This window comes from Plecotus auritus (genome assembly GCF_963455305.1).
Source record: "Plecotus auritus genome assembly, chromosome: 9".
NCBI lineage: Eukaryota > Metazoa > Chordata > Mammalia > Chiroptera > Vespertilionidae > Plecotus > Plecotus auritus.
In genome coordinates, this window is record NC_137783.1 from 27,634,307 (window position 1) to 27,753,078 (window position 118,772).

Below are 118,772 nucleotides of genomic sequence, written 5' to 3' on the forward strand. Positions count from 1 at the left end.
ACAATGCCTGATGAGCAACCGTACAGAGCACAGGTGATCCAGTAAATATTGGATTGTAATGGGTTACTTCAAATTACCAAAGACAAGATGCAAAATGTACCAGACAGTTAAAGAGATGATTTATTTTAGGTTACTGTGATGGGGAAAAGGTTCATTTTATCAAAAGGAAGGGGGTCTGAGTACACAAGACTGTCATCCTCAGGTTTTATGGGAGTCACGAGGAAAGATGGAGACGGTCCTGTCTTGGCATTTAGAGGGCAGGTGATCCTTTACACTTAACCATTTCCCAGAACACAAGAGTGGGGAAATTTCTCAATGTCAAAAAAAAGTATTTAAAGCATTTAGCACAGAGACTAAGAGCTCCGAGTAGGCACTTCTAAGTGACAACACTTGTTGTCTAGAATAAACAGAAGAGTGAAAGCAAAGCTTTAAAGGACCCCATCACTAGAGGTTTCCTCATCCACAGCTGTTCCTAGTAATGCCTGAGGTCCTTGGCTGTTTCTCACTCTACGCGCCCACCAGGCTCCTGGCAACCTAAAGGGGCCTCATTGGTCTTCTCCCATCACTCCCACTGCGTACTTTTCAAGCCACTTCCCTCACAGACCTGCTCGTATCCCTCTCCAGTGCACTGCCAAACATGGCTCAGACAGTTGGTGCTCCATAAACACATAAATTAAATGAATGCCCACGTGTTAGAAAATCTAATGCCATACTGATTATAATAACTGTTCCCGTTTCCACTCCTGAGAATGCACATATTTGACTGCAGAATCATGAGGGCTCATGTCATTAGGCAAGAATTTACCGGGACTCGAGAGTCTTTTTCTTGTGTCATATTTTAGAACCATCCTTTTGAGATATTTTGAACTTTTTTGTCCTAAATGCGTTACATTGTCCAAGTGCACACTTCAGCACACCAACCATTTTCCTTCCCTTTCGCACAACCTCCTAAGACTTCCAGGCAGTTGGTCCTCACAGCTTGGCTTTTCCTTGTTCAGAACGGTTCAGCATTGGCTGCAGATTTTGGAGATTTCACTGTGCAAACCCTTCTCTGGATCATTTATAAAGGTATTAAATAAGACTGACCCAGACCAACCCTTCAGAAGCCCTCCTATGTACCCTTTTTCTTTCCAAACAAATGTGCATTTCTACCTATTCATTTTGTCTCCTGTTTCTAAGCCAGTACTGAATCTGAGACAAAATACCCTTAGCATTCCATGACAAAAACAGTTCCCATTAAATTGTACTTTGGGGTCTCACAAAGCACAAAATGCCACTGGAGAGACAGAGGCCATTTTTAATGTGCTGATATGACATTATCCCCCTCACTGTGCCACTTAGAACCATTTAACCCAGAGGTTAAATGCTGTCCCCATAGAAATTCAGGCACGACAGATGGCCAACAGATTGACACATATTCACACGTAGTGCAGCCAAACATGTGTACTATCCACTGCGGTGCCATAGAACATCTGAAGCCCAAATTTCATCAAGAGCACGTATCTAGTCCATGAGGTTTCAGAATTGTAACGACTTCGGCATGAAGATGTACACCTTTAGGAATGTGGCATCCTTAGGAGTGAGGCTTTGTGCAATGTTTTATGGAAACCTTGGAGGGCGCTATGTGAACGTAAAACTCTAAATACACATGATCCAAACTTAGTCTCTTTGGCTCGGTTTGTGCCTGTGCTCAATTTGGCTTTTGCTAACTCTTCAGGATTCACCACGGAGTACTCGAGAGATACTCCTGTTCATAGCCTTTAGGGTGGGGATCACATTGTGCTGGCCTCTATATCACAGGAACCTAGCACATAGTAGGTACCTACCACATATCTAGTGAAAGAATGAACAGAACAAACAGCCCAGCACTCAGCATCCCCAGCATAAACACTTCACTTGAAATGGGAGCAGGTTTATTAAGGAAGTACTCAAGTACTCAGTGTGCTTCTCTTCTGCAGGGTGGAGAGAGCACAGACCTAGGCAAACATCCAAATCAGCACCTAAGTTTCCAACCCCATTTTCCTGCCCATGTCATTTCCCTTTTGCCCTGATGGTGCTGCCAAGACAGGAGGGAGGGGTCTCCTGCCAAATGCCACCCATCTGCTGTCATAACAGATCACCACAGACTGGGTGACTTAAACAACAGCAAATTATTTCTCACAGTTGTGGAGGCCGGAAATTCAAGATCAAGGTGTTAGCAAGTTCGTTTCTCCTGAGGCCTCTCTTCTTGGCTTGCAGATGGCCACCCTCTCAGTGTGTCCTCACGGGGCCTGTCCTCTGTGTGTGCACATCCCTGGTGGCTCTTTCTCTACTGAAGACTCCGAGCAAAATCCCAATAAAGACACAAAGAAGGTGAAGCAGAGCCAAGGATACATCTTAGCACACCTCTCCCCTCAGATGTTTCCTGGGCATCTCAGAGACAACATGTCCAAAGCCGAACTTCTGACTTTACCTCCTGCTCCTCACATTCACTCCTCTCCCCAAGAAAAAGAAATACTGTTCCTCCACAGACTTCTCCATTTTTGAAGTTTTCCTCAACCCCTCTTTTTTTCCTTTTTAATCTTTATTGTTAAAGTGTTACATATGTCCCCTCCCCGCCCCCACCCCCCGTCCCCGCATTGACCCCCTTCTAACACGACCCTGCCACCCACCCCAGGCCTTCACCACCCTATTGTCTGTGTCCATGGGTTATGCATATATGCCTACAACTAAGTTGGTTGATCTCTTCCCTCCCACCCACCCTCCTTTGCCTTCCCTCTGAGATTCCACAGTCTGTTCCACGCTTCTATGGCTCTGGATCTATTTTGTTCAACAGTTTATTTTGTTTATTAGATTCCACATATGAATGAGTCCTCTCTTTTTCATATACTTCACATCCAATCCTTAGGAAATTCTGGTGGCTCAGTCTGTAGGATGTATCCAGAATCTGATCACTTCCTAGCATCTCACTGTTGCCAAGCCTCCATGATCTCCATGACGTCTCGCACACAGCCTACTAACTGCTCTCTGTGCTTCTTCCTCAGCCCATCACTCATACCTCCTTGAACTTTTCTGAACAGAGTAGCAAGAGTGACCTTTTCTCCACCAACTTTACTGAGATATATGACATTGTATAAGTTTAAGATGTACAATGTGCTGATTTGATACAGATGATTTATCCTAGAGAATGTTCCATGTGCACTTGAGAAGAATGTATATTCTGCAGCTATAGGGCGGGCTGTTCTGTGTATGTCTGGTAGGTTTATTTGCTCTAAAAAGCAATTCCAATTGAAAGGCCCAAGTTAAAAGGCAGCCATTTTTTTCCTTTCTGTCCTTAGTTATCTTGACCCTTATCTATGTAGCTTACGGTCTCTCAATCCTTAACCCTTAGCTCCACCTTGAGGATTTCAAAAAATCTCAGAGAGAGTGCCCTCGGCGGTCCAGGATCTGTCTCTTGCTTTTGTTATGCCCAGATTTCGTGATTCCCAAAGACCACGAGGGAGCCGAGTCCGATGCAAAAGCAAAGAGCCTTTTAATCGAGCTAGCTCGAGCTCAGTCCCACACACACACACACACACAGGCGCAGCGGCGAGGTGGAGAGAGAGAGAGTCAGCCCCCAAACGCGCTGATTTATAGGGGGCCTGGGAGAGGTAGGAGGGGTGAGGTAGTGTGGTCTCTGCTGATTGGTCGGGATCAGGTTGCACATGGGGCAGGGTGCGGCTTACCTTCCCCTTGCATTTCTATTGGCTAATCCAAAAGTGTGGGTTGGGCTCTTGAAGAGGTTCTAGGGCAGGAACCTGACTCCACGAGGTGGAGGACATAGAACAAAAGGAACATGGAGTCTCCCCGCCCTTTCACTTTAACAATGTTTAGACGGATCATTGTTAGGGACGCCCCTTCTTCCAGCCTCCGACCACCTTCCAGCGTCTTATCCAGTCACCACCTTCAGAACCACCTCCGGGACCAGCCAACACCGGGTTTTTTTCTACCTTAACTCCTATTGCCGAGCAACCATGAGCTCCCAAACCCGTCAGCATTATTCCACCAAGGGGGAGGCTGCTGTCAACCGCCTGGCCTGCATCTGCAGGCTCCCACCTACCTCTCTCGGGGCTTCCTTTTCTCCAGGGCGCGGGCCACTTCTTCCCCGAATTGGCGGAGAAGAAGCGCGAGGGCGCTGAGCGGCTCTTAAAGGTGCAAAACCAGCGCATTCTCTCCGGGACGGGCTGAGCCTCCCCAAGAGGAGTGGGTAAAACTCAGGACGCCATGGAGGCCGCCCTGGCCTTGGAGAGGAACCTGACCAGCCCCTTTGGGAGCTGCAGGCCCTGGTTCTACCCGCGCAGCCCTTCAGCTCGTGACTTATTTCCGGAGAACCACTTCCGGGGCGAGGAGGTGAAACTCAGCAAGAAGATGGGCGACACCTGGCTCACCTCCGCAGCTGGCCGGCCGGGGCTGGAGGGCGAGTGTCTCTTGGAAAGGCTCACCCTCCAGCACGACCAGGAGCCTTTGGAGCCCAGAGGCCTTTGAGGGGTCCCTCTGCATCCCCCTGGTGTCTGGCTTTTACCTGGGCCTCTCCCCCAAACTGCTAGCCATTCTTTAACCACCCTGAAGCCCTCTCCCGTGCATTGGACCAAATGAAACAATAAAGCTTTTTGTAGCAAAAAAAAAAAAAAATCTCAAAGAAACTCAGCCTGGATTTAATTCTAGACACAAAGAAAGAGAAAGGGAAGGAAAGAACATCCTTCCAGCCATTGGAACTAGTAACCGGAAGGGCCCTGTGCAATCTTACAGTGTTCCTGGGTGCCTGGGCATTGTCCTACAGTCGGCGGTGTGCCTATGGCAAACTTCCGTGGTGCAGGACCAGCTCACACATGAACCTGAAGTTTGAGGAAATTACATAAGGAGGGATGACTATCCACACTCTCTCCCCTCCAAGGATTCTGAAATTGGCCCGCATTCTTCCCTAAATCCCATCACCTCCCGTTTCTGTGCTTTGTTATACAGACAGAAGAGTGCAGATGAATGGGCAGGAAAGCCTAGATTACCACAAGAAAGGGAAAGAAGGATTATGAGAGAAAAGAAAAGAGGGGAGAAAGAGAGATGGGTTTGGAAGAATATTTAGAATTGGGACTTGAGAGAAAATGAGAGTTTCTTAGAGCTTTCTGTCCATGAGGAATATGAGGGGTAATGATTGGAACAAATGTCTTAAGTTTTGCTGTTCTGTACATTAGCAACGTTCTTTGCCACCTCATTAGACTGAGTCAAGTTTTTTAAATTACTCCTTCGTTATTGATATGTTTTCTCCTTAAAATCATCCCTATGCACAACCAGCGCACTGCACAAGAAAGAAACACAAGATTGCCCTGTTTTACTCAGGTTATAGTTAGAGATTTTATTTCCATCCTGCGTACCACTCTCCTGCGGGTCTGTAATTTACATTGCATTCTTGGCATTGATTGCCTGCTGTCCAAGTTACACTCCCGGTGTGGCCCATTGTCCTACGGAAACACCAGTCCACAGGTTGTAGTTAGTGTTAGAAAGACCGGGACAGAAAGCCACACTCAGAGGTGGCTCCTACAGCAGTCTCAGCTGTCTGCACATCAGCTCCAGGCAGTGATAATGAGCTTGGGTTTTCTCTAGTGTGATGCTCTTCAAAAGATGTGGCTAAATGTATTTTAAAGGTTCTTGCTGCTCTTACACAAGTAGGGTAGACACATCTGGCAAGTGCAGTAGTCTGTATCCTTTGAAATATCCCAGGCTCAATTCTGGACAGAACATCTGCTGATTCCAGACCTAATTGAACTAATGGGGTTCTTACAATTGGCATTCCACTTTACAGTTAGCCGAATCTATCTTCCAGAATAGTGCCACACTTTCTTCTCATGGACGGATGGTGACAAAGATTCTCTCCTTGACCAAGCTCTAATCAGGCGCCTCTGAGTTCTTTCTCAACGAGGCCTCATCCTTGGGCACATCCTCAAGAGCCCAAAAATTTTACCAAGAATTCTAAATCAGATTAGCCAGAATCCCCCATCCTCCACATTCGCTGTCTTATCAGGCTCTTCATCCTCCACGATCATCCAGAAGATATCTGATCATCCTACCCTGCCTTCAGCAAGAATCCTATAAGGTCCGTTTAGACACAATCCCCCCCACCCTTACCCTTGATGTTTCCTCTTAATAGTTGTCCATCTACCAATCCCCACCATGATGCCCCTCCCCACACACTCTTTCTTGCCTGTAAATTCCAACTTTTCCTTGTATTAGGAGTTGAGCCCGATTTCTCCCCCTTACAGCAAAACCCCATCACGTTGCTTTTTATACTGACCTTGGGAGTCCTGAAGAAAGACTGCCTTACTACGTTAACAAGTGTCATAAACAATTTTTTTTCTGTAACAACAGTCGGAAGACCTTGAAAATCAGATCTGATCATTTGGAGGCCTCCTTGCTACTAAATGAAGTATTCGTGGCAGGATTTGGCTTAAAACTTGCTTTTACCATAATCTAGTAGAAAGTTGTGGTAGGAGCATATAACCCTCAGCAGCTTCTAATTTTTCAGAACAACATACTTTCATTTGCCCCAAAGAACCTCATTTGTTACATGAGCAAATTAGTTTACAGCACCTACCTCAGCGATGATGCAGACTGAAGGTCAGAATCTCGGAGATCTCCCCAGCTACGATCTTCCACAATTTTACAATTTATCTGGAATGTGCAGAGCGTCTGCTCCCCAGGCCGGGAGGCAGTTATATAACCACGCAATCTTCGTTCTGGTGTTGATCTTTCCCATCAATTGCAGATACTAGTAAAGAAGCTGAGGAGGTTTTTCCAAAGCCAGCAACCCCTCTTTTCAAAGAGGTTATTAAGTAGTGATGGCATAATTGATGTTAGCAATCACTGGGACTCAACAATAAGGGCCCCCAAGAGAGGCAAGTGGGTTTGTTCTCTGGCCTCCTTGTCCACGGAGGCTTCCCCCTGAGTCATGCCACCTGAGGGGAGGGATTGTTTGTGGAATGAAGCTGCTCCACTCCCTTCCTCCTCACTTGTCAGGATTGAAAGCCTCTTACCAGTGTCTCCAGCTGCTCTTTCAAAGGAGGGTCCTTTCTCCTGCTGCTGGAGTTCTGCCACTTCAAGAGAAACCCAGCTGGAGACCAGGAAATGGGATTTTAAACTCTCTTTGGGTACCTGGCACTGACAGGTGGAGGTGCCTACATGAACTACTGGTTATGTTTCCATGGAGACATGAAGCAGTTTGGACATACAAAGTTAGCGTTAACCAGTACTATTCCATGGACAAGCTATCTCTCTCTTTTAAAGGGTCGTCCCCAATTCAACTCAGACCTGTATTTTATGGAACACCTCCTATGGGCCAAACCCTGTGCTGCTGCAAGTGTAAAGGCGAATGAAATAGATAGTCCCCGCCCTAGCCGGTTTGGCTCGGTGGATAGAGGGTCGGCCTTCAGACTGAAGGGTCCCGGGTTCGATTCCGGTCAAGGGCATGTACCTTGGTTGCGGGCACATCCCTAGTAGGGGGTGTGCAGGAGGCAGCTGGTTGATGTTTCTCTTTCATCAATGTTTCTAACTCTCTATCTCTCTCCCTTCCCCTCTGTAAAAAAATCAATAAAATATATTTTAAAAAAAAAAAAGAAATAGGTAGTCCTTTGCCCTTATGAAACTCAAGTCCAGCAGACTGAAGTGTCTTCTGAAAAGAAAGATCCAAGGCACATTAAGAACATAAACCAGCCCTGACCGGTTTGGCTCAGTGGCAGGGGTCCTCAAACTAAGGCCCACAGGTCACATGCGGCCTGCCGAGGACATTTATCCGACCCGCCGGGTGCAGCTGCCTGTCCTGCTTAGCAGCCGACTTGTCCCGGGCCCGCAGTGCGCATAGGGATTTGTTCATAGTTTTTTTTTTAAACTATAGTCCGGCCCTCCAACTGTCTGAGGGACAGTGAACTGGCCCCCTGTTTAAAAAGTTTGAGGACCCCTGCAGAGTGTCGGCCTGCAGACGGAAGGGTCCCGGGTTCAATTCTGGTCAAAGGCATGTACCTTGGTTGCGGGCACATCCCCAGTGGGGGGTGTGCAGGAGGCAGCTGATTGATGTTTCTCTCTCATCGATGTTTCTGGCTCTCTGTCCCTCTCCCTTCCTCTCTGTGAGGGATCAATAGAATATATTTAAAAAAAAAAAAAAAGGAACATAAACCAAGCCGATTTAGTCATTTCTCAAGAGGTAAAAGTTAAAAGATGAGTAGGAGTGATAGAGAGTGTGTGAGAACTTGAGAAATAAATGCATATTTTACTTTTTTTTTTTTTTTTTTTTTCACTGCTAAGGGTGAGTGGTCAAAAATTTAGAACATCACTTCCCCAGAGCAAATAACCCCCCAAACATCACATCTCATGAGAATCCTCCAGGTACTTATTAAAATAACAGATTCCCAGGTTTTACTCCTAATAATTATGTTTGGTAAATTTGGGGCAAAGTCCAGGAAACTGTTTGATAAACACTCGGTGTGATTTTGGTGACTCCTGTTCTGCAGATAAGTTGCCTGGAAAGCTCATTTCTTTCCTCTGCCCTCACGCCAGCTTTTTAATACATCAGCTGTCCCCTATGCCTCTTTCCCTGAAACCTGAGGCAGAATGCAAAGGGCATTTCTAGGAGGAGCTCTGAGTATCCGGTTATTGCCCCCAGGTCAATCAGCCCCTGAGTTGGGGCATGTTTTTTCAAGCCACTTCTATGTAGAATTACCAGATAAAACACCTGACATGTATTAAATTGGAATATTGCCTGGAGCCATAAAGACAGAGTTCGGTCTCACTTCCTGGTCAGCCCTACTTCCTGATTGAGCAAGAACAAAGAAAGCCCGCGTGCACCAAGGGCCAAAAGAACCTCCCACATCAGAATAACCAATCAGCTAAGGACAGATACCCAGTCCCCAACCAATCACCCCATGTCAACTCCTTATCCTACCCCTCCCCTCCTGAGTGCTTATATACCGCGCTCAAATAAAAAAAACGAGGCTTGATCAGAACCCTGTCTTGCCTCGTTCTTCGCGTTCCTTGTTTGTTTCATTCTCTTAGGAGGTTCCTGCGTGCCCTCGTTGTTGCCCCGCGGGCCGGGGCAGAATATCAGATTAAAAACAACAAAATTAATATAAGTATGTTTCAAATACAGCTTGTCCAGCAGTCCACGTACCAAGACCCAGAAATGCTCCATCTTAGAAGTCACTGCAGCATGTAGAGGCTAAAAAATGACTACTTTTCCTCCCGCCTTCGAAGTTCTTCTGGCTGGGTTAATAATTAATTAACAGACAAATTTACAGTAGAAAATAAAATTTGTAGTGCATGCGCATGGGGAATTCACACAACCATGAAAATTCCAAACACAGTGAGGCAACATTTGTCATTTTGGACAGAAGAGAAAAGGGAGGCAACAGGATATTGCGTTTCAGAAGTGAGAATGAGAAATGTACAGGTCGTTGAGGAAGCTGGGACGCACATGACAGGCAAGTTCTTTCTAGGCAACTCAGAAACAATGGGACACAGCGGTATCCAGCTAACAGACCACTGCCTGAAGCCCTCCTATTTGCCATACTTAATTCAAGTTAGGCTAAGTGGAGCATCCTAAAATTTCCTTCCTGAGGGATTTTCTGTCTGAATCTCTTGGGTAGGAAATGGGGGAGGGTCAAAGGTATTTTCTTTATTTTTTTTCTTTATTGATTAAGGTATTACATATGTGTTCTTAGCCCCCCATTGCCCCCCCGACCTCCCCCCCACACTCATGCCCTCATCCCCCGGTGTCTGTGTCCATTGGTTAGGCTTATATGCATGCATACAAGTCCTTTGGTTGATCTCTCCCAAAGTTATTTTCTTTAAATGAATATCTCTAAAAATCAATGGGAAAAATATCCTCAGGTGAGGATTAAAAAAGAAATAAGTACATTTTAAAAACCATAAATCATTAATTGCTTCTTTATCTTAGGCTTCAAGTTACATTTCTCCCCAAGTAAACTAATATCTCTCACTTCGGTTCCATTTTATAATGAGCTCCATTACAATTTGCGTTTGCCAAGCATACTGCTGGACACAGGGATGGGTAAAGTAAGCCCCTCCCCCCCCCTTTGATGTGCCCACATTCTGGAAAAAGAGGCAAATGTGAAATATGCAAATAGAGTATGCTGAGTGCTGTAATGAGGGCAAATAAGCATGAACCACTATGAACACAGGAGGGTCAGGTGAGACAGAAGCAAATTAACCATTAGACAAAGATGAGAGGTCAAGAAAGCATGATCAAAAAGGTTCAGAGGCATGAAATGCCATAGTGTGCTCCAGGGACTGTGAATAGTATGGTACCATTGTAATTAGCTGGTTATTAATAATAGGAAAGGAGCCAAGGGAAGGCCAGACATTATAAGCACAGCCATCTGGGCAAGCTACACAGGGAAGTTGCAACTTTGGACTCCCCAGGGAACCACCGCCCATTCCCCACATGCTTCTGTCTCACATTTCCCTCCGGCATACGCAGTGAAGGTGGGGTGACCAGGAAAGGTGTCTGTCAGGCACACCTGGGCACAGAGATTATTGGCCAGAATGGGTGTGGCCACTGCAAGAAATTTGGGAATACATAATCCCCTGAACAAAGGAGTTTGCTCTCTTGTTCGGCTTGACTCTTGGCTCCCAGGGCGCTTTTGCCCGTGTTCCCTCCATAGCCGCGTGCCCCTGCGGACACCGCATGCAGTGAACTGATGGGCTGCAGCAGCAGCAGAAACTAAGCCAGCCTGATGCTGAGCTGGGTCACTCCACGTGGAAAGGACACTGGCTCTGATCTTAGCCCTGCTAATGGCAAAATGGGACTTCTTCCTTGGGAGTACTGAGGGAAATGAAATCTTGGAAACTCAGGGATGTGATTCTACGGAAATAAAGCTTTCTACTATAGCTCATCCTCCCATAGGGGCCTCTGGAAATGCTTATTCCAGTGGTACCCCAAGAACCCCACTTCCACCACAGTGTTGCTCAAGTAAAAACTCAGGGGAATAAAAAAATGACAATGAAGTTAAAAAGCTAACCTTATAACATAAAATGAAAAAGTACCAGAAAAGCTTTAGACAGGAAAGTGACACAGTCAGATACAGGTTTTGGATGAAGCTGTCTGGAGGCAGTACGGGAAGGGGTGCAGGGTAGAGTGAAGGGCAAGGGGGAAAGTGTAAAAATCCTGGCCTCAAAGAGTAACACATGGTCCCCATAGAAGAAGAAGATGGTCTCAGCTGGGCTAATGAGGAAGGGAAAGAGGAGATGAGCCTGAGAAATATGTAGGAAGTCAAATAGGCAAGATGTGGTGGTTGGTGGTATATTTTTTCTCGTGGAAACGAGAAAAAAATTAATACTTTTCCTCCTATCTTCTAAGTTTTTCTAGGTGAGCTAATAATCAAATTAACAGAGACAGATTAATAGGAGAACATCAAATTTTAATACATGCACATGGGGAATTCACAAAGGCATGACCATTCCAATGACAGGGCCATGACGCAAGATTGGTTACATAAGACATTGTGGACAAAGGAGAAAAGGTGGGGAATGGTGTCTCAGACTTCAGAAGTGAGAATGAGCGATTTACAGGGAGTTGAGGAACAGGGGTCACACATGGCAGGCAGATACTTTTTGTCTTTTTGTCGTTTTTTCGTTTTGGTTTGTTGGTGGGGTTTTGGGCAGGCAAATTCTGGCTGGATGACTCAGAAACAATGGGACAGTGAGGGTATCCAACTTGCAGATCCCAGCCCAAAACCATCTTGCATATCATACTGATAAGTCAGGCTACAAGGAGCATCCTAGGAGTCCTTCCTGGAGTAGGCCTTTCCACCTGAACCTCAGGAAGAAAGGGGGAGGGTCAGAGGTTCTTTCTGAGCCTTGTTTCTTTTCTTTTTTATTTTTTTAAAACCTCTCCCAAGGATATTTTTCCATTGATTTTTAGAGAGAGTGGAAGAGAGGGGGAAAGACAGAGAGAAATATCGATCTGAGAGAAACACATCGATTGGTTGCCTCCTGCATGCACGCCAACCAGGGCCTGGGCCGGGGAGGATCCTGCAACCTAGGTATGTGCCCTTGATCAGAATCGAACCCGGAACCCTTTGGTCTGCAGCCGACAATCTATCCACTGAGCAAAACCGGCTGGGTCTGAGTCTTGTTTCTTAATAAACAACTTAAAATCAATATCCCAAAAGGAAGCTGCAGAGTGGCCAAACGTTGGTTCCCCTCAATGGTACGAAAGGGGAAGGAAAAGGGGACATTGGTTTTTCTAGGTTGGATGACCCAGGGGGTAATACTCTGCCTACTTAGGCATGAAAGTGTCCCTGTTGACTCTCAGCCTGTGTCCATCCTGCATCATCGCGGACTGAAGTATGTCATCACTGGGGAGCTTGCCTGTTTAGGGCACCCGCCCCTTGTCTGGGTTTGCACATCCCTCTCACCTGCACCAGCACAGTGGGCAACGCAGAGTCAGCATCAATAAACAGTTGTCAGCCCTAACCGGTTTGGCTCAGTGGATAGAACATCGGCCTGTAGAATGAAGGGTCCCAGGTTTGATTCCAGTCAAGCGCATGTACCTTGGTTGCGGGCACATCCCCAGTAGGAGGTGTGCAGGAGGCAGCTGATCGATGTTTCTCTCTCATCGATGTTTCTAACTATCCCTCTCCCTTCCTCTCTGTAAAAAAATAAATAAACAAACAGCTGTCAGAGAGAAGGACAAATACCAAAGACTGCGAACGGAACTCCTAGGAAGAAAGTGAGAACAGGAAAGTGGTTGCCAGGTGTTGGGGGTGAGAGAAATAGGGAGATAGGGAGACGTTAGGAAAAGTGCACAAACCTTAGGTTACACGATAAACAAGGTCTGAGGATCTAGACCAGGGGTGGGCAAACTTTTTGACTCAAGGGCCACAATGGGTTCTTAAACTGGACCGGAGGGCCGGAACAAAAGCATGGATGGAGTGTTTGTGTGAACTAATATAAATTCAAAGTAAAGGAGCGGAGGGGAGAGCAAGAGAACCGGATAGAACAGCTGGATCCGGCCCACGGGCCGTAGTTTGCCCACGGCTGATCTAGACTGTATTTGATAACACTGAACATTGCTAAGAAAATAGAACTTACATGTCCTCACCAAAAAAAAGAAAAAGGTAAATATGCGAGGTGATGACGTTTTAATTAACTTGACGGGAGGAATCCTTTCATAATGTACATGTATATCAGATCATCAACACTGTACACTTCAAATATCTTAGCATTTTATTTGTCAATTATGCCTTAATAAAGCGGAATAAATAAGTGCATAGTTGCCCAGATGTGCAGAATGACAAAAGCAATATACAGGAAGCAAAGACACCTTAGTGAATCTTGGACGCAGTGAGTTTGAAATGACTGTGAAAACATTCAGGTGTGGATAAGCAGGGGCAGCTGGCAATGAGTCTGAAGCTCGGGAGATATGAGGTTTGGAGATAAAGGCTGGAGAACTACCAGCAGGTGCTAACAGCAGCAATGAGAGGAGACCATCAGGAGCAGCCCCAGGGGAGTTCAACACGAAGGGGACGTCCTTCCTCCCGCCTCTGCCTCTGGAAGTCCACCCTCACCGTCCGGCTGCTCACAGAGCTGGTGCACAGCGCACGCCCGAGGCCCCTGTCTGTGCTGTGCTCACGGGAGGGCCCACTAGGCCTTCGTGACCTTTCCAAGGAGACACCATGCGCCGATCATATCTTTCCCTGCATTTGCCAGCTCAGCTCTGAGTTCCTTGAGCAGCCCCTGAGTTCTGTGAAATCCTCTCCCATGAAGTCCTCCCTCGCTGGGCTGGACGATAGACCAGCAATGATCCTGAATACCAGGGCCTTTGAATCCCAAATTGCCTCTGTGCTTAATCAGAATGTAGGAATCTTGCTCTTTCCCATCTTTGTCCAATTGGATACCCTTGCGTGCCATCGACCCTCGAGATGAAACTAGGCCTGTGTTGCTATAAATACTGTTGTCCATTGCTATTGGGTTTGTTGTTTCTATTCTGCTATCTGGGTGTCTGGCCCTGATGGGGTCTGTGTGCTCTGACCTGGTGTATGCACTGGAGAATCACAGGCTGTGTCAGGAGGCTGACGGGAGGGCCTGGCTTTTCTAGCTCCGTTCTGTTGAAAATAGTCACCAGATAACCAGGTGATATGTCAGGAGATGCTTTTTGGTTTGGAAAATGTGGTTAGGGCAGGAATGTTTGGTAGATTGCCTGGCATTTACAATCAGGCAAAGTTGAGCTTCTAAACTCCTAGTTTTGTCTAAAGCCCACAGGACTTCTTTAACTAGAAAGGTAAAAAATAATAATAATAATAATAACTAGAAATAAAAAAAAAAAAGAAAAGAAAAAATAATAACTAGAAAAGATGAGGTCCTAAGGTCAATACAAGAAATATATTTATGCCTATGTGTCAACATAACACGTTTTTAGTGATGGCTCAATTAGAAATAATTGTACCTGCCAATCACAGGAAGCCCCGTCCCCACCCTCATAGCAAGTTAAGATATAGGCAATCCTCGACTGGCACAGTAGCTGCCCTGGAGGACCCATCGAGACCCAGGCTCCTCCCGCTTATCCTCTCTGCCATCCTTAGTTATACTGGCTTTGTCCTCACACCAGTCATCTCCTGGACAATGATGGTTGCTTCACTTCCAAGTTTTTGTCCCCAAGAAGATGGGAAAAGAGGGCTGAGGGAAAGGAAATAATTTTTTGTCATTTTATTCTGGAAGGAAAGCCATCCCCACTGGCTTTTACCTACATCTCAATGGCCATCTCCAGCTACAAGGGGATAGAGATCAAGGTTGTAACTTTTACAGCTTCTGTGAGAGAGCTTGGCAAGAGATGAGAGCAATGAACGTCGGAAGCTGCCAATCAAGTAGTTCAGACTTAAAAATAAATCTAAGTTACGTTATTACATCTGCATATTTCCTAAAATATCTGTGAGCATAGCTTAAGCTAATTTATTCATGCTGATGTTGATTTCTATTTGCACAATACTTGAGGCAATCTTATGTCAAAAGCTTCCACTCTACATGGGCAGTAATACCATCCTCTTTTATATGCCCTATTTTATCAAAGTGAGGTAGGAAAAGGATTGAAAATATTTCTAGATGCTAGTTCAGTTAATTGGGTGAATAAGACATCTTTTTATCCACATATTTTTGAAGTTAGTTCCTGGAATTCTCCCCAGTTTTGGCAAGAATATCTTTGGTAGCCTGGCCACAGTGGCTCAGTTGGTTAAGCACTGTCCTGTGCGCCGAAAGGTTGCTGGTTCGATTTCCAGTCAGGGCACATGCCTGGGTTTCAGGTTTGATCCCTGTCTGGGAGCATAGCAAGGGCAACCGATCCATGTTTCTCTTACATCAATGTTTCTCTTTCTCTCTCTTTCTCTCACTCTCTCTTCCTTTCTCTAAGTATGTCCTCGGATGAGGATTTAAAAATATAATAATATCTTCGATTGGCAAGCAACAGTAGCAAAGATAATTTTCCCTATCTTCCCCCATGCTTGCCCTGCTTGGTATAGACTGGCGTGGCTGCAGCTGTGAAGTCACAGAGTGGGTTTTAGGTGGAGCCTTTTCAGGGAGAAGTGCTTTGTCTCCATCTGGTGGACAACCTTATTTTTGCACCATCAGCAGTGGTTCCCACACCTGGCTGCACTTGAGAATCACCTGTGGTGTTTGCAAACAACCCCAATACCCAGGCCCCTCTCCACACTAATTCAGCCAAGTCTGGGATAGAGCCAGGAATCAGTGTTTTTTTTTTAAAGATCTTTAGGTAATTTTAATGTGCAATTAGGGTTAAGAACCACTGAATTAGAAGAAGCTCTAAATTGGTGAGACATACTGGACAATCATTCCTCCAAAATTGCCAAAAGTAAAAGAGCTAAATGGGTAAGTTCTAAAATCTGACAGAGGCTCTTTTACAACTTCCAGAGGGGAAAATATAAAGGATCTGCTAAGAATAAAACAAATCTAAATCTAAATGACTCCCGTGTAACTCTCCCTATGATGAGGTAGAATGTGCGGAGAAAACACACAATCTGACAGGTCCCTGGGCAAAACTGTTAAGTAGTTTCAATCTGAGTTGGGTACATTTGTATTTATGGACAACTTACACATTTTCTCACTTAATTCTCTCAAGAACCTATGATGGTGGGTATTCCTTCTTTCCATGAGTGTCAATCTAAGAAAGAGCCCTAGGGTACCTTACATGCCCACACAGACCCTACTCTAAACTTTGCTGAATAACACCATATTGTATAATTGAAATTTGCCAAATTTTCTCTCTCACACACACACATACAAAAGGATATGTGAAATGATTTGTTAGTTAATGATGGGGTGTGGGGAATCCTTTCATGAAGATCAAATGATCACGTTGTACACTTTATTATTTTTAAATATATCTTTATTGATTTCAGAGAGGAAGGGATAGGGAGAGAGAGATAGAAACATCAATGATGAGAGAGAATCATTGATCGGCTGCCTCCTGCACACCCCCCACTGGGGACCGAACCTGCAACCCAGGCATGTGCCCTGACCAGGAATGGAACTTATGACCCTTCAGTCCACAGGCCAACACTCTATCCTCTGAGCCAAACCAGCCAGGGCACTTTGTACACTTTAAATATCATATAATTTTGTCAAGCCTCAATAAAGCTATAAAAAGAATACGAGAATCAGGGTAAAGATTATATGAGTATTCTATGTAATATCCTTATTCTTGCAAATTTTCTGTAATCTTGAAGTTATTTACAAATAAAAAGGTGGTTTTTAAAAATATTTTTTAAAACTTTGCCAAGATCTGCTTCTTTCTCAGCTTGCTATCTTTTTTTTTTTCCAACTGATTAGGCTTAATATACATTTGTCAAACACAGTTGATAATGTTGAGAGGAAAATGCATCCAAAGCACATATACAGTAATAGAAGCTTTGATTATACATGTAGCATGGGAGATACATTCATTACTTTTTACATATCCTAGAGGACATTCAAATGAAGATAAATAGGTTCAAGCTGGTAACTGCCTTTTCAAAAAGCTTCTCAAACTAATTCCTACTGATCACAGCTTAGTTTTCATCATGGTACATACATTATTGGTATAAAATCTTCATATTAAAAAGACCAGTCCAGCCCAGCCGGCATCAACCTATGAACCCCGAGGCCATGGTTCGATTCCCAGTCAGGGCACAAGCCTCAGTTGTGGGTTGGATCCTCAATAGGGGGTGTGCAGGAGGCAGATGTTTCTCTCTCTCTCTCCCTCTCCCTTCCTCTCTGAAATCAATAAAAATACATTAATAAAAAACAGTCCTGCTAGTGTATCTATGTTGGATTGTCTATTACAAGGGCTGACAAGCATTTTCCTGTATAATGCCAGATGGTTAATATTTTAGGCTTTGCAACAACTCTGTTGTTATAGCACAAATGCAACTTCGGATAATTCGTAACTAAAGGGCATGACTGTGGTCTAATAAATAGACCCCGGTCTACTGGATCAATGATATATATCATGTCTTAAAATTCCCACATAATGTGTTGAGAACACATTTTGTCTCATTTGTTTTCTATTAAAAATTTCAAAAATTAGTCCTGGCCAATTAGCTCAGTGATTAGAGTGTCAGCTCATGCACTGAGGGATCTTCAATTCCTTGTAAGGTCACATACCTGGGTTGTGGATTCGCTCCCCAACCCTGGTTGGTTGGGTAGCATGTGGGAAGCAACCAATCAATGTCTCTCCTTCACATCAATGTTTCTCTCTCTCCCCACCCCCTAATCCTTCCCCTCCCTCTCTCTAAAAAGCAATGAAAAAAACATCCTCCAGTGAGGAGCAACAACAAAAATTTTTTTCCCCAAAATTAGTTTTAACTTTGACCAATAACCCATGTATATATTTTATCTCAATGGCTTTTGATGTTGTAAATGGTTTTTTGGTGTATCATTGCCAAATAAGCTTTAAAATGGACATCTAAGGATAAGGAGAGTGCCAAAATAAATGATACATGGAGTGATGCCACAGGGGGGCTAAGTGTTAGTATATAAATTGTGTTCCGAACCACACGCTCACTATGTCATGGGCCTAACTACACTACGGTTTTTTAGGACTAGCAGCCATCGCTCATCATATTGCTAAGTTGGTGTCCACGGCACAAAAATTATGTATCTAAGTTTAAATTGTAGCTAGAACCTACCCATACCAAGTCCATATCATGAGGCCCATTTGCTATTGTACATCTATATATATATAAGGCTAATATGCAAAGTGTCTGCTCAGGAGTTCGACTGGGAGTTTGATCGCTTGCTATGATGTGCGCTGACCACCAGGGGGCGACATGGAACATGGCGGGTGACCAGCGGTGGTGGTGGGGCGCTGAGGAAGTGAGGAAAGGAGGAGGCAGGGAGTTAGGGACACGGAGAACCTGATAGGCCCTGATCACTGGCCAGGTCTAGGGACCCTACCCGTGCACAAATTTCATGCACCAGGCCTCTAGTGGATTTATAATTTTGATACACATGGAAGGTATTAACTGGAGAAAATAAAAAGTAAGTTTTAGAAGGAAAAAACTAAACTGACCAAACTTTTACTAATTACGGCCAAAAAGAAATAATTTTTGACTCTGGCCAATGTGGCTCAGTTGGTTGGGGCATCATCTTGTGCACTGAACAGTCTCAGGTTCAAATCCCAGTCAGGGCAGGTACCCAGCTTTCAGGTTCAATCCCCAGTCAGGGTTTGTAAAGGAGGCACATTGATATTTTTCTCTAGAATAAATTAAAGCAAACAAAATGTGTCCTTGGGTGAGAATTTCTAAAATTCTCTAAAAAAAATTAATTTTTTGAGAATCAAGATGGCGGCATAGACTGGGTTTTTTTGTTGTTGTTTACCATGGGACTCATTTGGCTTTTTCTTTCCATATGTACTGATTTTTTTACTTCATGTCGCACATTACAAAACATGTTATAGAGAATCTGTATTGTAACTTCCTCTGTAGAGTGTTTTTATTCCAGTGTGCAATTTGAATACTACCTTCAATTTATGTATGCTTTGTTAGTATAAATCTGTGGAAAGCTCAAGGTGTTTCTAACGCCCTTCTATTTGGCAAACGGTCTCTCTTGCAGGTCTTGTTGAGGTGTGATTTCAGTCTATATGCAGGGATGTGGACATTTGTTTAGTCTGAGAGCTGAAACAAAAAGCAGTTGTTCACCTTGTTCAACCTTAGCTGAGAACATGCATGTTGGGCAACTCAAATGTTTTGCCACACTGCATGTCTAAGAATGACTACAATAGTGCCTAGAAAACTGACTTGGGGATTACAAATAAATTTAATAAGAAAAGTTATAAATATGGAATCTCTGAATGAGAATTGACTATGTATATATTTTCAGTATAATAAAACCAAGTAGTATAATAAAAATATTTCATTGCTTAAAGAGATTATGTAATTAACTATTTTGATGGATCTTTTTCCTAAACATAGTATTATCCCTTAAACAAGACACCAAAGATAATTTTTCTTCTTGACTTAGGTTCATCATTTAATAAATAATGTTAAAATCCAATGAAGCTTTTAAGGTTTTAGATATATAAATGTTTGCTCTTAGATTAGAAAGCTGTATTTGGCAACAATTCTTGAGGCCTCTGCTTTTTGCCTCATATTGTTTTCTTTCTAAAGCCAAAGCTCAATTTACTTTAGCTGTATAATCTAGAGAAAATAAATTGTATAAGTCTGTTTTCTCATCTATGAAATGAAGGCAATGCATTCCTATGGTCCCTGCAGGTCTAAAATTCTCTTTTCTAGCTATCAATGTTTCTTGGCCTCTAGATGCTATCGCCTTTTTTAGCTTCCTGCTTTTGATCTCCTATGCCGTGGAAAAATAGGAAAGCCTATTCTATTAGGTTATAAAAGACTAGAGGCCTGAGGCCTGGATTCGTGCACTAGTGGGGTCCCTCGGCCTGCCCTGCGGGGATCTGGCTGAAACCAGCTCTCCGACATCCCCTGAGGGATCCTGGGTTGCAAGAGGGTGGTTCTTGGGTGATGCACCCCAGAATCAGGCTCCTTCCTCTCTGGTTTCGGGTACATCACCCGAGAACCGCAGCTGCCAAGTCACCGCAGCTCGGCAGCTCCTGCATTGAGCGTCTGTCCCCTGGTGGTCAATGCATGTCATGTCTACCAGTTGGACAGACGGTTGTTTAGGCTTTTATATATATAGATAGGGTATTCTAATTAAAGATTCGGGATTTTTTTCTAAATTATGTATATACTGTAGTTCCCCTTGTCTGCAGAGAATATGATCTAAGACCCCAGTTGATGCCTGAAACCAGGGAGAGTACCAAACCCAATATATACTGTTTTTCCCTCTACATACATACTTAATGATAAAGTATAATTGATAAAGCACAGTAATAGATTAGTAACAAACTAGAACAATTATAACAATGTACTGTAATGGAAGTTATGTGACTGTGGTCACTATTTCAGGAGATGCTTTGCTGAAGTCCTCGTATAGGCTCAGTGCTTTCAGGTGCAAAGGTTGCTGTCAATCAGAACACGTTTTCTGTTCATGTCTTCCACCCACAAATTTTATCCCTTTTCCCTATTAACTATGCACTTATCACACACTGTGGCCAAAACTTCTGCAGTTTGAGGTATGACAGCAAAATTAGCAATTTCTTTTTCCTTCTTCATAACTTCACTAATAGATTCATTCTTCCTGTAGGTCTTAGCTACCTCAGCATACAGTTTTCTTCTTCCTTTATTAAGTTGAAAGTTTCACCTTTTTACTTAAAGAAAGCACTTTACAGCTTGTCTTTGGCATATCTCAATTGCCGGCATCATTACTCTTGCACTTTGGGGCCATTATTAAGTAAAAGAAGGGTTACTGAACACAAGCACTGTGATACCAAGAGTCAATCTGATAACCAAGATGGCTATTAAGTGACTAATGGGAAGGAGGGTATACAGCGTGAATACACGGGACAAAGGGATGAGTCACATCTAGGTGGGATGAAATGGACAGTGATTTCATGACAATATCAGAATGGTACACAATTTTAAAACTTAGGAATTGCTTATTTCTGAAACTTTCCATTTAATATTTTGGACCACAAATGAACCAGGTAACTGAAACCAAGAAAAGCAAAACTATGGATAAGGAGGGTGGGCAAATATAGATATTTTGGTAACTGGAGATTTGTACACATTTACTCCCTGGATCTTAGGTATAATCCAAACGGATATGTAAAATCAGTTGTATTTCCTAACAGAGTAAAAAAGACAGTTAAATATAAATAAACCAAATACCTGACCTGTGGCATCTATGGCTAAAAAAAATACTATCTTTCCTAGGATCCACACTGATCCCATGCCTGTGATAACAATACATACAGTTGAAATGAAGCTATTATAAAAAAAGCATTAGACAATGGGGGAGGGTGGACATTTGTAATACTTTCAACAATAAAGATAAATTTAAAAATTTAAATAAATAAAAATAAACCAGGGCAGGGGTGGGTGGGCTAGACGGAGTCAATGGGGGAAAAAAGGGGACACCTATAATTCCTTCAACAATAAAGATACATTTTTTAAAAGTTTAAAAAATCCCTAGCCCGTTTGGCTCAGTAGATAGAACCTTGGTGTGTGGACTGAAGGGTCCCAAGTTCGATTCTGGTCAAGGGCACATGTCCGGGTTGCGGGCTCAATCCCCAGTGCGGGACGGGCAGGAGGCAGCCGGTCAATGATTCTCTCTCATCATTGGTATTTCTATCTCTCTCTCCCTCTCTCTTCCTCTCTGAAATCAATAAAAATACATTAAAAAATAAAAAACAGAAAAAAGACTTATTTTCTTTATTGAATTAAAATTACACTATATATAAAATAGTGATGTATATACAGAGGGATTTATGCCATAATATATACAACTATCTTTAAAGTCAGGATGCAAGTTACAATGATTATGAATATAAAATTTATATTAAAACATTCTCCATAGTGGTTTATTTGGCTGTTTTAGTTCGAAGTCGTCGTTTGAGAATCTGATGATCACTTTCCTTCACTTTATGATCCATCAAAATCTGAAATAAAAATAAAAGCTTATTTTAACTAGTAAAATATGTTCATGTGCTTAGTAACTGACATAATAGGTACATTATATTTTTTGTCTTCTTGGACTTACAGGTATACTATCTTGTACAAAAAAAGCATGCCTGAAGTAATAGATTTTGTAAAAGATTATTTCAACACTACATAATTCTAGAATTAATCTACATTCTGTATTAAATTCAGGCATACACAGCTTGAAATAATTACTAAAATGTTTGGAGACATATAACTCAAATACATTTTTTAAAATATATTTTTACTGAGGAGAAACCAAGATGGTGGCATAGGTAAACACCTGAACTGCTGCCTCGCACAACAATTACAACTAAAAGACAAAATGGACATCATCCAGAACCACAGGAAGCCTGGCTGAGTGGAGATTCTACAACTAGAAGGAAAGAGAAAAACACACTGAGACTCAGAGGAGCTGCGGAAGTAAAGGCAGAGATACGAAGGCACGCGCACGGAGAGGGCTGGCAACTGAGAACGTGGCTGGCTTATTCAAGCGGAAGGGAGACACAAGCTCCCGACTGCTCTGAACTCCAGTTCCGGGCGAGATTCTAGAGACCCAGACTTATACGGGGAGAAACTGGACTGTCTGGCAGCGGGCGAAACTTGAGGGCAGCTTTCTCTCAGAGGTGCTTGCAGCGATTACTGCAGGACACTGAAACCCGGGCACCTCTTAGGGTAGGGCTGACAGGAAGCCATTGCTGTTTGCTCTGCCCTGAGATCCCGCCCCATGAAGCCATTGCTGTTTGCTCCACCCTGAGACTCTGCCCCATCCAAGCTGAGTGCAGAGGCTTTTGCATATGAATGGCCTGGTCCTTTGAATTCTAAACTTACCTAACAAACTGCAGCTGAGTCAGTGAGACCCAGAACATCCAAAAGAAGGCCCAAGGCTCTGCAGCAGCTTGCATTGCTTCACAGCTGGGCCTCATCTGGGCACCTCCAAAACCCAAATAAAGAAGAGGAATCTGCAGATCTCTCTGAAGCTCCTGCTGGGTGGCCTCAGGCAGAGGCTAAATTAGCACCTCCTTGGAGATCCAAGAGCCAGTGTACCCAGGGGTCAGAGTAGGACCATCCAGATTACAACTCCTCAGATCCATAAGGGACACACTGAGGGGGCAGACTCAGTGAGCACCAAAGCCCCACTGAAGCAAGTCTTGTCTCATAAGGGTGTCTCCAGCACAGAAGTTCTCCCATCGTAGACACAGCTAATCCTCACAGCCAACTGGCCTGGAGATCAATTCCTCCCAGTGATACCAACAACAATCAAGATTTAACTACAACAAGACTGTGCACACAGCCCACAAAGGGGTGCACCAAGAGTGTCCACCTCAGGTAACTTGGGAGGCTGAGCCACTGGGCCCTATAGGACACCTAGCACACAAAGCCACTCTATCAACTCAGGGAAGCAGCCAAAATGTGGAGACAAAGAAACAGGTCACAAATAAAAGAAATAAAGGAAAGCAAACTTCTGGATATAGAGTTCAAAACCACGGTTATAAGATTTTTCAAGAATTTTCTAGAAAAGGCCGATAAATTTAGTGAGACCCTCGAGGATATGAAAAAGGACCAACTAGAAATTAAGCATACACTGACGGAAATTAAAAATAATATACAGAGATCCAATAGCAGATTAGAGAATCACAAGAATCAAGTCAAAGATTTGAAATACGAAGAAGTAAAAAACACCCAACCGGAAAAGCAAAAAGAAAAAAAGAATCCAAAAATATGAAGACAGTGTAAGAAGCCTCTGGGACAACTTCAAGCGTACCAACATCCGAATTATGGGGGTGCCAGAAGAAGAGAGAGAGCAAGATACTGAAAACCTATTTGAAGAAATAATGACAGAAAACTTCCCCTACCTGGTGAAAGAAATAGACTTACAAGTCCAGGAAGCGCAGAGAACCCCAAACAAGAGGAATCCAAAGAGGACCACACCAAGACACATCATAATTAAAATGCCAAGAGCAAAAGACAAAGAGAGAATATTAAAAGCAGCAAGAGAAAAACAGTTACCTACAAGGGAGTACCCATACGATTGTCAGCTGATTTCTCAATAGAAACTATGCAGGCCAGACAGGAGTGGCAAGAAATATTCAAAGTGATGAATAGCAAGAACCTACAACCAAGATTACTCTACCCAGCAAAGCTATCATTCAGAATTGAAGGTCAGATAAAGAGCTTCACAGATAAGAAAAAGCTAAAGGAGTTCATCACCGCCAAACCAGTATTATATGAAATGCTAAAAGGTATTCTTTAAGAAGAGGAAGAAGAAGAAGAAAAAGGTAAAGATAAAAATTATAAGCAACAAATACATATCTATCAACAAGTGAATCTAAAAATGAAGTGAATAAAAAATCTGATGAACAGAATAAACTGGTGAATATAATAGAATCAGGGGCATAGAAAGGGAGTAGACTGACAATTCTCGGGTGGAAAGGGGTGTGGGGGTGCGGGAAGAGACTGGACAAAAATCGTACACCTATGGATGAGGACAGTGGGGGGGGAGGGGTAAAGGCAGAGGGTGGGGTGGGAACCGGGTGGAGGGGAGCTATGGGGGAAAAAAGAGAAACAATTGTAATAATCTGATCAATAAAGATTTATTTTAAAAAATGAAAAAATATATATTTTTTTTTAATTGATTTCAGAGAGAGGAAAGGAGAGGGAGAGAGTGATAGAAACATCAAAAGTGATAGAAAATCATTGATCGGCTACCTCCTCCACACCCCCTACTGGGGGAGCAAGCCCGAAATCCAGGCATGTGTCCCGACCATGAATTGAATCGTGACCTCCTGGTTCATGGGTTCAAGATCAATCACTGAGCCACACCAGCCAGATTCAAATAACTTTTTTTTTAAATATATTTTATTGATTTTTACAGAGAGGAAGGGAGAGGGATAGAGAGTTAGAAACATCGATGAGAGAGAAACATCGATCAGCTACCTCCTGCACATCCCCCACTGGGGATGTGCCCGCAACCAAGGTACATGCCCTTGACCGGAATCGTACCTGGGACCCTTCAGTCCGCAGGCTAATGCTCTATCCACTGAGCGAAACTGGTTAGGGCTTTTTTTTTTTTTAAATATAGAGCCTACAACCTGAGCATATGCCCTGGCCAGGAATCAAACTGTGATCTCCTGGTTCATAGGTCGATGCTCCACGCTGGCTGGGCTCAAATAACTTTTAAGAAATGATCTTTCTCAGCAACAACTATTTAACTTAGAAAGTTGAAAGAGTATTATATTGCAAGTAAAAGAATAATAATTTCAGCCAAGGGAGGAAATTTGTACTAAGCAGACAGATGGTGAAAAGTGATGAAGAGAATAGCACTTCTGACAGCATGTCCTAACTGACCCCAATTCTATGCCACTTGCTTTTAAGTGTCTATCACATATCTGATAGTTGCTGTTGCAAAAAGACTCTCTCCCCTGATTTTTCTTGGCCATTTCCTGCTGAAGGCTTTTCTTTAATTACTTTTCTATTTTCATTTTCATCCACTAGGCAAATGTAAGCATGATAAAAAATCAGAACTTTTCCTGTAACAGCACAGCCTGTTCTGAATGAAGAGAATGAGTCATAGAGTCATGGTGACAAACTGCAGTCTTTTCTCAATAGAACCTGGGAGGCTCAGAGGAAAGGTGGGAGGAAATGACGGAATGTCAACTCCAGATTCTTACCAGGCACACTGAGGCCCAGATTTGTAGAACTGTGATAAAAATAACAAGAATAGATGCTAGAAGAAAATAAATTACTAAACAGTGATAATTCTACTGATGGAATTAAAATTCCTCCGATTAGTTCATAAATGTATGCATTAATGCCGCATTTATATTTAATTACTACAAATTTAACACATTTGATATCAAAAGCATAACTTTTAAAGCATGTTGTAGATATATGATCTAAAGAATAAAAATTCAAACTATTATAAAATTCAAATTGTTATGAATACTTCAGAATTTAAAACAGCACAAACAGTTTTACTTTTAAGAAAACTGAAGTAGTAGCTTACCACTTGGCCAGATATATCAATAGGAGATGAAATTTCATTTGTGTATAATTTCCGTTTGGCCCGTTTTGGTCGAGATACATTTTCTTTACTTACTTCTACATTTGAGAGCTTTGAAGAGCTCATTGTTTCAATTAATTTCTTTGCTATGAAAAAAATATAGATTAGTTAAATTCTGAAATAAAAAATGTTCTACCTGCAAGGTTTAAAATTCTTAATAAAGAAAAAAAATACCAAATAAAAAAGAAAACCACTGTAATTTATAAATAGTGAAAGGACATGAATAGACAATTCACAAAGAAAAAAATGAAATGCCTAATAAACACATGAAATAATGATTAAGAGCAAAAATAAGTAAGTAAAATATCATCTGACTATAGTAAATTATAATAACACCAGTAAAATGTAGGAGTCGTTAATGATTTGAAAGAGGTTTATGCTATACAAAACAAAGAAACAGGATAGGATGCATATGTAGTGGACCATGCAGCATTGAAAATAAGGAGGCAGATCTATTTCAGCAGTCACATGTAAAGATGTCCACAGGAATATTAAGTAAAGGTAGTTTGTAATTGTGAACCTTTACTTATAGTTAACACACGCACTCACAGACACATACACACACACACACACAGAGTAAGAGAAAGTAAATTGTTAACAATTAATTGCTTCTGGGAAGAGGAAGAGGAAGAGGAATTTTTAAATGTCTCACTTTGCACATTTGTTTTATTTTTAAAAAGACACATGTTGGTTTTAATAGTATATTTCCATTTGGGAAAACTCCTGGATAAAATCAATCCAAATACACAGGATAAACTATACATTTTTTAAAATAGTAAAACATTTAAGGAAATATGCTAAAATAAGGGTGCACTTATAAAGGGCTGAGCTGAGCTTGAGAAAGCTGGGCTGCCAGAGGTCAGAGTACACAATTGAGACAAGCCAAATGAAAGGAACACTCAAGCCTTTAACCATTCACAGCAACAGAATAAGCAAGAAGCTAAACCTGAGAAATCACAGCTTCTGCCCACTCCTTTTCCATATTTTCCCATAGAACAGTGTGTGGTCTAGGTCAGAAGGATCAGCAAAAAACTGAGGGCCATCTCATTGCCAAGGATGCCCTGATCAAAAGACTCATGCACTTGCAGTTTTATAGGCCTTGTGGCTGGAAGCCAGGTGGAGGGGCTTGGTGTGAAAAAATAGAGTTCAAGGGGAGAAATCTCCCCAACCCTGTCATAAGATATTCAGCAGAGGCACCTGAGAAAGTTCTCTGCTGAAGGCCCCAAATAAAGAGGCTCCAAATGAAGGCACTTAGGCTAGGAATCCAGTTATGTACACGCATGGCTGGACTGGACCTGAGTCCTTGACTGTAACTCCCTTCAGAGACTGCAATGCACTGTGTGTGTACTAAGTTTGGTGTGGGAAGAGCAGCTCTCCCCCATGAGGCCTAACAAGTAAAGCCTCTGTAATTGCCCATGGTCAACCTTAAAAACAAAACCATACACAGGATTTTGGCCTGGAGCCACCAGACTGCTACTACTATGCCCCAGCCACTCTACTAAGAGTTGGGAATGTGAGCCTGACAGATATTTTGCACTTGTGGCACTTTTATTCTAGTAAAAAAGAAAACAAAAAAATTATAACTTAATTCAATTTGCACTTTGAAAAGATCACTGTCTTCCAGGTATTGAATGGATAGGAGATAGGCAAGAAGTAAAAGTTGGAAGACCAGTGATAGCAAATAAGGAATTAACTGTGGTTATCAGAGCAGCAGAATTTTAAGAATTAATCTCAATTTTCTTCTTTTTTCTCTATATTTCCAACTGATCAACAACAGATATGTATTGTAGTTATAGCTGAATGTTTAGTGGTTTGGCCTTCAGTACTAAATGGAGGTGTTTCTTAGGTGCAGAAGCATGACGAAAAACTCACTGAGTTACTGAGGGCACTATGAACTAAGAAACATTTGGGAACCTCTGTGTAAGTTTTTACAGAAAGTACTTTTACACAATCTATCCAAATCAATTTAACTGTCCCCTGCTTTTATAGTCCCTATCCCTCCCTATTCTCCTCATCTCTACTGTCCAATTTATCCTATTGCTACCACTCAGGTAATCTCATGAAAACCCACTCCTCTACCTGCCCTCTCCCCCCAATAATCTCCCCACATTCTACATGCCAGACAAATATTACTACCTGGAATAGCCTGCACATTCCCTATACTTTCCTGGTACTCTACCTATGTCGAAACTGTTCCCTCTGGTAGGTGTGTGTGTACACATATATACATGTATGTTTTTGTTTAGGTATACATGTATATAAAGTGTACATCTGAGCATATATTAATACACAGCTATTAATGTGGCTAAGAAAAAAGCATTCAGCAACTAAACTCAATGGACATTTATAGAAGTACTAGAATCCCAATGGCATGAGATTCATGCACAGATAGGGTCCCTAGGCCTGGCCAGTTATCAGGGCCTATCTGTGGGGCAACCAGCGGAGCAATTGCGTGCGTGCCCCGCGCCCCCCCATCCCCCGCCCCGCTGGCACATGCCTTGGCCAGCCTGGCACTGCCCACTTGCCAGCCCCACCCCCCGCCACCACAGGTAGCCTCCCTCTGCGGGGCGACCGGGGGGACCCCACTGGCGCCCCCCTTGGCTGGTCTGGGGCCTGCAGGCTGGGGGCAGTTCCTGCACTCAGCGTCTGCCACCTGGTGGTCAGTGCGCATCATAGCAACTGGTTGTTCCGCCAGTCATTCCACCATTCGGTCAATTTGCATATTAGGCTTTTATTATATAGGATATGTTTTTTATATATATATGAATAGGTAATGTTTATCTGTACATAGAAAAGAACACCAGAAGAATATATACCATTATACTAACAGTGTTTATCTCTAGCAGGTGTAATCCTGCCAACATTTCATTACTAGGCTAAATTCTTCTGTAAAATCTTCCCATAGTCCCTAATTAGAATGGCTCATTTCCCTCCAATACTACCACAGCACTCTACTTGCATCTCCATAACTACAGAGCTGCCTGCTCTGGATCAATTACTTAAATAAGGTCTTTCTTCACTACATAGTGAGCTCCTAGGCCTTTTCATGTTTCCTCCCACAGTACCTAACACAGGACAGTGAATACTTAAAATATAATAATCACTGTGATAAGTTTATATACCAATCAGATATTAGAAAATACCCTAATACCTAACATTGAAGGGCATTTAATTAATTTTCTGCAAACCTTTTGATTGAAGAATTGTTGGAGAATGTTGTAAGAAGTCTCCAAATTTCTGCAGTGTTCCTTCTTTTTTCTTAGCAGTCAAGTTTACATTAACAGCAGATGCCTGACTCCGTAAAGAATACGTTTTATGAGATGATGACCGTGAGGAAACCTAATAAACAAACATTTTTTGTTATTGTTGATGAAGACTGTGAGAAGGAAATATTACAGCCACTGTAGAATTAAAGAGGCCAGACACAGGTTATGAATTCCCAGACAGGGAATTATCAATTAAGAATATAAGGAGAGCCGCCCTAACCAGTTTGGCTCGGTGGACAGAGCGTCAGCCTGCGGACTGAAAGGTCCCAGGTTCAATTCCGGTCAAGGGCATGACCTTGGTTGCGGGCACATCCCCAGTAGGGAGTGTGCAGGAGGCAGCTGATTGATGTTTCTCTCTCATCAATGTTTCTAACTCTCTATCCCTCTCCCTTCCTCTCTGTAAAAAACCAATAAAATATATTAAAAAAAAAAAAAAAAAAGAATATAAGGAGAGCCCTGGCCTGGTGGCTAAGTTAGTTGGAGCATTGTCCTATGCTCCAAAAGGTTACGGGTTTGATTCCTCATCAGGCATGTATGGGAGACAGCTGATCAACATCTCTCTCTTTCCCCCACCCCCTTCCTCTCTCCTCTCTCTCTAAAATCATGGGCATATCCTCAGGTGAGGATTAAAATATATATACATCCTTTATATATGTATATATATATGTATATATATATATACATACACACACACATATATATATACACACATATATATATACACACACACACATATACACACACACACACACACACACACACACACACACACACACACACACACATATATGTGAAGGATGAAAGGGCCGGAGAATGGCAAACTGAGTGTGATAGGCAGAGTGCTAAGTGAGAAGTGAACAAGAACTGCCTGCTACTGGCCAAATGCTAAAGCTTACATTCTAAGCTGAATTAGACAAATAGAAATAAAAGATATAATAGTTATAATTAGACAAAACTGAAAAATTACCAATCAAATGTGACATCTTTATTTTTACCTTCTACTTTATTAGGTACTGAAATGGTCAATTTTGGACAAATTAAAAGACAAACCTTTTGTTCCTTTTTGACAGGAGAATTTTTATGCTCAGAAATAGGGGACTTCAAATTAGTTCTGGGTGTAGTATTCTTATTTTCACATTTCACCAACTCCTAAAAAATAATATATTTAAGCACTGGTTAATTTCTTGACAATATTTTCTTTCTCTGGAGTCGAGAGAGAAAGAGAGGGAGGTGAAGAAGAGGGGAGGAGAGGAGAAAGGAGGGAAGGAGGAAGAAAATAGGAGAGGGGAGAGGAAAGGGGAGAAGGGGAGAGAAGAAGGGAGGGGAGGGGAGGGAAGGGGAGGGGAGGGGAGGGGAGGGGAGGGGAGAACAGTTCTTAACCAGGAATGATTTTTGACCCCAGGGAATACTGGCAATGTCTGGAGATATATTTGGCTGTCATTGCTGGGGAAAATGGAATTTTATTGGCATCCAGTGGGTAGAGGCCAGAATGCTGCTTAATACCCCTATGATGCTTGGGACAACTTTCTTAAAGAAAGAGATATCTTGTTCCAAATGTCAATAGTACTGAAGTTGAGAAACCCTGACTAAAAGCATAAATTTTTTCCCAACTTTAGTGAAATATTAACATATAACATAAGAAGTTTAAGGTGTACAATGTGATGATTTAATACATTTACAAAATGATTAAAGGTATGAATTTTCCACACACCATATATAATGAAACTAGAGGTCCGGTGCACGAAATTCATGCACGGGGGTGTGTCCCTCAGCCCAGCCTGCACCCTCTCCAATCTGGGACATCCCTCTCACAATCCAGGACTGCTGGCTCCCAACTGCTTGCCTGCCTGCCTTCCTGATTGACCCTAATCCAGGGGTGGGCAAACTTTTTGACTTGAGGGCCACAATGGGTTCTTAAACTGGACCGGAGGGCCAGAACAAAAGCATGGATGGAGTGTTTGTGTGAACTAATATAAATTCAAAGTAAAGAAGCAGAGGGGAGAGCAAGAGAACCCTCTGCTCTTTCGGCTCCGCGGGCCGGATAGAACAGCCGAATGGGCCGGATCCGGCCCGCGGGCCGTAGTTTGCCCACGGCTGCCCTAACCACTCCTCTGCCAGCCTGATTGATGCCTAACTGCTCCCCTGCCAACCCGATTGCCCCTAACTGTCCTCCCCTGCCGGCCTGGTCACCCCTAACTGCTCTCCCCTGCTGGTCTGGTCCCCCTCTCACCAACTGCCCTCTCCTGCAGGCCTGGTCCCCCCCCAACTTCCCTCCCCTGCAGGCCTGGTCACCCCTAACTGCCCTGTCCTGCAGGCCTGGTCCCCCCCAACTGCTCTCCCCTGCAGGCCTGGGTCCCCCCCAACTGCCCTTCCCTACAGGCTTGATTGCCCCCAACTGCCCTCCCTTGCAGGCCTGGTCCCTCCCAACTGTCCTCCCCTGCTGGCCTGATCGCCCACAACTGCCCTCCCTTGCAGGCCCTGGTTCCTCCCAATTGCCCTCCCCTGCTGGCCATCTTGTGGCAGCCATCTTGTGTGTTGGAGTGATGGTCAATTTGCATATTACTCTTTTATTAGATAGGATTATGAGCTAAATGAAAAAGGTTAGAAGGGAGAACATCTTTCATTTAAACCCACACAGTACAACAATATACCTTCCCTTTCCTCAACTCCCAAATTCTGCAAAGCATCTATGTCTAAGACCTCTAATTGAAATTTGACAGCACTGAAAACAAAATAAAAATCTTCAGTATAAACACAGGTAAAATGTGAAAATTAAGAAACTTACTCTGTCTTCCCTTCTAAATAGACATGACATCTTAGGAAAAGCTTTTGTAGTATTGTTAACTGAACTGAACTGGCATAAATCCTAGTTATGCCAAAGATCATAAGCATAAAAGTGGGGGAGGGGGGCCAGACCAGAGGCAGATAAAAGATCATGACTGAACCTCAGAATTCAAGTCACCAAGTGAAAGCCATTAAGGGTCAAAAGAAGCAGACTTTCTTAAAGGGGAAGGCAGGTGGCATCATGGGAAGCAAACAAACAGGACAGATTATAACTCCATCACAGTTGTAGTGTTCGATAAAGAGCACTTTGGAGTCTTCACTGGGATAGAATATAACACTGTATATATGATTTTCATGAGGGCCTCAGTTTATTATAGCAGTTAAGAGCTAGTAAAATCAATTAAAACTTTTAACTTTTATATGATTTGCCTACAACAATCTATATATCTATTCTGAAATACACATGGAGCGTAAAGGAGAGTATAAACCAATAGTAAAATAAATAATTGTATTTTAATACTGCATACACAACAAATTTTCCTTTTCCCTTGAAAAAATAAATCAAGGAAATAAACATAGATGATAAAATACTTAGTATTTTAATGGTATCTAAAATGTATTAGATATAAATTAAATATAGAATAAAAGTTAACAAAGGCTCTAGAAAACAACCTCTAAAGGTGTTTTAGGTGTAGAAGGAAATAGTCTAAATAATATTCATTTAGTAAATTTATTACCTGACGGAGAGCCTCAGGAGTATGGTTAGTACTACTTCTGCTCTTCCACCAGCTTGAAAATATAGTACTCTTTAAAAGAGTTAAAAAAAAATAAAAATGTTGAAGATAGTTATTTTGCTGAAGAGCTTAGAATTAGTTTTAAACTTAGAACAAGTTACTTTAAAAAAAAAATACTTCCATTTATTACCTATCTATGACATGTGGAATGAAAACTAAGCATTTTAAACATACTACATCTACTCTTTTATTTCCAAAAGGAGGAAACCGGGAGTCAGAAAGTTTGTGTGACATGATAGAGGATTGGATAACCCTACAATCAAAAGGCTGCAATAAGAAGAAATAAACAGATTTTTTTTTAGCCTTCCACTAAATAGAGGTCCAAATTTTAATATACTGGCTGTTAGAAAAAGAATTTATCCTCTAAAAGAGAACATAGAGTTATGACAATAGAGACCTAAGATACGGATAAATTATATATTTTAATATCCATAAGCTTTTTGTTTGAGGACTATTAAACTACAATGATATTCTAGAATATGCCATAATTTATGATTTTGGTCTCTAACAGCAGTGCTTATGAATCGGAGGGAAGTGTAGCAGAGTTTAACTATATATTGTAACTGAGCTCAACAACAATAATGCTTGCTTGTTAACTTTACTCATCAGTTAAGTATTTACCTCCTCCATTTCGTTGCTCTTCCTCTTCCGAGCCTTGGAAATCTTAACCGTTACTGGTAAGGCGCAACCAGGGTGTTTCACAGCCATTTTGTTTGGCTGTAAAGGTGTAAACTGAATCTCTAACTCAGGTTTTGGAAATCGAGTAGTTTGATTATTTTCTGTTGACACTTCACAAGAGTCAAGAACTACAAATTCATCCTGTAACAGGATTAAAAATGAAAACGAACCTTATTTGAAGAATATAAATTTATAAATCACAAAGAATCAACTCTCAAATACCTATTAAAGACAATGGAGTTAGAAAAGATAAAAATTGTGCTGGGGTCAAATTCAATAGAGCAAGGACAGAGATGAAATTCATGGTATGTTAAAATCGAGAGAAACTTAGAAATTAGTATTTCCCAGTATGATCCTAAGAATTATCTAGAGAATTTGTTTAAAAGGTTCATAGAACCACTCCACAAACCTACTAAATCAGAACGCTCCAAGGAGAGCCTAGAATTTTTATTAAGCACCCAGTTTATAGTAGATTAAAGTTTGCTGCGAATTCTTTGCTCCACTGCTACTCTTCCCACTGAGAGATGGAGTTTCATTCTCTTTCCTTGAATCTGGGCTAGCCCTAGTGTCTCCCATGACCAACAGGATATTCTTCTGAGGCTCAATCATAAGAAGCCTTCTAACTTCCACTCTGTATTGTCAGAACACTAACCTACAGGACACGCCCCTCTCCTCAAAATGCCCCACCTCAGAATCTAGCTGTAAGAAGCCCAAGCCATAGGGAGAGGCTCTATATAGGTCCAACTGACCTCCCAAATTAGCTATGTGAATGAATCATTTTGGAATTTTAGCCCAGTTGGGCATGTTAATTTAAAAAGGCAGGAAAAATATGCAAAATAGCCTAACAATACCATGCTCCAAAGCTGTCAAGTACATAATAACTGCTGGAGTTCTTAGCAGGAAGTTTGAAACAGGAGGTTTAGGAGAACATACATAAATTTATAGAGAAAGAAATCTTGTTTGTGGATCAACTTCAATCTTTTATACGAACATTATGATCTGTAGTAGTCTCTAAGGTCAATACCAATAAGCTGAAAAGGAATGGCTCAGGGTATTTCCCTAGATTAAAATGCCCTTCTCTTCCTGTTCTCTGCTGGGTAAAATTCTAGTCACCCTTACAACCCTGGATGATGTTACGATGTTACCTTCGCTAATCCATATCCTCAACCACTGAGGCAAAATTCATTATAACCTCCTCAGTCAGTGTTTCTTCTTAGAACTCTGTTCATAACACTTAGCCCAAAAGGTAAGGTCAAACAAGGTGGTCATTTACGTATTTGTCTTACCAGATTTTTTCCTCCTTGAGGGTGGCAATCATAGCTTATTTATGTTTGTATTCTCAGTATTTAGCAAGGTTCCCAACACTAAATGCTCCCAATAAATGTGTTTAAAAAAATTTTTTAAGTAATTTTATCTTCAAAACTTTAAGTGCACAGAAGTTTTATCTATTTCATAAATAATCTGAGAATCTGTATTATCCAAAGTGATTCATAGAATCCTAAACTCACTACAAATTATGAAATTTCATTGTGAGTTATTAAGATTGTTGATCAAGTTAGTAAATGAGTATGATTTCAAAATGCTAATTAAAGAGTCTCTTAGAAGGGCCAATAATCATCCACACTCTATCTTTTGTGGGATTTCCTATTTCTGGTCAACAAATTTGTTTATATTAACAGATCTGTTATTTGAGATGAATATCACTTTGAGAGGATATTATTTGGAGACCTAATCTCTCAAAAGAATTTCACCTCTCCTCAAAAACCTTTAGCTTTCTTTCCCACAGTGGAGAGCATATATAGCTAATTATACAGTAAAATAACTGCAATGGTTGATTAAATTATACTTGCATGTGTTATTTGGTTATTAATGGTCACTGGTAAGTAAAGAGGGTAAAAAAGTGGACTGTGTTACCAAATGCCCACCTCTACTTCATTGCTGGAAATTTCAAAACCTGTAGGTTGAGGTTCAGTTTCAACTCCACCAAGATCTGTTGAACTCATATGTCTGGGCTTGATATCCACGGTTTCTTTTTCCTAAAGTAATTAAAGCAACAAGCCATTGTAACCAAAAATAAATTAAAACACTTCGTCTAAAGAATATAAAATCAAAACTTGGGTGGATAAAATAGGGGAAGTAATCAAAGACTTCTTCAATGACCACGTAAGTCTCCTTTCTCCTCTCTTTCATCCTCAGGAAAGGCTGGACAATATTCCAACCTCTTCTGAGTTTGATATAAAGAGAATTTGAAAGATTACTTTCACCTTCCAAGATGTTTTACATATATTCTCTCATTTTACTTTCACTGTAACTCTTTTGTTTTATTATTAATTTCTTTATTGATTAAGATATCACATATTTGTCCTCATCCCCCCATTCCCATCCCAAACCCCTCCCCACGCATGCCCCCACCCCCCTGTTGTCCGTGACCACTGGTTAGGCTTATATGCATGCATACAAGTCTCATGGTAACTCTTGAATTAATTTGTCAGGAATCATTCCTACCTTCCAGATGAGGAAATAGAATATGACATGGCCAAAGTCCATACTAAGTTGGGATCTGAACTTTGATAACACAATTTTTAAAAACTAGAGTTTTGGAAATGAAACTATAGCATTACAGTAGAAAAGACCATATTGATAACTAAACCTTTTCTTGCTGCACACTGTTCATCCTACTTTCTGAGTCACAGGTTATGTTCTATTCCTAAACCTACTTAAGGATCTATAAAGAAGTATTAGATTACATTTTTAAACTTGAGAAATTTCGACCTGGGCCTTCTCATCACTACCATCAAAATCAAGTCAGCCCTGGCCAGTTTTTCTGTGATTAGAGCGTCGGCCTGCAGACCAAAGGGTCTCATGTTCCATTCCCAGTCAAGGGCACATATCTCAGTTACAGGTTCCTCAGCCCCAGTAGGGATGCAGGCAGAAGGCAACCAATCAATGTGTCTCTATCTCAAGCTGATGTTTCTCTCTCTTTCTCTCTCTCTCCTTCCCACTCTCTATTTATTAATGGAAAAAATAGCCTCGGGTGAGTATTAAAGAAATAGAACATATAAAGAAAATCAAAAGTCAAATACATCTCCATGTCAACTACCCATAACTATTAAACAAGATTCTGTTGAATAAAATGTGGGGATAATAGCATGTACTAACTTTCACTGAGGTAAAGACTGAACTGTGCTAATTGTTAAAAATGTTCTCAAGTTTCACAACTCTATTAAGAAGACAATATTATCTCTGAACCAATCAAAATGATAAATTCTAAAAATGCAAAATTCATGAAAAATAGCCAAATAATTTTTCAAACTCTGATTCCCCTCTGACATACTGGAAACTAACTTTTTTAACCTTTAAGGATTTAAACAATTCTGAAAATTTCTTTGTTCAATATTTTTTAAAAAGGCATAGAAAGGACAAGATTTTACTGACTGTTTTAGAAGCCTCTGATGTGATCCTTTTTTTCAATTGTTCAATTTCATTATCTTTTTGAGAGTTACTGGAGATGAGTGCTTTCAGCTGCTTTTCTAAAGCTGCAACCAGTTGATCCCGTTCTTCTCGCCACTTTTGAAGGTTGCTATCTTTCTCTGCCAGCTGTGCTGTCAGTGTTTCCTAACCAGAAATTAGAGAAAATGTTAAAGTATATCTTGATAAAAGCTGTATATGAGATAAAATATACACACCATGCTTGTAGAATGTACAGTTCAAAATGCAAAACAAGTTTCACAATACAGTAGGGATAGCCCTGTGGCAGTCAAAAGGAAGAAAATTTTAAGTTCTATATCTAGAAAGAAATGTTATTAGGTATTTTCCAAATTGCTAAATAAACTGAAAAAAAAAAAAAAAAGAACCTATGTGAACTTCAAGATAAAATGGGACAGAAGAGTCATCTTACTGTCATCCAAACCTATAGAAAAGTTTTGTAAGGGTTTATTTGAGCCAGCCTATTGAGGACATGCCCAGAAGCAAGATCTCAATGGACTGAGAAATGCTCAGGAGAACGGCAGTTTTGCAGTTCCTTTTATGCATTAGCCAAAGGAGAAAACATAAGGAAGGTTACATGAAATCTATTGTGGCCAATTAAGGAGGCAGGAGAAAGCAAAGCAGGGACATTTCTAGGATTAAATAAAAAGCAAAATGGAGAAACACTTCTTTTACAGTGGTAGGTACAGGAGTGTTAATAATGAACATATACAGAGATAGTAGGCAGGGAACAAGATAACAATGAGGGGTTCTGGGGTCTCTTGCTATGGTGTTCTTGTGTTCTGGTGCCTGCAGTTGTGCCTTCAAGGGTCTAGAAAAAGAGATGCAGAAGAACAATGGACAGAACTCACTTAGAGACTGACCTTTGCTAAGGAAGCTCTGGGCCTGTGACTTGACTACCTACCATGGCCTGTACAATTGGGAATTTGTGATCAGAGCATACTGTGTGGTCATTCTTAGTCACTGAGCTTGTCAGGCCTGCCATGTGCTCCTCCAGCCCCTACCCCAATCTGTCAGGTTTATTCTACAACCCTTTTTTATTCACAATAAAAACAGAAAAGCTGCCTTTAAAAAAAAAAAAGAAAGAAAACAACAAACCATGTACAGACAGATAAGAATCCCAGAGATAAACTTAACAAGCCAAAGAAAGCAGGTGAAATACACCAAAGAGAAAGTATAATTGCTACCAACCACTTCGTTTTGTTGCTTTAAACCACGCTCTCTGTCTTCAGCATATTTTTTCATCTCTTTGTTTCGTAGATTCTCAGATTCTTTAGCTTGAGTGATTAGTATCATTTTCTCATCTAACCATTTCTTTCTATCAGAGTTATATTTCTGTTCAGATTTCTATATATAAAAACAGTACAAATAACTATCAGATGCTTAGTCAAAAAATCTATTTTTATACCATTTTCATTAAACCCATCACTTTTTAACTTTTTAAAACCTTAAAAGTGTTTTTCTTTCAACAACAAGATCAGTTTATTTCAGATTATAAAATAAACATTGCTGGTTTGCTTTCCTAAACACTATTTCCCTTATAAACTTTAATTTGCTATGAAGTTCATTATTTAAAGACTTTAATCAGTGAGCATAAGAAGAAATAAACAATTTAAATTCCTGAAAAAGTTAGACACAAGTCTTCCTAAATGACAGGAAAAAATAAAAAAAAGACTTTGTGTGTGATGGTCTTTCCTTTTTTATTTTTTATTTTATTTTATTGTTGAGAGTATTACAGATGTCCCCATTTCCCCCCTTTGCCTCCCTCTACCCAATCCCAGGCCTTCACTTGTCTATTGTCTGTGTCCATGGGCTATGATTAATTTGTGCTTCTAAATCCCTTCACCTCTTTTAGCCATCCCTCCAACCTGCCTCCCATCTGGCAACCTTCAAAATGTTCTCTGTATATCTATGAGTATGGTTCTATTCTGCTTGGTCACTCATTAATTTCATGTAATACAGGTATAGTGGTGATGAAGTCCTTTAGTTTTTTCTTGTCTGGGGAGCTCTTTATCTGACCTTCCATTCTAAATGATAGCTTTGTGCCTTTGCTGGCAGCTCAGTGGTTAGAGTGTCAGCCTGCAAACCGGAGGGTCTTCGTTTCAATTCCTGGTCAAGAGCATGTACTTTTGGTTGCAAGTTCTTTCCCCAGCCTCGGTTGGGGCAGGTGTGAGAGACAACCAATCGACGTGTCTCTCTCACATCTATGTTTATGCTTCTGTTTCTCTCTCTCTCTTCCCACCCCCTCATTCTCTCTTGAAAAAAAAAAAAATCAATGGTAAAAAATATTCTCAGGTGAGAATTAACAAAAAAAAAATTAAATTAAATTAAAATAAATGATAGCTTTGTTAGGTAGAGTAATTTTGGTTGTAGGTCCTTGCTTTACATGTGATGGTCATTTCTAATAGTATGGGTCTAAAAATAAAATATTTCTGGGTACATAAGATGCCAATAAAAAATAACATGTGCAATAGAACAAACATTTATTAGTTTAAGGATCATTGAGAACGTCTGGACCAAGAATACAGTTGACCAGTAATTTTCAAACTGGGTTCAAAGGCATCTGATTTATACATTCAAAACCCAAGTAAACAAGAACAATAACACCACTTTAAAATAAACACCACTGTTTTTAGAACTATGGTAGTCCATTCCAGGATTATAAAGTTTATAATCTAAGATATGTGATTACATCATTTGAGAGCAACACAAACACACCAATACTCATTAATATAAACATTCTCTATATAGTTCATGTGTTTTTTTCAGAATTAATGATATATTTACTTGGGATTTTCACAATAGAAAGGGTAAATTCTAGAATATATAATTAACACTTACAAAAGAAAGTAGTAATTTTTTTGTATTTGTTCAGTACCCAATTACATACAGCCTGCACTTAAGAATATAATTTAAATTTAGCCAACTTTTCAAAATCATTATGTTTTCTTCAATCTTGAATCTAGTTATGAATGCAGCTCCTAATGTACAAAACTTTAAGCGGTGTTTGGTAAATCCCATTATGAACGTATTTCCCCTATTTGTTGTATTTCATACATAGTATGTTTGAGTTGAACATGGAAAAAAATATAAAACACCAAACAAAATATCTTCTATATAGTATGGTTTCAAATATATCCCAGTGTCCAGATATTTAACACTGTTCTTTTCCAACTCAATAATTACATATGTAAGTAATTACATATTTATAATAGTCAAAATAATTTTCGTAAAAGTCACCTTTTCCACAGCAGTATTTGATGAGTAAGAAATTCAAGAGTAAAAAAATAGGTAAGACATGGTGATTTAAGTATTAAATATGTAGAATATAAAACTGAAGACCCAACCACTGTATTTTCATTTGCAATTAGTTTGTATCTTGGGATTTTCTTCCCTGTGTCATTTCAATGCATAATGAAAAATTTATATGAATATATTAGTATCTCCTAGGAATTATTTTACCCGTACATGAAGCAACTATAAAATATTTACTGAATTCTCCTCTCATGAAAAATATAATGAACACACACATAGATAAAATCCTACTTGTAATTCATCTTGAAGTTTACTGAGCTTTTTAGCAAGCACATCTGTGTTATCCTCAAGTTCTTCATTTGACCTTTCATTATTTTTGGTTTCCAGATCTTTGCATTTTTCTTTCCATTTTTCTAATTCTGTTTGAAAACATAAAGTTATTTTTAAAAGCATGCAAAAGTTATACCATTTAGAGATACACATGGCATGGGATACAAATAAGAAAAAAGAACACAGATCAAGACAGAACTAGAACTACACTAAGAGCCTCACTTTTAAGCGTTCTTACCAAATTCTTAGAGAAGGGGAACTACTTGGGCACCCACTGAATAGTGTTCAAAGTATACGATATAAATTAAATGCATGTCAGTCTTAATTATATAGGAAACTTCAGATAATTCTCAAAAATTAAACTGTGATGGTATTCTGAGGGATGAAATCAGAGTATTTATACAAAGATAATACTAAGGGGAGGATCCAAGATGGCGGCGTAGGTAAACACCTAAACTGCTGCCTCGCACAACAATTTCAAAACTACAACTAAAAGACAAAACGTCCATCACCCAGAACCACGGGAAAGCTGGCTGAGTGGAAGTTCTACAACTAGAAGGAAAGAGAAAAGAGCAGTAAGACATGCACAAGCGCTGAAAAGCTAAGGTACGGAGGCGGCGAATCAGGCTGGCGGCGGGCGACTGGGTGCGCTGCTTTTTTCAACCCGAAGGGAGACAAGCTCCCAATTACTCCGAACTCCAGTTTCTGGGGAGACGCGGGGGACCCAAACTCCTATGGGGAGAAGCTGGACTGTCTGTTGTCAGAAAGTGAAGGTGGCTTGCTTGCAGGGCTGAGTGCAGGAATAATTGTTTACTGCGCTAGGGTGAAGGACTGAGAGTGATCTGAGAAGCAGAGCCGGCTTACTGGCAGCCATCGCTGTTTGCCACGCCCTAGCCTAGTGACGCCCTGAGACCCCGCCCTGCACAACCTACACACCCACCCAAGCTCTGTGCAGCGGCTTTAGCATATGAATGGCCTGCCCTATCGCAGCTTAACCTAGCAAACTTGCAGCCCGGGTCAGACAGCTCCAAAACCTCCAAACCCCAAGCAAAGAGAAGAAAACTGTAGTTCTCGCTGTAACTCCTGCTGGGTGGCCTCAGACAGTAGCTGACCTGCACCCCATTGGAGATCCAGAAGCCAGTGTACCTAGTGGTCAGTGTGAGACACCAGATTTCAACTCCTCACATCCATAAGTGACACATTCAAGAGGCAGACTCAGTGAGCACCAAAGCCCACTGAAACAAGTCCTGCACCATAAGCGTGTCTCCAGGGCAACAGTTCTTCCATTATAGACACAGCGGGTCCTCACAGCCAATTGGCCTGGAGGTCAATTCCTCCCAGTGTACCAACAGCAATCAAGGCTTAACTACAACAAGACTTTGCACTCAGCCCACAAAGGGGTGTACCAAGAGCGTCCACCTCAGGTGATTGGGGAGGCTGAGCTACTGGCCCCTATAGGTCACCTACCACACAAAGCCACTCCATCAACACAGGGAAGCAGCAAAATGCGGAGACAAAGAAACATGTCACGAATGAAAGAAATGGAGGAAAGCAAACTACTGGATGACACAGAGTTCAGAACCACATTTATAAGATTATTCAAGAATCTTCTAAACACCACTGAGGAACTTAGTGAGACCTTAAGGATCTTAATGAGAATGCCAAAAAAATGGATAAGGACCAGTCAGAAATTAAGCATACACTGTCTGAAATAAAGAATATACAGAAACTCAACTATAGATCAACGTACCCCAAGAATCAAACCAAAGATCTGAAATATAAGGAAACAAAAAACACCCAACCAGAAAAACAGAAAGAAAAAAGAATCCAAAAATATGAAGATAGTGTAAGGAGCCTCTGGGACAACTTTAAGCATACCAACATCCGAATTTTTGGGGTGCCAGAAGAAGAGAGAGAGCAAAATATTGAAAACGTAATAGAAGAAATAATGACCGAAAACTTTCCCTACCTGGTGAAAGAAATAGACTTACAAGTCCAGGAAGCACAGAGAACCCCAAACAAAAGGAATCCAAAGAGGACCACACCAAGACACATCATAATTAAAATGCTAAGGGCAAAAGACAAGGAGAGAATCTTGAAAGCAGCAAGAGAAAAACGGGTTACCTACAAGGGAGCACCCATACAACTGTCAGCTGATTTCTCGGCAGAAACTATGCAGGCCAGACGGGAGTGGCAAGAAATATTCAAAGTGATGAACAGCAGGAACCTACAACCAAGATTACTCTACCCAGCAAAGCTATCATTCAGAATTGAAGGTCAGATAAAGAGCTTCACAGACAAGAAAAAGCTAAAGGAATTCATCACCACCAAACCAGGATTATATGAAATGCTGAAGGGTATTCTTTAAGAAGAGGAAGAAGAAAAAGATAAAGATAAAAATTATGAACAACAAAATGACATCAAATACATACCTACCAACAAGTGAATCTAAAAATCAAGTGAATAAAAAATCTGAAGAACAAAATGGACTGGTGAATATACTAGAATCAGGGACATAGAAAGGGAGTGGACTGACAATTCTCAGGGGGTAGGGGGTGTGAGGGGTGCGGGAAGAGACTGGACAAAAATCTTACACCTATGAATGAAGACAGTGGCGGGGGGGTAAGGGCATGGGGTGGGGTGGGGAATCAGGTGGAGGGGAGCTATGGGAGGGAAAAAAGAGGAACACCTGTAATAATCTGAACAATAAAGATTTATCAAAGATAATACTAAGAGGTAGAAAGAGGTAAAACTTAGTTGAAAGTTTATTCTTAACGTCTGGGGAACATTGCAAGTTATGAGCATGTCCTTATTTCTTCTTTACTATGCACAATTTTACTTAGATAAAACTATTTTCATAACATTGGAAAATGGCAGTTGACAGGACATTCCAAAGACACACCAAATACATTTTCATTATGAATTATTATAAATACTATAATACTTTAAAAGGAAAGAAATCTAGGGAAATAAAGAAAATGCAAGAGTATGTCTTGAGATATTTAAGCAATATTGTTTTACCTGTAGCAAGCCTTTCAGCTTCCTCTAATTTAGCTTCAAGCACTTGATCTTGTTCTACCTGAGTTTGTTCTTGTTCTTCTAGTGTCATTCGCATGTGTTCAATTATTTTTTCTTTAACACTTAGATCTAAAAATGGTGAGTGAACATTTTAGAAATTACTAACATCTCCATCTAGATAGCCAATCTTTCTTGAGTTCTTCTAAAAACTAAAATACACTTTTATCAACTATAATAGAATGAGTTCCATATAAACAGAAACTGTCTTGTTTTCTGTTGTACCCTATATGCCCAGAACAGCACTGGCATATAAAGCACCAAATATATATCTAATGTGCAAATAGATGCTTGGATGATCGCAAGAATGAATGGATAGATGGCAAGAATGAGAAGCAGAGGCAAACAGAGTGAGTGGAAAGGGAAAAGTAAAACTATCTCTATATGCAGAAGACATGACCTTATATATAGAAAATCTTAAGGAATCCCCAAAAAGGAAAAAAAATAAAGAAAACTTTATTAAAGATCTTAAACTAGTTCAGCAAAATTGCAGGATACAAAATCAATATAATCAAATCAATTTTCTTTTTCTTTTTCTTAAAATATATTTTATTGATTTTTTACAGAGAGGAAGGGAGAGAGAGAGAGCTAGAAACATCAATGAGAGAGAAACATCGATCAGCTGCTTCCTGCACACTCCCTACTGTGTATGTGCCCGCAACTAAGGTACATGCCTTTGACCAGAATTGAACCTGGGACCCTTGAGTCCGCAGGCCGATGCTCTATCCACTGAGCCAAACCGGTTAGGGCTCAATTTTCTTTTTATACACTAGCAATGAGCAATCCAAAAATGGTATTAAGAAAATAATTACATTTTCAAAGGCATTATTAAGAATAATATACGTAGAAATAAATTAACAAAAATGTGCAAAACTTATACACTGAAAACTAAAAAACATCATTGAAAGGAATTCCAGAGGTCTAACCAAATGAAATGATATCCCACATTCATGACTAATACTGTTAGGTTGGCAATTTCCCCAAATAGATCCTCAGATTTGACAAAATCACCATCAAAATTCTAACTGGCTCTTTTGCAGAAAATGACAAGATGATACTAAAATTCAGGTAGAAATCCAAGGAACCCAAAATAGCCAAAACAATCTTGCAAAAGAACAAATATGAGAGCATTCACACTTTCCATTTCAAAACTTACATACAGAATAATACAGTGTGATACCAGCATAAGGATAGGCATACAGATGAATGAAACAAAATTAAGAGTACAAAAATTAACCCTTATATTGATAGTCAACTGATTTAAAGACAATGCAATGGAGAATAGAACAGTCCTTTCCACAAATGGTGCTTGGACAACTTGAGCTCCATATGCAAAAGAATTAACTTAAATACTTATCTCAAACAACACACAAAGTTATACTCAAATGGATCAAAGATCTAAAAATAAAAGAGCTAAAGCTATAAACTCTTAGATAACCTAGATGACTTTGAAATAGGCAATAGTTTCTTAGATATAACAAGCAATCAAAACAAAATAGGTAAACTGAACTTCCACCAAAATGAAAAACTTATATTCATCAAAGGACACTATCAAGTAATTGAAGAACAGCCCAAAGAACTAGAAAAAACATCTGCAAATCATTTATCTGATAAGGGCCTAGTATCCAGAATATATAAAGAATTCTTACAATTCCATAATAAAAAAGACAAGTAACCCAATTTTAAAATGGGCAAAGGACTTAACAAAAATTTGTCCAAATAAGATATACAAATGGCCAACAGATGAAAACTAGATTCTCAGTATTTAGTCATTAGGGAAATGCAAATCAATAACAATGGCATACTACCTTATACTCATCAGAATGTTAGGTTAAATAGTGTTCCCAAAATATTCATGTCCACCTACTATGAATATGACCTTATTTGGAAATAGGGAATTTGCAGATCAAATTAAGAATAAAAGTCATTCTGGATTAGGATGGGCCCCAAACCTAGTATGACCAGTGTACTTATATGAAGAGGAAATTTGGACAACACTAATAAGAAGACACCAATACAGACACACCATGTTAAAACAAAGGCAGACCGGAGTTATAATGACACAAACCAAGAAATACAAAGGATTGCCATTAACCACCAGAAACTAGGAAAGATTCTTTCCTAGAACCTTCAGAAGAAGCATTTCAATATCTTTATTTTAGATTTCTAGTTCTCGGGACTGTAGGAGAATAAGTTTTTTGTTATTTTAAGCTACCCAGTTTGTGGTACTTTGTTACAGCAGTCCTAGGGAACTAAGAAAGATAGCTATAACTTTAAAAATGAAAAATAACTAGTATTAGCAACATCATGAAGAAACTGGAGCCCTCATCTACTACTGGTAGGAACACAGAATAATACAGTCACTGTGGAAAATCTTGACAGTTCCTCAAAGAGTTAACCATATCATGATCCAGTAGTTCCACTCCTAAATAAATATTCCTAAGAGAATTGAAAATATATGTTCACCCAAACATTTGTACACAAATATTCATAAAAGCCAAGAAGTGGAAACAATCCAAATGCCTATCACTGATACATAAATAAAAAGTTATATACTCATACAATGTAATATTAGTTGGCCATAAATAAGAATGGAGTACTGGCACATACTACATATGGATAAAACTTGAGAACATGCTAAGTGAAAGAAGTCATACACTAAAAGCCACACCTTATATGACTCAACTTACAAGAAATGTCTACAACAGGCAAATCCAATAAAGACAGAAAGTAGATTAGTGATTGACAGGGACTGGCTAAGTAAGGGTAGGCAAATCCAATAAAGACAGAAAGTAAATTAGTGATAGACAGGGACTAGCTAAGTAAGGGTTTCTTTGGGGGGTGATGAAAATATTATGGAATTGACAGTGGCAGTGATTGTACAACCTTGTGAATATACTAAACCCATAAAAATGTTCACTTTTAAAGGGTAAATTTTATTATATATATGTTATATCTCAAAAAATTTTAAAACAAATATTAAGATAGCTAAGTGAATGGCATTCAGTATTTAAATAAAAGTCAGGAAAAGCCTCAAGAACTGAAAATGCAATTTTTTTTTTTATTTTGTTGATTTCAGAGAGGAAGGAAGAGGGAAAGAGAGATAGAAGCATCAATGACCAGAGAGAGTGTCACTGACCAGCTGCATCCTGCCCACCTCGTACTGGGGATTGAGCTCACAACCCGAGCATGAGCCCTGACCAGGAATCGAACCATTACCTCCTGGTTCATAGGTCGACACTCAACCACTGAACCGGGCTGAAAATGCAATTTTTTATTAACGGATGAGTAAGTGATAGGGAAGAAAGGAATCAGCATAATTTTACATACAGAAATTAAGGGATGGACAAAAGTAGATAAGAACTCTGTGCCAAAATGTGCATGAATAAAGGAAGTAGACTACAAAAAATGTGCTAATAATGAAGGCCAGCAATTTGAACACATAAGTGCACCGTGCCCCTGTGACATTCTTTTGAGTTAATAAAACTATTATAATAATCATACCCTGCATGTCTTTTCCCATACAAACATGTAAACCTAGTCTATGTAATTATCTACAAAGAAATTTTTATAACATTCCAAATTTTTTTTAAAAATCAATACAATTTGAGTTTAAAAAAAGCAAAATTCAGCACATACAATTTGAACCTAAAATTGTAAATGTTTCTTTTAAACTTTATAAAATTTTTTTTTAAATTTAAAGCTGTTTTACTTGAAGTATATTGTTTATATCATTTTGTCTAGAAATCTATTCCATTCATTGTGACCTTATTTTTCACAAAATGCTGGCCATTTCCTAGAGATCAATGTGCCTTTGACTGAATATTTCTTAATGTTTTAATTTTCAAGAATAAACTTCATACTGATAATTTACTCTTAGAATCAATCAATGCTTTCTCTTTTGACAGTGTTACAGCCTATGTTGCCCTTACTTTACTTTAGAATTTTCAAAGGAAAATCTTTAAACAAATTGGTATTGCAACTATTTTGTCAATCATTTTAGTACTAGAAGTAGAGGTTTGTTCCTGACCTTTGCACACTTTCTCATACTGCTGTATAGTTTCTTCCACTTTCTGATTACTTAACTGCTCCTGCAAAATGAAAGAATATGGATTAAATACAAATATAATAAACACACAAAAATATTTAATAGTGGGGCCTGAAAACAAGGTTTGAAATCTGTTTCCTATTGCCCTAGCCGGTTTGGCTCACTGGATAGAGCGTCGGCCTGGGGACTGAAGGGTCCCAGGTTCAATTCCGGTCAAGGGCATGTACCTTGGTTGCAGGCACATCCCCAGTAGGGGTGTGCAGGAGGCAGCTGATTGATGCTTCTCTCTCATCGATGTTTCTAACTCTCTATCCCTCTCCTTTCCTCTCTGTTAAAAAAGTGGATGAAATATATTTAAAAAAAAAAAAAAAGGAAAGAAATCTGTCTCCTGTAAAGCTGACTACTAGTCTTGCGCTTCCAAGTTTCTTACACCTTAGAGAAAAGGGCAAAGTGAGAGTAAAAAGAAAAAAATAGTAGTAAAAACTTTATACCTTCAATCTACCCCAAAGTTACTGCCCAGTCATTTTACTTAACATTTTACGTTATTGTGTTCTCTTATGCACCACAAAAAGCAAAAACGGAAATGGAGGTTTACTATGTAGTTAACAAAGGAGGAATAAGAAAAGTCATTAAAAAGTTCCATAGCAGTAAATTCAAAATGCAGAAAAATAGGATCCTCCATCCCCTCTATGTAGAAAGTAGATGGAAGGTTTGAAAAAAACCAAAGCCTTAAGAGCAAAGATTAAATTATTAGCACTAAAAATCCTCCAATTCCAGTTTTGTTTTAATATGTTTTTTTTATTGATAAAAATAAGAGGGAGAGAGATGGAAACATCAATGATGAGAGAAAATAATTGATCGGCTGCCTCCTGTACACCCCATACTGGGGATCCAGCCTGCAACCCAGGCATGTGCCCTGACCAGGAATGAGCTGTGACCACCTGATTCTCAACCACTAAGACACCGAAGCCGGACCAATTGCAGTTTTAACTTGTTAGGTAATCCAAACTCATTCCCTATCTCATCTAACTTCAGCACTATCTTCTTAGGTTATAAGTCTTAGAATGAATCATTACAGAACCTGGAGATCTCTGAATTGTATTATGAAAGTATAGATTGCTTTATTAAAATTGTATTCAGTTAAAAATTTAAATCACATGTTTATACATGAATATTCATTAGTTTGCTTCATTTAAAAGCAAGCGTGTAAAGACTACAATAACCTTTCTTTATTGCTGCCTTATCCAATTAATTGATGTCAAGTAAAATATAACCATTGCCGAAACCGGTTTGGCTCAGTGGATAGAGCGTCGGCCTGCGGACTGAAGGGTTCCGGGTTCGATTCCGGTCAAGGGCATGTACCTTGGTTGCGGGCACATCCCCAGTAGGGGGTGTGCAGGAGGCAGCTGATCGATGTTTCTCTCTCATCGATGTTTCTAGCTCTCTATCCCTCTCCCTTCCTCTCTGTAAAATATCAATAAAATATATTTTAAAAATAAATAAATAAATAAATAAAATATAACCATTTATAAAGAAATTCTGCTTAAGTGTCCTCTTTTTTTTTTTTTTTTTTTTAAATATATTTTATTGATATTTTACAGAGAGGAAGGGAGAGGGACAGAGAGCCAGAAACATCGATGAGAGAGAAACACCGATCAGCTGCCTCCTGCACACCTCCCAACGGGGATGTGCCCGCAACCAAGGCACATGCCCCTGACCGGAATCGAACCCGGGACCCTTCAGTCCGCAGGCCGACGCTGTATCCACTGAGCCAAACCGGTCTCGGCTTAAGTGTCCTCTTAAAAAAAATTTTTTTACAGGTCCTGAGCTTTTTCTTTTCACTTCTGGTTTTGAAATAACTTTAGATTTATAATAGAATTGCAAAAATAGCAAAGATTTCCTGTATAACATCCACTTAGCTTCCACTAATTTCAACATCTTCTATTACCATGGTATATTATTTTAAAATCAAGAAATTAACTAACATTGGACACAAACAAATGAGAAGTTGAGTCTCGAAAATGGAAACAATTATTTTTGTATGGACACGTTTCTCCAACAATGTTCTAGATCCCAATCACAATACAACGCCACATTTAGTCATCATGTCTCATTAGTATCCCATCTGTGATAGTTTCTCGGTAATACTTTAATGACCTTGACACTTTTTACTGGTCAGGTATTTAGTAGAACATCCTCAGTTTGGGTTTGTCTGATGTCTTCTCACAATTAGACTAAGTTAAAGGATTTGGAGGAAGAATACCACAGAAAAGATGTGCCCTTTTGGTCACATCAAATCAGGAAATACATGTTACCAATATGGCTTACCACTGGTGATTATATTCTTAAACACTTGGTTAAAGTTAAGGTATTTTCTGCCAGGTTTCCCTACTGAAAAATTACTATTTTTTCCTTCCCATACTGTAGGCATTAGAAGCAAATTACTATGACCTTATTTGATTTTAACCAATTTTTCAATTACAGAAAAGGCTAAAAGAGAATTTGGTATAAAAAACTGATTTTTTTTTAGACACTAAAATATGTAGACTCTACTTAAACCACCCTTTAAAAAAACTGATACCTTGAGTTGCTGAATGGTTCGCTGTTTCATATCCATTTCCTGAGAACACTGGTTTTTCTTTTTCTCCAGTTCATTCATTTTAATCCTCAGTAATTTTTCCTCATCACGCATTAGAGATACCTACAAAGTAATGATTATAAAACAAATTTTTAAATATTGTTTTTTGTTTAAAATTAATGGCCACTGGTTCAAAGATTCATGTCCTTAAAAACTCATTAAAAGGGCCACTGGGGGGGAAAAGGGAATTATCTGTAATACTTTCAACAATAAAGATAAATTTTTAAAAACATTAACAAATTAGATTCTGACATAGTATAAGATATGGCTTCAAATTATCAGGATATTTCCTAATACTCTAAAGGAGAATGCATATGAAGAAATAATTTTCTTCTTACATTTTAAGAATTTCAAACTCTTGTAAGTGTTCTCAAAAAAGAATCAACATAGCATCTTACATGCAACAGCAAAATCAATATCATGGAAAAAGTCAACAAAGACATTCTAGGGAGAAATTATTGGCTCACATTTCCAAGGTTTATTGTTATATAAGGAAAACTATCTTTACCATTTAAATTGGATACACAGCTTTCAAAGAGCCTACCTCTTTCTGTACTTGCTTTATCTGCTTTTTGGCATCAGTCAACTTCTCTTTCAGCTCAGCATTATCTTCTTCCTTCCTCTGAAGATCTACTTTCAGATTCTGGATAAGGGTAGAACTTGCAGAGAGCTCCTCTTTCAATCTATAAAACACAAACCACTTTTCTATAGAGACAAACCATTAATCACTTGGGATCATACTTGTGAGACAGTAACAATCTACAAAATTACATCTTTTCACAAATTTAGAACGTCCAAACCATGAATGAGTCCTTTAGAGAAAATTTCAGATTTTATAAAAAGATCTTTGCACATAACTTGGCTCCAACGATTTATATAAACGAAGTCCAAGTCTTCACTCATCTCAAATGCTATACTGTACCAGATTAAGTTATGACCACCTAAATTACTTAAAAGCTACATAACAAAATCAATAAAATGAATGCTTTGCATATTATAAATATTTAAATAATATTTAGCTTACTTTTCTATCTCTTGCCAGTTGGTTTCTTTTTCTTCTTCCTTTAATTGAAGGGAATGTTTTACAGCTTGCCAATTATTTGTTAACTCTGTGATTTCTTCTTTCAACTTGACTTCCCTTTCATTTAAATTTTTGATGTTTTTGATACAATCCTGATGATTTGCTTGAAATTCCTTTAGATTTTTTTCAAGCTCCAAGATGATAGATGCCTTTTCCAAAATTTCTTGTTCTAACTTGGTTGAATGACTACATTCAACTTTCTGAGTTCCTAACATGGCTTCAAGTTCATTTATTTTCACTTTATAGCAGGCAACCTCTTGTGTGAGTTCTGAGAGTGTTCTCTTTCCCTCATCTACTTGCTGTACTTGAACATTGAGACTAACATTTTTTTCTTGCAATTCTTCCTTCAGCTGCTGTATAAGACTTCCTTTTCCTTTTAGTATGTCATCTTGATTTTTATTTTCTGTTTTTAGTCTCTTGTTTTCATCCTCATAGCATTTTACTTCTGCTTGTAATTTTTCAATTTGTTGTTCCAGTTCCTGGATCTGATGACTTTTTTTGGAGGAGGCCTTTACAATCTCCTTACATTCTTCCCAAATGGCATCAATACTAGAGTGAAAAGAACTTTCCCTATTAGGTTTAACCTGCTTACTTATTAAATAATCATTATCCAAAGGGTGTAACTTTGTATGTGGCAAATCCTCCTCCTGAGAACCACATGAGAGATCCTGGAGATTGAGTAAATCTATATTTGAGATCTGAGAAAATGAATCAAGGGTTCGTAGTTCATCTATTTTTGCTTGCATTAATTTTATTTGTGAAACATTACGAGTGATGGTTCTTCTAGCCACTTCTATCTCCTCTGACAACTTCATGATCTTTTCCTCCTGTTCTTGATTTATACCTCTCTGCACTTGTAATTCAGAAATTGCATTGTCATAAGTTGCCTGAATTTGTTGGACATCTATACTTAAAGAAAAGCTCTTCTTAGAAAAAGAAAGCTCCTGCTGCAAACCAACTATCTGTTTACTTAATTCTGCTTTTTCTTCCTTTTCATTTCTAAGTTCATTCTCAACAATGAGTAATCTTGCTTTCAGCTCTTCGTTATCATTATTTTCTTGTACAACTCTAATATTTTCCTCATCTTCTGAAATGCTCTCTTGCATTTCTTCACTTTTCTTTTGGTCTTCAGTGACAGTTGGACTAATGTGTATAGGTCCTTTAAAAATAGGAAAATTGCTATTAATCTAGCAAACCTTAAACTAAAAAGTAAACAGATAAGCCAATATTCAAACATAGGAAAAATGAAAGCAAACTTTTAATGAAAAACACAAATAAGCTACTGAGTGAAAACACAAAAACAGGCTGCAAAACATACATGGTATAAGCCCATTTATGTAAAACCTACAGTTCTGTAAGTTAATGGAAAGAGTTAGCAAAGGAAGTAATACCAAATGACGATAGCTACCTGAGGATTACCATTTATACTTCCTTTTTATAACTCTCAGTATTATTTAAATTTCCCACCACAAATCTTTTTTTTTTTTAATATATTTTTATTGATTTCAGAGAGGAAAGGAGAGGGAGAGAGAGATAGAAACATCAGTAATAAGAATCAATGACTGGCTGCCTCCTGCACACCCCCTACTGGGAATCAAACCCACAACTGGGCATGTGCCCTTGACTGGAATCGAACCTGGGACCCTTCAGTATGCAGCCCATGCTCTATCCACTGAGCCAAACCTGATAGGGCCCATCACAAATCTGTTTTATCATTATAACATGGACAGAGGGAAGGAGATAAAGTACAGTTTTAAAGTATAATTATATGAGAGAGCTACTAAATTAGTGATTTGAAAACTGAGTACCTTAAATTTTCATGGCTAAAATTAGGAAAAAGATGGTTGAAATTCTGAGAATTCTAATGTAGCTTTACCCTTCATTAGCTATATAACCATCAATAAACTGACTGCTTCCTCAAGTGGAAATACTACGACCACTACCACATATTTGAGTTATTGTGAAGATCAAGGTAACAAATGTGCTTAGAACACTGTGCTTGGGATGCAGTTAGCTATTATTAAAGTCTGAAAAATTAATCGAGTTCAGCTAATTAAAGCTGAATAAAAGTTTTCATTTTCCAGGCTCAATATCTACATTTCTGGAATATTTTTACCTGCCCTACTTACTCTACAAAAGACTAGTAAGAGAGGCCCAAATGGTTAATATATAATGTATGTTAAAGCATTTTGTAAATGTTAAATACAAGAACTTTAATAATCATACCTAGTATAAACTATGCCCAGCATACATACACTATTAGCTAAAAGTTATTTTTTTTTTAAATATATTTTATTGATATTTTACAGAGAGGAAGGAAGAGGGATAGAGAGCTAGAAACATCGATGAGAGAGAAACATCGATCAGCTGCCTCCTGCACACCTCCCCCTGGGGATGTGCCCGCAACTAATGTACATGCCCTTGACAGGAATCGAACCCGGGACCCTTCAGTCCGCAGGCCGACGCTCTATCCACTGAGCCAAACCGGTTTTGGCTAAAAGTTACTTTTTAATGTTCATTTTGACAAGTTAACTCACCTCATTCATACAACTGTCAAGTAAAAATTATGTTCAAGTTTTTCACATAGATTGTAGGATTAAATCTTGAAACATAATTCTCAGTCCTCTAGATACACCAATTTATATATGTATATATCCAATATATATTTATTTATTCCTTCATTTATTTTAATCCTCACCCGAGGCCATTTTCTTTTTTTTTTTTTATTTCCCCCTGAGGCCATTTTCATTGATTTGTAGAAAAAAGGAGGAAGGGAGGGAAAGTGAGAAAGAGAGAGTGAGAGAGAGAAACATTGATGTGAAATAAAACCATTGATAGGTTACCTCCCATACGTGCCCCAACTGAGGATCAAACCTGCAACCTAGGCATGTGCCCTCACGGGTAATCAGACCTGTAACTTTTTGGTGTATGGGACATTGCTCCACCAACTGATCCACCCAGCCAGGGCCACAAATTTATCTTTATATATTTTCATACAACTTCCATTACTATAATCAGGGTCTGGTGATTATCACAAATCCTAGGAAATTACTTCAAAACATGTAAGAATCTGACTCTGGGGTTCCAATTTTCTTTTTTCCTTTTCTATTTCACTTCATGGTTTGATGTTTGTACATTAACTTTGTACACAACATTGCTCTGATGTAATCAACTACATATGTCCTTTTGATCTTTATTCACTGTTGATTTCACCTGTTTTTATTGGGTGTCCTCACTAAGCATGTAAGATTCATATTCCTCAGGCTTAAAGATCCCAGATATAATATGAAATACAAGCAATACTATTCCACAAAAGCAAGACAGTTTTAAGGGGAAGAGGGGGTATTGGCTTGAAATCCTACTCTTTAAAAAGCCTATTACTTTCAGTGCAATGAATTTAAAAAGTATATTTTAGCCCTGGCTGATGTTTTTACTTTACAAATACAACCCATATTTTTTCCTTCACCCACTGTCTAAATGCTTTTGGGCAGCTGTAATTGTGTGATCCCATTTATGGGATCCCAAGATCTCTTTTCTTAAATACAGGCTGATTTTAAAAGTTCATTGGACAAAATTTTATTATTGATAATTTACATGGCTGTCTCCTGCCTCAGAGAGAACAGCAGAAACATGGCATTACCCTTGTTGTATAGCCTCACTTCCTTGGATTCTCGGTTTATTCTAAGAATTCCAGCTACTCTGGAATCTTCAAGATTTGCCCTTACTAAGCCCCGGAATCGAACCCGGGACCTTTCAGTCCACAGGCAGACGCTCTATCCACTGAGCCAAACCGGTTTTGGGTACAGTTTACTTTTAAAAAGTAAACAAAAAGAAAGGAATACAGTTAACACTTTAATTCAATATTTACACTACATGCAACCTATATTCACATGGTTTACTTCTTTTTGTTGTAAAAAGTTAGTTTTGAATGAAAAATCCCAAATAGACTGTATCATATCTCTGGTTTGTCTCCTTTATCACTATCTGAAAATTATTTCTTTGCCTGCTTGTTTACCAGCTTCTCCAAAGTATGGCTACAGTGCTCTCAAAAAGTAAATTTACTTTCATAGAGAAAAGGCTTTGTATTCCCCTTCTTAAAAAAATACTTTATTAAATTGATTGGGGTGACATTGGTCAACATGAACACATAAGTTTCAGATGTGGGTTTCTATGTTACAAGATCTGTATATTGCACCGCGTGCCCACCACCCAAAGTCAAATATTCTCTGCATTCCAAGAACAGAAAACATGCTTTCCATGAAACTATCAATCTCCTTCTATCTTAGTAGTTATAAGAGTCACATATTTTGTTCTGGATATCTTTTAGTATCAGGTAGAGAGCAAAGAAGGTGGTTATACTATAGTTTTTATGTGATCCCTTATGTAATCACTATACTTTTTAATAACGTAAGTAATGGAGAAATAGCCAAAGTGGTTGTGATTTTAAGAATAAAAATTCATTATGTTACCTAAACTTACTCAGATTTACTCACATCCAAATTATTTAGCTATAGTTCTTAATCTTCATGAATGGGTTATCTTTAGGATTGGTCATCTGTGTATAACACTGGCTTCTGGCCCATTCCTAGTTATCTACATTCTCAACTAGTCTAAGACACTGACCAAGGTGAATGAAAGAGAGGAATAGTGCAATGGAAAGCACAGCAAGGTTATCCTCCCAGTAGCAAAGCACGCCTCCTTCAATGGATGACAGAAGGCATATGCATATTTGTCTCAATCTATTAGCTCACACAAGCATGATATAGCTTACAAAGCATTTACCTAATGCTGTATTATTCTTAAGGCACCTACTTTTGAAAACATTCATTTTACTGAGGTTCTGTGAGGTGTTTAGTATGTTGGTATATTACCCATTTGTTTTCATCCAAGACAACCTCAGGAGGCAAGTACTATAAATTTTATTTAACTAATGTCCAAAGTAAGACTTAACTCACCCATTTTTTCTCAAAGTGAAGCAGCTAGCCAGGTTTCTAAAGCGAATGCACTTTCTCTGAAAAGCCCTACCTCCCTGTATCATACTACAAAAGTTTTCCAAAAGAAATAATGAGGAGAAACCAAGATGGCGGCATAGGTAAACACCTAAACTGCTGCCTCGCACAACAATTTCAAAACTACAACTAAAAGACAGAACGGACACCATCCAGAACCACAGAAAAGCTGGCTGAGTGAAAATTCTACAACTAGAAGGAAAGAAAAGCTCACAGAGAATTGGAGGTACGGCAAAGGAGCTTTGTGTGCGCAGAGAGGAAGGGCGGCTGAGAGCCTGGCTGACTTTCTCTGGCGGAAGGGGGAAGGAAGCCTCCGACCGCACTGAACCCCACTTCTGACTGCACTGAACCCCAGTTCCGGGCGAACCCCTGGGGACCCACGCTCTAACGGGGGGAGTCTGGACTCTCGGGCGGAGACTCGAGCTGGGAAAGGCAGAAGTCTGAAGGCGCACGCGGGCCAGTGCGCACAAAGGCTGCGGAGGTTGCCACAGGCTTTCCCTAGTGGAAGGGAGTCAGAGGCTCCTGACGGCACTGAGCCCCAGTTCTGACTGCAGTGAACCCCAGTTCCAGGCGAGCCCCTGGGGACCCACGCTCTTGTGGGGGGAGTCTGGACTCTCGGGCGGTGACTCGGGAGCCGGGGAAGGCGGAGGACTGAAAGCGCACATGCGCGCAAGGGCAAGGCTGACAGGAAGCCAAGACTGAGACTCCACCCCATCCAAGCTGAGCACAGAGGCTATTGCAATTTGGCAAGTCTAATCCTATAAGGCTGTCTCCAGCACCGAACTTCTCCCAGCATAGACACAGCTGATCCTTACAGCCAGCTGACCCGGAGGTCAATTCTTCCCAGTGATACCAACAACAATAAAGACTTAATTACAACAAGGCTGTACACACAGTCCACAAAGGGGTGCACCAAGAGTGTCCACCTCAGGTTAACTGGGGAAGCAGACCCACTGGGCCATATTGGAAACCTAGCACAAATATCTACCTTACCAACTCAGGGAATCAGTGAAAATGCGGGGTCAAAGAATCAGATCACAAACGAAAGAAATGGAGGAAAACAAACGACTGGATATAGAATTCAAAACCACGGTTATAAGACTTTTTAAGAATATCCTAGAAAAGGCCGATAAATATAACGAGACCCTCAAAGATATGAAAAAGGACCAACTAGAAATTAAACATACACTGACTGAAATAAAAAATATTATACAGAGACGCAGAAACAGAATAGAGGAACACAAGAATCAAGTCAAAGAACTGAAATACAAAGAAGCAAAAAAACACTCAACCGAAAAAGCAAAAAGCAAAAAAAAAAATCCAAAAAGTTGAAGATAATGTAAGAAGACTCTGGGATAACTTCAAGCGTACCAACATCAGAATTATGGGGGTGCCAGAAGAAGAGAGAGAGCAAGATACTGAAAACCTATTTGAAGAAATAATGACAGAAAACTTCCCCCACCTGGTGAAAGCAAGACTTACAAGTCCAGGAAGCCCACAGAACCCCAAACAAAAGGAATCCAAAGAGGACCACACCAAGACACATCATAATTAAAATGCCAAGAGCAAAAGACAAAGAGAGAATATTAAAAGCAGCAAGAGAAAAACAGTTAATTACCTACAAGGGAGCACCCATACGACTGTCAGCTGACTTCTCAACAGAAACTATGCAGGCCAGACGGGAGTGGCAAGAAATTTTCAATGTGATGAATAGCAAGAACCTACAACCAAGATTACTCTACCCAGCAAAGCTATCATTCAGAATTGAAGGGCAGACAAAGAGCTTCACAGATAAGAAAAAGCTGAAGGAGTTCATCACCACCAAATCAGTATTATATGAAATGCTGAAAGGTATTCTTAAACAAGAGGAAGAAGAAAAAAGTAAAGAGAAAAATTATGAACAACAAATACATATCTATCAACAAGCGAACCTAAAAATCAAGTGAATTAAAAACCTGAGGAACAGAATAATCTGGTGAATATAATAGAATCAGGGGCATAGAAAGAGAGTGGACTGATAATTCTCAGGGGGAAAGGGGTATGGGGGGTTCATGAAGAGAATGGACAAAAATCATACACCTATGGATGAGGACAGTGGGGGGGAGGTAAGGGCAGAAGGTGGGGTGGGAAATGGGTGGAGGGGAGCTATGGGGGGAAAAAGGAGAAACAATTATAATAATCTGAATAAAGATTTATTTAAAAAAAAAAGAAAGAAATAATGAACAGTTTAGAAAGAATGTAAATGCTGGCATGTTCTTCCACATATAGAGGGAGATAAAGAGTAAGCATGTACCCACTTTTTTTTAAAATTAATTCTACAGTAACAGAATTCATTCTCGAGCACATTTGTCTTTAGTAATATTTAGTTCAAAGTGTTCCTGTCAGATTTCCTTTTCTCCAAACAAATAAAAAAAAAAAAAAAACAAAGGTAGAAAACAATGTGGAAAGATTTTGGTGAAAAAAAGGTACTATCATTATGAAAATGAAAGTGATATGTTTTAACTATTATAAGCAGAGAAGTAAAAGAATTACAGGCATGCAAAAGTGATAAAAGCACAATATCTAAAAATAAATTTATTATAATAAAAGACAGCTTTAAATACACCTATCCTCCAGACAGTTCAAAACATGTTAGCATAAATATTAGCGACTTTTAGATTTCTTTAGGAGTTTTTTCCCTAGACAAATAAATTTCCTCCATTTGCATCTGTTCTGCTTACTGGTTTAGGAATTAGCTTTCTTAAAGGCCTCTTGTTGGCAAATGAAGCAGTACCTTTCTTAGCTGGTGGCTCATCTTGCTGAAATTCATTTTCGTTTAATCTTTTTCTTCCTGAATAGGTTTTACTTTTGTTGTCCTTAGGCATTTCAACTGGTTCATTATAAGCCAATTTATTGTTTATTATTACAGATGTACCAGCCTGGTCCTAAAATAAAATAAATTCAGATCAGTTCACATATAGAGAGCTACAATAAATGTAAAAACTATATAAACTGTTTCATAGTGCATCATAAAAGTTTTATTTTCAAATTTGTTGAAACATTTTTCTAAGTTATTTCTTAAATCTCACCCTAAAATAACTGAGGACTCTGCAAAAGTGTAATATTAAATAATGTGTCTACTAAGGACAAGAAAACTTGTCTTAAAATTAGTTAAGCATGTAGTTTCACCTGATATGTAAACACTAATTCATCTTTAGATTGTCTAAGGTGATCAGGTGCATTATAGACTTGTTTCGGGATAACTATAGAACCCTAAAACACCTACCCCTTAGTCACATTTTTAATATGGTTTGAAAAGAAAAATACGAAAACACTAAGATAAAATTGTTTCTTTATACTTTTACTTAAAATCTTGATGTCCCATTCTAGAAATTCAACAACAGTTATGTTTTGTAACCAAAGCCTCTCAAAGATAAGCAGTATGGTCTCACACTTTTAGAACTCCCAGAAGAAGTTTTGACCTTACTCTCTAGCCTTGTATAGGCAAAGATATACAGACTTTAAATTTGAGTTCTTAGTTTATCTACATGATAAAAATCTTTGAGATTTTTATTTTTTTAAGGCAGATACTATGCCTCCCTAAAAGGCTAGCAGAAAGGAGGTACAATACAGGTTATCCAGAAAGAGGAAGGGTAAAACTCAGCAGTTAAGTGCAAGTCTATAGTAATCAAAGGTATGGTAAAGGCAAGGGATTTTTTTTTTTTTAATGTACAGTTTTTGAAAAAAACTCTATGGGGAAAAAAATTCCATCCTATATAATAGAAGGCTAATATGCAAATAGACCGAACAGAGGAACAACCAGAACAACCAAACAACCGGTCACTACGATGTGTGCTGGCCACCAGGGGGCATGCACAGAACATGGCGGGCGTTGGCCGCAGTGGGATGGTGAAGCAAGTGAGCAGGGGCGCCAGAACAAGGCTTGCTGTCATTGGGGCAAGCCTCTGGTGGTTACTGAAAATTCTTTGCTCCCATGCGCTGCAGTCCTGCCTGGTGCTTGCACCGGCTGCCAGCGCTGGAGCCAGCCCTCGCACCTGCTGCCAGTGCCTGGCACCGATCCTGATCACTCGGCGCCATTAGCGGGTGAGAGCAGCAGCTGCCGGCCCTGATCACCCCTGAGGGTTTCTCCACCTCCCCCTGCTCCTGAGGGGCTATCAGAGCAGCAGCTGCAGCTCGCACCCACTGACGGTGCAGGCCCCACTCGCACCCGCTCACTCTGAGCCATCAGTGGGTGCAAGCGGGGCCGGTGCCATCAGCACGTGGGAGCAGCAGCGGCAGCGGGGCTGCCAGCAGAGAGAGGACCGGGGGGGGGGGGCGGTTCGCACTGGGAGGTGGAGGATGGGCCGAGACCCACCCCTCTGCCTACCACAGACTCACGGCCAACAGTTCCTTTCAAGGTGCACGAATTCGTGCATTGGGCCCCTAGTTTACATTATGAAATCAGCAAATAGCCCTAGGGGTTTGACTCAGTGGATAGAGTGTCAGCCTGCGCAGTGAAGGGTCCTGGTTTGGTTCCAGTCAAGGGCACATGCCTGGGTTGCGGGTTGAATCCCTAGTAGGAGGCGTGCAGGAGGCAGCCAATCAATTCTCTCTCATTATTGATCACTTCCTCTCTGAAATAAAAAAATATATTTTTTTAAAAAATATATTTTTATTGTTTCAGAGAGGAAGGAAGAGGGAGAGACAGAAACATCCACGATGAGAAAGAATCATGGACTGGCTGCCTCCTGCAAGTTCCCCACTGGGGACCGAGCCCACAACCCGGGCATGTGCCCTCAACTGGAATCGAACATGGGAACTTTCAGTTCACAGGGTGATGCTCTATCCACTGAGCCAAACTGGCAAGAGCTAAAAATACTTTTTTTTAAAAAAATATATTTTTTTATTGATTTTTTACAGAGAGGAAGGGAGAGGGATAGAGAGTTAGAAACATCGATGAGAGAGAAACATCGATCAGCTGCCTCCTGCACACCTCCCACTGGGGATGTGCCCGCAACCAAGGTACATGCCCTTGACCGGAATCGAACCTGGGACCCTTCAGTCCGCAGGCCGACGCTCTATCCACTGAGCCAAACCGGTCAGGGCTAAAAATACATTTTAAAAAATAAATAAATAAAATTAGCAAACACTCTATTCTTAAGAGATATAAATAAAATGACTTTTAAGTCATAAAGTGATGGATTATTGAAAAAAATAAAAGCAACATTTTTTGAGATATCCTTAAACAAATATTATGAAGAACAACCTCCATTCTTTCTCACAATTAGCATCTTGGCATCACTGACAAATGACAAAACCCTGGGATAGATGATCACAGCTCTGACAGAGCTAGAGAGTTTTGACTACATGACAGGGTCAGTTGTCTCCTTCCCCCACTCTGAGACCTATCACAATGGCCTGATTTCTTTTTCCCCCTCAAATTATATAATCATCACTCCCACCTGCCACCCGCCCAAAAAAATCTATCCTCCACAGCTCAGTTATTTAAAGGAGTGTCCTCTTGCAATATCTAGAGTATGCTTGGTTGGAAGAACAATAAAAAAACCACCATTCAAAATAAACATTTTCCATCATTAAAGTCACTTTCAAGACCAGCTTTGGAACAGTGACCCTAGATCAACAGTTAATGAGCACACAGCCCGGTTACTTCACACTTGTTTATTTATGTATTTATGTGAGCAATTTAGCACTGTTATAAGTTAATTGATAACAGGATCTAGAGCCTATCTTAAAAGTTTATTTATAGGCAAGGACTACTAAATTAGGAATTCTGCTTATTTTATATTGCTTTTTTACTGTTACTTAAACATTACTAAAACACTGTGGTATGCAAACAACCTACAGAAATAAACGTTATTCCTTGATAAATTTCCAACCATTTTCTTTGAAGTTGTAGTCACCAGAATGATGTTTCTGGCTTTTCTTTTTCTTATTTTCCTTCACCAAACCAAACAATAGACTTAAAATTCAAATCAAGTGATTAGAATAAAAGCTTGCAGTGCCCTAGCTGGTTTGGCTCAGTGGATAGAGCGTCGGCCTGCGGACTGAAGGGTCCCGGGTTCAGTTCCGGTCAAGGGCATGTACCTTGGTTGCGGGCACATCCCCAGTGGGAGGTGTGCAGGAGGCAGCTGATCGATGTTTCTCTCTCATCGATGTTTCTAACTCTCTATCCCTCTCCCTTCCTCTCTGTAAAATATCAATAAAATATATTTAAAAAAAAAAAAAAAAAAAGCTTGCAGTAAATAACCAAATTAAAGTGCTGAGAGCCTGGAGGCCCAGCAATTCAGTTCTGGAAAACAAGCCCCAAGTTCCAAAATATTTACCCCACTCTTATTTCACAGATCAATTTCTTCTTCTTAATCTCTACCTCCACTAACCTCCCACCCTAAATCAAATTCTTCATGAACTATCACAGGAACTCTTTCAAGAGGCTTTTAACTGGTGTCTCTGTCTCCAGTCTAATTCCATCTCAATTACATTCTCCAAGTTTCCAAAAACATCTACTCAAAATAAAAAAAAAAATCAACTTTCTTATTCCTCTCCTTAAAATCAGTGATTCCTCACTGCCTATAGAATAAAACCCAAACTCTTTAATGCACTATTATAGGCTTTCCACCAGCTTACTCCACTCTACTGATACCTTGCCTCATTTCTCACCTGACCCTGCTTCAAACCTTCTTCTTGAACAACAAATTGCTTGTACTTTCCTGACTGACAGGCTTCTCATTTCCAAGACATTGTGCATTTTGATTCTTATAACTGAAGGTCAATATATTCTCCTTGTCTTGTGGCTACAAACTGCACCCTCCATCTATTTTAAATCAGCTAAAATTTTTAATCATTCTTTAAAGCTCAAACTAATCATTTTCATCTCCAGGAAATATTCCCTAAACACCAACCTAATTCTCAGTAGACATACTATCAATGCACATTCCATTATTCTGTTTACGTGGTTTCCCTCTTATTGGACAGTTGTTAAGGCAACTAGATTTTATTAATCTATGTAATTTCCAGAATCTAGCATAGTACGTGGCACAGTAGATACTCAATAAGTGTTTCTTTACTGAAATAAATCATTTTATAATTTTCATCCTTACTCGATGCCTTATTACAAGGGAGTTTCTCTCAGTTCAGGCACAGAAAAGTCAGATTGAAGAACACATCTAATAAATACCAAAAGAGATATTAGACAGAGGGTAAGCCACTCTTCTAGAATGCTTATGTACCCTTGTAGTATCCAAAGCCCACCCAAAGTTGAGATAACTCAGAGAACATTGGTGAGTATTGTTGGAGTCTGACTGTCAAGATACAAAGGAGGGCTAACAGTCACTTTTTCTGATACCACTCTTGCCTCTTCTGGTCAGAAAAAACATATACAAAAGGGCCTCTAAACAAAGTAGAGATGTTTGGCTATTAGGTTTCTCAGTTACGCTACTACCCTATATTTAACCATTTCCACTTAAAAAATAACTTGAATCTTACAATAAAAACCAAGAGAAAACCAAAAACTATTGCTTAAAAAAACGATTGAAAGACTAATCATCCTAAACTAAACTAACTGAATATAAAACCACCTAAATTTGTATTTATAAAACCTTTGAAGGCTTTATATACCACAGTATATAATGTAATTTTTAAAGAAAATATCCTAGCTAAATTAAGTATATGAACATTATGTAAAATGCATATAATTAAAAAAAAAAACGTGTTTTACTAAATTTCATGTATGGTTCTATATATAGATACAGATATGTTATAGAAAAGAGATGGGGATCTTTATGCTCTCTGGATGTCTAAGCATATCAAAGTTCCTTTTACCCCAGAGGCCCCTTTCAACTAGCTGAGGCTTAAACCTGCAAGGGCTACAAATTCTTCTCATCTCATTTTCTTCTACTTATGTTCAAAGAGGCCAAATGCCCCTTTGAAGTTCTCACAAATTCAGATTTTCACAATAGTAAACTGAATTCAATACCAGAATAAACAATTAAACATTCTTGGAAAATTAGCTTATTTAAGCTATTTTAAATTATTTTAGTCACAACCAAAACATACTTTTTAATGTAATTTAAAATGCAGAAGAATAAAGTAAAAATTCTTACACTGCTTTTAAATGTGTCTTCCACATGAAATTTTAGGTTCTGAAAGTTGTTAATAGTATCCTCTTTTTGATCAACTAAATCTTGTAACTCTTGAATTCTTTGATTCTGAATAATTATTTTCTTTGAAAAGAAGAAAAACAGCAATGTTTAGTAAATATATTTTAGGATAAAATACAATGCAGTTTTAGAATTCCTTCAAATTTAAAGACTAAGCAAAAATACTAAGGACCACACACTATGTACAGCACGACCTTATTTTTATTTCAAACATAGTATGTTTAGCCTTGGCCTGTATGGCTCAGTTAGTTGGAGGGTCATAGGTTCGATTCCCAGTCAGGCCACATATCCTGGTTGTGAGTTCAATCCCCACAAGCTGTGTGTATGGGAGGCAACCAACTGATATATCTCTCTCATATTGATGTTTCTCTTTCTCTCCCTTTCTCCCTCCCTCTCTAAAAATAAATAAATAAATAAATGGAAACTAAGGAAAGAATATAGCATACTGGGTAAGAGGAATCTGTAATCAGACTCTCTGGGAGTATATCCTAGTTTCTCTACCTTCTAGTGGTGGGACCCTGGGTAAGTTATTTAATGTCTCTGTAAAAACAAAAAATAATAGTATCCTATCTAGTAAAAGAGTAATATGCAAATTGACCATCACTGCAACACACAAGATGGATGCCCCCATGTGGTCAAAGATGGCTGCCCCCATGTGGACACAAGATGGCCGCCACAAGATGGCCAGCAGAGGAGGGCAGTTGAGGGACCAGGCCTGCAAGGGAGGGCAGTTGTGGGTGATGAGGCCAGAAGGGGAGGGCAGTTGGGAGGGACCAGGCTTGCAAGGGAGGACAGTTAGGGGTGACCAGGCCGGCAGAGGAGGGAAGTTGGGGGTGACTGGGCCTGCAGGGAAGGGCAATTGGGAGGGGCGGGGGAAAGACCCAGGCCTGCAGGGGTGTGTAGTTAGGGGTGACCAGGCCTGCAGGGGAGGGCAGTTAGGGGTGACCAGGCCTTCAGGGGAGAGCAGTTAGGGGTGACCAGGCCTGTAGGGGAGGGTAGTTAGGGGCAATCAGGCTGGCAGGGGAGCAGTTAGGCATCAATCAGGCTGGCAGGGGAGTGGTTAGGGGGTGATCAGGCTGGCAGGCAGAAGCAGTTAGGGGCAATCAGGAAGGCAGGCAGGCAAGCAGTTGGGAGCCAGCAGTCCTGGATTGTGAGAGGGATGTCCGACTGCCCGTTTAGGCCCGATCCTAAACGGGCAGTTGGACATCCCTCGAGGAGTCCCAGATTGGAGAGGGTGAAGGCTGGGCTGAGGGACACACACCCCCATGCATGAATTTCGTGCACCGGGCCTCTAGTTTATATCATAAAGTTCTTCTGAGATTTAAATGAATATATATAAAGCACAAGTCTAAAAGAGATACCAACCAACTTATTGGTATTCTCTCTTTTTTGTAATTTAGTAGAAAGATTAAAGGGGACCTTGATAATTTTCTATCTTGCATAGTTTAATATAACTGAATTTTTACAACTAGCATCTATTATTTTTATAGCTAGAAAAATAAAAGTTTAGGAGTTGTCTAAACAGTAGCTATAATGTCTTCTGCTACATTATCGTGGTTAATTCTTTAAAGGCTAGATATTAGATACAAAGACCTTGAGTTATCTATATCTGATCATATCCTAAAATATTTAGTTCTTTAATAGGATGAATATAAGTTAAAATAAGGAACTCATGCCACAGAAGGTCAGGAAACATAGTAACTTTAGAGCTCCAAATTAACTTCACTGCCATGTATACTTGTAATTTCATATTTAGATCTATCAATGTCAAAAATATACACAACCATTTGGAAGGGTTATCTGATCTTAAGGTGCCAGAGAACTTCAGAATTCCAATGATGCACGCTGCTCAGGCCATATCCCATAATTTTTTAAAATATATTTTTGTTAATTTCAGAGAGGAAGGGAGAGGGAGAGAGCAATAGAAACATCAATGATTAGAAAGAATCATTGATCAGCTGTCTCCTGCATGCCCCAAACAGGGGATCGAGGCCACAATCCAGGCATGTGCCCTGAATGAAAATTGAACTGAGACCTCCTGATTCATAGGTCGATGTTCAACCACTGAGCAACACCACCTGCACCATATCCCATAATTTAAAACACTCAGTAATTTCAGACAAAATAAACACAGTTTAAATCATCACCATGCACCTAGCTTAAAAAAAAAAAAAATGACATAGATCTATCCAAGACAACTTTTAAGGGAAGACACGGAATGACAATCCCTTTTGTATAAACTTTTTAACAGGTGTATATACGTGTGTATGTGTTATATATATATAAATATTTTCTGTAAGTCCTGAAGAAACTTCCCAGTGGCCATCACTGAAAAGGGGTATGAGGGTGAAGACACATATTTTTCAATTTTTTCAATCAATTAATTTATTATTTTATGTTCAAAATAAATGTACCTTGTTATAATTCATATCCCTTCAATTACTTATCAAGTTCCTTAACAAGACAAAAATAAAGCTTTAAGTATTACCTCATTAGATTTCCCAAGCTCTTGAACCAATGAATTTAAGTTAATTTCTGATTCTGTAAAAAATAAAAATATTGAACAAACACCCAAAAAAATATTATCAATGAATAATCACAAAAGAGAAGCTGCTACAGTATACACTTCAACTAGTTGTTATATTTAGAAAAGAGGATTTTGAATGCACCAGAAGCACAGCATTCAGCTACTAATTCTATCACCAGAGGGTATGTTTCTGAAAAAGCTACTTTAAACACTCAGAATAAAAATGACATATGCTAAATAGTAAAAAATTTCTGGCATAACTTCAGAGAAGAGAAGAAGCTAGTACTTTTCTGGGCTACTTTACAATGTAGAAGCACAACTTACCTGCTATTCCCATTCTTTCATATTTAAAAAAAATGTGTTTTTATTGATTTCAGAGAGAGGAAGGGAAAGGGAGATAGAAACATAGATGAGAGAGAAACACGGATCAGCTGCTTCTTGCACACCCCCTACTGGGAGATCAAGCCCAAAACCCAGGTATGTGCCCTGACCGGAAATCAAACCCACAACCTCATGGTTCATGGGACAGCGCTCAACCAACTAAGCAACACTGGCCGGGCTTACCTGCTATTTTCTACCAATCTTGTTTCAGAGAAAAGGGCAGAGTATTTCATCTAACTAATGCTCTTAAAACCCAGATATGATCATCAGATCTAGAATGAAGCATCAAATAAACTTCTTAAGACCATTCACAGGAATCACCCTATCCCAGTGGTCGGCAAACTCATTAGTCAACAGAGCCAAATATCAACAGTACAACAATTGAAATTTCTTTTGAGAGCCAAATTTTTTAAACTTAAACTTCTTCTAATGCCACTTCTTCAAAATAGACTCGCCCAGACAGTGGTATTTTGTGGAAGAGCCACACTCAAGGGGCCAAAGAGCCACATGTGGCTCGCGAGTCACAGTTTGCCGACCACTGCCCTATCCTAATCTTATAAGCCAAGAGTAGAGTCTACTACTGTGTGAGTTCATTAAGGATACAGAAGAGTTGCCCTGGCTGGTTTGGCTCAGTGGATAGAGCGTCAGCCTGCGGACTGAAGGGTCCCAGGTTTGATTCCAGTCAGGGGCACATGCCAGGGTTGCTGGCTCGGTCCCCAGTGTGGGGCATGTAGGAGACAGCCTATCAATGATTCTCTCTCATCATTGATATTTCTATCACTTTCTCCCTCTCCCTACCTCTCTGAAATCAATAAAAAAAATAAATAAAAATAAAAAATACAGCCCTAACCTGTTTGGCTCAGTGGATAGATCGTAGGCCTGCGGACTGAAAGATCCCAGGTTTGATTCTGGTAAAGTGCATGTACCTTGGTTGCAGGCACATCCCCTGTAGGGAGTGTGCAGGAGGCAGCTGATCGATGTTTCTCTCTCATCGATGTTTCTAACTCTCTATCCCTCTTCCTTCCTCTCTGTAAAAAATCAATAAAATATATTTTTTTTAAAAATACAGAAGAGTTCATAAAGAATAAAGAACAAAATTTACAACTTTATAACTTTCCATGAGATTTATTAATTTGCTGATAAAGTTAATACTTAGTTCTTTTATTTTAAAAAGTCTATTTTCTAACATTAGTCTAAAAGCAAATAACAGCCGAAACCGGTTTGGCTCAGTGGATAGAGCGTCGGCCTGCGGACTGAAGGGTCCCAGGTTCGATTCCGGTCAAGGGCATGTACCTTGGTTGCGGGCACATCCCCAGTGGGAGGTGTGCAGGAGGCAGCTGATCGATGTTTCTCTCTCATCGATGTTTCTAGCTCTCTATCCCTCTCCCTTCCTCTCTGTGAAATATCAGTAAAATAGATTTAAAAAAATAAATAAATAAAAGCAAATAACAGCAAAAATAAATTTAATAGTAAATTACTATAAAGCCATAAAAAAGTTAAAATATTAACTATGTTACCCAAATCAAATAATTTTCTGGTCACAATGGTAAATAAGTTGCCTAAATCTCTTATACTGTCCCGCTGGGGGGCTTGGTTGGTTGTAACGTCATCCCACACACCAAAAAGGCTATGGGTTTAGTTTCTGGTCCAGGCAACACCTAGGCTTCAGGTTCGATCCTGTTTGGGGCGCATATGGAAGGCAACTGATTGATGTTTCTCTCTCACATTGATGTTTTTGTCTCTCTCTCTAAATTCAATAAACATGTCATCAGGTAAGGATTTAAAAACAAAACATCTCTTATATTAATCAGGTGTCTTTTTATGCATTTATATCATCCAAATAAGAGTAAAATATACCTACTTACCATTTTCTCTCTTTTTTAACTCTTCCTGGGTTTTGATTAATTCTTCTTTAGTTTTAGCTAATTCAGCTTTAACTTGATTATACTTTATTTCTAAACAAGCAATAGCTTCCTGGGGGTCAGCAAGAGATGCAATATATAAGTGAGCAATTTCAGCCTGTTTCTTAATATCAGTGACATCATCTTGAAGAGAATCAATAATATCTTCAATTCCTACGTAATTATGTGCTTCCTAAAAATAGCAAAAACCACATGCCTATGTTAACAGTGGCTTTCACTCTTACAGTGAGATACCATCTAATTTAGACAGTTTAAAAAATATAACAAAAGAATTAACTTGAAATTTTTTTTAAATAAATTATATCAAGTATCTCTAATTATGAAAAAGTTGTGTTCTATTATTCATTTTCTGTCTTATGGAATATGAGACACAGATCCCCATTCAAACAATGTTGTAAACTGTGATAAGTCATTACAGAACAATTATGATTATCTAGTTCAGATGTACTTTTCAGTTACACAATGAGTCTTAAAAGGTTTTGTGGGATAGATAACTGAGAAAACAAAGTTCCATTTTCCCAGCTTAGACCAAGACCCAAACCATGTTAGGGAGACATAATGCTGCTTTGACAGCAAAAGCCTGGACATCATGAACGCAAGCCCCCAAATTGAGTAATTAAATAAAACAAGCCCTGACTGGGTGGCTGGGTTGGAACATCGTCCCGTACTCCAAAAAATGGTGGGCTCAATTTCAGCTCAGGAGCGTGAGGCAGCTGATCAATGTTTCTCTCTCAGATCGATGTTTTTCTCTCTCCTCCTCCTTGTCTCTAAAATCATCAATAAAAAATAAAATAACAACAAAAAAAACCCAAAGGGATGTAATCAATTTCAGCTTCAGTGGAAACGGCAGAAAAAAAATATTTTCTTCAAATAGTAGAAAATGGTTGGCTGGCTAGCAAGAGCAATCCTTTTTATAGATAAATGTGGTGTTTTTTTTTAATCAGAGCAGTAAGTAAATGAACCATTAGGCTCTGTATAACTTTAAAATTCTTTCAGTTTAAGACAAATCTGAGGGGTACCTTATAAGCAGACAAAAAGGAACCTACCTACCTTTAAGCAACACCAAATGAAATATAACAGAGATACAAATTTTTCAAGTCCAATAGCTATAAACTATGTGTCCTTATATTCCTAACAAAGAATACTTAATTTTAAAAAGCTATACAGGAAGTTTTTAATTCTAAAGTATATTAATGTTTCACATCATTGATGTGGTACACTAAATCCTGGTACCAAAATCCTCAATAAGCCGAAACCGGTTTGGCTCAGTGGATAGAGCGTCGGCCTGCGGACTGAGGGGTCCCGGGTTCGATTCCGGTCAAGGGCATGTACCTTGGTTGCGGGCACATCCCCAGTAGGAGGTGTGCAGGAGGCAGCTGATCGATGTTTCTCTCTCATCGATGTTTCTAGCTCTCTATCCCTCTCCCTTCCTCTCTGTAAAATATCAATAAAATATATTTAAAAAAAAAAAAATCCTCAACACTTTAATACTTCAGTTAACATACTTTGGTTTCAACTTTCATGGCATAATCTTGATTTACTGGTTCTTCTTGAGTGTCAGTTTTACCAACCAAATCCTTGAAGATAGCCAAACGACATTCAGCATTTTCTTCTGATATCTCTCGTTCCTGAAGGAGCGTTTCTCTGCATAACACAAATGAATTCCATTGAAAAACCAAAAAGCCCTACTTTGTGCTTTTGTTTCAAATTTCTAAGATTACAGACATTATAAATTAAAAGCAGATTTAAGTAATTATTCATGTATAATTCAGGATCATCATGGAGTTTAGTAACAACTATAAAGAAAAGGTGAGAATTCAGAAGCCACCTAATATAAAATAAAAAAATTAAAAATTAAACAAGTGAGTAAAATTCTCAATTTTTACCAGGACATGGAAGAAATAACTTACTTAAAGTCAGCTTCCCGTTGAGCCAAATATTGAGTGAACTCCTGTGTAACTTCTTCACGAATTCTAAATTCCAATGTTAATTTTTCTTTCCTTTCATTTATTAACTTTATTTTCAAGTCTTCTATTAAGTCCAACAGTTTCTAAAACATATAAATATTAAAATTATAATAAAATATATCCCTAGAAAAAATATATATACATATAGCTCTAACTGGTTTGGCTCAGTGGATAGAGTGTCGGCCTGCGGACTGAAAGGTCCCAGGTTCGATTCCGGTTGAGAGCATGTACCTTGGTTGCGGGCACGTCCCCAGTGGGGGGTGTGAAGGAGGCAGCTGATCGATGTTTCTCTCTCAGCAATGTTTTTTTTTTTTTTTTAATATATTTTATTGATTTTTACAGAGAGGAAGGGAGAGGGATAGAGAGTTAGAAACATCGATGAGAGAGAAACATCGATGAGAGAGAAACATCGATCAGCTGCCTCCTGCACACCCCCTACTGAGGATGTGCCCGCAACCAAGGTACATGCCCTTGACCGGAATCGAACCTGGGACCCTTCAGTCCGCAGGCCGATGCTCTATCCACTGAGCCAACCCGATTAGGGCTCATCAATGTTTCTCTCTATCCCTCTCCCTTCCTCTCTGTAAAAAATCAATAGAATGTGTTTTGAAAAAAAAAAAATATATATATATATATATATAAATATATAAATATATAAATATATATAAATATATATATATATATATATATATATATATATATATCCCAAGAGAAATATTGTCCAAGTGTTTAAAGTAAAACCCTTTTCATGTAGTTAATTATAACTATGCATCCTTTTAGCGGTGATCATATTCACACTGAAAATTATTTCTTTGCAGAGATTTATTACTTGAAAAATCAAGTGGGCTGCTTCAAATTTTAGAAACATGCCTGGTTGCAGGCTCAATCCCCAATATAGGGCATGCAGGAGGCAGCCAATGAATGATTCTCATCATTGATGTTTCTATCTCTTCTCTCCTTTCCTCTCTCTGAAAATAATAATAAATTACTACAAACTAAAATAAGACTATTAATGGCTTCTTTTATCACAGGGAAACATTACATTACAGAAACCCAAGACAAGTGACGTCCAATCACATAGTGACCACAAAAACTGGAACCAGTAGCATCTGCAGTCTTCATTCTCAATTCCAAAATAGGTGCAAGGATGACTTTCAAATACACTGAAGTAAATTATTAAAATGAGTATTTAATCCATTATATTGTCCATCTACTTGGACTTCTACAGCCCAAAAAAGTACTATGATGTGAGATGTGTTAACACCATTAAAGCACACCCATGAACACAAGGTTACTATATTTGGACAGAGGCTATTAAACCTTATTTACTATAAATATAAAAGAATCAAGTAATTCAGGTTTTTTAATAGAATAATTGATACTAGGTAGACATTTTGAGTACCTGTACTTAAGAATGCAAAGTAGAAGTTTGAAGGAGTACGCTAAAATCATTGCGTAAAAAGATACTGGGGGGGAGAAACCAAGATGGCAGCATAGGTAAGCACCTAAACTGCTGCCTGGCACAACAATTTCAAAACTACAACTAAAAGACAGAATGGACACCATCCAGAACCACAGGAAAGCTGGCTGAGTGAAAATTCTACAACTAGAAGGAAAGAGAAAAGCTCACAGAGAATTGGAGGTACAGCAAAGGGTCTTTGTGTGCGCAGAGAGGAAGGGCGGCTGAGAGCCTGGCTGACTTTCTCTGGCGGAAGGGGGAAGGAAGCCCCCGACCGCACTGAACCTCAGTTCTGACTGCACTGAACCCATTCCGGGCGAGCCTCAGGGGACCCACGCTCTAACGGGGGGAGTCTGGACTCTCGGGCGGAGACTCGGGAGCCGGGGAAGGCAGAGGTCTACAAGTGCACGCAAGGGCAAGGCTAACGGGAAGCCAAGACTGTCTGCTCCGCCCTGAGACTCCACCCCATCCAAGCTGAGCACAGAGGCTATTGCAATTTGGCAAGTCTAATCCTATAAGGCTGTCTCCAGCACCGAACTTCTCCCAGCATAGACACAGCTGATCTTTACAGCCAACTGGCCTGGAGGTCAATTCCTCCCAGTGATACCAACAACATTCAAGACTTCATTACAACAAGGCTGTACACACAGTCCACAAAGGGGTGCACCAAGAGTGTCCACCTCAGGTTAACTGGAGAGGCCGACCCACTGGGCCATAGGAAACCTAGCACACAAATTTACCCTACCAACTCAGGGAAGCAGTGAAAATGCGGCGTCAAAGAATCAGATCACAAACGAAAAAAAATGGAGGAAAACAAACGACTGGATATAGAATTCAAAACCACGGTTATAAGGCTTTTCAAGAATATCCTAGAAAAGGCCGATAAATATAACGAGACCCTCGAAGATATGAAAAAGGACCAACTAGAAATTAAACATACACTGACTGAAATAAAAAATATTATACAGAGACCCAAAAACAGACTAGAGGAACACAAGAATCAAGTCAAAGAATTGAAATACAAAGAAGCAAAAAACACTCAACCGAAAAAGCAAAAAGCAAAAAAAAAAAATCCAAAAAGTTGAAGATAGTGTAAGAAGACTCTGGGATAACTTCAAGCGTACCAACATCAGAATTATGGGGGTGCCAGAAGAAGAGAGAGAGCAAGATACTGAAAACCTATTTGAAGAAATAATGACAGAAAACTTCCCCCACCTGGTGAAAGAAATAGGCTTACAAGTCCAGGAAGCCCACAGAACCCCAAACAAAAGGAATCCAAAGAGGACCACACCAAGACACATCATAATTAAAATGCCAAGAGCAAAAGACAAAGAGAGAATATTAAAAGCAGCAAGAGAAAAACAGTTAATTACCTACAAGGGAGCACCCATACGACTGTCAGCTGACTTCTCAACAGAAACTATGCAGGCCAGACGGGAGTGGCAAGAAATTTTCAATGTGATGAATAGCAAGAACCTACAACCAAGATTACTCTACCCAGCAAAGCTATCATTCAGAATTGAAGGGCAGATAAAGAGCTTCACAGATAAGAAAAAGCTAAAGGAGTTCATCACTGCCAAACCAGTATTATATGAAATGCTGAAAGGTATTCTTAAAGAAGAGGAAGAAGAAAAAAGTAAAGATAAAAATTATGAACAAATACATATCTATCAACAAGTGAACCTAAAAATCAAGTGAATTAAAAACCTGAGGAACAGAATAATCTGGTGAATATAATAGAATCAGGGGCATAGAAAGGGAGTGGACTGATAATTCCCAGGGGGAAAAGGGTATGGGGGGTTCGGGAAGAGACTGGACAAAAATCATACACCTATGGATGAGGACAGTGTGGGGGGGAGGTAAGGGCAGAAGGTGGGGTGGGAACCGGGTGGAGGGGAGCTATTGGGGGAAAAAGGAGAAACAATTGTAATAATCTGAATAAAGATTTATTTTAAAAAATAAATAAATAAAAATAAAAAATAAAAAAAGATACTGGAGAACAAGATATGCACATAGTCTCAACATGTGCATGTCACAGATGACATGCTTCTACAATGAAGAGAGAGATCTGAAACACAGTACCTCAACCAAGTGAGCAAAACTTAGCATCATGCCCTAAGTGGTTTGGCTCAGTGGCTAGTGTCGGCCTGCTGAATGAAGGGTTCCAGATTCAATTCTGGTCAAGGACACATGCCTGGGATACGGGCTCGATCCCCAGTAGGGGTCGTGCAGGAGGCAGCTGATCAATGATTCTCTCTCATCATTGATGTTTCTCTCTCTTTCTCCCTCTCGCTTCCTCTCTGAATTCAATAAAAATGTGCTAAAAAAAAAAAAAATTAGCATCACCAGGAATGGGGAAATCAAACATCACATGAATCCTGGTGTAATGCAATGGGAATTTCACAACTTCACCTATATAATAGGCTTGCCCGAAGTGTCAAACCCAGATCACGAGGAAACAATTAGACAAATCCAGATTGGGGGTATTCTTAATTGGGCTCAACTTTTTAAAAGTATCTATGCTATATTATATTAGAATGATTAAAAATACAAAGTGGCGATTTTCATTGACAAGATGGCGGCATAGGTAAACACCTAAACTGCTGCCTCGCACAACAATTTCAAAACTACAACTAAAAGACAGAACGGACACCATCCAGAACCACAGGAAAGCAGGCTGAGTGAAAATTCTACAACTAGAAGGAAGGAGAAAAGCTCACAGAGAATTGGAGGTACGGCAAAGGGGCTTTGTGCGCGCAGAGAGGAAGGGCGGCTGAGAGCCTGGCTGACTTCCTCTGGCGGAAGGGGGAAGGAAGCCTCCGACGGCACTGAACCCCAGTTCTGACTGCACTGAACCCCAGTTCCGGGCGAACCCCTGGGGACCCACGCTCTTGTGGGGGGAGTCTGGACTCTCGGGCGGAGACTCGGGAGCCGGGGAAGGCGGAGGACTGAAAGTACACACGCGCGCGCACGCCGGTGCGCACAAAGGCTGCGGGGGTTGCCACAGGCTTTCCCTGGTGGAGGGGAGTCAGAGGCTCCTGACGGCACTGTGCCCCAGTTCTGACTGCAGTGAACCCCGGTTCCAGGCGAGCCCCTGGGGACCCACGCTCTTGTGGGGGGAGTCTGGACTCTCGGGCGGAGACTCGAGCTGGGGAAGGCGGAGGACTGAAAGCGCACGTGCGCGCAGGGGCGGGGCTGACAGGAAGCCAAGACTGAGGCTCCACCCCATCCAAGCTGAGCACAGAGGCTATTGCAATTTAGCAAGTCTAATCCTATAGGGCTGTCTCCAGCACCGGGCTTCTCCCAGCATAGACACAGCTGATCCTTACAGCCAACTGACCCGGAGGTCAATTCTTCCCAGTGATACCAACAACAATAAAGACTTAATTACAACAAGGCTGTACACACAGTCCACAAAGGGGTGCACCAAGAGTGTCCACCTCAGGTTAACTGGGGAAGCAGACCCACTGGGCCATATTGGAAACCTAGCACAAATATCTACCTTACCAACTCAGGGAATCAGTGAAAATGCGGGGTCAAAGAATCAGATCACAAACGAAAGAAATGGAGGAAAACAAACGACTGGATATAGAATTCAAAACCACGGTTATAAGACTTTTTAAGAATATCCTAGAAAAGGCCGATAAATATAACGAGACCCTCGAAGATATGAAAAAGGACCAACTAGAAATTAAACATACACTGACTGAAATAAAAAATATTATACAGAGACCCAGAAACAGAATAGAGGAACACAAGAATCAAGTCAAAGAATTGAAATACAAAGAAGCAAAAAACACTCAACCGAAAAAGCAAAAAGCAAAAAAAAAAATCCAAAAAGTTGAAGATAATGTAAGAAGACTCTGGGACAACTTCAAGCGTACCAACATCAGAATTATGGGGGTGCCAGAAGAAGAGAGAGAGCAAGATACTGAAAACCTATTTGAAGAAATAATGACCGAAAACTTCCCCCACCTGGTGAAAGAAATAGACTTACAAGTCCAGGAAGCCCACAGAACCCCAAACAAAAGGAATCCAAAGAGGACCACACCAAGACACATCATAATTAAAATGCCAAGGGCAAAAGACAAAGAGAGAATATTAAAAGCAGCAAGAGAAAAACAGTTAATTACCTACAAGGGAGCACCCATACGACTGTCAGCTGACTTCTCAACAGAAACTATGCAGGCCAGACGGGAGTGGCAAGAAATTTTCAATGTGATGAATAGCAAGAACCTACAACCAAGATTACTCTACCCAGCAAAGCTATCATTCAGAATTGAAGGGCAGATAAAGAGCTTCACAGATAAGAAAAAGCTGAAGGAGTTCATCACCACCAAACCAGTATTATATGAAATGCTGAAAGGTATTCTTAAAGAAGAGGAAGAAGAAAAAAGTAAAGAGAAAAATTATGAACAACAAATACATATCTATCAACAAGCGAACCTAAAAATCAAGTGAATTAAAAACCTGAGGAACAGAATAATCTGGTGAATATAATAGAATCAGGGGCATAGAAAGGGAGTGGACTGATAATTCTCATGGGGAAAGGGGTAAGGGGGGTTCATGAAGAGAATGGACAAAAATCATACACCTATGGATGAGGACAGTGGGGGGGAGGTAAGGGCAGAAGGTGGGGTGGGAAAGGGGTGGAGGGGAGCTATGGGGGGAAAAAGGAGAAATAATTGTAATAATCTGAAAAAAGATTTATTTTTTAAAAAAAATAAATAAATAAATATAAAAAAAAAAAAAAAAAATACAAAGTGGCTATAAAAGACATATTGGAAACCACGGAAGAAATCTCAACGTGGACAGTATAAAAAATTGACTATACTATTATAGCAGTATTAAACTGCTTAGGTATGAAAATGGTCTGTCACCATAAGAAAAATATCCATGTTCTTAAGAAATATATGCTGAAGTATATATAAGGTATCATTATGTCTGAATCTTGCTTTCAAATGCTACAGAGAAAAAAACGTGCATCCAAATACTCTTAGAAAAAGAATTAAAGTAAATACAGTAAAATGTTAACAAATGGCAAATCCAGGTGAAGTGTAAATGGGTATTCATTGTATAGTCTTCTTATAGGTTTGAAATTTTTCAAATCATAAAGTTGAGATACAAAAATTTAGTGTGCTACTAATAAAAATTAGGAGAGAGGGAGCCTTAAGTATTGCTGACTCTAACTTCAGAATAATAATAAGCCAAGCTTAGAAGTAGAAGTTCTTAATACATACTCTCTTCTCCTCATGGCTAATGAAAGCCTTATCTTCTTCTAATGTTTTATCTAGGTCTTCATCAGTAAGTTCAGTCTCCACATTTTTGTTTTCTTCAGCTACTTCTAGATCCTCAACCAAATCTTCATCTTCCACCAGATCTTCCAGACTACTTTCCCAAGAAACCGTAGATCTTTTTACATTTAATATTTTATTATCTGAATTATTGTCTGATGGCATATCTTCAGAAGATTTGACAGGTCCAAGTAATTTCTCTTGAGAGGAATTTAAAGTGTCTGGAACACAAACCTGTTAAAATATCCAATGTGACATTTGAAACAGAAAAGGCAAGAACCATCCACTAAGGTTCGATTCCAGTCAAGAGCATGTACCTTGGTTGCGGGCACATCCCCAGTCGGGGGCGTGCAGGAGGCAGCTGATCAATGTTTCTCTCTCATCGATGTTTCTAACTCTCTTTCCCTCTCCCATCCTCTCTGTAAAAAATCAATAAAATATACTTAAAAAAAAAAAAAAAAAAAGAAGAACCATCCACTAAAAAATCCTATCTAGCCCTAACTGGTTTGGCTCAGTGGATAGAGCATCCACCTGCAGACTGAAGAGTCCCAGGTTCGATTCTGGTCAAGGGCATGTACCTTGGTTGCAGGCACATCCCCAGTGGGGAATGTGCAGGAGGCAGCTGATCGATGTTTCTCTCTCATCAATGTTTCTAACTCTCTATCCCTCTCCATTCCTCTCTGTAAAAAAATCAATAAAATATTTTTTTAAAAAAAATAAAAATAAGTAAATTTTAAAAAATCCTATCTAATAAGAGTAATATGCAAATTAAGCATCACTCCGCTACACCCACAAGCCAATCAGGAGCGAGTATGCAAATTAACCCAACCAAGATAGCTGTGGCCACGGAGAGCAGGAGGGAGGCTTTGGTTTCCCCGGCGATGGAGGAAGCCAAGCTGCCTGCACACCCTGCCGGCCCAGGCCTCCACTTAAGGCTAAAAAGTTTAAATTATAGAAGATAAATAAATCCCAACAGAAACGGAGCGAGCAGAAGGCTTGGCTCCACTCCAGGCTACAAAGTTTCAATTGTAGAAGATAAATAAATCCCAGATACCAGGGCCTCCGCTTGGGTCGCCGGGGGGGCGTGGCCAGCCTGCAAACCAACACAGGCCCCTCGCTCAGGCCACCCCATGCCCCAAGGGAACCCTCACCCTGATCCGGGACACCCTTCAGGGCAAACCAGCTGGCTCCCACCCATGCACCAGGCCTCTATCCTATCTAATAAAAGTAATATGCAGATTGACCAACACTCCAACATACAAGATGGCTGCTCCCATGTGGTCAAAGATCCTGCCCCCATGTGGACACAAGATGGCCACCACAAGATGGCCAGCCAGGGAGAGCAGTTGGGAGGAACAAGGCCTGCAAGGGAGGGCAGTTGTGGGCAATCAGGCCAGCAGGGGAGGGCAGTTGGGAGGGACCAGGCCTGCAAGGGAGGGCAGTTGGGGGCAATCAAGCCTGCAGGGGAAGGCAGTTAGGGGCGATGAGGCTGGCAGGGGAGGGCAGTTAGGGGTGACCAGGCCGGCAGAGGAGGGCAGGTAGGAGCAATTGGGCTGGCAGGGGAGCAGTTAGGCATCAATCAGGCTGGCAGGGGAGTGGTTAGGGGGTGACCAGGCTGGCAGGGGCAATCAGGAAGGCAGGCAGGCAAGCAGTTGGGAGCCAGCAGTCCTGGATTGTGAGAGGGATGTCCGTTAGGAAGCGGTTAGGGGCAATCAGGAAGGCAGGCAGGCGAGCAGTTGGGAGCCAGCAGTCCTGGATTCTGAGAGGGATGTCCGACTTCCCGTTTATATGGGCAGTCAGACATCCCTCTCAGGGTCCCAGATTGGAGAGGGTGAAGGCTGGGCTGAGGGACACACACCACCCGCCTCCCCCCCCCCCACCCGTGCATGAATTTCGTGCACCGGGCTTCTAGTATTCTAATAAGAGGTTTTATAGATTCTATAGAAGTTTGACTATATTTACTTTTTGTGCAATGGCTGAGAACTTCAACACATTGAGTGTTTCATCATAGGCAAAGCAACACTGGCTGATGTTGACAATCATACATATTTTCCCTTTACCATGAAAAAAACTTTGAAAATAGTGGGTCAGTTTACTTTCCCGGAAAGGTACATGCTGTTGAAACCTATGGAAAAAAATTCAAATAATTTTAAGTTAAAGCAAATCCCATTAAATCAGGATGCTGATAAATTTTACATAGAAATAGATAACCTAACTATATGGACTTAATTCTAGGCTAGTGATTAGTTCTATCTGAAACATTTTCTGTTTATGCTGTTTTCTTTAAATTACTACTAATAATACTACTACTCATAATAACAACCCATTAGGGTAAAATGTTAAAAAACAAAAAATAATGAAGGCTGATTTAGAGTTACTCAGCCTAAAAGGTTAATTAATGCAGAAGCCTATCACATCTAGAAGAATACAATGCACTAGTAAGAATAAAGTGATTTTAGAGAAGCCTACTGTGCAAAGTGTCTATTGATACATATTTGCTATGAAAAAAATTGTGGTTACTTGAGGAGTCACTGGCATGAATTGATGCTTTTTTATTTCTGTAATTTTTTAACCAAAGATCTCCAAGTATTTTATTTTTTATATTAGAGAGAAAGGAGAGAAATGATGTGAGAGAGAAACATCGGTCAGCCATCTCCCACACACACCTCAACCAGCTATCCAACCCACAACCTGGGCATATGCTGGATGGCGATCTGACTCACCACCCTTTAGTGCACAGGACAATGCTCCAACCAATGGAGCCACACAGGCCAGGTCAATCTCTGAGTATTTTAATCATAATCTATATGTAGTCATATAGGTTAAAAACAACTATACAGGTTAAAAACAACTTTCTAAAACCAGTGAAGTTGAAAGTTTAAATATAACACTTAATATGCTGATAACAGTTTCAGCAACACTTACTTTGACTTTTCACTGTTCTTCAAAACATTAATACACTTTCCCAGAGTCAAGAGAGACGTGTTGATGTTCCCAGTCTCTCTCAACCTTTCACCTTCATTCTGGGTCTTCATGCTTCGTTCTGAACCAGCAAGGTCACATAAAGACAATCTGAATAAAACAAAACAAACTTTAAAAGTACTTCAAAACAAAACAATCTACACTAATAAAAGAGAAACATGCAAATTAACAATCACTCTGCTACGCCAAGCCACGCCCATCAGCCAATCAGGAGTGAGTATGCAAATTAACCCAACCAAGATGGCAGCCAGCCACGGAGCTGGAACAAGCAGGAGGCTTAGGTTGCCCCAGCAATGGAGGAAGCCAAGCTTCCCACCCGCCCTGGCCTCCGGTCAAGGCTACAGAGTTTCAATTATATAAGATAAATAGCCCTAACTGGTTTGGCTCAGTGGATAGTCGGCCTGCGGACTGAAGGGTCCCAGGTTTGATTCCGGTCAAGGGCATGTACCTTGGTTGCGGGCACATCCCCAGTAGGGAGTGTGCAGGAGGCAGCTGATTGGTGTTTCTCTCTCATCGATGTTTCTAACTCTCTATCCCTCTCCCTTCCTCTCTGTAAAAAATCAATAAAATATATTTTTTTTAAAAAAAAGATAAATCCCAACAAAAATGGTGGCGGCCATAAAGCTGGAGCAAGCAGGAGGCTTGGGTTGCCCCCAGCAATGGAGGAAGCCAAGCTTCCCACCTGCCCTGGCCTCCACTCAAGGATACAAACTATCAATTATAGAAGATAAATAAATCCTAGATACTTGCTTCCAGCCAGCCCTAGCCTCTACTCAAGGAGGCACTGAAAAAAAAAAAAGAAAAAAAGGAGGGGCTGGGACCTTGGGTCGCTGGGGTTGATCAGGCCAGGATGGGATGGCAGGGGCCGTTGGGGGTAAGCAGACCAGCAGGGGGGCCAGTTGGGGGTGAGCAGGCCATCAGTTGGAGGTGATCAGGACAGTGGGGGGGAGGGGCAGTTTGGAGTGAGCAGGCCAGCAGGGGGGCAATTGGGGGTGAGCAGGCCAGTGGGGAGGGAAGGTGGGGGCGAGCAGGCCAGCAGGGGGGGGCCAGTTGGGGGTGAGCAGGCTGGCATGGGGGGCAGTTGGGGGTAATCAAGCTGGCGGGGTGGGGCATTTGGGGGAAAACAGGCCAGCAGGGGGGGCAGTGGGGGCAAGTAGGCCAGCGGGAAGAGTGGTTAGGGGCAATCAGGCAGGCGAGGGCTGGAGCCAGCAGTCCCGGATTGTGAGAGGGACGTCCAACTGCTGGTTTAGGCCCGAGCCCTGTAAACCAGCAGTAGGACATCCTTCAAGGGGTCGCAGATTAGAGAGGGTGCAAGCCAGGCTGAGGAACACTGCCCCCCTCCACACGAAATTTCGTGCACCGGGAATATAATATAATAAGAGAGGAATATGCTAATTATTGGCGTAACGACCGACTGTGTAACTACTGGATCATGGATCTGCAGGAGGGTGGGGCAGTGAATAGCGGAGAGCTAAAGGAGGGGCAGGGCAGCAAGCTATTGGGGGGGAGGTTGGAGGGGCAGGGGGAGCTACAGGAGGGCGGGGCAGCGAGTGGAGAGCTACAGGAGGGCGGCAGCAAGCTACTGGCTACAAGCGAGCGGCGGAGCTATAGGAGGGGGCAGGGCAGCAACCTATGAGGGAGGGTGGGGGGAGCTACAGGAGAGCAGGGCAGCAGGCGGAGAGCTATAGGAGGGCAACAGCGAGCTACTGGTGCACGGATTCGTGGGCAGCCCTAGCTGATTTGGCTCAGTCCCAAGTTAGATTTTGGCAAGGGCACATGCTGGGGTTGCGAACTGGATCCTTAGTGGGGCCATGCAGGAAGCAGCCAATCAATGATTCAAAGAGATGTTTCTACCTCTTTCTCCCTCTCCCTTCCTCTATGAAATCAATAAAAAATACTTTAAATATATATATATGTATATACATATATATATACTATAATTACAATTTCAAGAATGCTCAACTTACTCACTGACTCGCAATACACGAGGCGTTTCAGAATCTTCAATCTGCAATATTCTAATAGTGAATATGCTGTGACTAAAAGAAATATACGAAGATCAAATGTTATGTTCCATTTTAATTTCTGCATTCTGAATAGGAGACACAAGCATCTAAATCAGGGGTCCTCAAACTTTTTAAACAGGGGGCCAGTTCACTGTCCCTCAGACCGCTGGAGGGCCGGACTATAGTTTAAAAAAAAAAAAACTATGAACAAATTCCTATGCGCACTGTGGGCCCGGGACGAGTCTGCTGCTAAGCAGGACAGGCAGCGGCACCCGGCAGGCCGCATGTGGCCCGCAGGCCATAGTTTGAGGACGCCTGATCTAAATCAATATCTACTTATACCCTAATACTAGCCATACCTCTAGCACTGCATTTCCCAACTAGCCGCCAGGTATTTTAATCCAGTGTTCCACTGCGACTTATATACCTGTGTGTCTAAAACCAAATATCTTACTTTTCATTTAGCTCCAAATCCCTTGAACCTGCTCCTCTTAACATTCCAACTTCTGTTAATGTAATCATCTATAATAAAGTCTCAATTTGCTTACAAAGATCATATTATTAGTTAAAGTAGTATTATGTACAGCTAATCTTCTTTAAGTATATACCTAAAGCCGAGCATATATTTGGCCTAAATACAGGCTTATCTGGAAGGGGTCAAGGCTCTTTTACACTTAAGAAAAGACCTGTTTTAAATGTCTCATTACTTGAAAGTATTTCCTTTTGTCTCTCACCCTCCAACTCCTCCCATCAAAATATCATATTTTTAATTCCTTTGAGATTCTCTCTTAACAGTATGTTTGTGATCATGGGTTAAGTGGACATAAAGTCCTCCATTATAGGCAACTCTTAACATATTAAGCTTATCATATAAAGAAAGAGTAAAAATATAGTAAATACTTTGTCAAAATAAGAAATAGTCCTGATAATCTTATGTCAAAATAATAGTCCTGGCACTCTTTAATTTACAGTTTTTATGCCTATGAACTCATTTAACATATTAGAAAATCTACTGCCCACTTTAAACTTAAGTTAGTTGCATTTACATTAGCACAGAATAACCTGGGTGCCTTAGGCTTACATCATAGGATTTACTCCTTACCTCCTACTAGAAGCATTGTTCATTTTTGTGAAGGCAACACTCTGGTGCTTTATTCCTAGTTTTAAAAGTCTATACGCTTCTTTGGAATCAGAGACTTGAATCCATTGTAGATCTTTAAAAAATAAATAGGACACATATCTATATTTACATATATAAAAGCCTAGTATGCAAATTGTCCCAGTGGGAGTTCGACCAGGAGACTGATTGCTCACTATGACATGCGCTGACCACCAGGGGATGGTGTGGAATGAAGGAAGGCCCCCACCAGCAGCTGGGGAAGGGAGGTCCCGGCCAGCAGCCAGAAGGCCCCAATCGGCCCTGATCGCCGGCCAGGCCTAGGGACCCTAGCCGTGCACGAATTTTGTGCACCAGGCCTCCCTCTAGTCAATTAATAAAAACCCAGTATTTGTTGTACAATGTAATCTCGTTGATGATTTGTAATCTCTTTTCCCAAAGACATATAATGAAATCTTTCTTTTAATAACATGTCCTAGGTAGAATCAACTCAGCTATTCCATATTCCATTATAAAAGATGTATATAAAGAAAGGACATTTAAATAACTTTCCAGTATTTAAGTTATACAAATATGCAAAGTAAATGTTGGTTTACAAAGTCACCCAAAGGGAAAATTAAAAAACAGGAAAGAGCCAGGCCAGCCTGGCTCAGCGGCAGGGTACATGCCCCGGTTGCTGGTTTGATCCCCAGTGCAGGGCATGCAGGAGGCAGCTGATCAATGATTCTCTCTCATCATGCGTTTCTATCTCTCCCTCCCTTCCTCTCTGAAATCAATAAAAATATATATAACAATTTAAAAATAAACAAATAAAATGGGTAAGATTCCTTAGAATTAGACATCCAGGGAAAAGAAAAAACAAAACACAGTACATATTAAACCTACAAGACTACCTAATTGTGTTACAACTCACTAATGATTCATAAAATCAAATTTATTTATAGTCATAACCAGCATTTTATAAAAATGGAAGTAGGATATAGAAAATATCAAAGTGTATTCCTTGTAGTAAGGATAAGTATAATAAGTTCTGAGTTGTAAATATATGTATACCGTATACACATATTATTAATATGTATGCATCTCCTACTGTGAGTAGTGGTTTAAAAGGTTGGAAAGATATCACTGTAGAAGAACAAAAACATTTCCGAATCCCCAAAGTTTGGACACTATTACAAACAACAGAATAATGTGAATATCGATAGCTTTTCCCATTTTTCAAAATTCAATCAATGATACTCAAATAAACACAATACTTACTAAAATAAACCCCTTTGTATTCAGGTTTAATTAGCATACCAAAACATACTTGCAGAGCACAAACTTCCCTTATTATCTCGATGTTAATAATTGGTAATAAATTTTTCAATTTCCAGTTTGCTTTCATACAGTTAATAACAAAGCCTAAAAAGGAACTTCAGAACAATAAAATAAAATAGTACCCATTAGTATACCTTTTATAAAAGAATAGCCCTTTACATCTTGGGAAAGGCGTAGCATCTTTCTCTTCTGAAACTTGGATGACACAGGAACAAACAAGTCATAAATATACTCATTATAAATCTCAAAGAAAGAAACCCACAGAGAAAATTTTATGTTATTATCCATATTGAAGCTAGCTTGTTCACAGTCTTTCATAGATTCTTCAAACTCTGGGATATTCAAAGAGCTTGTTAAACTTCCTATAAAATATAAAAAAGGATAATTACAAAATTAAGCAATTGACTGAAAAATGAGACAACAGAATAGATCAAGACTCCTACACTTCAAAATTAAGTACCTTAAATCTTTTGACCAGCAATGTTAAATAAGTTTTGGATCAAAGCAGATGTAACTAATATTTGTATTAACCAAAGTTTGGCTTCCCCTTTTCTTTTTGAAAATATACCAATGAACTAAACTGAAATTAAATGTACAAAACATTTAAATTCAACATGAAAGTCACAATCAGTGAAATGGGTATATGTGATATTAAATCCAAATAAACTTTATAGTAAATGACATTTCATATAGCTATGTACCATTTTCCAAGTATTATTGTGTCACTGAAGAATTAAATAACAAGTTTTTAAAAAATTAAAAGCTTTGCAATATAATAATTTTAAAGGTGAGAAAAGAAACCTTACCATAAAGAGTATCATAACTATCATTCTGCATAACAACCTAAAAAAGAAAGATATTTTCAGAAGTTAAAAAACATTTTTAGCTAAGATTAAATAACCAATATATTAATTACCTATCCAAATAAGTCAACAACCAAATCACCTTTCATCTACTCAATGACCTCTATTAATATTTTTTTATTGATTTGAAAGAGAAATTTATGCATTCATTGGTTGCTTCTTGTATGCGCCCTAACCAGAGATCAAACCCAAAACCTTGGCATATCAGGACAACACTCCAACCAACTGCCTATTAACTTTTTTTCTAGGTTGTTTTTTTTTTTTGCTGTTTTTTTTTTTTTTTTTTAATATATATTTATTGACTTCAGAGAGGAAGGGAGAATGGGAGAGAGATAGAAACATCAATTACTGATCACCTGCCTCCTGCACACCCCACACTGGGGATTGAGCCCACAACCTAGCCACAGTGCCCTGACCGGGAATTGAACCATGACCTTCCTGGTTCATAGGTCAACACTAAACCACTAGGCCACGCTGGCCAGGTACTTATTTCCTAGTTAAATAATACTTTCTCGAAAAGGAAATCTGGGAAACTACATATGAGTATTTAAAAAAAACATCGTCATATATAATCCCTGCCACTCAGAGGCAATTACTCTTAATATTTCAATATATTCCCATCTATTCTTTTCTCCATACTTATTACATTGTAAGCTTTTTATCTCAATAATTAAATGTATGTGTAAACATTTAGTGGCCACATAACTGAATGTTTTATGACTTAATTATTCTATTATTGAACATTTAGACTACTTACAAAATTTTGTCATTAAAAATAACAAGACATCTTAATTTTTTTTCCTTCTGTATGCTAATCATTTCCTTAGGCATACAACTAAGTCTTAATTGGTAGAAGTAATAAAAAAAAATTTTAAGTTTTCACTCTTAACAGTATTACCAAATTGCTTTCTAGAAACACACTTTATAATCAGTATATGAAAGTATCTCATTTTTTTAACATGTTTAATTTCTAAGGAAAAATCCTATTTTGTTTTAAATAGAAATAATTTAGTCAATGGGGAAAAAAAGGAGACAAATGTACTACTATTTGTAATACTTTAAACAATAAAATAAAATTTTTTAAAAAAGAAGTAACTTAGGAAAATTTTTTTCACTATGAATGACTAATTTTCTCTCTTATCTATGAAATTTTCTAACAATCTCCATGACTTCTGTTAAAATACTATTTTACTTTCACAGACCATCATCATGAACTCTGAATTCCACTAATAAACAACTTTTTACTACCTTGAAACCCTGATTTCTAAATATCTTAAAAAAGAAAATTCCCACCATATTTTGATAATATTTATAAAAACTGTCAGTAATTTTTAATAATCGTAATAAATGTCTGAAAACATAAAATTCAGAAGGCAGAGGGGAAATAGACAAAAAATAAAAGAGAGATCAAAATATAACCTAATACAGCCTTGGGCAAACTACGGCCTGCGGGCCGGATCCGGCTGTTCTATCCGGTTCTCTTGCTCTCCTCTCCGCTCCTTTACTTTGAATTTATATTAGTTCACACAAACACTCCATCCATGCTTTTGTTCCGGCCCTCCGGTCCAGTTTAAGAACCCATTGTGGCCCTCGAGTCAAAAAGTTTGCCCACCCCTGACCTAATAGGTAAGAGACACATGAATTAAGATAGTAAGAGACTTAAAATGTATTAAATGAACAAGTCATAGAAAGTATGTATAGTAAAATCTCATTTTTGTTTAAACAGGACTATATCCTACCTATAAAGTTATACACAACCATATATATGACTGTATTTTTGTGTATATATACTGTGTATGTAGGTATATATACACACATATATATATATATGGATGAGCAAATTAAGTTTAACATTGTAATACAAATAAATAATAAAATAATTAATACAAGAATAAACTGTTTTGCCCTAGCCGACTTGGCTCTGTGGATAAAGCGTCAGCCTGCAGACTGAAGGGTCCCAGGTTCAATTCAGGCCAAGGGCACATGCCTGGGTTGCGGGCTTGATCACCATTTGGGGGCTGGTGAGGCAGCCGATCAGTGGTTCTCTCTCATCATTGTGATGTTTCTGTCTCTCTCTCCTTCTCCCTTCCTCTCTGAAATCAATAAAGAAATATATATTTAAAATAATAATAAATAAAATAAAATAAAAAATAAATAAAAGATTAAACTGTTTTCGCATACTCCCAACAGTAAACCTACTTTTTCCCACCCCTGTATAGAAAGCTCTGTGTATAGATTTTTATAATAGAGAGAAACAGATCATAAAGGATACTTTCCAATCTGTTAATGGTACTTTTTTCTCCAAAAATGACCTTATAAGAAATTTTCACTTTTTTTCATATTCCTTTTAGATTTTGTGTATATATATTACTTTTACAAATAAAACATTTTTAAATCATTGCATAGTAAGTACAATGTGTTTCTACAACAACCAAAAAAGATTTCAGAACCATTTACATATGTTTTGATTAAACATTACTGCTATTTGTACAAAATAGAAAAAAGAAGAGATGTCTTCAAACAAGCTTTTAGTACTTTTCTCAAAAAGAAAAGACAACTACCACCACCATAAATATTTCAATATAGGCTGAAACAAACTAAAGAGCTTATAAAAGGTCATGATTTTCATATATTTTACATACTAAAATACTTCCATACCTCTTTCACTTGCCGAAGCAATGCACTTTTACTGGCAATTTCTTTTTTCTCTTGGTCTGCTGATAACCGTAAATATTCTCTAGATCTATGTGGTTTAAGGTTCATTTTTGTATATAGTCTTCCCTGAAGACTATCAAATAATACACTCAAAGCTCGAGGCAGAATGCCAGTATTTTCTTCTGTGCCTGTGAAAAGAATTTTTGTTTTATACTCCCTCAGAGTTAAGAAAGCAAAAACGTCCCTGGACTACCAACGCTCCTCTTATACCACCATAGACAAAAGTAAACAGCTAAGACAAAAGTGAGAGAAGTTGAAGAATTACTGTTTATCACTTTGGTTCACTGTATAATAGACATTTTATCAATTATTATTTTTATGCAAAACCTGAAATTTCACATTCAGATTATGCCACAGATTTGCAATCACCCATAATCACCGAGCATAATAGTAAAATGAAACAAAGTCGTTTCCTGGTTATCCATGCTCAATTCACTATGTCACATCAATCGTTTTTCTGAATTTTTATCATCTAATTCTCTATCATATGGGTAATGTAGTTTCACAAATGATTAACTCAATGTGAATGAAAAGCCATCAGCAGTACACATTCAATTATTCATTACTATTAAAAATAGAGCAAATGTACTAGGTAATGAAAACATAATTACATGCAAGTATTATATGAGTGAATATTAATACTTCATTTTTTCTAACAACAACAAAAAAGCAACAAAGCAATTTACCTTGAAATGTATATGTTTTTCCTGAATTGGTTAGCCCATAAGTAAAAATCAGCCGACTTTGTCCTTTCAAAAAGTCTTTTACTGGTTCCATAATGCAACCCTGGAAGAATTCCTTCTGTGTAGTTTCTGGACCAAAAACCTAAATGAGCATTTTTAAAAACAAATCTTTTTAGAAAATTCAAGTTAATATTTACAGTGAGTTCTACCCTACCTCTGTGTATATAAAAAATCCCAAAGGGAGAGGAGAAATAGACCCCCCCCAAAAAAAGAGAGAGATAAATGTTTAAATTTATCTTTTTTAAAATTAATCTCTCATGTTTAAAATTTTTAAATCATTTTATGATTCATCCTTAAAATAGGTGCCATATCCCTGGCTCTCACAAGTAAACTTGATAGTTTACCTACTCTCATAAAGTTTTCAAGATATAATTCTGACCCAGCCAAACAAGTTTTCATCTGAATTCTGAAAAAATATTTTTTTAAGAAAAATTTATTATAAGAACTAAATTGTGACTTATTCACATATAAATTTACAGACCTGGAATTTGAGGCCTACCCTTGAGAAAAAAATACTAGTGCCTAAGATCTAAGTTCCATAAGCGGAAGATGAATATAGCTAATTATATACAAATATGTAGCAATTTAACCTAAGACAAGTATCTTTTCCTTAAAAGAAAAATCTGTAGCCCTAGCCCGTTTGGCTCAGTGGACAGAGCATCGGCCTGCGGACTGAAGGGTCCCGGGTTCGATTCCCGGTCAGGGCACATGCCCAGGTTGTGTGCTCAATCCCCAGTAGGGGGCGTTCAGGGGGCAGCCGATCCATGATTCTCTCTCATCATTAATGTTTCTCTCTCTCTCTCCCCATCTCTGGAATCAATAAAAATATTTTTTAAAAAGGAAAATCTTCAGATTCATATGGGTACTTACCTTAGAAAAACTGAATTTCTGTGCCACCTGCCCAGAGCTTTTCTCACTTAACCGAGCAAGGATACTTTGAGGATCTTTCAGCAGAACAGTCTGTGAGTCCAGCATATACACACAGCCCTAGAACAAACAAATAAAAATAATCACACAATAAAAACAGTAATAAAAACAATTATATTTTGCCCATTTAATGAAGTTATAATGCAACACAAACCTCAGATTCATGTTCTTTTTCTGACTGTGTGAATGGTCTTATTCGAAGACAAACCTGAAGATAATCTTTGGATTCCAAACTGTTTGCCTAAAAATGAAGAACCAAATAATTGTATTTTAAAAATACAAAATGTGACTCTTCAGAGATTATCCTTCTTTAAAGTGGCTGACTTGTTATATAACAATCAATCTGAGATTATACAAAATCTCTAAGCAGACAGTGATTCTCATTTTAACCATTTTATATCTACAAAAACCAAATCTTTAAAAAAAATACTACAAAACTTCCTCTACTTTCTATATTTACACTTGAATTTTACAATAAGCCTTTTTTCCATAAAATCCTAACCTTTCTAACTCAGTACTAATAACAGAGTTCTAAAGCACTAAAACATAGAGCTCTAGAATAAATCACAAATAACCAGAATCCCCTATCAAACCAAATGCTCAATTCCATCATGAATTTAGGATATTTCTGCTATATAGCATCCTCTTTACTGCTTCCTTCAGGGAAGAAATGAGCCTACCTACCTCATTTTTAAAATGAAATTATTATGTCCATACAAAGGTTTGTACACAAAAGTACACAGGAGCTTTGTTCATAATAGCCAAACAATGGAAACACAAATGCCCACCAGCAAGTGAATGGATAAACAAATTGTGAAATATCCACACTATGGACACTTTCTTTTACACACAATATGCATGAAACTCAAAATAATTATGCTAGCCCTAACCGGTTTGGCTCAGTGGATAGAGCATCAGCCTGCGGACTGAAAGGTCCCAGGTTCGATTCCGGTCAAGGGCATGTACCTTGATTGCAGGCACATCCCCAGTAGGAGGTGTATAGGAGGCAGCTGATTGATGTTTCTCTCTCATAGATGTTTCTAACTCTCTATCCCTCTCCCTTCCTCTCTGTAAAAAATCAATAAAATATATTTTTTTAAAAATAATAATAATTATGCTAAGTGAATGAAACCACAACCCAACCAAAAAATAAAAGAGCACATAACTTTATAACTCCATTTATATAAATTTCTAGAAAGTACAAACTAATATGTAGACAGAAACTAATCAGTAGTAACTTGGATGTGTGATATGAGGAAGGAATTACAAGGAGGTGCAAGGAAAACTTTTAGGGGTAATAGAGATATTCGCTACTTGATTGTAGTGATGGTCTTATGAATATATGCATATGTCCAAACTTGCCCTGGATGGTTGTGCTCAGTGGTTAAGAGGCTTGGCCTGCAGACTGAAAGGTCCCTGGTTCCATTCTGGTCCTCAGCCCAGCCTATAGACCAAAGGGTTGTGGGTTCAATTCCTGGTCAAGGGCACATACCTCAGTTGCAGGTTTAATCCCAACATAAACAATTGATGTTTCTCTGTTTCTCTCTCTCTCTCTCCTATCTCTCTCTCTCCCTCTCCTTCACCCCACTCGCTTCCACTCTCTAAAAATCAATGGGAGCCGAAACCGGTTTGGCTCAGTGGATAGAGCGTCGGCCTGCGGACTGAAGGGTCCCAGGTTCGATTCCGGTCAAGGGCATGTACCTTGGTTGCGGGCACATCCCCAGTGGGGGGTGTGCAGGAGGCAGCTGATCGATGTTTCTCTCTCATCGATGTTTCTAGCTCTCTATCCTTCTCCCTTCCTCTCTGTAAAATATCAATAAAATATATTTTTAAAAAAATGGCTAAAAATCAATGGGAAAAAAATCCTCACTCCTTGGGTGAGAATTAAAAAAAAAATTATCATAAAACTACAAAAATAGACAGTGAAGTATAGCTGTAAGGATAGACAAATAGGTCAATGTAAGAGAATAATCCAGAAATAGATCCACACATAGTCATTTGATTGTCAATAAAGGCACTAAAACAATTAACAGGAAAAAATAATGCTGAAATAATTAAATAAATGGAGGTTAAAATAAATAAATAATCCAGCCTGAACCTCTTATCAACTATACACAAAAACTAGTTCAAGCCCTAGCTGGTTTGGCTCAGTGGCAAGCGTCGGTCTGAAAACTGAAGGATCCTGGGTTCAATTCCCGTCAAGGGCCTATACCCCAGTTAAGGGCATATACACTGGTTGCAGGCTCAATCACTGTCCCTGGTCGGGGCACATGTGGGGGGCAACCAATTTATGTGTCTCTCTCACATCAATGTTTCTCTCTCTCTGTGTCTCTCCCCCTCCCTTCCACTCTCTAAATATCAATGGAAAGGTGTCCTCCGGTGAGGATTAACAAAAAAATTAAAAATAAAATAAGAAGTGCTATCATAAAAAAAAAAAAAACTAGTTCAAGATGGATAACAAAATATAACAATTAAAACAAAGTTTAGAACCATTATTAGATGAAAATAAACCTCTGCTAATGAAGACACCATTAATCTGACAAAGGATATGTATCCACAACATATATATATGAAAAATCTCTCAGAAATCAGTAAGACAACCTAATTTTTAAATGTGGAAATGAGTTGAAGAAACATTTTGCAAAAGAAGGTACAGAGATGGCCAACAAATACTTGAAAAGTGCTCATTAGGGAAATGCAAAATAGAACCATAATAAAGTACTATTACATACTCACAAAATTACCAAGCGTTGCCCGGCTGGTGTGGTTCAGTGGTTGAGCATCGACCTAAAAACCAGGAGTTCACAGTTCGATTCCTGGTCAGGGCATATGCCTGGGTTGCAGGATCCATCATCCCCAGTAGGGGGCTTGCAGGAGGCAGCCAATCAATGATTCTCATCATTGATGTTTATATTGAAGAGGGAGAGATAGAAACATCAACAATGAGAGAGAATCACTGGTCAGCCGCCTCCTGCATGCCCCACACTGGGGATCCAGCCTGCAACCCAGGCATGTGGCCTGACCGGGAATCGAACCGTGACCTCCTGGTCCATAGGTCGATGCTCAACCACTGAACCACGTTGGCCAGGCCAAAATATATATATTTTTAAAAATTACCAAGCGATGGCAAAGAAGTTGGAAGAGCTGAAACCTGCACTGCTGCTGCTGGTAGAGCCACTTTGGAAAACAATTTGGCACTTTCTTATGAAATATGTATTTATATTCCTAAGTATTTAAGCAAGAGAAAAGAAAACATAGGTTCACAGAAAGGCTTCCACATGAATGTTCACAGCAGCATTATCTGTAAGGGCCCCAACTGAAAACCATCCAAAGTCCATCAAATTGTAAGATATGATGTAACAATGGAAAGATATGTGGCATATCTGCACAATGGACTACTACTTAGCAATAAAAACTAACAGGTTACTGATACATGATGCATGATGAATCTCAAAGACACCAGCTAAGTGAAGGGTCAGCAAATTTCTTTCTGTAATGAGCCAGATAGTTAATATTTTAGGCTCTACAGGCCCTATTATGACTGCCACAACTACGCAACACTGCTATTATAGTGCAAAACAGACCTAGAAAATAAATAAATCAATGAGTATGGCCATTTATTTATAGACTAGAGGCCCGGAGCATGAAATTTGTGCACAGGAGGGGAGGTCCTCAGCCCAGCCTGCACCCTCTTCAATCTGGGACCCCTCGGGAGATGTCTGACTGCCTCTCACAATCCGGGACTGCTGGCTCCTAACCGCTCGCTTGCCTGCCTGCCTGCCTGCCTGCCTGCCTGATCGCCCCTAACCCCTCTGCCTGTCTGCCTGATCACCCCTAACCACCTGCCTGATTGCCCCTAACTGCTCCCCTACCAACCTGATCGCCCCTAACTGCTCCCCTGCTGGCCTGATCACCCCAACCGCCTCTGCCTCGCCCCACACCTGGGACCCAGGCTTCCCTCCCTCTGGCCAGCCGCAGGCACCCAGGACCCAGGCCAGCTTTGCCCTGGCCAGCCACAGCCACAGGCACCCGGGACCGCGGGGCAGGCAGCTTGTCCCTCTCCTGGGCCACAGCCACAGGCACTGGCACCCAGGACCGTGGGGCGGGCAGCTTGTTCTTCTCCCAGGCCACAGGCGCTGGCGCCCAGGACCACGGGGTGGGCAGCTTATTTCTCTCCCTGGCCGCAGGTGCAGGTGCAGCCGCTGGCGCCCAGGACCACGAGGTGGGAGACTTGTCCCTCTCCCGGGCCAAAGGCGCAGCCGCTGGTGCCCATGACCACGGGGTGGGCAGCTTGTCTCTCTCCCAGGCCACAGCCTGGCTGGTCCCCATTCCTCTCTCAAGAGCTCATTTGTGCCGAAACCGGTTTGGCTCAGTGGATAGAGCGTCGGCCTGTGGACTGAAGGGTCCCGGGTTCGATTCCGGTCAAGGGCGTGTACCTTGGTTGCGGGCACATCCCAAGTGGGAGGTGTGCAGGAGGCAGCTGATCGATGTTTCTCTCTCATCGATGTTTCTAGCTCTCTATCCCTCTCCCTTCCTCTCTGTGAAATATCAATAAAATCTATTTAAAAAAAAAAAAAAAAAAAAAAAAAGAGCTCATTTGTGCCCAGCTGGTCCCCATTCCTCTCCCCAGTGTTGAGTGTCTGAGCAGTTACAGCTGCGTGATGGCGTAAGAGTGTGATGACCATTTGCATATTAGCTCTTTATTGTATAGGATAGTGCAGTTTAAATTTCACATAATTTTCACATCAGAAAACATGCTTTTCGTGATTTTTCTTCAACCACTTAAAAGTGTAAAAACCATTCTTAGTTTGTGAGTACTACAAATACAGGCAATACACACACAAAAAGGCCATTATTTATCAACCCTTGTGTTAAGTGAAAGGCCACACAAAAGACTACATAATGTATGGTTTCATTATAAACCAAGAGGCACATGTCCCTTCTTACCTTTTCTCCTTCTTTCTTTCTTTCTTTTTTTTTTTAATATATATTTTTATTTATTTCAGAGAGTAATGGAGAGGGAGAGATAGAAACATCAATGATGAGAGAGAATCATTGATAGGCTGCCTCCTGCACGCCCCCTACTGGGGATGGAGCCCACAACCCGGGCATGTGCCCTTGACTGGAATTGAACCCGGGACCTTTCAGTCCGCAGGCCGACACTCTATCCACTGAGCCAAAACAGCTAGGGCCTTCTTTCTTTCTTTATGATTAAATGAGTCAAAGAGTGAAAGAGCCTGACACATGATAGTATTAAATAAGCATCGTTCTTTTATCTATGTTCCCTATATGCCCCTTTTCCTTCCATCATTCTTGATAGTCTACACCCATACCACCCAGAATGGGTTAGTCCATCTCTCTAAAGCATCAAAATTAACAGTCTGAAAGGTAACAAATAGAATATAAATGGACTGATTTAAAAAGTCTACAAAGACACAAACCAAACATTACAGTGGTAGTAAGTAGGACTTTTATTTTTTAAACACTACTAAATTATTTTAACTTTTAAAAATCTGTTAAAGTAAGGCCTGAAATTCCTAGGGGCATAGTGGACCTATTACTTGAAAAGTAACTTCTGCCCTAACCGGTTTGTCTCAGTGGATAGAGCGTCAGCCTGCAGACTCAAGGGTCCCAAGTTCAATTCCGGTCAAGGGCATGTACCTTGGTTGCGGGCACATCCCCAGTGGGGAGTGTGCAGGAGGCAGCTGATCGATGTTTCTCTCACATCGATGTTTCTGACTATCTCTCTCCCTTCCTCTCTGTAAAAAATCAATAAAATAGCCCTAACCGGTTTGGCTCAGTGGATAGAGCGTCGGCCTGCAGACTGAAGGGTCCCAGGTTCGATTCCAGTCAAGGGCATGTACCTTGGTTGCGGGCACATCCCCAGTAGGGGGTGTGCAGGAGGTAGCTGATCGATGTTTCTCTCTCATTGATGTTTCTGGCTCTCTATCCCTCTCCCTTCCTCTCTGTAAAAAATCAATAAAATATATTTTAAAAAGTCAATAAAATATATTTTAAAATAAAAAGGAAAGAAAAGTAACTGTTCTATGTTTAAGGCATCGTGGAAAAAATTACTGAGATAAGAAGTGTGAGGGCTAAAAAAAAATAATTTTCTTCCCACCTAGCTGGGCTAAAAATCAAATTAACAGAGACAGACTGACAGGTGAAACTGTCCAAAGCCTATTATACGTATATACATTTGAAGGTCCATAATATTATGAAAACCCCAATGAGGCACTGGGCAATTCAAGCTTATATGCCATTATGGAAAAAGAAGAAAGGGGGGAGGGAGGGCACGGATTTTGAAGGAGAATCAGGCAAATGAGCATAACACACACAAACAAATTCCTGCCAAGTAACCCAGAAACATGGAGGGGGTCTAGCTTGGATCTTTCCTATCCATCATACTTAATTCAAATTAGGCTAAGGTGAAAATCCTTAAGGTAAACTTGCTAAGATTCCCTTCCTGAAGCAGGCCTTTCCATCCAAATTACCTTAGGCAAGAAAGGGGGAGGTTCAAGATTCTTTCTAAGTCATTGTTTTTTAATAACCAACTTAAAATCAATATTCCAAAGGCTCATCTTGAGATGGCAAAACTTTGGTTCTCCTTAGAAGGTTGCTCTAAACCCACAAAGTTTGGAAAGCTCTGCTCTAGTCGTACCTGTCTGCAAGTGTGTGCGCGTGCCACATATATTTCCACTGAATTATGATAACATAATATTTTTCTGGTACTTACTTCAGTGCTTGAAGCAACTAAGGAAAATTCACGAGAGAGATCCAGCTTAATGCTTTCAACATTTATTTCCGAAGGCCTTGCAATTGGGTCAGCGCTGAAAACATATGATGGTCTAGGCACCCCATCCTTATTTACATTAGATTCCATTCTGCAAGAATAACAACAACTTCTTTAGGCATCCGTAATAAAGCACCATTTAAGACTATGGAATTTAAAAAGTCTGAGTCCAGCCCATACTTCCCCCATATAACTACATTTCCAGAGAAGGAAAACATTAAACTGCTTCATCTATAACAGGGGTAGGAATAGTCCGGCCTGCAGGCCGTACAAGGCCCCCGAAATCATTTGGTCTGGCCCTGCCAAGGTACTAGGGGTGAGTTAATTAAGTGTTTGACCAAATATAGCAGGCTTGTTTTTAAGTTGATAATTTTGGATGTTGTAAATGTCTAAATGGCCTTTGGCAGAAAAAAGGTTTCCCACCCCTGCTCTATAAAATGAAGACCCATGGAAAAGACAAAAGATCAAATTACTTACAGATTCTGAATCAAATACAACAGGCTTCAACTATTATTCATATGATCCACCTATGGATAAATTCATCCAAGGAGATTTCATTAGTAAAGGTCAGACAATATAAAACATTTCTATTTCTGCCTGAAATCCTCTCAGAAATCAAATAGTAAGGGTGGCATAAATTAGAACCTTGAGTTATTTTAGTTATTTAGTGTCTTCTAAAGAATGTTACTTGCAGGTTTTGTAACGTTTTGGCATTTACAAGTTCAACTTAGTTACCTGAACAATTAGTTTCAATTGAATTCTTCCAAATAATGCAAACGAAAATGGAAATAAAGTATGTGGACATATTCAAAGCAGTACCTGACACATCAGTCAATGCATCATTCCACGCATCGGTAAACTATTACAACTAAATGAAACATCAAGTCACTAAACTTAAATGGAAAAAAAATTAACATTCAAGCATTTACCGAGAATCTACTAGGTGCATAATACCAGGGAAAAGAGAGAGCTCCCTGCTCTCTTTGACAATATTATGACATATCCAGATCAGGGACTCCCAAACTATGGTTCTGGCTCAGGAAAATAGTAATGGGCACCCAGATGTGTTATATAAATGGATCAAATATGGTCCCTGTATACTGATCCACATAGCAGGCCAGGAACATTAGTTCAAAAACCCAATGAGGTGCCAAACTCAAAATTTGTACCTATCCATCTTCTTTTTATACAGCTCAATAAACTTATTTTTAGCCATTAGAGCCTAACTGCTTTGCACAGCCCAGGTGCCCTGACCTGGAATCGAACTGCGACCTCCGGGTTCACAGGTTGATGCTCAACCGCGCTGCCTTGTTTTATAAACAAAAACAAACCTGAATGTGATCACCTTAAGCAAGGATTACTTAAGGCCATGAACTCTGTTAACTAGTCCTTCCGCAAGGAATATTAGAGAATTATGACAGGCAGGAATCTCTGGAGCAGGAGGTGTAATGTGATGGGGGAAACCGAAACTTTCTAACCTGGCGGATGACAGACAGCAATCACTGCACTCGCCACACACACACCCCCCTTCCGCTTGGCACCGCAAAGCCCAAAAGGACAAGCCCCAGGCACCCACAATGGCCTGAAAACAAATGCAGAGAGGACCACAACAGGGCACCCCCGCAAAAGAGGGCATGTCACATGCCACGCAAAGTGCTCACCTCGTTGATCCAGGAAAATGGGTTTGGCAATAGAGGCCCACGCCTCGACAACAGCGGCAACAATAAAAATATTAATGACTGCAAACACTCGGTGCCTACTATATACTGGCACTGTTCCTAACAACATTACATATGTCATTTTCTCCTCACAAGAACCTGAAGAGTAGGTACTATTATTATTACCCTCACTTAACAAATAAGGAAACTGAGGCCCAGAAAGATTAAATACGTTACCTTGCGTCATTCAGCTAACAAGAGGTGGAGACGAAATTTAAACCCTAGCCCAAATACTAAGGCTCAACCCTCCATCGCACACCCAGTTCCCGAGCGTATCCTCAGGGGCGTAACGAGCCTCCTAAGAAGGTGCTCAGATCGCCAGAGCCGTTTCTCCGCCTCAGGCCTGGTGTATGCGCAGGCACCCACCTCCTTCTTCGCACCCTCACCTGGGCCAGCGCCTCACCAGAGTGTAAGCGTACCCTCGCCCCCTCGACCTGCGAGCACCGCGGCGAAACGTGTTTTCAAATTCAAACGAAGGCGGCCAGGGCACCGCACTGAATGCTGGGAGTGGGCGGGGCTTTTAGAATGACGCCGGGATGCGCCGCAGTCTCGCGAAGTAGGCTTCCCACCCGCCCCCGGAAGATGTTTTCAAATCTGGGGGCGGGTCTCCGAACGTCGGGCGACCAATGGGCGGAGGAGCCGATGGGGGGCCGGCAAACGGAGGGTGGAGCTTACCGCGGGGCTGGGCGCACCGTGGGGGCTCTGGTCTCGGATACCGTTTTGGAGACACTGAAAACCTGGCCCAGGCCGGGAGGTGAGGCCGCTGCCACCAGACAGCCCCGCGACTCCCCTAGGACGGGTCCAGGAATGGCGGGGTCCCAGTGGAGCAGAACGGGACCCGCGTGTCGAGAGTCGCTTTTAAGGAGCGCCGCCCGCACCCCGAGGGTCACCCCTCTCCGTGCAGGACCTTATCTATCGTCTACAGCGACCCTAATGAGCGAAATAAAAATTCCCCAGAAAAGATGTTTAAAAGCATTTTCTCTTTAATTTCTGAAAATATAAATAGCCACCGCTGTGAGGCGCTGTACTGTGACCATCTAAATTCCATGCACAGGCAAGGTCTTGCAGAGCCCAAAAGTTAAGTGCTACCGTGTTTCCCCGAAAATAAGACAGTGTCTTATATTAATTTTTGCCCCCAAAGACACGCTAGGTCTTATTTTCAGGGGATGTCTTATTTTTCCATGACGAAGAATACGGTACACATTTATTGTTAAATGAAAATAAAGGAAATTTATTACCTGTATACGGTACGGTGGTACGGTAGTTGTCAACACAAACCAGACAAACTGTGAATCCTACAGTATCAAGAATTTACTCATTTATTCAATGACAATCATGTCGTCATCTTCTGGAACATCATCATAACAATCCAATTCCTGAATTTCCTGGTGAATTTCTTGTGACTCCATTTCTTTCAGAATCAGTGGACCAAATCTCTCATGTTTAGCAATAGCACTGTCTTTAAATGAGTACTTCTTGTCAAGGTAGCCTGCTCGCAGTGCATTTGCAATGCAACTGTCAGTGATTTTCTCCCATGAATTCTTCACCCAAGTCACAGCTTCTTGCAGTTTAGGTTTCACAAAGTTTCCACGCTGATTTCTCTCCATTCTATTTTCAATGTAGTCATTAATTTCCATGCGCAAATTGTCTTTGAATGGCTTCTTTATTGCAATATCAAGAGTCTGGAGATAGGCCGTCATTCCTGCGGGAATCATTATCTGATCTATTTTTCTTTCGTAAAGAAATGTCTTCATGTCTTTAGCGCGATGAGTGCTGGCTGCATCCCAGACTAGCAGACCTCTTTGGCTCCCTTGCATAACAAGCGGCAGCATTAAATCGACCCACTTCTTTATAACTGCTTGTGTGGCCCAGGCCTTTTCAGTTTCAAGAATAAAAATGCCCAAAACACGTTCAATCTTTTCCTTCTTGCCCTTAGAAATGATTAAAGGTGGGATTTTAGTGCCATCCAGATGAATTGCCAAAATACAGGAAACACGTGCACTTTCGTAAGCAGTGGAGGGAATGTACGCTAAGGAGGCACCCCGCTGTTCAATTGTTGTTTGAGATGATTGGCCCATAAACACTGCAGTTTCATCCATAGCAATCATGTTGGAAAGACTGTATTTAGAGAAGTCAGCAGCATCAATAAAGGACTTGAATGCAAGTGCTCGCTTAATAACTTGAGTATCTTCCAACCTAAACAATGTTGGTAGATCTTCTTAAAGACAGTTCACTTCGCTGAAGGAAATTATCCAGCCAGTGTTGTGATGCTTTGAAGTCTTTGGGGGCTATGTCAAACTGTGGTGCCATTGCAAGGGCAAATTCTTGAATCTGAGCCCTATTCACAACCAAAGCCTTTGCTCTCCTGTCAACAACCCATTCACAGATCAGGTCTTCCAGCTCGGAAAATAATGGTTGCCGACCTGATCCACACTTGCGCTTTTTAGCATTTCCCTTGTCCACTTGTTCAATGAGGTTACCATACTCTGCTCGCCATTTTCGGACCAATCGGATACTCAACATCTTCTCTTTGCAGAAAGCAGTAAGATTTTGGCCCCAAGAGTCTTCCACGATTCCTTTCTTGTACTCCACGGAGTAGCTTTTTCTTTTTGCGCTCATTTCTAGGGGTAAAAAAAAAAGGAATTGGGGTATCAAGGTGCGGGGGAGGGGGATCACTCAAAATGACACAGGGGGGATCAGAGGGGGGAATCAAAATGGCACAGGAGAATCAGAGGGGGGATTACCATTTTAGTAACCCCTTTTGATCCTCCTGTGTCATTTGGATTGTCCCCTCTGATCCTCCTGTGTCATTTTAAGTGATCTCCCTCCCCCCACCCCTGTGCCACTGAACACCTTCACCAGACATCCCCCCTATCCCTTTATCAGACATTTACCCCCTGGGGCCTGCCTGGGGACTGTCACTGGGCTTGCTGGGGCCTGGATCTGGGCTGGAGCAGGGTCTGCCACTGACTGAGAACCTTCAGTCATCATGAAGGCGGCAGCGAGCATCAGGTAGTGTCACCAGAGACAGACCAGCACTCACCACCTTCGCCGTCCCATCCGCTCTAATCCTCCTGTTCTTCTACATGCATCTGCGAAAGTCTCCTCCTCTCTCCCGCCCCACGCTCACCCCTCACTCCGACCTCCGCTCCGCCTCCACACAGCAGTGACGTCAGGACTCCGTGTAATGTCACTGGTTGCTAGACGCCAGTCGGGGCAGCCCTAGCGACCAGTTTAGGGTAAATTAATTTTCATTCTGAGACAGAGCCTGGGGGCCTTATTTTCGGGGGATGGCTTATATTTCACTCAGAAGGAAACCTGTAAGTAGGTCTTATTTTCGGAGGATGTTTTATTTTCGGGAAAACACGGTAGCTGTTAACTAATTCCCAGATCTCTAACCCTCCAGATCCTGCATTTATTTATCATTTGAAACATTTATTGAAACCCTCCTATAAAACACTAGGGTAGGAGTTAGGGAAACAGTGGAGGAGAGTGAGAAAAACACACACTACCCTCAAGGAGCTTACATTCTAATGGGAGAGGTAATCAAGTTAAAAAAATACAAATAATTGCCCAGCCTGTGTTGCTCAGTTGTTGAGCGTCAACCTATGAACCAGGAGGACACGGTTCAATTCCAGTCAGGGCACATGCCTGGGTTTTGGGCACGATCCCCAGTGTGAAGCATGCAGGAGGCAGCCGTTTAATGACTCTCTAATCATTGATGTTTCTATCTCTCCCTCTCTTTTCCTCTCTGAAATCAATAAAAAATATTTTTTTAAAGTGCATTGCATTTTTTGATAGTTGCCTAACGGAGGTAGAGGCATGGTCACCCCCACTGCCCATTCTAATTTAATTCAGAATATCTCAACACTGGCCAAAATATCCTGGTTCTAAAGCAACACTTTGCCATTAGTAGAAATATGTATAAGAAAAACAAGCGTTAGGCAGGTTTTTAGGTACTTTGACTAATTATTCAAGGGGGGCTTCCCCAAAACCAATCATTTGAATTGTCCCTTTGACAGTCAGTCGGGAGATTTTACTCCTTGGGACAATGCACCATAGAGGATTCCAGATAAGTGAGGGTATGCCTTTCTTTTAGAAAGTAAGCAAATGGACTGTAATGAAGGGAGAGGTGGGAACACAGAATGTTTGCTCAAGGCAAAGGAAAACATACGTTGAAGTAAGGGGGGCGGGGAATAAGTAAGGCTACGTAGACAAATGGATGGGTGGATTCCTGGCTCTGCCACTTTAGAAGTTTAGGACATTGAGCAAGGTCAATGGACCTTTCTGAACCTGATGCTTCCTAAGTGCCAGTTTTTCTTAGGTACAGATGATACCCAATAAATGCTAGTTACTATTACAATGTAACATGGGAGTCCAATGTAGAAAAACAATATGACAGTGATCTAGCCCCCACCTAACAAATATAATCTCTTCTCTCTTAAGGGAGAGAATCCTCACTGGATTTTATAAACATGTTGTATTTATTTGTTAGATTTTAAGCCCTTTTGGAATTTTAAGAAGTGTGCTTTACTCATTTTTGTAAATCCCTCAGCCCAAAGAGACTTGGGGCTGAGTCAACAGTCCTCAGTCTTTTACAATGGTTCATATTAGATGTCTGATTAAGATATAAACAATGTGGGGATGATGAGAATGAGAAGGAAAAGCTGGCTCTCCAAAAATAGGGCCCAAACCACAGAAGCTTAAAAGTCATTCAAAATTCTAATGAATTCTTTCTAAGTTGAAGGAAATATTTTAGTAAGATTCCTGAAATACATTTTAATTCTGAGTCACAGTTGTGATGTGCAATTTGTGGAACAGCTATAAAAACAAATAGAAAACCTTTTCAAATGAGTGGATATTTTGGGGAGATTTGTGGGAGTATTTGTGACATACTTGAACTAAACTGTTTTTTCTTGTTTTTTCCGATTGCTCATTGTGGGGCAATATGTGACAGATTAGTGCCATACAGATAATTTGGTATAAAAAGAAACATCTATATTCAATGACTATAAATTTAGCATCTCCAGCCTCTTGCCAAGGCATCTTCATGTTATCCAGCATGGGGCTCAGCTACCGACTGTGTCAGTCAAACAGCCAAGAATATCAGGTTCTGTTGCTAGAAATATTCCAACTCAAATCATCTTGGCAGACAATACCCTCCCTTAAATTTCTTTGTTTAGTAAAGTAAATTTTAGGCGATTGAATTGAAGCAGAAAATACAAGTAATAGCCACAAACTCTACTGCGCAATTCCAAAATAAGATAAAAATAAATGAATAAATAAACAAAACCCCTCAGAAACCAAAAGTGTTTTTTATAAGTTTGGTACCAGAACTATTTGGCAGCAAAACCTGCTGTGGGCAAACATGTCTCAGTGCTTAGATCCGTGAGCAAAAGTCATGCACCTTTTGCTACTTGCTGACATTTTGTGACTTGGGGATTAACAATTGCACTGTGAAAATACCCACAAGAGTTAAAGACATGTCTCTGGGTAACAGTGAGAATAAGACAAGTAAGCATCTGTCTTTATCTATAACCCAGAGTGGAGTTATTGCAGAAGTTAGATGGTGGAATGTCTGAGATATCTTACTGAAGAATATGGTGTGGGAGCTACCACCATCTATGACTTAAAGAAACAGAAAGACAGGTTGTTGAAATTTTACAATGACAGTGATAACCAAGAACTAATGAAAAACAGAAAAACAATGCATAGGACCAAAAATGATCTTGACCGTGTTGATTGAATGAATTCAACAACAATGAAGTAAAGATATTCCACTGACTGGTTTGTTGGTCGTGAAACAAGCTAGACTATGCCATGAAGAGCTGAACATTGAAGGTAAAGTGTGAATATTCAGGGGGCTGGCTGCAGAAATTTAAAAAGCGTCATGGAATCAAGTATCTTAAAATCTGTGGTGAAAAAGCTGTTGAAACCGCTGAACATTACATTGATAAATTTGCTAAGATAATATCTCCAACCTCTTCTAGCCCTAAACAAATTTACAATGTTGATAAAACAGCTCTGTACTGCTGCTAGATTCCTAGAAAGAGTTTGACAATGACTGAGGGAAGGTACCAACAGGTTTCAAGGATGATAAGCAAAGGTTGCCTGTTCTTGGTAGTCCAAATGCCACAGGCACACTCAAGATAAAATTGGCAGTGACTGGGAAAAGCCTATATCTAAGATTTAAAAGGTGTTTGCAATTTACCTGTCATTATTATGCAAACAAGAAAGCATCCGTTACAAGAGAAATCTTTTCGGATTGGTTCAATAAGCACTTTGTGCCAGCAGCACAAGCTCATTGTAAGCAAGCTGCACTGGAAGACAATTGCAAGATTTTATTGTTCTTAGACAACTGGTCTGCACATCCCCCTCCTCAGCTGTCAAAAACCCATTAAAAATAAAAAAGCAGGGATAGAGGAGGTGGCCTGAGTCCTCTCAACAGCCTAAATAGGGATTATACCAATTTAGGTTTTCTTAAGTAAGACCTTTGGACCCACCTGTGTTTACCCCAACTCACTTTTTCCTTACTAACCATGTTAGACATTCATATACATAATGAAAAAAAGTCCAAGAAAATTGAGAGTACAAAAAACAAAACAAAAACCCCTCCTGCCCTAGCTGGTTTGGCTCAGTGGATAGAGCGTCGGCCTGCGGAATAAAGGGTCCCAGGTTCAATTCCGGTCAAGGGCACATGCCCAGGGTAGCAGGCTCAATCCCCAGTAGAGGGCGTGTAGGAGGCAGCCAATCAGTGATTCTCTGTCATCATTGATGTTTCTTTTTTTTTTTTTTTAAATATATTTTATTGATATTTCACAGAGAGGAATGGAGAGGGATAGAGAGCCAGAAACATCGATGAGAGAGAAACATCGATCAGCTGCCTCCTGCACACCTCCCACTGGGGATGTGCCCGCAACCAAGGTACATGCCCTTGACCGGAATCGAACCCAGGACCCCTGAGTCCCCAGGCTGATACTCTATCCACTGAGCCAAACCGGTTTCGGCTGATGTTTCTTTCTCTCTCTCCCTCTCCCTTCCTCTCTGAAATCAATAAAAATATATTAAAAAAAAAAAAAACTTTCCTGATGATCCATCACCCAGAGAAGACCACTGTTAACATTTTCATCTTTTTCTTTCTTTCTTTTTTTTTGGGGGGTGGGGGTTCATATACATGTCCACTATTATTACTATAGCCTGTTTCTTTTATAGTCAGAGTCAACTTTACATTTCCTTTTTTACTTCTTATTATAAAACTAGAGGCCCGGTGCACAAAATTTGTGCATGGGGGGGGGTTGTCCCTCAGCCCAGCCTACACCCTCTCCAATCTGGGACCCTTCGAGGGATGTCCGACTGCCCGTTTAGGCCCGATCCCCATAGGATCGGGCCTAAACGGGCAGTCGGACATCCTTCTCACAATCCAGGACTGCTGGCTCCCAACTGCTCGCCTGCCTGCCTTCCTGATTGCCCCTAATTGCTTCTGCCTGCCAGCCTGGTCACCCCCTAACCACTCCCCTGCCAGCCTGATTGATGCCTAACTGCTCCCTGCCAGCCTGTTTGCCCCCAACTTCCCTCCTCTGCCGGCCTGGTCACCCCTAACTGCCCTCCCCTGCAGGCCTGGTCACCCCTAACTGCCCTCCCCTGCAGGCCTGGTCACCCCTACCTGCCCTCCCCTGCCGGCCTGGTCACCCCTACCTGCCCTCCCCTGCAGGCCTGATCCCCCTGAACTGCTCTCCCCTGCAGGCCCAACTGCCCTTCCCTATAGGCCCAGTCCCCCCCAACTTCCCTTCCCTGCAGGCCCAGTCACCCCCAACTTTCCTCCCCTGCAGGCCTGGTCCCCCTCAACTGCCCTTCCCCGAAGGCCTTGTCCCCCCCAACTCTTCTCCCCTTCAGGCCTGGATTCCCCCCAACTGCCCTTCCCTGCAGGCCTGGTCACCCCCAACTTCCCTCCTCTGCCGGCCTGGTCACCCCCAACTGCTCTCCCTTGCAGGCCTTGTCCCTCCCAACTGCCCTCCCCTGCTGGCCATCTTGTGGTGGCCATCTTGTGTCCACATGGGGGCAGCCATCTTTGACCACATGGGGGCAGCCATCTTGTGTGTTGGAGTGACAGTCAATTTGCATATTACTCTTTTATTAGATAGGATAAGCATTTTCACCATTTTTTTAAAAATGCTCTTCATGGGCCATTTTCATGGCTGTCTAATAATGTGTAGTTTGCCCACATTATAATTCACTTAACTAATTCGCTATTATTGGACACAGAGGGACTGTCTTCCAGGAAATCCTGTCCTCTGGGTTCTATACTTGGCCTCTCATGCTGGCATTGGTGTATGTGGCCAAGTGACAGGTGTTTCTATATTCACAGGATAAATATCTTCTTAGAGTAATCAACTTTTCACAAAATTGAAAGAGGAGATTCATTCGAAAATAAACCCAGCCCATGCATATTATGAAATAGAACTACAAATGTACATGAATTTTTAAGATAAAGCAAGAAGCCCTAGCCAGTTTGGCTCAGTGGATAGAGTGTCGGCCTGCAGACTGAAAGGTTCCAGGTTCGATTCCGGTCAAGGGCATGTACCTTGGTTGCAGGCACATCCACAGTGGGAGGTGTGCAGGAGGCAGCTGATCGATGTTTCTCTTTCATCTATGTTCCTAGCTCTCTATCCCTCTTCCTTCCTCTCTGTGAAAAATCAATAAAATATATTTTTTTAAAAAGATAAAGCAATTAAAGGATATTTTAAATTAAATTAAATGTGGTTGTAGAGAAATTATTTTGTTGACATATTTGTGAATTATAGATGCAGCCTACAGTAGTAGAACTATGTGATGGTCTTTTGTAATACTTAATTTTACATCTTGGGGTTGTATATATAAGAAAGTAGTGCCGCCTGGTCGGGTGTGGCTCAGTGGTTGAGGGTGGACCTTATGAACCAGGAGGTCACTGTTCAATTCTCGATCAGGGCACATGCCTGGGTTGTGGGCTCCATCCCCAGTTGGGAGCATGCAGGAGGCAGCCGATCAATGATTCTCTCTCATCATAGATGTTTCTATCTCTCTCTCCCTCTCCCTTCCTCTCTGAAGTCAATAAAAGTGTATTTTTTAAAAATCACCAAAACAGTTCTCATATATCCTTCACCCAGCTTCCCAAATGTTCACAACTTATATAATGATACTACAATTATGAAAATCAGGAAATTGACTTTGATATTATACTATTAATTAATATACAAATCTTACTCAAATTTCACTGTCATACTAATGTTTTTTGTGGTCCTGGATCCAATTCAGGATCACACATTGCATTTAGTTCTCATGATTTTTTAGTCTCCTTTAATCAAAGATAGTTCTGCAATGTTTTTTTTTACCTTTATGACATTGACACTTTTGGAGACTACTGGCCAGTTATTTTGTTGAATGTTCAAGTTGGGTGTGTCTGATGTCCTCATGATTGAATTTATGTTATGCATTTTTTTAATATATTTTATTGATTTTTTACAGAGAGGAAGGAAGAGGGATAGAGAGTTAGAAACATCAATGAGAGAGAATCATCGATCAGCTGCCTCCTGCACACCTCCCACTGGGGATGTGCTCGCAACCAAGGTACATGCCCTTGACCGGAATCAAACCTGGGACCTTTCAGTCCCCAGGCCGATGCTCTATCCACTGAGCCAAACTGGTTTTGGCCTATGTTATGCATTTTTGGCAAGAACAGACAGAGTGATATTGTGGCCTTCTCAGTGCATTTCAGGAGTCATGTGATTTTTTAAACATTTTTATTGAGATGACATTGGTTAATAAAGTTATGCAGGTATTGCCCTGGCCAGTTACCTCTATTGATTAGAGTGTTGTCTTGATTTGATCCCTGGTTAGGGTACATACAAGAATCAACCAATGAATGCATAAATAAGTGGAACAACAAATTGATATTTCTCTCTTTCTCTCTATCTCTCTCTTCCTTCCCCTCTCTCTCTAAGATTAATAAATTTAAAAAATTATATGTTTCAAGTATACATCATCTGTATATTATATTGTGTATTCATCACCGAAAGTCAAGTCTCTTTCCGTCACCATTTATTCCCCCAACCTTTACCCTTTGCTACCGCCCTGCTACCTCCCCACAACCTCCTTTTCCTCTTATAATCACTGTAGTGTTGTGTGTCTATGAGTTGGTTTTGTTGGTTTTCTTGCTTGATCCCTTCCCCTTTCCCACCCAGCCCCTCAATATTCCTCCCCTCTGACAGCTGTCAGGCTGTTCTCTGTACCTATGAGTCTGTTTCTATTTTGTTTGTTAGTTTATTTGTTCATTACTTTCACATATAAGTGAGATCACATGGGACTTGTCTTACTCTTACTGGCTTATTTCACTTAGCATGATACTCTTCAGGTCCATCTTTTGTCCATGCTGTCGCAAAAGGTAAGATTTCCCTGACCCAGAAGCTTTGGAAAATGTCTTTAATTGGACTGTGTTTCTCCTCTGTGATAGGAATTATTTTGCCCATATTTTTCTTTGACCCCTGGTTGCACTCTTTGGGACTTCTTTTTCGTTTTTAGAGAGAGGAGGGGAGAACTTTATTTTGTATATGGGAGGAAGAGTGAGACAAATTTATTTATCAACCAGAAGGGCAAACAGTGGCAGAGACTGACCACGCGTTTTCCAAGGTCATTTCTTTTTTCCTTGTAGGCATTAAGTTAAACTACATTGTCAGCCTCTCCTGCGGTTAGGTGAGGCCACAGGATTGAGCTCTGGCCAATGAGGTGTAGATCAAGTTGACAAATGTTGCTCCCAGGCTTATTACCTAAAATATGCCCCACAACCTCTATGCTCTCTTTTCTTTTGTTCCTCATCTGTTAGCTGGATGTCAACATCTAGGACATGACTAGGTTCCCGAGGGACTGAACAGAGCAGACAGCCCCAGCTATCCACACAGAACTCTGTGAGTTACAAATAAACTTTTAATGTGTTAAGCCACTCAGCTTTTAGAATTATTTATCACAGAAACTAGTGTTAATTATGCTAATTAAATCTCCACTATACTAATTTAACATGCTAAAAGTTATGGGTAGCTAAATTTTTATTTAGAGATCCCAGACCTAATAAATATATTATTTCTGCTGTGGAATGATCACAGACCAGCCAATTTGATAAATTTTAATTTTCTAAGGGTTGCCTTTCTGACATGAATATAATGAAATTTCTGACCCACCCATAATGGAATAATGGATGTCATGTCTAAATGTGCCTGTGGGGTGGGCCATAAAGAGATGCGAAGTGGCCCTAGCGGGTTTGGCTCAGTGGATAGAGTGTCAGCCTGTGGACCGAAGGGTCCCAGGTTCAATTCTGGTTGAGGGCACATTCCTCGGTTGCAGGCTCTTCCCCAGCCCAGGCCCTGGTTGGGGCGTGTGCAGGAGGCAACCAATTGGTGTGTTTCTCTCACATAGATATTTCTCTCTGTCTTTCCTTCTCTCTCTTACTCTCTCTAAAAATCAATGGAAAAATAACCTTGGGTGAGAATTTTAAAAAAAGAGAGAGAGAGAGAGAGATGCAAAGTGAAGTGGTTAAAGCCTTAAAATTGTTTTTAGGGATGGTCCTAGATCTGTTCCTGAGTCAACATCCATCACAGATGATCGATCATTCAAGGTCCAGCTAGGTGAGAAACCACCCTGGATGCTCAAAGAGAGGGACTGTGATGCAGGAAAGAGGAAGAGGCGGAGAGGCAATCAGAAGACAGTGGGGCAATGCATGAAGCCACCACCACTCTTAGGATGGCACTGCACAGGGAAAAGGTGGTGTAATTGGAGCCCCAGAGATAAGATCACCCAGTAAAAGACAGAATCAAGGCAGACATATCTCAGAAGAGGAAGACCCTGCCATTCTTTCACCAGTGCCTCCCATGGACTAAAGCCAGCAGGGAGACAACTGATGCTGGAACCTGAGAAAGACAGCATGCAGAAGCCAGCCTTCTGGCCTTGCTGAGCATGGCAAGGGGACAGCAGGCCAGAGATGTGAGCATACATGAGTGGGCATCACAGAAACTGGTAAAAACAGGAGGAGCTGTAGAACATTCTATTCTCAGTAAAGTCAAAGCTCAAGCATTAGAGCAATTTAAAAGAGCTTTGCAGTCAAAGGTGGGCTATTTTAAAACTTCTCTTGCTTTTTGGAGCTTCTGTTTTCATCCTTGTGATTTGTCACTTTTTTCATTTTTATTCTAGGTCATAGAAGAGCCAGCATGTGGGGGAACTTCTTTATTCCATGTTCAAGTATGAAATATCTGCAGGTGTAGCTTCTTTCTCCTTCAATTTTTGTAAGCAACTTTAAGTATTTGAAAACCACAAAGGTAAAAGGTGGAAGAAATTCTGCCTTGGCTATTTAGCAGCTCTGTGCTATCGGGCAAATCACTTAAGCAACCTCTGCAGGTCTCTTTTCCTCATATCTAAAATGGACACAGTATCTTATTATTTATCTCACTGGCTTATTGAAATGATCATAGTTTTTGTTTGTTTTAGTGAGACTATGTGAAAATATTGGTATACAGAAAAGCATTACATAATGTTAAAACGTTATATGTATTAATATGTCTCCAAATCCATCTTTATTTTTTTTGGTTGGCTTTACTAAGATATAACCTAAATACAATTAATTTCATCAATGTAAGTGCACAATTCAATGAGTTTTGGCTAATATTTAGAGCTATGTAACTGCTACCACAATCATGATATAATCTATCATTCCCCCCAAAAGTATCCCTCAGATCCCTTTGCAATTTTTATTTGTTAATCTTCACCAGAGGATACATTTCCATTGATCTTTAATTTTTATTTATTTAATATATTTGTATTGATTTCAGAGAGGAGAGATAGAAACATCCATGATGAGAGAGAATCATTGATTGGCTGCCTCCTGCATGCCCCCCACTGGGGATCGAGACCACAACCCAGGCATATGCCCTGACCGGGAATTGAAGGTGACCACCTGGTTCATAGGTCAACACTCAACCACCGAGCCACTCCTGCCGGGCTCCCTTTGCATTTTTATGCTTTAAAAGTTAATATAGCCGAAACCGGTTTGGCTCAGTGGATAGAGCATTGGCCTGCAGACTGAAGGGTCCCAGGTTCGATTCCGGTCAGGGGCATGTACCTTGGTTGCAGGCACATCCCCAGTGGGGGCTGTGCAGGAGGCAGCTGATCGATGTTCTCTCTCATCGATGTTTTTAACTCTCTATCCCTCTCCCTTCCTTTCTGTAGAAAATCAATAAAATATATAAAAAAATAAAAAAATAAAAATAAATAAAAGTTAATATAGACCCAAGAGAAATGAAAACATACAGTCACACAAAAATGTGTACACAAATGTCCATAGCACTATTATTCATAATAGCTCAAACGTGGAAACATCTCAAATGTCCATTGACTGATGAATGGATAAGTAAATTGCTATATCCATGCTGTGGAATATTATTCAGCCACGAAAAGAAATGAAGTACTGCTGCATTCTACAACATAGATGAACCTTGAAAACATTACGTTAAGTAAAAGAAGCCAGTTACAAAAGACTACATATTGTATCATTTCATTTATATGAAATGTCTAGAATACGCAAATCTATAGAAACAAAGTGATACATACGTTCTAAAATTGATTTTGGTGATGGTTGCACAATTCTGTGAATATACTAAAACCATTGAATTGTACCCTTTTAATGGGTGAATTGTATGGTATATGAATTATATCTCCATTAAGCTGTTACCAAAAGAAAAGTTAAGAATTAAAGGAAATATAAAACAAAGGCAACATTTTATTTTATTTATTTTTTTAATTGTTTTTAAAGTCCCCACAACTTAGGCATGTGCCCTGACCAGAAAATAATGCATGAAATAACGCTCCAACCAACTGAGCCACACTGGCCAGGGATGTTCCAAATCTCTTTGCATGACAGTTTGCATGTCAATTTCTCAACCGTCAGGTACCAGCATCCATGTGGCTTCCTCAACTATCTCCATCTAAACTGCCCCCTCCCTTCTGGTTATTCTCTTTCACTTCATTTTGTTTAATTTTTTTATGTCACTTAACACAGTCTGTATTGATTTACATCTACTTACCGGTACTTATTTTCTTACACCCCTTGCCCATCCCTTTAAGAATGTATGTGGGCAGGGATGTTTTTGCCTTGCTCATTACTGTAACCTTAGTACTTGAAATAGTAGCTTGCACATGGTAACATCATTTAAAAATATTTGTTGGATAGACATCAAAATAGAGATAGCTATAGCAGAGATTGTTATACCTAGAACATTTTTTAAAGGGGGAGAAAAAAGCTCTTTTGGAAGAATCTAAGTTATTAGAAATGAAAAACAAAGTTAGTGAGAAATAAAGGGACCCAATAATTGTTATGAAAGGCAATGCTATGCAGGCAGTGGAATACTATATCAGGTGATGGCGACCGTGGTGCCAAGTCCGCAGGTAATGGGGAAAACACCACCTTTGGGGAGGCACTACAGTTGAGTTGTGAATTGTGCAGTTCTAGAACCAAACAGACCTAAGTTCAAATGTGAATTATACTTTTTTTGCTGTGTGAACTTCCACCAGTTAATGAATCTCTCTAAGCTTCAGTGGCCTCATTTGGAATATGAGAATAATAATCGTACCCAACTCACATGACTACTGTGCTGATTAAAAAGACACTTAGAGCCCAGTTGGCATGGCTCAGTGGTTGAGCATCGACCTATGAATCAGGAAGTCACAGTTGGATGGTTTGATTCCTGGCCAGGGCACTTGCCCAGGTTGTGGGCTGGATCCCCAGGAGGAGGTGTGCAGGAGGTAGCCCATCAATAATCCTCTCTCATCACTGATGTTTCTCTCTCTCTCTCTTTCCCTCTCCCTTCTTCTCTGAAATAAAAACAAACAAACAAACAAAAAAACACTTAGAGTGTACTTAGTACAGTGCATGGCATATGACAACTCAATAAATATTTGATAATAAGATTTATAATTTTGCTAAACCCAGCTCCATTCCTGAAATTATGCCCAATACTTGGGGTTACTCTGATCATATCTTATCAAATATCTAAGTAGTCACACTCCATCCCTCTTCCCAAAATCATAATTAATTAGAGGCCCGGTGAATAAATTCATGCACAGGTCCGATTGGGCTGGCCCGCCCCCCATAGGGGCCAATGGGGGGGGGTGGCGATGACGGAAGGGGGAGGGGCTGCGGGCAGTTGGTGGGCTGGCCCTGCCCCCTGGTCGAACTCCCAGTTGAGGACACAATTTGCATATTAGCCTTTTATTACATAGGATAGGTACTCAAAAAGTATTAGTGACTGACAGGAAGTTTGTTCTTGTGGAGCGAGTTCATTCATGTACACACAGTTATTACTGGTAGTGGCAGCTGCTGATGCTATATTTTCCCATCTCTGTTGACTGAAAAAAATGAGAAACATCAGTGATGAGAGGGAATCATTGATTGGCTGTGTTCTGCACTCCCCCTACTGGAGATGGAGCCCAAAACCCAGGCATCTTCCCTGACCAGGAATTGAACTGACCTCCTGGTTCATAGGTTGATGCTCAACCACTGAGCCACACTGACTGGGCCCATATCTGCTTTTTAAAAAAATCTCCTAGGTTACTGGTAATGTTCTGTTTCTTGATCAGGTGCAGGTTGCATAGGGTGTTTATTTGTGCAAAATTCATTGAGCTTTACCCTTAGGATATGTGTACATATCTCTGTGTATATTAGTTTTACCAAAAAGTTAGCCAGGAAAAACTCCCTGGTTTAGTCTTATATGTACTGATGCTGGAGAACCCTTGACTTACCTCTCTTCCAAAGAATTGTAAGGACCTAGAGGGCAGTGAAGACATCTGTTTTAGTGTCTGCAGCATAGTATATACACTTAATAAATAACTGGCAAATAAATGAATGAATGAACAAAGGGAGAGAAGTGGCTTGTGGGTTTCTTCTTCCCTCACTCTCTTCCAGACATTATCGTTCCTTGCCCCTTCTGGAGCACATGACAGCTCATGCCTCAAAGTTACACCTCTGAAATCCTCCCCGCTTTTGAATAAACCTGTGAGATGCCACCCTTCTTCCTCCCTACCACATGTTGGGTGTAACTGATCCAGGGCACCAGCCTGACAAGGGCAGGAGAAAGGAAGCAGGTGGAGAACGTTCTGTCCCCAGGACCAGCACTTCTGCCCTGCTTGGGGCTGAGCCACCTGGCTCAGGCCTTCCTCCCCAGGTCTGGGAATCAAACTGGGCAGATTATGTCCTTGGAGATTCTGCATTGCTAAAGCTTTTATTTGCATCTGTGATGTAAGTAAATTGCTACCTAAACTACTCAGCTTAAATTATGTAAGAATTTGAAAACTATATATTTGAATAGTTAGGAGTAGCAATGAAGGTTTGTTGTGGTGGTGTTTTTTTTTTTTTTTTTAATCTTACAGTAGAAAGTGAGACACCCTGGGTGAAATATCACCTGTCATTTATTCAGTCACCAATAATTACCAAGAGCTTCCTAGAGATACAATGATGAACAAGAGTCATTAAAGAACAGGAGTCATTAAGGAAACTTGGTGGGGGAGACATATAATCAAAGAATAATATTTAACTTTTTCATAGTATTTATGATGTGCTGGGCCCTTTTCAGATATAGTCATTTCATCACTGTAACAACTCAGTAATGTTATTATTATTATTCCCATTGTAGAGTTAAAACTGATAGAGTCAGGAAGGTAAAGTGAAGGAAGTAGGGAATCTAGTTTTAAGGATCAGGAAGTTCTCTAAATATAAGAGACTGAAGAGGAGATCTGAGGATTGAGTTGGAATCCAGTAGGCAAAGAGGTCTGGGGGAAGAGAATTTCAGGCAATGGAAACAGCAAAGAGATAATCATTTGAGGGACTGAAAGGCTGCTTTGTAGAGGGAGCTCAGGCTGCCTTGGCTCACTGGAGAGTCAGAGGAAAGTTCAGGGGGTTACCCGGGAGGAGCTGCCACAGCCCCTGGCTCTCCTGGTTGCAAGCCTTATGGGGCCCCTTAGAGCTCAGGGAATACGTGGGGACCTTAGTTTTCCGGGTTTTTTTAAAAAAATATATTTTATTGATTTTTTACAGAGAGGAAGGGCGAGGGATAGAGAGTTAGAAACATGGATGAGAGAGAAACATCGATTAGCTGCCTCCTGCACACTCCCCACTGGGGATGTGCCCGCAACCAAGGTACATGCCTTTGACCAGAATCGAACCTGGGACCCTTCAATCCCCAGGACGAAGCTCTATCCACTGAGCCAAACCAGTTAGGGCTGTTTTCCAGGGTTTTAAAGGCTGGGCATTTAGGGAGCATCAGAATATTCCTCAGCTCTATGCAGATGTACGTAAGGAGATTTATTCTCTCTTTTTTTTTTTTTTTAAGAAGAGATAAACCAAAGAATTTTATTTATTTATTTTTTAAAATATATCTTTATTGATTTCAGAGAGGAAGGGAGAGGGAAAGAGAGATAGAAACATCAATGATGAGAGAGAATCACCGATTGGCTGCCTCCTGCTGCACGTCCCCTAGAAGGGATCAAGCCTGCAACCCAGGCATGTGCCCCCGACCAGAATCGAACTCAGGACCCTTCAGTCCGCAGGCTGCTGCTCTATCCACTGAGCCAACACAGCTAGGGCGAGATTTATCCTCTTAATTTGTCATCCTTGGGTGTGGTTGGCAAATGGCACTAATTGGATTTCTGTTATCTGTCTCCCTGAGTAGGGTGATTTAAGCTATTCAACCTTTAGTTGGGGAGGAGAAGTGCAAACCATTTCCTCTTGTGTCCTTGGTTTAGGGCTGTGGTCGGCAAACTCATTAGTCAACAGAGCCACATATCAACAGTACAACGATTGAAATTTCTTTTGAGAGCCAAATTTTTTAAACTTAAACTTCTTCTAACGCCACTTCTTCAAAATAGACTCGCCCAGGCCCTGGTATTTTGTGGAAGAGCTACACTCAAGGGGCCAAAGAGCCACATGTGGCTCGCGAGCCGCAGTTTGCCGACCACGGGTTTAGGGAAGATAGTATTTGCCAGGTGGCTGCAAACTGCTTTTTAGCTATCTGTCTTAGTTTCCCCATTCCACTAGTCCTGGAATTTTCCTAGCTTCCTACTACTCTATAAGATAACCTAGGTGTTTTTCTCTCTTCAAATATGATAAGGTCAGGGAAGCAGAGATAATTAGAAGATTTAGGATTTAGCCCTAGCTTTGCTCTTAATAACCTCAGCCATCTCTCTGTGGCTCAATTTCCTTATCTGAAAAGAAATGAGTGGATGGACTGTTGTAGGAGGCGGGAACAGCATTGGGTGTTTGACCAGTGGGATCAGACCATTCCTGGGTTCAGCAATCTCGGTACTTGAGTTCTAGCTAGGAAAGAATTCAGAGCCAAGACCCAAACTATAAAACATTTGGTAAATCACAGAAGTAGAAAAAGTAATTCCTAGAAGAAATAGGCTTAGGAAACAAGTTATAGAGTTAAAGGAAGGGCCCTTGGAGCTACGGAGTGAGGAAGCTAATGATAAGGAGCCTGGGGAGAGGGGACAAGGACAGAAAAGGTTCAGATTGCTCTCGGGAGTGAGGGCGCACATGGTCCATGTCCTATAGGTTTCTAAGGGTGGAGATTTTGGGGAAGATTCCAGCGGAAGGTCTCAATAGAATATTCAGCCGTTTTTCAGGTATGTCCTTTCAGGGTTGTGGTCTCCATTGATTGATTGGCTGACACCAGGGCAGGGGATCATTATTCAATGGAGTTGGTCCTGAGGTCAGCTGTGGCTGGTTTTGCTTTTCTGGGCCTGGTGCAGAAATATAACTGAGGCCTAGATGTTGTCTCTAGGGAGGAAAGGTCAGGGGGTCCAAACCAAGTGGCCAGCGATATGCTAAGGGAGGAAAGGTCTCCCTGGGGGTGAGGTCCCACCTTACAATTGTCCTTTGCTAGGCACCCAGGGCTTTCCACCTTGGTGACTGTCTGTACCTGGCCCATCATCCTTGCTCTGCTCACGTCTTAACTGCCTACCAAGGACCAGAGCTCTCAAGTGGGAGCTTCTAAATGTCTGCTTCTAGGTAAGATTCTGCTAAAGGCATTGCAAATCTGGCTGCTGCTGAATGCAGGGAAGCTTCTGACTCCTCCATGGGTTAAGTACAAATAATGGAGAACATCACACACAATACATCACACAATAAATATGGCTGCGAGCAAGGTTTGCTCCCGTTGTTTGAAATGAAGGGTGAACTAATAATAACAATGA

At 40.3% G+C, this 118,772-nt stretch overlaps 1 protein-coding gene across 1 annotated transcript; it reads right to left on the reverse strand.

The window, feature by feature from the left end:
• Positions 1-21,942: 21,942 nt before the first annotated feature.
• On the reverse strand, positions 21,943-100,000 carry KIF20B (kinesin family member 20B). The gene is made up of 35 exons (XM_080687921.1): positions 99,899-100,000; positions 98,272-98,321; positions 97,738-97,885; positions 91,156-91,242; positions 90,945-91,061; positions 90,018-90,156; positions 89,275-89,459; positions 86,560-86,596; positions 85,888-86,115; positions 84,419-84,530; positions 83,278-83,349; positions 81,254-81,400; positions 80,291-80,453; positions 78,275-78,562; positions 71,519-71,658; positions 71,114-71,252; positions 69,552-69,780; positions 67,267-67,319; positions 64,722-64,841; positions 59,396-59,546; positions 51,557-52,772; positions 51,077-51,215; positions 50,476-50,595; positions 47,877-47,937; positions 43,793-43,918; positions 40,733-40,860; positions 38,378-38,533; positions 37,136-37,315; positions 35,626-35,736; positions 33,644-33,841; positions 32,966-33,034; positions 30,495-30,593; positions 29,367-29,517; positions 26,122-26,264; positions 21,943-22,075 (listed from the first exon to the last, which is right to left on the reverse strand). Exons 3-35 carry the CDS (start codon positions 97,882-97,884, stop codon positions 21,998-22,000), a joined length of 5,529 nt encoding a protein of 1,842 aa, XP_080544047.1. The 5' UTR covers position 97,885; positions 98,272-98,321; positions 99,899-100,000; the 3' UTR covers positions 21,943-21,997.
• Positions 100,001-118,772: the final 18,772 nt, after the last annotated feature.

Coding starts and splice junctions, on each gene's coding strand:
- KIF20B (XM_080687921.1), bottom strand. CDS start 97,884: ATGGAATCTAATGTAAATAAGGATGGGGTGCCTAGACCATCATATGTT. Junction 91,062..91,155: donor AAAAAGAACATGAATCTGAG/GTTTGTGTTGCA, acceptor TGTTTGTTCTAG/GGCTGTGTGTATATGCTGGA. Junction 22,076..26,121: donor TTGATATATCTGGCCAAGTG/GTAAGCTACTAC, acceptor TTTTTATTTCAG/ATTTTGATGGATCATAAAGT.